This window comes from Xiphophorus couchianus, chromosome 2, assembly GCF_001444195.1.
Source record: "Xiphophorus couchianus chromosome 2, X_couchianus-1.0, whole genome shotgun sequence".
Classification (NCBI taxonomy): domain Eukaryota; kingdom Metazoa; phylum Chordata; class Actinopteri; order Cyprinodontiformes; family Poeciliidae; genus Xiphophorus; species Xiphophorus couchianus.
The window spans coordinates 23,289,711-23,406,558 of record NC_040229.1 but is presented as its reverse complement, the minus strand read 5'-3'; the positions used below and the strand labels follow the sequence as shown (position 1 = coordinate 23,406,558).

At 37.3% G+C, this 116,848-nt stretch overlaps 8 protein-coding genes across 10 annotated transcripts; 2 read left to right on the top strand and 6 right to left on the bottom strand.

The window, feature by feature from the left end:
- Positions 1 to 2,555: 2,555 nt before the first annotated feature.
- Positions 2,556 to 6,294, top strand: arpin (actin related protein 2/3 complex inhibitor). The gene is given in 6 exon segments (XM_028044510.1): positions 2,556 to 2,767; positions 3,131 to 3,206; positions 4,442 to 4,574; positions 4,757 to 4,963; positions 5,173 to 5,336; positions 5,774 to 6,294. Coding segments are annotated over 6 exon segments (681 nt in total). The 5' UTR covers positions 2,556 to 2,675; the 3' UTR covers positions 5,783 to 6,294.
- Positions 6,295 to 7,488: 1,194 nt separating this feature from the next.
- On the bottom strand, positions 7,489 to 25,335 carry anpeplb (alanyl (membrane) aminopeptidase-like b). Its single transcript, XM_028044502.1, has 20 exons — positions 24,148 to 25,335; positions 23,453 to 23,595; positions 23,227 to 23,360; positions 22,345 to 22,465; positions 21,950 to 22,104; positions 21,673 to 21,786; positions 20,847 to 20,990; positions 19,762 to 19,827; positions 18,670 to 18,735; positions 18,423 to 18,568; positions 17,301 to 17,380; positions 16,188 to 16,321; positions 14,926 to 14,981; positions 14,397 to 14,544; positions 14,089 to 14,177; positions 13,492 to 13,602; positions 11,521 to 11,688; positions 11,256 to 11,396; positions 9,493 to 9,556; positions 7,489 to 8,253 (listed from the first exon to the last, which is right to left on the bottom strand). Exons 1-20 carry the CDS (start codon positions 24,753 to 24,755, stop codon positions 8,101 to 8,103), a joined length of 2,841 nt encoding a protein of 946 aa, XP_027900303.1. The 5' UTR covers positions 24,756 to 25,335; the 3' UTR covers positions 7,489 to 8,100.
- A 1,811-nt stretch (positions 25,336 to 27,146) lies between these two features.
- Positions 27,147 to 34,711, bottom strand: LOC114134363 (uncharacterized). The gene is made up of 3 exons (XM_028000940.1): positions 34,047 to 34,711; positions 31,533 to 32,158; positions 27,147 to 30,582 (listed from the first exon to the last, which is right to left on the bottom strand). Exons 2-3 carry the CDS (start codon positions 32,061 to 32,063, stop codon positions 29,995 to 29,997), a joined length of 1,119 nt encoding a protein of 372 aa, XP_027856741.1. The 5' UTR covers positions 32,064 to 32,158; positions 34,047 to 34,711; the 3' UTR covers positions 27,147 to 29,994.
- A 1,745-nt stretch (positions 34,712 to 36,456) lies between these two features.
- chka (choline kinase alpha) lies at positions 36,457 to 62,777 on the top strand. Of its 2 annotated transcripts, XM_028034153.1 has the most exons (12): positions 36,457 to 36,979; positions 39,168 to 39,276; positions 42,010 to 42,063; positions 51,164 to 51,277; positions 54,320 to 54,453; positions 55,261 to 55,365; positions 55,744 to 55,802; positions 55,903 to 55,990; positions 59,093 to 59,201; positions 59,281 to 59,387; positions 59,487 to 59,568; positions 60,162 to 62,777. In XM_028034153.1, exons 1-12 carry the CDS (start codon positions 36,744 to 36,746, stop codon positions 60,219 to 60,221), a joined length of 1,257 nt encoding a protein of 418 aa, XP_027889954.1. In that variant the 5' UTR covers positions 36,457 to 36,743; the 3' UTR covers positions 60,222 to 62,777. The 2 variants fall into 2 exon arrangements, with proteins under 2 accessions (XP_027889954.1, XP_027889963.1); XM_028034162.1 differs by lacking the exon at positions 42,010 to 42,063.
- A 6,485-nt stretch (positions 62,778 to 69,262) lies between these two features.
- Positions 69,263 to 79,549, bottom strand: cetp (cholesteryl ester transfer protein, plasma). The gene is made up of 18 exons (XM_028027674.1): positions 79,401 to 79,549; positions 78,934 to 79,208; positions 77,070 to 77,184; positions 76,853 to 76,984; positions 75,961 to 76,031; positions 75,457 to 75,544; positions 74,462 to 74,531; positions 74,320 to 74,380; positions 73,987 to 74,078; positions 73,757 to 73,856; positions 73,251 to 73,330; positions 72,328 to 72,378; positions 72,093 to 72,245; positions 71,579 to 71,646; positions 70,728 to 70,770; positions 70,114 to 70,186; positions 69,725 to 69,810; positions 69,263 to 69,640 (listed from the first exon to the last, which is right to left on the bottom strand). Exons 2-18 carry the CDS (start codon positions 79,067 to 79,069, stop codon positions 69,563 to 69,565), a joined length of 1,497 nt encoding a protein of 498 aa, XP_027883475.1. The 5' UTR covers positions 79,070 to 79,208; positions 79,401 to 79,549; the 3' UTR covers positions 69,263 to 69,562.
- Positions 79,550 to 81,966: 2,417 nt separating this feature from the next.
- herpud1 (homocysteine-inducible, endoplasmic reticulum stress-inducible, ubiquitin-like domain member 1) lies at positions 81,967 to 90,802 on the bottom strand. The gene is made up of 8 exons (XM_028044287.1): positions 90,374 to 90,802; positions 88,711 to 88,788; positions 87,675 to 87,740; positions 85,734 to 85,891; positions 85,158 to 85,268; positions 84,700 to 85,071; positions 83,765 to 83,882; positions 81,967 to 83,580 (listed from the first exon to the last, which is right to left on the bottom strand). Exons 1-8 carry the CDS (start codon positions 90,524 to 90,526, stop codon positions 83,404 to 83,406), a joined length of 1,233 nt encoding a protein of 410 aa, XP_027900088.1. The 5' UTR covers positions 90,527 to 90,802; the 3' UTR covers positions 81,967 to 83,403.
- Positions 90,803 to 93,680: 2,878 nt separating this feature from the next.
- On the bottom strand, positions 93,681 to 108,990 carry slc12a3 (solute carrier family 12 member 3). Its single transcript, XM_028026141.1, has 26 exons — positions 108,598 to 108,990; positions 108,168 to 108,284; positions 105,272 to 105,347; positions 104,531 to 104,626; positions 104,306 to 104,445; positions 104,101 to 104,211; positions 103,028 to 103,139; positions 101,572 to 101,702; positions 101,328 to 101,412; positions 100,933 to 101,093; positions 100,462 to 100,569; positions 100,236 to 100,359; positions 99,732 to 99,833; positions 98,119 to 98,274; positions 97,928 to 98,027; positions 97,385 to 97,496; positions 97,127 to 97,264; positions 96,677 to 96,783; positions 96,469 to 96,551; positions 96,297 to 96,374; positions 96,102 to 96,200; positions 95,893 to 96,004; positions 95,642 to 95,728; positions 95,122 to 95,260; positions 94,976 to 95,043; positions 93,681 to 94,863 (listed from the first exon to the last, which is right to left on the bottom strand). The coding sequence occupies exons 1-26, from the start codon at positions 108,880 to 108,882 to the stop codon at positions 94,722 to 94,724; spliced, it is 3,069 nt and encodes a 1,022-aa protein (XP_027881942.1). The 5' UTR covers positions 108,883 to 108,990; the 3' UTR covers positions 93,681 to 94,721.
- A 1,967-nt stretch (positions 108,991 to 110,957) lies between these two features.
- On the bottom strand, positions 110,958 to 115,115 carry LOC114151624 (uncharacterized). Of its 2 annotated transcripts, none has more exons than XR_003596972.1 (4): positions 114,887 to 115,114; positions 114,729 to 114,784; positions 111,104 to 113,906; positions 110,958 to 111,031 (listed from the first exon to the last, which is right to left on the bottom strand). XR_003596972.1 is itself a non-coding variant. In XM_028028964.1 (4 exons), exons 1-3 carry the CDS (start codon positions 114,910 to 114,912, stop codon positions 111,520 to 111,522), a joined length of 2,469 nt encoding a protein of 822 aa, XP_027884765.1. In that variant the 5' UTR covers positions 114,913 to 115,115; the 3' UTR covers positions 111,139 to 111,243; positions 111,512 to 111,519. The 2 variants fall into 2 exon arrangements, 1 of the variants encoding a protein (XP_027884765.1); XM_028028964.1 differs by lacking the exon at positions 110,958 to 111,031 and having other exon boundaries at positions 111,139 to 111,243; positions 111,512 to 113,906; positions 114,887 to 115,115.
- Between the last annotated feature and the right edge of the window lie 1,733 nt (positions 115,116 to 116,848).

Below are 116,848 nucleotides of genomic sequence, written 5' to 3'. Positions count from 1 at the left end.
GCCATAAAATTAGCATTCCCATGGAAACGGCGCTGGAATGTGGGGGAAGAGACGTCAGAGTTATCTGTGAAATCTCAACACAGGGACCCCTCCGTCGAGATTGCCCGTACTTGGCACGGCCCAACGATGAAGCCGTCCGCCTTTTTCCTTAGACCAGGCATGTCCAAAGTCCGGCCTGAGGGCCAATCACGGCCCGCGGTCAGATTTCATACGGTCCGCGGCTTCGGTCTTATAATGTATTATTTATGGCCCGCCTGCACCGTGAAACAGAATAAATAAATCATAAAACTTGAAACTGTAATTCCTCCTTTCACCAAATGGTGGCAGCACCACTTTAATACTATCAGTCTGCCTCCATGCAGCGAACCGCTCTCCACTCATTTCTGCCATGGCCACTGCAAAGAAAACGAGTTTACAGTGAGGGCCGCCGCTTTCAAGAGAGATGGGAATTATAACACTTCTTCACTGGAAATCAAGCCAATTGTGCTTGTCTAATTTGTAATGAGACGGTTGCTTTGTTTAAGGATTTCAACGTAAAGAGACACTACCAGACTAAACATGCTAACACATACAACAAGCTAACAGGAAGTGACCGTGCTGAAAAACTAAAGCAGCTCCAAGCTGCACTGGCATCACAACAGCGATTCTTCACGCGGGCCTGTGAGTCAAAAGAAAATACCACCAAAGCAGCTACGAAGTTAATGTTAATAGCTAAACATGGCAAACCTTTTACTGGAGGTACATTTATCAAAGACTGTGTTATGAAAATGGTGGAGAACATTTTGCCCTGAGAAGAAGCAAGAATTTGAGAAAAATGTTTGCCTGGCAGTAACAGTGTGGCACTGAGAGTTGAGGACATGAAACTGAGTGTTTTGAACGGCAACATCTGTCACTATCAGCAGTGAAAAGCCAAAAGAACATTTATGCACCTGGATTTATGGCACTTATTTTTATTAAACTCTTGAGTAACATTTGGTTATGAACCTGTAGATGTAGTAAATGACGAGCAAAATTCACTTGTTTTAAGATTTAATAATAACAGACAACTTTGCATTACTTTAACTCCTGTTTAAAATGTTCTTGAGGCAAAGATATTTTTAAACTCATGTAAATTTAAGGTATTTCATACAGTTTGTTCAATGTTATCTGACTCTCCAGATATGAATGAAAGGCAGAATTTGGGTTTTTAGAGTTGTTCTCATTTGCCTGAGTGGCTTATATTTGTTTTGTTTTTTTGTCATTTGAAAAATAAAGATAATTGTGACAATGAAAATTGTTTTATAACGGTGTGTGAAACTTTTGTAGTTAAAAAATGTCCGAACAAACTATTGGCCCCCGGGCATCTTCACTTTATCAAATCTGGCCCTCTTTGCAAAAAGTTTGGACACCCCTGCCTTAGACAAAAACCAGACACTTTGCCGTGAATGGGGGAAGTTCCGAGTTTCTCTGGAGACCGAAGCAGGTCTCTGATTGGTTGAACAACAGAAACGCCTCTTGAGTATAAAGTTTCGTGTAGCGCCGAAATATACAGAGAGTTTCCATTTTTTCCAGCAGACTTTCTCCAAGGGCGCCTTTGTCATTTTTTGTCTGTCTTTGTGTTCGTTCTGTTGATCTGTCTTCTCTGTCTTTGTCTATATGGGGGAAATCAATGCATATCTCTGTACCTCTGTAGTTTTATTCTTTTCCTTTTAATTCTTTTGTCTCAGGTAAAGAATGTACATCTCTGTAACTTTACAGTTTTCTTGTAATTCATACGGTGTTTTTTCTATTAGATTAAACTCTGTATCTCTGTGACGTCATCACGCCTCGCCGTTTCCTTCCAGCCGTGACGCCATTCGCTCAGGGCCCGGGAGAACAGGAGGAAAGCGAGATTTTTGAAGAAAAAATAATTTTTTTGTTTTTTTGATCGAACTTAAACATTATTTATCAACAATTCAATCCTCCACTAATCAAAAAGCAGAATCAACAATACGGGCTTGTAATCAACTTGGAATTTTGGATTATCTTTTATGTTAATGCACTGACATCTGGCACACGTATCACAATTTGTGCTATTTCCTGTATACATACTTATATTTATTGTCGTTTTCTTATCTTCTTGCTTTATTTTATGCTCCCCCTGGTAAATTATTGTTATCTTCCTGAGATTTGTTCACAGTACAATTGTATTGTTGTTTATTACAATAAATAAAGTCTAAAAAAAAAAAAAAAAAAAAAAGGAGGAAAGCGAGAGCCAAGCTTTTTCCAAAAATTAAGCTAACTTAGTAAATTTCCTCCTTAATAATAGATAGATAGGTAGATAGATAGATCATATTTTTATAACATTAAGTGTACCTGGGATCCATCAAATCTGTGTCCGTTTCTCTAATAACTTTTCATTATAAATAGTGACGAGGTATAAAATGTACCTTGGAAAATATCACATACAAGACTGCATGATGTAATGACGCATTTAAAATCCACTTAAATAAAACCTGTTATCCAGTAATGCTTCGTTGTCCTTTCTTGTTTCGATCTTTGGTTTGCACTTATCTGTTGTGGCTGGCGGCACTACAGGCGTAAAAAACCAGCGCACCTCGCTCTCACACAGCTACCAATAGGAACAGGAAGCTTGGAAACAGGAAAAAAGTCCCTGAGAAGGAAGAAAAACTTGAGATTGCGTTTTTTTTTTAAAAATGAGCAGAATCTATAACAACACGTCTTTACAGAACAAACCGGTGCACAATGAGAGTTTTGACCGTGTGTGGTGTCCTGCTTCGTATGAAAGGTAAGAGCTCCAAACTAATAAGTCCCTCAAAGTGCAGCTTCACCAAATCCCAATAGTAAAATCACAGTTTTTCTATTGCTCCTAACATGAAGAGCAGAACGCTTTTATGTATATCCTAAAAACCCTTAACTCCAAAAAATAAACAATTCGGCTGCAATCTGCAAAGTGCTAAAGAAGATAATGTTGAGATGCCTATACAACAATACAAAACATCAACAAATACTTATATCCGCATCAATGCGCTAGAACCTTTAATACAGTACTTTACAAACTAAACATATTTTAAGATTGAACTGTAACAATGATAACTGTGACAATAATTGTACTCATTCAATTCAGACGTGATATTCTGCTTTCTCTCAGTGGTCCTGGGGTTCTTCTAGAGGGGAAGCTGATGGATGTTTCCAGACATTCAGTCAGTGACATCGACGGACAAAAGGTGCACCAGACTTATTTATTTACTCATTTATTTATATTATCCATCCATCCATCCATTTTCTGTTCACCCTTGTCCCTAATGGGGTCGGGAGGGTTGCTGGTGCCTATCTCCAGCTACGTTCCGGGCGGGAGGCGGGGTTCACCCTGGACAGGTCGCCAGTCTGTCGCAGGGCAACACAGAGACATACAGGACAAACAACCATTCACACACAAACACACACCTAGGGAGAATTTAGAGAAACCAATTGACCTGACAGTCATGTTTTTGGACTGTGGGAGGAAGCCGGAGTACCCGGAGAGAACCCACGCATGCACAGGGAGAACATGCAAACTCCATGCAGAAAGACCCCGGCCGGGAATCGAACCCAGGACCTTCTTGCTGCAAGGCAACAGTGCTACCAACTGCGCCACTGTGCAGCCCTTTATTTATATTAGTTTACCATATTTTCTTTTATTTCAGCTAATTAATTTTGGTTACATGTGGTTCAAATTTATTCATATTTATAACAAAATTAGTAATTACAACAGAATAATTATTTTACAACAGATTATTTTGTTATTTTAATTTAGCGTGGTGTAATGTGTTTTGATTTGATTTTATTCTTTGTTATTTTTATTAGGTTACTTATGCAAATAAATATCAGTTTTATTTTAGGTTGGCCTGTTTTAAATGCAATTTTAGATTGGAATGTATGTCTTTTTTGTTATTTGATGTATTTTTGTTTATTTCTGTTATTTTTTTATTTGATGCTTTTATTATTTTATTTTGTTTTTGTGTTTTTTACTTTTGTATATTAGATTACATTTGACTATTTTACTATTATTTTTTCAGTATGATTTTTGTTTATTTCTTTATTTTGTTTCCTGTTTTGTTAGATTATTTTCGTTTAATTTAATTAACACAGTAGGTGTTCTTGACATGCGTTAAAGAAGATATGCATGTGAATAAAACCAGTAAATATGAAACTATATGGCAATAAAGGTAAACAAAAAAAGAGCAATACCATGAACTATAGCGGTAAATATTTGTAACAACAGCTTTACAAGGGAATTAATCCAAGCTTTGCTAAACTGAGTTAGCTCTGCTGTAAGGGTGTATTTGATTGATATAAAGATATAAAAAATATATACTCAGAAGGTACCAGAGCCAAACAAAACCAAAATTTAAAGCAAAGACTGATGAAAATTAAACTACTCTTTGTTTTCACTCCTGATATCTTTTTAAAAAAATGTCAGGTACGTTTCTACGTTCTGTACATCAAACCCAGACGCATCCATCAGAGGAAATTCGAAGCCAGTGGGAAGGAGGTGGAGCCGAACTTCAGCGACACCAGAAAGGTCAACACAGGCTTCCTTATGTCCTCCTACAGTGAGTGACGACTACAGTTTTTGTATATCTTCAATCCTCCATAAACCTGATTGTTTTAGTGCGAACTGCATATCATATTAGAAATAACAAACTTTCACACTGTGGGGAAAATCATTTTATTTTCCGTCACCTTTTTAAATGGAATTGACTTAAACATGCTTTTTTTCTTTTTGTCGGTGCAGAGGTGGAAGCCAAAGGAGAGTCTGACCGTCTGACTGAGGATCAGCTGTCGCAGATGATCAACAAAACTGAGCTGGTTAAAATCACAGATCAGCTTTGACCTGCTGGGAGCTGGGCCTTTTGGTACCCAGAGTCAGAGATGGACAAAACAGAGTTGGAAACGGGACAGGAAGTCCGACTGAAGACCAGAGGAAACAGTCCTTTTATCTGTCAGTGAGCTTTAATTATTTAGTTGGTTTGCATAATAATAATAAAAAAAACTTATTTAGCTGTGCTGTACTGGTTTTTACCACATCACAAGCCTAAAACCTAAGACGTAACGATCAAGATTTTAAATAATTGGTTCGGTTGCTTTTTTGAACCTCTGCTGAACGTCACGTGCAGCGTGGATCACGTTCTTGACTTTCTTATCTCACAGTCTCTTTAGCCAAAGTGGACAGCGGGACGGTGACCAAATGCAACTTTGCTGGAGATGAAAAGGCCGGCGCCTCGTGGACTGACAAGATAATGGCCAACAAAACAGATGGCAGCAGCTCTCAGAGGCCTGGAGCTGCAGGGGAGGGAGTCGAGGAGGACGAATGGGTCAGAACCACATCTAATTATTATTTGTTGAATTCAATTTTTTGTTGTTGTTTTAGTTTTGTTTATGTTTTTATTAAATATGACTCATTATTTTTGAACTTTTAATCATATTTTGGTGTAATAAATAAGAAACTATTTTAAACAGATAAAAAAATAAATGCTAGTATGACATATTTCTGTGATTAATTGACCGGAAAATGGAATATGAATTTTAACACTTAGCAAGATAAGCACTTCACTCATGACTTAAGCCTCACTTAATGACTTCTGACTTTGGTAAATAAATGTTTAAAGAGGAAGAGGGCAGCTGCCACAGTAGTAATCTACAGTGTATATTTCTACATGCAAATAGACAATCATGTTTGCCTATTTTTCTAATAGGAGTTCTGCATGTGACTGGATTTATTGCTCATAAGCTGACCTGCATTTCTCTTCAGGATGATTGAAGACAAGGTCCTGCTCCATCCTGGGTTCTGATCCAGTCTTCAGGGTTAAACGGTTTTCATCCTGCATCGAAGATTGCAACTGCAGTGCTTTAAAAATAAATAAATAAAAAGTATATTTTTGTTTTATCTTTTGAATTAAATGGCCTCATTTATAAAAAATTTGACTGCCACACACAACCTGAATAGCGTCATTAATCAGGGTAGGGTTAGGGTAACAAAGTTATTTTCTTGATCATTTTTTTTGTTTCTTTCACAGAACAGAGCTCCTTGAGTTCTTGTTGTTTTTGCCCCACTTGTCTGAAAATGAAGCTCAGGCACATAACACAAGATTTCTTTCCCAAATTTATTCCGCATTAGGGAAAAGTTCAAAGTCTCTTTCCAAGCAGCCAGATTTTCTCAAAATCTTGAAGGTCATTCAAAACCCTTCATCACAAACAGCCCCTTTTAAATTTTTATGGTTTCTTTTTAAGTTGATTGTTTCTGAATATGGATTAAACATTTTCTATAACATTTGATTGCTTCTTTCCTAGTTTTTGAATCGTGACTGCATATTATGATTTAAAAAAAAAAAAAAAAACTAGGTTAGTTGATAAGTTGAGAAACAACAAATCTGTTTAAGGCCTAAACTAAGTATCTACAAAAAAGAAAATTAAACTTTTCCAACTGGCACAGGACATCTCTCTGATGTTCAGAGTTACTCTCAGGTTTTGAACAGTTTACTCATTCCACTAGCAGATGCTGGATTGAACAGTTCTGACATGTTGAAAGCTTGGGATTTTGCTGTTTAACCTAACTCTGCTATAAACCTCTCCATAACTTTGTCCCTCCTTTTACTAGTTCACTTTTGTTTTCTAACAAACCTGTGAAGACGCCAACAGGAAGCCATTTTGTTATACTGTTTTTATTTAGAGGCGTTGGAGTAAAACACTCAAAACACATCTTAAGATTTCTGTATGTGAAAAAATACAGCAAGCACCACGTTTCCTTATACTTTATAACATTTGGAGGCCTTAGACCCGCGGACGTCGCGGGTTCGACTCCCGGTCCCGACGACCTTTGCCGCATGTCCTCCTTCAAAAATGGCGCCGGCTCAGCTGGCTGCCTGCAGACGCAGCTCCCGTCGTGTGTGTGTTAATCTGTGTATAAAAAATTCTTGCTGTAACTGCGAAATAATTTCCCTGCTGGGATGAATAAAGTAATTCTTCTTCTTCGTCTTTGTTTTTATCTCTTAAGCATAATACCAATAAAGTATGATCAGCTGGTTGAAATGTAAATCCTGTTTTCAGTCTTTTAAAGTTGGTCAACAACAGGAATATGTCTTTGTGAAGGTGCTTGCTAACAAAATGCCAAAATAGCCAATTTAAAGTTCTATACCAAGTTGTTTTTCACTTGTGGACTCAACACAGGGTCATTTCTGTAGTTTAGGAATCTTTTTATTCCTAAATGATTCAGTAAACAAAAACCTTCTGACATAAATGAATGCTAAAAGCGATGAAGAGTAAATTTTCACCCAGTGCTGTTTGTTCACTTTACTTTTGAGAGCCCAAATAAATCCTACATGGTTACAGGCTTGCTGTGCAATGAAGGAATCCTTTGAAAAACAAACTGGTAATTAAGACAAGTTGTGTCTGATTACATCTAATCTCAGTTCAGACTCGGACAGCGTGGCATTTCCTGTTGCTAAAACTAAAATAACACAGACCAAATGAAAGGGCTTGCTGGTTGGTATTTTATTATTAAAAATAACAAATTCAGCAAAAATGAATGAGATAACAGTAATTGGATTCTTTGATTTCAACATTCATGCTCAAGCAGACTTTCATATGTTATTCTGGATGTTTATGAGTGTTTGGGAACCAGCAGCAGCATGGAAACCGGTTAATTTGAGGATTTTTTATTTTTAACTAAAGTTGTGTATTGGGACAGTAAAATAACAATCAAACTGTCAGTCCGTAAAAGAAAAAAAATATATATTCATTATATTTATATAAATCAGCAGTAACACACACACAAGTAATCTCATATAAGAACATCTTTACCAATGAATTGACGTTCCAGCAGGAAATGAACAATTCATAAAGGGGAATAAAATCTATGTTTTAACTATTTGCATTGAATACACTATAAATAATGTTCATTGTTAATCACACAAACAAGAGCACACCTCTCTTGTTGTCTGTGCTACACATCATGCCACTTCTGTCTGATCAACTGAAGTGTGTAAAATCCTTTAACTTCATCTCTACTTAGATTTACTATTCGCCTGAAAACCGGCTTAACCCCCGGTCCGACGGGTCGCAAAACATCTGAAGCTTTGATTATTCTAGATGGGCAGTCTCTCTTTCAAACCACTCCAGGACCGTGTCGTGGTTCTCCTTGACCCACTGGATGTTGACTTGGGTCTGCTCGATGGCCTGAAGTGTGGCTCTGTAAGCGCCGTTCATCTCTGTGTTGTCCTTGAAGCGAATCAGCTGGAGACACAAATTGATGTGATTAAAAACACAAAAATGTGGAAGCTAAATCCGACATTAGGAGCCCTCACCTTCAATGAAACTACTCCTAATCATTAGGAAATATTGTAATCTTTAGCAAACATATTTTTCCAAAAGATTTCAGAGATTTGTAGAAGCATAAAAGATGTATGCATATGATATGATTTTACTGTAATGACCAAATTCCTTTTCCAGACTCTTGTTAGCTAAACATAATACACAAATCTTAAAGATAAAAGCTACTAATTAGATAAATAGCTGGGTGATGTCAAATAATTTATTTTTAAGTCTTATCAACATAGGACATGAATTAACAAAACCAAGGAAGTGATTTGTGTGTGTGTGTGTATTTTAAATAGAAAAATAAATTCACATTTTTAGAAGATCGAAATATAAAACATAGCTACAAAATCATTAAAAGCTTTGATTTATTATAAAATGAGATTTATTAAAAAGACTTGTGAAAGCATTATTAACATATTTAACAAAAGATGGTTGAGTGTTAACCATTGTGCAGAACAAATAGATTAAATAAAAGTTCTAGATTATACTACACAATGTTTCACATAAAACCATGGCATAATCATCAACTGTCTGGTGAAAATTAGTGAATAACGCAAAAAGCTGTAGGTAAGTAATTGCTACTTAGATGTTAAACACAAAGAAAAATCATTCAAAAGTGCAAACATTCAATAAGCTAAAAAAGTGGAATAATGATAATGAAATATGATTCCAGATGCTAAAAATTATGAACCACTCACAAATAATTCAGAAGAGAAATGAAGAGTTGAGTTATAATATATTTACATGATCTACTTAGTTTAAAAGAAACTGAAAGTTTTTCTTTTACAAGAACAAACCGCAGCAAAGCCAAACTTTGACCAGTAGAGTCACATTATCGCCACAGTTTATATAACATGGTTTTCGATAAGTGACCTTTGACTCATTCAACTGATTAAGTAATATGAGGAAACATCTGGAGAAACACAAATGAACTTGACAACTCATTAAATTCAGGGTCAGAACTCAAGAGTCAACAAAATAAATAAATAACTTTGTCTTAACCCGGACTGGTCATGCTGGGGCAGATTTGTGATTGATTAGGTATCAGGGTGTTTTGGGTTACTCATGCAAGCGCTAAAGCAGATAATCAGAATAAAACTCGGTTCGAGGTGTGGCACTTATTCAATATATACAGATAAAATGTGAGTAAATTACCTCCTGCAGCTCAAACTGTGTGGAGAACCGTCTGGTCACGCCCATAACCAGTGAAGCAGCATCCCTGAAAAACAGCAGCAACAGCATTTAAGAAAACAAGTGAAGAAGCTGAAGAAACCAGTAAATCAAGCAGAGTAGAGGGTGGATTATATTTGCTTTTTAATTTACTTTAGATCACATGTGTCAAACTCAAGGCCAGTGGGCCAAATCTGGCCCACCATAACTTTTTATGTGGCCCTCTAAATTCTAGACTAAACACTAAGTGTGCTTAAATATTGTGTTATCAATCAAATCACTGCAGTTTTTATCTGTTTACTGACAAATTATATCAATCAGTTCCTCCAGTTTCTTGCGAATTATCGCATATCCACGCAAAATCAATAAATCCCCACACTTCTTTGCACTAATATATAATTGGGAGTTTATTGCAGATTTTTCTCAAAAGTTGTAAAAAACTTCTTTGCTTGTACTAAAGAGCTGCCTCCACCTTAATTGATGTCAGATTACAGTCCATGATCTGTACAGCGAGTATTAAAAAGTCGCATTTACTGTCATAAACAAGCGTAAATATCGCAAACATTTCCAAATTGGTACCACAAAAACACTTTGATTAAATCATAAACCTATCTTGAATTCCTGGAGGGACTGAAAAGATGTTCAATATTATTCAATTTTAAGAATTCATTGACATTTTAACAGGTTGTGAGTGGGGTTTTAAGAACATTCATGATCAAAATGAGTTTGACACTCACTGCTTTAGATAAACAACAACCACTGGTTATTAAATAAAATCTTGTATCTTGTGCATATATATACTTAGATACAAAATCTCTTGGCTTCCTGGTTACAGTGTAAACAGTGGAGACTTTATGGTGAGGAGCTGTTGATAACCACTGATTAAATTTCAGGACCTTTGTCCTTGATGACACAGGGCAGGATTACTGTAAGCCACTCTAGGAAACTCTAATTTTTATGACTTCACTTTAACACGAGCAATTAAATTGTCACGAAGCCCCTGTAAACTACTCCTCCCTGGGCGAGTTGAAGGAACCGTCTTCTTGGCTCAGCTCTTGTCTCGAGAACCAAGATAAACATCAACAGAGGAACTCTGGGGGACCAGCCACTCAGCTAGTTGGCGGTCCTGCAAAACTTTATGTTTATTTGTAGCTAAAAAAGCAGCTCTGACCATATATGTTATTTAATGGCGTTTTATTTATCAGTGTGGTCAATACACAGTGTTTACCCCTTACTCTACTTCAGTATTAGATATTTTGAAAACATAATAGTCACAATGCTAAACATCTATTGACAAATTTGTAATTCTTCGTAGTACCAAACATTAATTTTCCCACAGACAACATACAGGATCCATCAATACTCTTAAAAAGTTCCAGTTTTGTCCAAGTATGATTTCTACTCCTGAACTTCAGCTGTTTTTTCCTCCCCATAGTTACAGCTCAAAATCACAAATAAGTTACATCATACTGTTTAAAGTCCACTAAATAAAATATTTTTAAAAAGTGACAGAGTGTTGCCCAAAACAATTAGATGATAATCAGTGTTTGTTACGTAATGGCCAGCTGGAATCTTTGGTGTACGTTTTTGAACGACTGATGTTAGGAATAACATCATTTGATTCAATTCAATAATTAAATGGGTCCTAAGTCCCCTTTAAATGTAGTTTGAATAACAAAGCTCCTTCCTCCCCATCCTCTGAGAAAATACGTATTTCAGAGGCACTTCCGACCCGAACATCAACCTACCCCTGACTGAAGTAATCCCAGTGGGCTCTGATGAAGTTCCAAGCCAACGCTTGTCCCGCGGCGTTTTGCGCTATGAGGTTAATAGTGGAAGTGGCGTCCATCAGTCGTATCTTATCAGGGTCCAGAGTGTACGACAGGTATCTGTAAGATAAGGAAGGTTCTGATTCACTATCTGCCTCCCAACACCTGGCATGACTGTAATTCACTTTATCACAGCCATGCCCGTTATGAGAGCGTTTTATTTTAATTTTTTTATTCTCATCACCTGTTGAGGAGCCAAGTCTGCTTGGTGCAGGACAGAGCTTTTCTGAGCTGGTCTTTCTCCGAGGTGTCAGTGGAGCTCTGAAATTTCTCCCAGGCAAACTCCCACTCTTTCTTCCCACCAGCGGCCACAGCTTGGCAGTAGATTACAGACCGTAAATTGGTATGAATGCTGAATAACAAACAGAAAAATGCCTTAGTCCACTAATTGAAAGCGTATTGTTTATGCAGAACTGTTGACTCAGTCCGTTTCCTCTCGAGATGCTCGTCCACAGACACGCGGGATATTTTTTACAACAATAAAGTTGTGAAGAATACTCTGCCATCTATTCAAACACTTACAGACCAAGCCAGCTAAAAGGCTTAAAATGAAGTAGCTCTGGACTGTGGGATATATATTTTTTATTTAGATTTTATGTTTCTTTAAATTTATTCAATCTGATCTCAATCAGGTTTTTCAATAATTTGACACAACTTCTCTCCTTCTTGTAATTTTAGAAATATCCACACAGCAATAATTGAAAACTTCTAACTGTATGTACAATGACTAACATCTACTACACTACTCAGATATGATTTAAACATATATATGATTTAAACATATATATTTGCACAATCTCTCTGTTCAGATTACATTAAGTTGCTTTTTTCCCGTATTGCCTTGCATATCAGTGTATCAAAAATCATTTTTATATGGTTCCAAATGAAAAGAAGTCATTGGGCTCTTTGAAGCATTTGTGCTGATTTTGATGTGCCTCCATTTTATATAGTGGCTAAGGTCGCCAGAAACAACTGATATTCTTCCTGAGTTACACATTCTGGCCTGAAATGTTGGAACGTCCCTCAATAATCTGCCCTAAAATCCAACATGGCTGCTGCACATATAGAAACTGCCGTAATAAACTGATGGGTTTCTCATCTGAAAGTTGGCGTTTTGCTAAATAAGTCATGCACATTTGTTACTGACCAACGTGTGTGACTGACTGTGGTCACTGAACATGCTAATGGGCTTGTCTTACTGATTTGGGATTTGCCTCGTCACTGAGCTTTCAGCAGATCTCACAGATTTTCTGACTGTCAGAAACTTCGTCAGTACACAGTTGAGACAGACAAATGTATCTAAACATAGAAAACACATCAGAGTTAGCTCTGCGCTGAGATTTCTGGAGGCGACGTGGAAAAAAATAAAGGTTGTCTTGTATGTTACGTTTCCATAAGATGTCAACCAAACTTCCCATCACAACACTTCTTTCTTTTTCATGATAAAAAATGGTTGAAAATACATGCACATATTTTTCTTTATTATTTTATTTCCTTGAAAGTTTATATGTTTATGCTTTATATCTGTCCTCTGTAAGCACTTGAAAAGAGAGGTCAGATTTCTTGGTTGTTCACATAACCATGACCATTGAACTTCTATGGAAGAGGACACTCAATACGTTTTTTTCCCCAATACATCGCACAAACATCACATGCACTAACAAGCAGTTGTGGGCTACTACTGACACACTAACATTACACGCAACTGTGTATCAGCTTCTCCCCACAACTGCTTGAAAAGGCCTATAATTACATGCAATTGTGGACTGATACACAACCACATTTCACGCTGGTATATGCAACGCATGCAGTGATAGTTAAAGCTGCACCTGTAGACATTTCAGAAAACTGACTGGAGAAAATTGCAACAACAAAAATAATAAACATCGGAGTGCCTTGTTAGTTACATTCTGGCAGATACTTTTACATTTTATAATAAAATAATTTTTAAAATCCAGAGGGATGCAGCTTTAGAATAAATCACGATGCTGCGACACCAAAAGACACAAAAAGTGAGCAGACAGCACCTACCTTTTCTAAATCACTGCTGGAGAGAGCAAAGCTACAGAACGCAAGGGATGCTATTACAGTTACTGTCAAATTATGGCTCTTCAGAAAACAGAGGTGCAGAAGTTATATTCATCTCAAACCATACTTGTTGGTGTCGCTTGTGTCCATCCAGTCAGCAAACTTCTCCGTAACCATCTCCACACAATCTGGGAGTAAACTGGAGCAGGCCACCTCTATGGCAGTGATCTGGTTGTGCCTTCAAATAACATCGCAGACAGAAACCCAATGGTTGAAAGTCACAAAAAACCAACATATTTAAGTACTTTTCTTTGTCAGCTTTACGTAAGCTGCAAATTTAAATTTTTTAAATTATTATTATTTCTAAATGACTAATTCAAGTTTACGTTGAACATCAAACCTTTTCTCCTCAGAACTAGTTTGGGTAAAATTGGTAACATTCATACAAAAATTGTGCCAAAAGGAAAAACCGCAAGAATGAACTATACTTGACTTTCCAAAAGCAGGAAATGAAATCCCTGACCAATATATAATTTGCATGCTTCTGCTGTCAGATGGATACCAGCGCCCTGCGTGCCAAAGTACTCAGAATAAAAAGTGTCTGGCTGTGAACTTTATAGACCTCAAACATGCAAATCTGGATATGACTAAACTGCAGACAATTCTTCCACCTTAACCTGTTAGTTTAACGGCTCCAGATGGAGTGAAGTAGATTTTTGCTTACTGTAATGAGTGATCATCGGGGATAGTCGAGCTGTCCGTTTGGTTTTTGAAGAAGTTATAAAGCTCCTCTACTTGATGTCGAAGATAAAGCTGCGGAGAGAGAAAGAGAGAGAGTTTTAGAGCAGACTTTCCAGGTCATGCTTTTCTAACATCTGTATATAAAATTCTAGGTCAATTTTAAGAAGAGTAAACTAGTAAAACTGATTTTATATCCACTGAATATGGCTTTAAGACAACCCCATATAATAAAACAAGACAATGTTCTACTTGTTTTATTGTATTAAGCAACAGCATTTTATTGGCGCTTGCCTGCATGGGGCCGTACACCTCGGAACGGTCAAACATCAGGATGAAGTACTCCAGATTCCTGACGGCTGATTCCCAGGGAAGGTAAGCCGTCTCTTTACGGAGGAAACGGGTCGAGTTCAGAGCCAGAGTCACGTCGACCTGCTTTGCTCTGAGAAAAACAAAGGATAGTAGAGACGGTTTGCAGAGACTGCTGAAAAGTAATCCTCGTTTCATTAAACTGGAGATTTGTTTTAAATGGGTGCACTGTCACTCAACCTACATATTCTCATTCAAGCCAAATATGTGTGTCAATAAATAACTTAAAACACATTTTTACACAAATATATCAACAGATCAAAGCAGGTTGCAAAATCTTTCAGAGGGAAATCATCATTCCCCCATTTCCTCATTCGGTGTTGCTTTAAACTAGAAGCAGTTCCTCTTTAAACAAACCGAATCAAATATTTTTACTGCTGAAATTATATCCTTTAATCCCTGTGTCACTTTTTCCTCTCAATATTTGTGAAAAATAATGTAAAAATATCAGTACCTAGCCAAGTTGAAGGCATCGTCAATGAGCTGCCCTCGGTTCATCAGAGGGATGCGCTGCAAATGAGAGAATTCAGTGTTTTAATGAAGCATCCAAATATTAAGACTTCCAAGGGTTTGCTCTGTACTAAAGACAAATATAAAGGTTAACTTATCAAGCTCCAGTCAGGGAGTCATGGTTGCTGTTTTCATTTGGTACAAATCTACATTAAAGGTGAAAACTGAAGTTTGCTCTGGTTGGATATGTTCACTGGGTCGACTGAAATCATCTGTGAAAAAATTCCAATATGAAGCCCAAGAATAATCCCAGGCACGGTTTGTAATTTAATCTGAATTTTAAGAAAACATTTTAAAAACTTGTTTTCACTGGGTGAGTGTTTTATTCTTACTTTATGTCCCTCAGGCACATTCTAGGAAACCGAGCAATAATTTCCCCCCTGGTTAAGTTCTTCATGTATTTATGGGTCTTGCCTTGCCACCAATGTGCAGTCATGTCGAAACAGGATTTTATTTAAAGATTTTCTTAGTGTTTTCTTTACAGAAATGATGGGTCATTTCTTGTCCATTATTTAAGTTTTACACACCTTACAAACTTCTTAAGAATCTGGTATCTTCTCTGAAAGTGTGGACCGCAATTAAAATGAAAAAAAAGAGGTTTCCATTAGGGAACTTGTGAAAGCGTTATTTATTTTTCTTACTTTGACTTTTCAAATAAGGACTTTATCCTGGAAGCATTAAAAAATGCTCCAATTAACAAAGTGCTTCTAAGACTGTTGATACAAGGGCGAGATTCAGATCGGCGTAAGTTCCTGTGGTCTCGTAACTCTGAAAGCGTTGGCTGACGGTTTGCTTTATGTGTGTATGTTGGCTGTGTTGGACATCATCTGGTCAGGATTAACAACAGTGGTAGAAAAAGTTGTGAATGAGGCCTGGACATCTTTTGGGAGTATGTAGCTCCCCAGACCAAAATCAGTCTTGTGTCCCACCTTTAAAAAACAACGTTTTTTCTTTTCTTTTTTTGTAGGTGTATATAAAGTGCAGAGATTGAAAAATCTTTAGTATTCAGATGCTTTTATAGTTGCTGATAAGCTTAATTCAGATTCTGCCAGGTACGTTCCTGATTTTTATCTGTTCACTTGAAGGATTTGATCATGAATCCAAAACTCATCATTGCATCTTCTTGAAGGACAAGTGTTTTCCTTGTCTGGTAAAACGTTTTACTGAGAATAATCTGAAAAGCATTTAGTTCAGCTGCTAACTTACAGATGGATTTGTTTCCAGCTGCCACAGCAGGCGCTCCCAGTTCTCCAGGTTGTAGTTGACTCTGTAGTATCCAGTGGCGTTGACATTAGCCAGGATCCACTCTCCTTTCTTTGAAATGAATTCCTCCATCTTCACTGTTCCGTGAAAAATGTTTGGAGAACACATTTTTAAACTCAACACAAAACTGAAGATTTTGGAAAAGAACACTAAACAAGGCCAGAACAGTTCTGTTTCCCAGGACAAATTATAACAATTCAGGCCTCTGGGCACAAAGATAATCGCCCAAACAGCCCTGCATGCAAACAAAACACCAAACCCACAGCAGATGTCTTTTTAAAAGATGATTTTTTTATAAAGCTAAGATTTCTATAATATCTAGAGTAAAAAAAGCATTTTTTTTCCTCTCCTTGTTCTCATTATCTTTAGCCTCCATGAGATATAAATGTCATGGAGGTTTGATTATTTAGCTCTTTGTCTGTTTATTCTTTGATCATCTACTTATTGCATATCAACTTGGAGAACTTATGCACTTATGTTTTCTGTTTTTGTGTAATTAATTGAGATATTGCATGGTGTGACTTTTGTGCTATGTTTCTGGGATGTCCAATCCTGATAGAATTGGCAAACCATTTTAAGTTGTTTCCACTTCTGAAGGATCTTTCTCACTTTACAACACCTCTTCTCAGATTGATGGAGAGCAACAATTGCTTCGCTAGGGTCACTGCCATTGTGATAAAACACACTTTAATTCTCTGGAGCAGCAAACGGACAAAATTCAGACATTTTCTGGGGTAATCAAAGAAGATGGTGATCAATTAATAAAGACTCGTTTTATTAGAATCTCTCTCATAAAGCCTTCAAAAGCATGCATTGTGTACTGTTCAAACCCTTAAAGTCAGTTTGTTATATCAATCCCTGATAACTCAAGAATGGAAGTAAAGTGTCCTTTTTAATTACTACAACTGAATGATTGGCGTATGATCAAAAATACAGTAAAGCTTTTTGCATGTCTCTTCAGTCTGGATTAATCTGATTGGTTAAAAACGATTCTGCACAGTTTTGTTATTTCTGTGTGAGTGTTACGGGTTTGAACTGTGTGTTCCTGCACATTACCTGGTCCTTTCTTATCCAGCCAGACATTGTTCAGTCCAGAGATATTTGTAGTAAATGTGATGGGAATGAGCCACGTTAGACTAAACAAAAAAATAAATAAAAACGTATAAGTTAAAATGTGACCAAAGGGCTTATAATGCAGAAAGTGAGTCTAAATAAAAGCATACAGTCTTCTAAGGTTTTTAAGGACAACAGAACAGAGAGAAGCTTGCAGACAGAAAAAAAAGACACCAGGTCTGCCTCACAGTGATGGCACTTTATGCTGCAGCTGCAGGAGAGGTCCAATAAAAAATGAAAACCAGATCACAGTTTGCTAAATCATTCCTCCGTGGTTTCATGACGTACACAGTTAAAAAAATAAATAGATAAACATTGACTCAAAACATTCTGCAGGGCCAAAGGTTAGCTGTAATCAGCAGCAGTGATTTCATGAAGGCCTGGCAGGAAGATAAAAAGCAAATTGGCCTGCAGGGAATTACCTTCTGTGTTTTAAAAACTGAATCTGACAGTAAGAAATTCAGCACATTGTAACTTTGCCAAAACTTTTTTTTTAACAGAAGGCACATCGATCACAGCTAGTGAGACAAACAGCTCAGCTAGCCATGTGCTATTTTATGGAAACACGCTCATATGTAATACATAACTGCTTCTAATGAAACAAGTTTAAAGCTGCTGGAAGTGAGAAGTAAATTTATATAATTCCTACACAGAGATTAGTTTGGACTTTTTTTGAATTGTCACAATCCAGTGAAATTCAAAGGGCCCCCAAACAGCATTAACCTACAGTAGCACAAAAAAAAATAAAAATAAAAACCTCTTACCAATTTCCTAATGTTGCTCCATAGTTTTAAGACCATTGGTAAGATTTCATAGCTTTAATATTAACACTAAAAATTACATTAAATTATTAGTTACAAATTATGACTTTCAAAATTATGACTGAACCAACAACCATGAAATATATGTAAAATATGCAGAGATCTTTAGAGCTTTACTACTTTTTAAGATTAAATCATTTTACAGCTCTGATTATTGCTGTTCATTTAGACTGGGCTTTGGCTTCGCTGTCCCCATGTTTTCCATTAAATGGTAAAGAAACAGTAAACAAAAAAAAGCCCATACCTGGATACAGCAGAGCTGTTGTAGAGGAAGTGCTTCTGGTAGATCGCTCCGCTGGTGGTGTTGATGGTGATGACAGGATAGCCCATTTGAGTGGTCCAATATTCCATGATGTTGGAAACCTTGTACTGGGATTTTCCATTGCGGGCCTGGAAAGATGATCACAAGCCAGTTGTACGTAGCCATACGTTTGTGTTCAGATGTTCATACTTAATGCAATCGCTGTTTGAAACCACAAGACGTTTTTTACATTTTCAATGAAATCCCACAGGTCGTTTGGTTCTACATTTTCTCCTCTGTGCGTTTTGAGGTAAGCCTAAAAAGCAGGGAAAAAGGTGATGAGAAACAAGAAAAGTAAACATTGAAACAAAGCACTAGGCTTCTGTGGTTCTCTCTAAATCAGAGAATTAAGTCTGAGTCGAACCTTACTGTTTCTCTGCACAGCATACAGCATTTACAGTTGAAATTTGTCATTTTGAGAAAGTCAGTCTACACAATGCTGACAATATTGGACACCAAACAGAATCAGAGAACCTTTAAATCCTCTCTTACACTTGGCAAGCCTGCTTGCACAAGCAGAGAATTCAGAAACACTATTTCGATAGTTGGTGATATCATGACACTCGGTCGACTCATCAAATTAGAAATCTGCTCTGCTCTGGTTTCCTATTGGCCTTGGTATGATTCATCTGAGTATGGTGAACTGGAAAAGTCTGAAGACTATTTGTGCTTTGACCAGAGGCTGTCTGGTTTTAACTCCAAATAGACAAAGTTATGATGAAGGGATCAGAGACCACTTTTGAGTCCCAGAGAATATGTGCAAATCTCTGACTCATCTGAGCCAGACGTCTGCAACCTGTGGCTTTTTAAACTTCCACAATGGCTTCTGTTAACTCGGGATAAAAATAATGAAGAACATATGTTTTCAAATATAATTTAAGAAAAGAGGTCTCAAATGTTTTTCTGTGTTTTTGCAGAATAATTTAATTGAATTTCAACAAAATGACACCAAGAGTACCAGTACTAAATTAATTCAATCTATTCTTCTTGACATTAGGTTGAAACTATGTGCTTTCATTTTACATCAACTTCCACAAATATCAACATGCCGTAGAAATAAATGTATTGTTTTTGCTATTTTTTTTATTTCAAAACCCAAAAATAGAAATAAAATGGTGGATGTCTAAAAATGAAGAAATTTCTTTTTAGCAACAATTGTGAGTTATCCTTTTTCTATAGCTTGTTTAACATCAATTAAATGAGTATTATTTAACAGGATGAGGTTAAATGTATTGTAGCATCATTATCGTGCGTTTGGCATGGGTCTATATCAGTGTCTTACTCTGATGCCGTCGTCAAAAGCTTTTTCTCCCACATAGTTCGCCAGCATTCTCAGCACCATGGCCCCCTGCAGAGTACATGAAACCAGGGCTTGTTATAAACACAACAGATGCTTTCGGAAGAAAAAACAAGAGAAATCTGATAGAGACCTAATATTTCCAGAAATATTAGCAAGGTGACATTTGGTCCTCAGCAAAACGGAAAAGGACAAATTAAACTGACATTTTCCAAAAACAAAATCTTTCCACAGTGTTGCAGAGTCACCACACTATTAAACTCATCAAATTTGCACCAGCGATTTGGGTTCAGTGCCAAAATATGTTCTTACAAAGCAAAAGGCGTCACCAATTCTATCCAAATAAAACATTTTTTTTTTGCCATCTTTGCTGCTGAAAATTGTCTTTGTTATGCATGTTTCTAATATTTTTGGATTTGCGGATGCTTTAAAAACCATAAAACTAAAGCTTTTCATCCCTGTGAGATAAATACATCCGGTTAGTCATGGACTGGTTAGAGGCATCAGTGTATATCAAAGCTTTAAAAGGTGTGATTTTAAAACTGCCTAAAATGTTACGTAACACCTTTCTGATGGGTTAAAGTACTTAATAGGAGGGTGACGATGTTACTGGAGTTTTCCCTGTGTTTAGAGTTAGCAGCACTTCTCCTCCCCCACCTGTTGCTAAGCCCTGCAGGTCAGTTAACTGAAGAAAGTCTACCACAACTTCTTCTTTATTAGAAGAAATGTAACTTTGTCTGTTTATAAATATTTCTGGTTACAAAAGACATGGACAAAATTGTTTATTTATATCCTTTATAAATATTTTATATTTTTTGCTTCAAGCTACACTGACTAAATACAGCTTTGGGAAAAAATAAAGAAAAACATTTCAGGTTTTTTCAGTTTGTCTAATTTCATTATTTTTTAAATGTGTTTGAGCAAAATAAACAATTCTCTTTTAGTTCCCAACCTAGAGAGACACCTCAAATGCAAATGTACATTTTAAACACAATAACGTTCAAAGGCATGTTTCTAAAAGCTCAACCAAAAAATATGAAAAACAAGCAAGCATTTGTGTGGTACTTTACCTTACTGTAGCTTATAGCATTGAACATCCCGAGGATCTCACCAGTTGTCTGGACATCGTTCGGCGGAGCGCTGAGAGGATGGGATGTCAACAGAGCATCCTCCTCAAACGCTGCATGAAGGTCATCCATAATTAATTTCTCTGTCTGTAAAAAAACAAACAAAAAAAACAGACAAAAAGGTTGTTTAATGACACCTGAAAAGTGTACAAGTTGGAAGTAGATTATTGAGGTAAGAGTTTGCTGAAGTAATGACAGAATTTGGTCAAAATGTGGTTTTATTTTGACATACAAAATTGATTTGATCCCACCGTTTATCATCAAAGGTAAACATTCTTCATTTTAGCAGTCTTTAAACATTAAAGGAGATATGAGTCAAGAATGCAGATTAAAAAAAATATGTATGTCTATTTAGGTCCTATAGTGTCAAAAAATAGAAATGATGCATATCTTTATCCAACCTGTGGTTCATTATAATTCTAAAGGCTTCAGGGGAGAATTTGAAAGATTTAGCCAACTTTTAAAGCTTTAAAGATGTTTGAAGTGCTAAAGACCCAACTAAAGGTCAAATACTTTGACTTCTTATCAGTCAGTCAGTCAGTCAGAGATGAAGAAGCCTTTTGGATGAAAGAGCTGAAAAATGACAGCTGCGTCAAACCAAAGATCATCAGATTACAAGCCTGGGGTGATGATAAAAGCCTAAGAAGATGGAGGTCTGGTGGTTTTCTTGAGGATTGAAGTAGTTTGATAAAAAAAAAAAAAACTCCTAACACTGGTTGCTTTTGGGAGCAACTAGCAGTGGATGAGGGGACGCCCAACCTCAACTTACTATTTGAAATGACGGCTCAGCATGGTTCACTGCGAGGTAGGACATGTAGGTGGCGAACCCTTCATTCAGCCAAACTTCATTCCACCATTTCATCGTCACTTGATTTCCAAACCACTGTTGACAAAACAAAAATCCAGCAATCAATCTACTGCAAAACTCTATTTTACCTACAGAAGATGCCACTTGTCATGGCAGTAAATACGTCCAGGAAGTATTAAGCATTTTTTAATGTATGTGTGTCATTCCAGGAAATACACAAAATTGTCTTTCCCCTTACCTGGTGTGCCAACTCATGAGCAATAATAGTGGTGATTACTTCCTTGTGCAACAGTGAGGACACTCCTTCCTCATAGAGCAAAGCTCCTTCCTGGTACGTGATAAGACCCCAGTTTTCCATTGCTAACGGTTCCAAGTCCGGCAGAGCAACTTGACCTAAAGGAAACATACAAATATGGGCAAATTATAAGTTACACCACCTGTATGATTCTGCTTTGACAGATTGTTAAATTATATAATGGTTACAAAAGACATGGACAAAATTGTGGTTTTAGAAAAAGTGGATAAAGATCAAAAATATATATATATTATTGTCAATCAAAGAAATTAAACAAAATTGTCACATTTTGCCTTAGTCTGTCATTCAAGTTTTAAAATTGGGTGCTGTAGTTTTACCGAGGTGTTGAAATCCATACTGCAGCTCAAAATGCCCTTCGTAGAACTCGAGGATCTTTGCAGTTATTCCGGCGGCATACTGCGTGTGTCTGGCTGCAATGGCTTCAGGACGGGCATAGGTCTGCATGAACAAAACACAAAAATGTTATCTTGCTTATTCTTCAACGTGTGAGAAACAGCAACAAGATTGTACAAAGTAAACCAGGTATAATATCATGACCACAGATCTAATGCAGGGTTAGACCAAAACAGCCCTGAAAAATCACGACTCTGTTGCCAATTCATAGCTTGATCAATTTTAACAACAATACAGAAAACTGCAAACTGACAAAACCTCAGAAGAGCTGCAGTTTTGGAGATACTCAGACCCATCTAACCATCAAAAACTTACTCAACTATCATCCTTTCCATTTTTCCTGCTTTCAACATTTCAGCTCTGGTGAAAATTATAAGCCTAACATCTGTTGGTTACAAATATGGGTGATATTTCTAATCAATTAATGAAGAGAATTGTTATCACTTTATTTGACGGGTTTAGCTTTAGCTTTAATAACATAAAGCTATATAATTTTTAAAGTTTAATCAGTAATACTTTTATAACAAATTCATGTCAGATCATGATTTCTTGGTTAATGTCAAGTTGTCATAACAAAGACATTTTGAATAATGTCAACTTTGTATTAAAAGTGTCATGATTTACCGAATGACACTTTATGACAACAGTCATAAACATTCATGAAGGCTTATTCATGTTTATGACGATGTCATGACAGTCTTATTCACCACCCGTCAAATAAAGTGTTACTGCTTATTGTTTAACAATTAATTTATAAACCCAAATTCTGAACAAGCTATTTCTTAGACTTACAAGTTCACACTTACTTTAATATTCACACGACTTTTTGGGGAATCCATGGCCAGGAACTCTGAGATTGTGAAGGCAAGTAAATAACTGGACATCTTTGGCGTAGAGAAAAACTTTGTGTATTTCCAATCCTCATCTAGAAGAGAGGAGCCTGCGAGAAGAAAATAATACACAAAGCATGAGTCAGTGCAATAGGTCTAAGAATTAGGATTTCTTCTTTGTTTACTGTATTTATTTGCTTACTTTGTTGTAGTGTATTTGACAAAGCGAATGTACCCACTCTATGGATTACTGTCAGCTGAAAAACAGCCTTCATGTCTGGCTCGTCGAAACATGGAAACAATCTCCTTGCACTCGTTGGCTCTAAATTTGTGGCTACAAGGAATCTATGAAAAAGACATTGTAGTAAAATCAAAAGAATAATATTAAAAACAGACAGAGATGCATTTTATACTTTAAAAACATAATATTTAAAATGTCAAATATGGGTATATTTATTTACTATCTCATAAAGTCTAGAAACCAAATCAGACCAAACAGTGCAAGACTAAGTTATCACTATTTATTATAAGAAAACAAAGACAGTTTGTGCCTTGAACTTGAAAAACTATAATGGAGGTCCAGAATATTTACTTTATTTATTTAATAAAATCTTTCCACTGATCAAATTTCTTTTAGAGTGTCAAACAAGTTTAAGATCTATGAAGTTTTAAATATCTCAGTTTCTTTTCTTAATGGTATAAAAGCCTAATAGCCCACATGTTAATATTTTCCTTAGAATGAAACTGGATAATTCTTTTATATTGAAGTATGTTTTTTTAAATATGTTGTTTCTCCAAATAGAAAAGCATTTCTATGTTCCATACATCATATTTGTACTTTCTCTGTAACAGCTAATCTTAAAAGAGCGTTATAGTTTGTTTTTTTTAATCGCTTACCTTTCCTCTATTGTTTCATTTACAGAATCAAAGTTGGTTTCTGTATATCTGCTCACATACATTGCTTGAAGATATTCAGATATTTCTCCCTCAAAATACAGAGACAAACTGTAATTCCCGTCTGTCTTTAAGTTTTCCTCCAACTCAATCTCCAAGAAGTCACTTTCATCATCGTGGTGTTGGTATGAGGTGACTTTTAATTGACCATTCTCGTCGTGGTCTTTCACCAGCAGAGGCGACACGCTCAGCTCGAAGCTGTGGAGGAAGATGTACTTCGTTGGTTGGTGACAGCGGAAGTACACGGTCGAGCTCCCATTGAAGAACAGTGTCTGGTTTGGGGTCGTGACGTTGACCTCTTCCACAATCCTGCTGTAGAAGTGAGGATGGACCAGGATCTCGTATCTTTCGGGAATCAGGGACCTCGGCAGCCGCATAACCGGTGGTGGGGCCAGAGTTGTCGTCGGTTCGGTTGGACGTTCTGTCATGGTTAGGTTAGAAGTCTGTATCTTGAAAACAATCATCATGGAGACCATCCCACCGATGGCAGAAACCGCCAGAACAGCGAAGGCGACGGCCAAACCTTTGGATAAGGTGGATTTTCGTGGCATTGTGGCAGCTTCCTTTGGCCGCCCCTGAGGCGTCCTTTGCGTTGCAGCTGAAGTTGAATCTCTGAGCGTGTCTACCTGTGAACTAAACCAACTTATCTGTAGGCATCCACCTTATTTCTCCCTCATAAACAGGGCTTGGCCTTAAAAATTATAGGTCTGTGCTTGGATTAAGCATTAACCTGGACACTGCCAAAGGAGCAAAGAGTAAGTGTTGGAGTGTGAAGAGGGCGATGTTCACTGTAGATAGTCAGGCAGTGCTCTCTCTCACACATCTGGAGGAGGTTACTTGGTTCTTACCACTAATGCAAGGGTTAGGTAAACCTCAGGGAAGGCTGCAGTTTCCGAGCCATCACACTTTCCTCGCTTTTCCTATTTATAAGCACAGCACATACACATGTACAAACAAATATCACCAAGTGTCTGTCGTGACAAGAAAGAAAATGACCGTCTTCTGATTGTAGCAGGAGTCCAGGTATTCAGTCTGCCACCATCGTGCCCCAACCAAGGGTTCCCATCCACAGGTAAGCAGGTCCTTGCTGCAGAGGTTTCCAAAGATATGCATCCGTAAGAAAAGCTCTGTGAGATTGACAAACTCACATCAAACAGGACGCAAATGAGGAAAAGATGTCTGAGGGGGCTGGATGAAAGAGGTGGAGTAGAGCAGAAAAACAGAGGACTGGCTGCAAAGGCTTGTCCTGAGGGAGGCTCGACCACCATCACTTCTGTGCTCAAATTTCTCATGAGGGGTTACAAATCAGCAAACAAATATAGAAAGAGGTGGCTGTTTGTGAAAAGACCAGATGTTACCATTTCAGGCAAAAAGTTGTCGAGACATACACAGCATGAGGCTGAGTTCTGGTGAAGCAGCAGTGTTTCAGTTTTGTTGATTTAGGCTGTATATTACAGTGCTATGAAAAAGGTTTGGCCGCCTTACAGGTAGGTGTCTTCTGTTTTACATTTATTGTCACACCTACATACCTAGTGCTACGTGAAAAAACACTTAATTCCTACACCTAATGAGTGATTACCTTACTTTTGGCAAGAACAACTCCCATCTGGCATTTGCAAAAAGTCTTTTACACTCAGGTGAAGGGATTCTGGTCCACTCTTCCTTCAAGTGATCTTAATTCAGCCAGAATGGAAGCTTTGAAAAGATAATTTAAGGTCTTGCTATGGAAGCTCAATTAGATGACTAGGCCTCTCCTTAACCTTAATTTTGTTTATGACCATTTAAAGGTTGACTTGCTGGATCATTGTCCTAGGACAGTGGTACCCAAAATGGGTCATTGAGGGCCGGTATCCTGCACGTTTTAGTTCTCTCCCTGGTGGCACCAACAACCTTCTCAGCATGTCAATGTTCTTCTTAAGCCTTCTAACGAGCCATCGTTTGATCCAGGTGCGTTAAACCAGAGAGAGAACAAGAACATGCAGGATGCCGGCCCTCCAGGACCGACTTTGGGCACCACTGTCCTAGAACCTAAGTGAAGTTGAGCTTGTGGTTGCCGACTGGTCTCTATAATTCTCCACTGGGATTTTCTGGTAGAGCAGAAATGATAGACCATCACATGACCACCATCATAGTTTACTGTCAACATGGTGTTCTTTTTGCCACATTTAATGGGCCGCACACTTTCTTTATCAGTCCACAAAATATTTTCCCAAAAGTCTTAGGATCATCAAGATGTTTGATATGGACCTTTGGTGTGTTTTGGTTTAGCAGACCAATTTTAGCTTAGTTTCTTTCTTACTGTCAAAAGCAGTGACCTTAACCGATGTAATGAGGCCTGAGGTGCTTTAGATGTTCTGGGATGTTTTGTGGCACTGCCAGATTAGCAGTCATTGCACTTTTAGAGTAATGTTGGTAGACCAGTCATCTGGGATGATTCACCACTCTTCTGTTTTCCGCATTTGTGGATTACGGCTCTTGCCGTAGAGATCCCTGGAGTCCCAAAGTATTAGAAATGACTTTGACTGTTTTTATGGAGAGTTTTTAGCCTACTTCATGCTGTCAGACATGTCCTGTTTCACAAGTTTCTGAATTCTATACATTTGGTGGTACTCAGGTCTGGGGTAGGGGGGAAAAAATATGGTCACTCTTGGTTCATGATTTACCAAGGTGGCAATCGACTTTTCTTTATTTTACAAAAGGCCAGTTGGTTTTGATAGCCCTTTTCTGTTAATAAATGAAATAATACATTAAGGATGTATTTTGTATTTACTCTGTCTTAGAGAGAAAAACAGTAAAAAAATAATAAATTCATACAATGTGTGATAAATTGGCCGGTCGAGAGACAGCAGAACATTTCCAGTTTTTGAGAACACTTTGGGGTTTCCTGCATTTATTCCTGGAGTAGTTGCAGTAGCACAAATAAACAACAACAACAACAAAAACCCCTGGAAGGCCAGTCTTTTTATTCTTAAAAACAAGAGGACCAGATTTTACAACATCTGAGCAAATGTCAGCACCTCCTGCTTGTGTGAAGGACAAATTAATTCTCAGAAACGGAAAAGGGCTTGTCAGTCATATCATTCTGCAAATTTGAAGTGACACTGGTGTGCTTGGCTGGGAAAGAAACCTGACCACAACAGAGCAAAGATGAAAAATGTCAAGCTGCTCTCACACACATTAAATACCTAAAAGCCCACCGTGTCACACAATGCAGCAGTAAACACAGAAATCTTCACGACCAAATCTTTGAAAATGGGGACATCTGCTGACCTGGAGGAAAACTGCGGATTAAACCGATCGGATTTCTCTGCAAAGAGTCTTGAAAAGCTGGAATGTAATGCGTCGCCCTCTTCCTGAATAAAACTTTCCATGAAGGCAACAGAAATGTGCAAAATGTCTGCAAAATCAAGAGCTGCGGGAGTTCTTCAGTCAAACACCATCAAAACAAATACTTCAAAACCCTGCTGGCTCCCTTTGCTGTAGGAGGAACGGCACAAACAAAACAAACTGTAAAGGAGCACCAGCAATTTTGAACAATGTGGTCCAGCACTGGAATTAAGTCTCACTTTGCATTCCTGGCCGGCTGTGATTGGAATTACACCAGCTTAACAGCAAACAGTTTACAGTATTCAGCAGCAGAGTCAGGGAGCAAAAACACACAAACAGTTTTCAACTCATTTTCAGACTGGAGCTGCTCTGCGGCTTTAGTTACAAAGCCCATTTCAACATACCTTACAGCAATTTTCAGTCCTAAATATTTACTGCATGTTTAACTTTGACCTCATCTTTTTTGTGCAAACTTCTCTAATGCTTCTCCATCACATATCTGGAGATAAATATAACTGTATTTCTTCTAAACAATCAAACAAACATTAATTTTATAGCACAGGACATGTCACGGTTCAAAGTTTAGATGGCTTAGTCTGGAGAAACTGGCAGAAGAAAGGCAAAATATTTTGGAGAATTGTTAGATACTGTATATTTTTTAAGAAAAAGGAGCAAAATGTTTTTAATTAAAAAAAAAAAAAGAGAGAACTTTTTTGTAACGTTTAAATTAATTTGCTTTTCTCCCTGAAATATTCCAAGGCCATTCTAATTGGGATGAGTTCTGTTCTAAAAATTTCAACACTGGATAAGACCACACTAAATACAATTTGATAAAGCAAATTTGTGATAAATTTTCTTTATTTTACCTTATTGTAAAAATTTAAACATTAAAAGTGGAAATTTTGGGGGGAATCTAAACCTGATCTTGAAGAATCTACAGGCCAAACGAACAGCAGAGCAGCCTTTTTCAGTTCAAAGTAGTGAATCTATTAGGACGTGCTCTGCAAATTAAAAATAATCAAAATCAACTGTGGATCAGCTGTGTTTTTGTTCTGCCCTTTGAATCCTGGTCCTAAATCATTTTCTCAGGGTTAACACAACATAATAGCGTAGGATGTAACGGGCGCATACCTGCCGTTTGTTTCATATTGCCATGACAACCCAGGCTAGTTGCTGTTTCTACTTGTCTAAACATTCACTTTTTTTGAGTATTATCCTATGCTCAGGTATGTAAAATGTTTGTAACATGTTTCCTAGCATTTTTATGAATTTGTTGAGTTTAAATAATTTGCTTAAAACACATAACAGTGCTCCTGAAGCAGGACTGAAAGTTAAGCAAGCCAAACAGAAAACAGCGGGGGGGCTCCCTCATTCTGCAACTGGTTTTTACAAACAAAGACAGCAATGTTAATAGATGTAAAGTTAAGCTTCGTATGCTATGATACTACGAAAAAGAGAAAGGTTTATATAATGGTTACCAAATTCTATGTTTGTAGATGTATTGTATTTTTTATATACTTTTCAAGGTGGTTTGTTTTTCTACAGTGGAATATAAAAAAATGCGAATGAAGCATGGATATTTGAGATCAGTGCAGTTACAAAGGATGCCGTCTAAATATAGATACATATAAAAGTCACCCTTAATTTAGAAACAGATGCTTTTTTATATATTAATGGAATAAGGAAAAAAGTCTGGAAAAAAAATGTCCATGCTCCGTTTTCTTTCTTTTCAAGTTACCTTAAGACTTAAAAATTGGGCCTGAAATGTCAAATTTTTTTGACTGCAAAAACAACTTGTTAAAAAAAACATTTATTCTAAAATTTTTATTTTTTCCCCCTTAATTTCTGACTGTAATCCTATGGAAACACAATCAAAGCTGTGGAGATTACACCTAAATGACTAAGAGAACCATATTATTACTGATGATTTTCATTTTTACCATATTTTTTATAAATATTCAACTGAATTCAAAGTTCATGCATGAAAGCATAAAGTTTCATCTTGGATGAAAAAACAATCCCAAAAATATTTTGCCTTTATTCTTCACTGTTCTTTTCCTTGACAACAAAAGGTTTAGAAAGTTTCCAGCTAAATAATGGCGATATTATTCTTCATTCAGTCCTGATCCACGTACTCGTGGCTCTGCTCGTTTCCTAACCAGTGCAGCAGCAGAGCCCGATAGAAAGAAGCACCGTTGCTTTTTGCAGATTATGGAACAAATGATTACAAAGCCGCTGTGCATCATTGCCTCAATCCTACGTGTGTTTTTACACAAAGAGCAGATTCCAGTTTAGGAACTGGGAGGATCCTGCAGTCACATCCTATTTTTCATCTGCAGCAACAAACAACCTCTGTGTCCTCAGTTTGTTGGACTAAAAGCAACAATGAGGGGAGTAAAAGCAGTGTTTTGCTTTGGCTGGCATTTACAATACACAGACGGATCTTCGGTCTCAGTCAGCTGACTACCACAGCCAGCTGTCTAGATGCTGCACACAGTAGCAGGACTGTTCCAGGATGGCGGTCAGCTCTCCGTAGCTCTTCTCCCTCCACGTAGGAAGGAGCCTCTCGTTGTTCAGGGTCTGAAGCTTTGGTGTCCCCTGCTGGAGGACATGGTACAGACAAGGCCACCTGCTCTGGATCCGAAGCCTTGTCCTACGATCCAGCGTGATACCTCGCACTATCTTCTTAGCTCGGAGTTCTCTCAGAGCCGGCAGCTTCAGGCAGGAGAAGACCAAACCGCGGCTGGGCGAGACGTCCAGGAACTCCAAAGACTCAGATTCCAACGTGTACGAGATTCCCAGGTTCCTCAGCGGCACCAGGATGTGCAAAGTCAGCGACTTTAGGTTGGGCAAGGATTTGGTAAGCGTCTGCAGCGTGGAGGATGTCACTAGTTTGAAGACCCAGAAGTACTTGAGCTCTAGGGTTCGAAGCTGCTGGAACCGGGTGAGCATGGACACAGACAGATCCGACCAGTCGAAATGTAAACGCATCTTGGAAATTCGCGGGCAGCTGTGGGTGAGTTTGCCGAGCAGCTCCTGAAAGCTGGTCACCTGCCAAACCAAAGAAAAGAAGAAAGTTCCTGCTATAAACTTAGACTGCTGGAGAACATAGCAGCCAGTTTACCAGGTGCCATTTTCTCCTGCTACTCTCCTACTATTATCTATTATTTGATGCCATCATCTTTCTAGCCTCTCCTGGTTCTTTCGATAGAAGGTACACCTAGTCTAGTGACTTTATGTTCAGCTGTGTCTGTATCTTTGTCCCAATGATGGCGGTATTGCAACAACTAACTTTGTGGACTGTTCCTTTTATGAAGACAGTACCCCTGGTCCACTGCTACTAAGTTTAATTATGTCTTTTTTCTTTGATGGATCACCAGATGGAGCCACTCCACTCCTAAGCCATGTCGCCCAGCTGAAAAATGTATAATAATATAAGCATTCCTCATCAGTCAATATCAATAATTGGGGATATTGATAATGATTGATTAGTTTTTTGTTTTGAATGTCTGAAATACTGCCAAACTGGTAGAATAACCCTTCACGTTTTATCTAGTTTTCACTTCAAGTTTTGAAAACTGGCACGGTGGTGAAACCTGAAGCTGCTGCTGCACAAGTTACTCAACAAGTTGTTGCTAGGTAACCAAAGAGTGAGTTAGTTGTTGCCACCAATCTTGCTTAACTAGCTGTGAGAGGTTGAGCAGATAAAATATTTTTTATCTACCTACGTCTCCCAGAATGCTGCGCGGTTCTAGATCGGAGTTCAGCGAATATTCTGCATAATGAATATTGACTATTCTATCAGATGTATTATCTATTGATATTGATCACGTGTCTATTGTGATATATAGTTATTGATTTAGTGTGCAGCTCTATCTACATCATAATAACGTTCACTCTCCTTGTTCTACTTCAGCTGTGTTGTCTTTTTAGAGCTGTATCTCCCATACAAAGTACGTCTATCCTGCGCTTAACCACTCAAGAATAATACAATTAATTACCTGGTCCATCTTGGTTATGTTGTCCTGGTGTGAACTGGAGCTGGAGTGCACTCTTAGGTCCAGTGGCTCAAAGAGGGTAAAGGTCCAGTTGAGGTTCAGATGGCTGAGGTCTCTGCAGTGGACGTTATCCAGCAGGTGACTCAGCAGTTCGCTCCACTTGTTGCAGCGGTCTCCCAGGTCGAAGCTGGCCTTTAGCGTGAGCAGGCTGGCCCGCCGGGAGATCAGATGGTGGGTGTAGTGGTGGACCCAGGCCTTCCATCGCTCAAACTCCCGGTTGGAAACAAGCAGCCCCTCCTGACCTAGATGGAAGGCACCGCGCCGAGAGTAGTCTGCAACCCGCCACAGTTTCCACGACCGGACCAGGCAACTCCAGCTCAGGCAAACCAGTGCGCAGCTGCATTTGTCCACCTCGTTCAGGAAGGACAAGACGTGCAGCTGGCACTCCACCGGCAGCGAGTTAAAGGGGAAGAAGTCGTCCACGGCTTTCCGCCTGCTGCTTACTGGGACGAGAAGTTTTTTCTGTGGTGACATTTTTGACGGATAATTAAAGGCTTGTGTTTACTGGTGGAGGTCAGAATCTCCACCAGAAGGTCCTGTGTTCTGGCTTTGCCATAAATATTTCTGCCCTGAAAGATGATAAAGACAGGTGAGTTTATTTTAACCACGTTGTAGGAGCGGCAAATTTTTCTGCTTCTGGTTCATATAATAACATATGGTGAAATTTGTGACCCTGACTATAAACACTACAAATAAGCCTTTTAATCAAGAGCATGAAACAGAAAACAAATGCATAGTTATAAAGCCAATATTTTTTTTTGTTTCTTTGTTTAGAAAGAAACAAAATATACTTATGTCTGAAAAGAGGACCTCGGATCAATAAACAACATTCCCGTCATGTTCTCCTTTTTTACAATCCCACCAAGGCTGTGTTTATCCCTGCACCTTTTCCTTCCACTGAATGTTTCAACAATATGGTTGTTCACAACACACGTGATCAGTCATCTTCTTTAGCTGTAAACGTTTGTGGCCTACAATCCCTGTGGACGGTGTAATTTACTGTGGGTGGGAACACTGCCAAATCCCTAATGATTTTCTAAGGCATACATAAAGTAACAATTCTGTTTAAACTCATTTTTTGTAGTTCTTATGCAGTATTCAGATACATTTTTACCTTTCATGAGCTGTAAGCCATAATTCTTGATACTACAAGAAATACCAGAAATAAATGTGTGAAATACATTACTGTGGAAAATTAATCTATTTTTTTACTTTAAGGACACAATTGCTCAAATACAATTGTTGGAATGGTAATCTACTTTACTCAGATGCACACATATTTTAATTGTACTGTTGTAAGATTTTAAAATAACTGTTATTGTTTTTTTTCTTTTCTATTCTTTTGGCAGTGGAGAGGGGATTTACTGTGGTTCTGATTTACAGCTGGCAGTGAAAGTCCTGAAGAGGAAAAACAGTTACTAGCTTTACACCAGTTTTCGCTAAAGATCGTCTTTCCAGCGTTTCTAGAGAGACATACATTATTTAACTTTTTTTTGCCAACGTCTGCATTCGTTAGACTTGATGTTGCTTTTCCACACACAGTTATACAAGTGTTTTTACAGGCATGCACTGACAGAGTTCTGGCTCATGTGGCGTTCACTTGGTCTCTGATGTCATAAATACCCAACCAAATACCTACAATACTCTGAAGCTCCAAAGAGCAAAACCTTTTCTAAATGGGCAGGTAAGCCAAAAATAAATGCATTTAAAGTTGGGCAACATTAAATGTTGAAACAATTTTTCTCTGTGCAGTTTTCTGAAAAGCTAAGCCTCTTATATCTGTGGCTTATCCCTCTATGTTTCACCGGCCATACAAAGCAAGACTAGTTTCATTTTTAAAGCACCCTTCTTACACAAGGCAAGTAAAGAGATGTACAGATTGCTTGACAAGCTTCTCGTATATTATAGCTGACCACTTCCACTTAAAAGTCGGAATACTTCAAAATGGACATTTATAACCTCTTCCTGCACATTTTAATTTAATTTTATTTTTTTACATTTTCTAATTTCATACAATTGAAAGTTCACTTTTTTTTCTGGGAATTTCTGGACACTTATTGATGTCTACTTTAAAATGTTTGCTGTAAAATACATGTATACTTAAGTTGATATTTACACTCCAAAGGCTACAAATATTAATACGGAAGTGCCGCAATAGCTGCCACTGCCACTACTTGAGCTCGGCCCTGCTGAACTTGTTTACGTTCCCAATATGAATGCGATTTAAAACCGCATTTAACATCCACGCCTTCACATATCAGACAGTTGGATTACAACTTAGCTTGTTGGAACATGAAGGCTAGTCATCTCAGCTCCGTTATTCACATCCTCACCTTCTAGTTTCTGTAAGGATACCCGGTGCACTCTGGTAAAGTTTAAACGTTTGCACAATAAAGGCCGCATGCCGATTGTATGGATGCATATTGCACAAACAGTAGCTTTAAATAAATGCGTTACCTTCAGCTGGAAGAGGAGAGGCTCCGAGTTATGCTCGGCTTTAAAGCTAACATGCTAGCAGACAAAGACTTTCAAATTCAAAACAAATGAAAAACTAAAGTCGAGATTTTATAGCGTTAACTTCATACCCGAATGAGCAAGTAACTGTTAAGACACCAATAAAAACAATACGAATAATAATATATATATATATATAAAAAATCAGAATAACTAGGCCGGCTAGTTAGCTTCACAGCAGCTGAGTTCTGTTGTTGTTGTTGTAGATGAAGGCGTCATCAACACGTTCTGTCAAAGGAACTCTGGTGCGAATGTTTTATACATCGGAGCTGCACAGAGGAGCGGAGCTTAGGAAGAAAACACACAAAAAAATCTAAATGTCGAGCCTTAAAAACTTTGCAAAGAAACCAAACTCTGAAGCTAAAATTCCCTTTAATAGAAAACATTAAATATAAAGAATAGAATACGTACGAAGCTGACTAAGTGAAAAAAAACAATCCTTTGAGAACTAAAAGCACGGGCTCCCCCTGGTGGAGAAAGGAAGTTAGTGATTAACGCTTTTGTGTTAGTTCTGTGTTGGCGGTTTGTAAAGTTTTCTCTTTGATTTTCGAATCAAGACCACTTTTTAAAAAAATTCAAGTGCATGTAGAAAAATAAGTCGTAATGAAAAGGTTAGTTTATGACAATTTATTATAGTCTTTAGTAGACTATAATTAGTTTTCGGTTCAGTTTAATAGCCAATATGCAAAAGAAAATCTACGATCCATCCCGCCATCCATCCATCCATCCATCCATTCATCCATCCATCCATCCATTATCGTACATCCTTATCCCTAGTCAGGACGGGAGAGGTGCTGCTGGTATTTATTCGTTAAAAATGAAGAAAAGATTCTGAATCATTGAAATCCTAAAATTAAAACTCACACTACCTTAATGGGTGTTAACATCTGACTGGAAATGTATGTTTGTGATAAACTTAAAAGGTGCCTTGCCTTTCTTTCTTTTTATATCTTGACAGCTGGTAAACTGAGGGAATATTTTACGTCAAAAAATTGCTGGCAAAACTAAAATGCAGCAATGAACTCTTAAAGTTATAAGCTAAAATTCTTCCATATATTTTAAATTTACAACTGTGCATAGAATGCATACTGTTGAGAAACATTAAGCTTTAGAGAGAGCACTTCCTATTTTGTGACAACTGTGGAAGTAAGTAAATAAATCCTGGAATTGCCTTCGTTCAGTGCTTCTTTGGTTATCATGTTGTGGTTTTCTGCTTCCCTGTGTTGCAGGAATTATGAATGTTACACTACCGCATGGTTTTGGTGATGCTGGAGGATTTGTTGGGGGATTTTTGTGCTACGTGAGAAACGAGACAGAAATGCGACACGTGTTTGTGTTGCATTCAGAGACTCATTGAAAATATCAGAGAATAGAAAGTGCGTCACAGAATCCACATAACAGGTCAAAAGCGTTATTTTTTCTTGTTTTGGTATCTGAATAATTATAAATATTTCATATTCTATGAGAAATTAAGAAATATAAACAAGAAATACAATTGTATTTTGTTAAATATATATATATATATATCTATATATATTTATAAAAGTTTCATTTCAGTTTCAATTGTATTTTGTTAAATATATATATATTTATAAAAGTTTCATTTCAGTTTCAATTGTATTTTGTTAAATATATATATATATTTATAAAAGTTTCATTTCAGTTTCAATTGTATTTTGTTAAATATATATATATTTATAAAAGTTTCATTAATGAAATGAATTAAGGTTGTTGGCTGGTTCTAGCTGTTAATTTTTACTTGAAGATTTACATTTTTAGATACGCTTTGAATGGCCTAGTTTACAAACTTTGCCATTAATGTTTCCTTTCAGTGGACAATTTGGTTGATCACGGAAAGACTATTAGAAATGTCTTCTAAAAGTCTTTAGTGAATAGACTCGGCCTTTGTCATCTACCCCGAAGTTATACTGATAAATTAGATAAACCAGCTCACTGACGATATATATATTTTTCAAAATATGCAAATGATTATTTTTAATATTGATCAAATTATTGATTTTTATTAATTAGCAAGTGTTTGTAAGACCCTATAGAGCATTTTGAGTGCCACTGTGAACCTGGATAGATGCTAAAAGTTTGGTATGAGGCAAAAATACATTAAAACAAAATTGTTTACTTTTTTCATCAAGTGATTTAACATTTTTATGTGACTTTGTCTATATTTTATTGTCCTATCATTATTTTTAAGGCAAGAAATCGAAGAAACCGTTCCACTAATTTTTCTACATGTCCCATACTCTTTGAACGCATCGCCAGATTTGTTGTGGTTCTGATTAAACCAATCAGAGAGCAGGACGGGCGGGTCCTTTTCCTCCCTCCGCGCCCCGCCCCTTTCTCTGATAGTCTGCGCATCCCTCATCCTCGTTTCAGTCTCTGCGGTTTAAGGCTCGGGTTCGTCGTTTATCGCGGATATTTGCGTTCTTTAACATTTTAAAATCGACACTACAGCAAACAGCAATATTGAATACTAAAAATAGAGCGTTGCTTTTCACGAACATTTCGTGAAATAACCGAATTAAATCCACCTGCGACACAATCCAAAACGTGGAGACTGCGGGGGAGGTTTTTTTTCTTGCTTGCTTCTTGATAGAAAAAAAATATATATATAAATAAACAAACATGAAAACCAAATTTATCAACGGGGTTTCGTCTTCCCCTTCTATGTCGCTGGGCCTCCTAGTGACCGCGAACGCTCTGCATGTCCAGCCCGACACCCAGGAGGACTCCAGGGAGCTTGTCCGCCCCGAACAGCCGGACCTGGAGACCCGCCGCAAGGCTTATTTGTGGTGCAGGGAGTTTCTGCACGGAGCCTGGAAAGGACTGGCCGAGGAGGACTTCGAGATCACCATCATAAGGTTACAATGCGTCCACACTCTGCATGTGTAATAGGCGTGATAGAGACCAGCGGTTCTGTTGATCCATTGTGTGAAAAGATGAAGTCAGACTCAAACCAATAATAATGAGTCAGAACAGCCATGTGATGTGGTGATGCTAAGCTTCTTAATTTATTGGAAATGACTGAATGCATCTGGTTAATTTAGTAAGGTGAATCACTGTAATTGATCCTTCCAGATATTCTTTAAATACTGTTATTTTTGTATTTTTGTATATTCTAGTATAGGCTAAGAGCAGCAACGTCCTATATTTGCTGGCTGGATTTTTGTAGGAGTGGAAGGTTTATTTTCGCTGTTCATTCTCACAGTGTTGAGCAGGTTTTGGTGGAGAACAGAAAAGCTGCATGCTTTGCCGAAATGTCGGTCCTACTACCCAACACTGTTTAATATAAAGCTAGATAGGAAAAAAAAATGATGCCACGTTTGAAAGTACCGGATGTGACGTTTAGGTAATTTTTTTGAAAAGTTATGCAGATGTAAATTGTAAATTTCAGGTGTTTAATTCAGTAAAACTAGTCATTCAGTAAGTCTTATTTAACCTCAAATGTGCTTTTAGATGTTGCTATTGAGAGACGAGTTTTTCAGTTCTTTCTAAGAAGAGTTGAATGGTAAAGTTTGGATGGAATCAGGTTTAAATACATTCTGCAAAAATTTAAGCTTAAATGTTGATTTGAATCTAAAAGCAATACCTGATTTGGAGGCTTAAGATGAACATTTCTGACAGTTTTTTGTTAAACTGGTTCAGATGTTGACTTAAGGATGCTTAATTCAATAAAACTGATCATCTTTATTTTTTACCAGAAGATGAGTGCTACATGTTATACCTAAGGTACTTGGTTCTTGATCAGTGGTCTTCTTTACTATTTATTCACAAGAATTTCACAGCAACCTAATACTGTTTCCTTTTCTTTACTCTTGTTTTCTTTATTTTTATCTAATTTTAGTTTAAATCTTTAATTTGAAGAGATATTAGGCTGCATTTGCAGATTTAGAGACAAATATTTACTCCAAAGAACAACATTTAGAGAAAAACAGGAGTAATTTAGGATTTTTTTAAAAAATTAGGGTCCGAATTCAATATTTATGCTCTTTTTGGAAGTTCCAGATGTCAATCTTGAACTATTTCTTGGGGAAATCGATAAAGATGTTCCTCTCTGTTTTGTCTACAGCGTCAAACAGGCCTTGACTTGCTGAGCCAGAGTTGCACATTTATACATAAGTTGAAGTAATGCCAGCGCACACTTCTGTCTTCACTATATCCTGATAAAACAAGTTGCTGCTCTCCTTCTGTCTCACACAGGAAATGTGTGGGTTTCTGTTGATCTGTTGTTCAAAAACAGCTTCTATTTATTTGGATTTTGAATATTAGAGCCAGGCTACGACTATCCAGACCGAGCCAGACCAGGCTCGGTCTGGATATCTACTGCAGCTCAGGAGCTAATACTGTTTGAACTGGTCACATTAAAGTAAGGGCGTAAATCCCATCTCATTATTGGGGGGGACCATAAACAGGAAAATTTCGGCAAAGTTACAGTGAAATGTAAGGTAAAATGTGGTTTAAAAAGATTTTAAACCACATTAAAGCTGCAGAACAAAAATGACCAGTAATGCACATGAAACACGTGTTTTTCTCAGTAAGCAACCTGCTAAGCAGTAAAACTAAAATTCAGATATTGCTTAGATATGAGTCTTGTTCAGTCTCACTGATCTAATCTCTGCTACACCTTTACAAAACTTTAAGGTTCTAAACACAAAAGCTTTAATGAGTAACTGCTCTTAATAAAATTTCTCATAAACATTGATTTATTGAAATGGCTCCCAATACAAGTTATGGCCTATTTAAATTATAACTTGTTAAGTTGCTTTATTTTTAAGCCTTTTTTAGTTTTGCCATGTCCTGGATGGCTGAGAACCAACAAGTAGATAGAAATGAATATCTGGGGAGAATCATAATTTAAACGTAGCGCTTAAAGCACTGGGCCTTATATAAACCTCCCCGAGGCCCCCGGGATTTACGCCTATGCATTAAACATAAGCAGAAGCTGCTCTGAGGCTTTATCAGAACCTGAAGAAAACATGAACGTTGTATACTATGTTCACTACTGTCACACTCATTCCATGTCTTGTTTTTTTTTTTTTTTTTCTCCAGAGGTGGTCTGAGCAACAAGCTCTTTTTGTGCAGCCTCCCCGACTCCCTAGGCTCGGTCGGGGACGAGCCGAGGAGCATCCTGCTGCGCCTCTATGGGGCCATCCTGCAGGTGGGAGTTGTTTCAGTCTGTCAACCATAAGCCAAAAAGTAGGTCAGACTCCTCACCAGGTTGTAAAACTAAGAAAGTAGTTCCCTGTCAGTGTTTTTAGTTGTTTTTTCTTTTCTTTTTTTTACACACAATTAAGAACCGAAATGTAGAATACATACCTAAATCCTCTTTGAAGTAAAATCGTCAAACTGTTTGCCTTTATCTCAGAGATGACTCATGTAACAGGGGTCAGTGTGATGTGTCAGTGCCACCATCAAAGGTTACTGTTGTGTGTGCGCCTGTAGCTCATATGCCTATGTTAGAGTATGCATGCATGTGTAGTAGTTATGCCTTCACGTGTGTGGGTGTGCGTGTGTGTGTGTGCGTGTTAGCCATTGTTGTACATAGTGATGTACCCCCATGGCTGTACATGCATGTGTTCTTTGCCGTAGGCTTCCCAAAGGAGCGTGCCTTGGGCACTCTTGTTCCCAGGTGAACCCACCAAAAAACACGGTACAGTATGAGATCTCTGAAATCTCAGCCTAATATAAAGATGTAACACACACTCATGTAGCACAGCGCCAGGAAGACACAGGGTGGAGGGAAAACAAAAAGCTGCAAGCTGAATCTTTTTCCCTCCCCTTCTCTAAATCCCTGCCTTGTGATTTCTACTTTTGAAGATGTCAGCTTAATTTTTTTAAGTAGGGGACAGAGTGGAGATTTTGGCAATGCCTGCACGTCAGCAGATCCCTCAGCTAAAGAAAGAACGATCTAGCTTCCAAATGCTTTACATCTTGTGCGATTTACAGTCACTGGAAAAATAAAGCTATGAAATATGAACGCAGTCATGTGAAAAATGAAAGGTCAACATAAAATTGAGGGGCGGGGGAATTTTTTACTACAATCAATTGAACAAGTCTTCTTCCTTGGGTAAAGCTTTTGCTCTCCGACAGATTATCTCAGACTTTCCTCTACAATAATTTGAGGAGCTCATTGTTAGGACACCTACTGCAAGCTGCCCTGCTCCTGTGACTCCAAAGCAAGACCAAATAATCATTGCTCCTCCTCCGGGTTTTGGAGTTAGCATAAGTTGTTTTAGGACAGTTAAGTTTCATTTCCTCTTCTGCAAAGATGGTGCTGTGAAATACCTCTAACACGTCTCGTCTGTCTCAAAGATACTGATCCTGGTACCCAAGACAAACTTTGCTAATCTGAATGCTAAAGCTTTTATCCAAACAAGCTATAATTGTTTTATTAACTTTAACATTTAACTTGCTAACTGAGGCCCGGAAAGTCTGCAAAAATCTTTTACAATTTTTCTGAGCTTTGCACAGCGTGGCTTTGGGGTGCGAAGGGTGGCATTTGCTGGTGTAATCACTAACTGGAGGATCAGCCACCATCTTAAATGGTTTTCAATAGGGCTGCTCAATATTAGTAAAAAATAAAATTTCAGTCTCTAGTATTGCAATACTTTTTAAAATCATCATCACCCTCTATAAGCTTTAACATCTCAGTCACTAATCAGGTATGAAAGTGAAAGTTCATCCAACAAGCTACATTAGTTATTAGTAAACAGAGTTTTAATGCATGTTAAATATCATACCATGTGAAATATCATAGCAAAATCAAATATTGCAGTTCATTTAAGCTGTAATAATGCATACATTGAAACTGCAAACAACTGTCAGCTGATGGATTTCAAATTAATAAAACTCCAGTTTTCATGGAGCGGTCACTCTTGTTTGTTACCCAGTCATTCAGTCCAGTTAATCAGCTTTACCTATTTGCTCCTATGAAAGAAACAGGATGTTCTTAGTTAACCCAGTGATTGTATTGACAGTAATGGAAACTTTTTCCCACGACTATATTCTCGCCCGACACGGTTACATGCTGAGTCCACAGACTCATAATGCCAGACTCGTCTTGTAGCACGGATGCTGGTGAGAAAACTCCTGCAGAGATAAACTCCAGTCAGTCGCAATGATTTCAGAGGATAAATGATAAAGGCTGAAGGACTTTGAGACGTCAGGACAACATTGACTAGTGACCTGCTGGCATTTTCTGATTTGTAGAAAAAAAAAAAAAACAAACACTGTTTGCAATAAAACAAAGTAAAAATAAATTAAAAAACCGCCCAAGACAAATATGTCGGCTGCCTTTCAAGGCAATTTATACCCCAGCTCACATTAACCGCTGACTTAATGAGAGCTGCATTAAGTTATTGACTTGAGTCTGTGTAATTACTAATGGGTGCGTAAACAGTGTTTATTGCTCGGGATGTCTGAACGAGCTGAACCACTGCGTCCTTCACCAAGGTAACCGCAGCCTTCTCTGCTTTCTCACAGCAGGAATTAGCGGCATCTAATCAAAAAGCTAATATGATTAAAGAAGACAGACGCCCATGTTTAAGTGCCCAGCTACTAATGATTAAACCAGCTTTGACCGCATTGGAGACAGGGTTTCTCAGCAGTGAAGACATGCAACTCTGGCCTAGAAGAAGGTTAAATTGGTGACAGTAAACATTTGGCACTCGTTTCTCTCTGGGCTGATGTCAGCTTCACGTCAATCCAGATGTGTAAAAGGATAGCAAGAAAAAAAGATGAGCTGTTTAACGTCTTAAAGACTTGGTGTGTGTTCGAACTCATACTGTACTGTTCGTACTGTAGGGGTGGTCAGGGCTTTTAGTTGATGATGCTGCATGTTTGGCTTCGCCTTTATTCATGGATAGTTCTTTCCTTTTTCTCTTGTTGATAGATGTCCTGTAATAAAGGGGACTCCCGACAGTCAAACAAAGAGAATCACTTCCAAGTAAGTAACTGATGTTGGTGCTGCCGTACATTTTGTTTCTCTGCCCTCAAAAGATGGTTTACAACAGAGCAACCCGCACTAGGATGTTCCAGCCTCTCCTGGAACATCCTAGGAGAGGCTGGATGTTCACTGGAACTGGATGTTCCAGGGAACATCCATAAACTGGATGTTCACACATCCATAAACTGTTTTAATCCCTTTGAATTTACTTTTTTTTTTGCTCGCAAGTCAAAGCCAAATATTTAGAGGGATTCACAGGGAAATCAGTGGATATCTTGAACTTACGCTAATACGTTGATGCCCTTTTTTTAAATCACATTTCAACCACAAACTCCAATGCATTTTATTGGGCCTTTATATAATAAACCAGATGTCTGAAACGCCAGTCGAAGGCCAAGGCCTGATCATTAACTACTCATTTGATTCAGTGGTGTTGAAGCAGGGACCATCAGGACGTTGCATGAAACTGGCACTCGAGCACTGGAGTTTCATTCCCCTGTGATAGACTGACATAGTAACTCATAATTGTGAAGTGAAAGGAAAATGGCACATGCTTTTTTAGTAAGTTTTGCACAGAAAAATCTGAAAGTGTTGTGCACATTTGTATTCATCTCCGTTATTCTGCTACCAAGAAATAAAATATCGTGCCACCCACTGCTTTCTGAAGTCTTTTTGTAGAGTCAGCTTGCGTATAATTTAATCCCAGAATAAGGCTTTTTTTTGGAAGGCTTTAGTTTTTTGGGGTTTTTTTGAAAATTAGTGAGCAAGCAGCATGATGAAGACAAAGGAACGCAGCAGACAACTCAGAGACGTTCTGGAAAAGCGTAAAGAAGGATTAGATTATAAAACAACAACTCAAGCTTTTTCCATTTTACAGAGCTTTTTTCAAACTATCAAATGAAAATAGGAACTGTACTGTGAACAAACTCGATTTGGAGCTAGGTCAACATTCATAAGATAAGAAGCATGAAAAGTTGAACAAAGTGCTCTGCTAAGAAAAGACCAAAATGTAACAAAAAAAAAAATGTGAAGATGCAATGTGAATCATGCTTAGTATCATGCTTTGGGGATGTTCTTCCTCTTCAGGAACAAGATGAACTGCTCAGAGTTAATGAGAAGTTAACTAGATACTGAAAATAACTAAGTCAGCAAAACACTTGAGAAAGGAACAAGTGTTTTGTGTCGGGGCTTTTGGTGGTTTTCATTTCTGGGTACCTTGGGTAAAAAGTCTAGGTGTGGCACTATAAATGGGGAAAAAGACAGTTCCATACAGCATTTCCTTCCACTTCACAGTCATGCACTTCATGATGGTATGTTGCATTAAGGGGGAGGGAAGACTTTCACAAGGCACTGTAAGTTGACAATAGATTAACCTCCTGCCTGCTTCTCTTTCATCCTGGCACGGCATGACTCTTAAAAACAAAGTTGAGAAATGTTTTTGATCCATCCCATTGTTTTCCCCCGCTCTGTTTCAACCAGTTAAATCCTAAACAATGGAGTTGTGCTTCATTTCAAAGCACAAAGCCAACTTAGCTGTGACAGTCATGTTGGCTATGTTGTCCAAAAGGTTCACTCTGTCGGACAACATAGTGGCGAAGTTTTCTACCTTCAAACGAAGAGCACACATACAGCAAAGCAGGATACTCTTTTCCTGACTTATAGAACTTATTGTTTTGACTACTAAGTTTTAAATAAAAATAAGGGGATCTAATCACAATTTTTTTTTTACCATAAGCATAGACAATGTGGGAATTATGGTTATTTTGAAGTCTGTTAAATTCTTGTTATTGGCTGACAGAATATTGTGCTGTATGTGCAAAAAAATGAGGGAAGTGGGAAAAAAAGAAGCCTAAAATATAACAAGTTTATAAACATTATTTTAAAGTCTTGCCTTCAAAAATACAAGACAAATTCAGCAACCTGACAGGACCTAAGAGAAAAGAGATATCAACCAAAAAAATCATTTTCTATACAAAGAAATAAGACCTTTTTTTGCATTAGTCATTTTCTTTAAAATAGGCAATTGTGCAGGATTTGCCTGAGCCTTAATATGTTTTGCTTTTCCATGTCTCTGTATATTATTAACTATTGTTGCCTTCAAAGGCTTCAATGCAACCCAGTTCCAACATATGTGATCCAATTCAGCATCTCAGCAGACACACCTTGTGTATTTAAAACTTTGAAGATCTAAATTAGTAAAGGGTTTATGATGCATGGATATTATTCACACAAACTCATATAGAGCTTAATACTATTCTCTAAAACAGTGTTTCCCAACCCTGGTCCTCAAGGCACACTGTCCTACATGTTTTAGAGGTTTCCCTGCTTTAATGTGCCTGATTCAGCTGATTGCAGTTCAACAAACGCCTGTTAATCAGTCATCAATTGAAATCAGCTGGACTGAAGCAAGGAAATACCTAAAACATGCAGGGCAGTGAGTCTTGAGGACAAGGGTTGGGAAACACTGCTCTAAAAATGTAGACTGAATTCACAGTTTATATCAGGGTTAGTATATGATGATTGTTTATACCTTACACAAACTCCACCATCAGGATGATTCCATGAACCACTGAGTCAAGCTCCTAGTAAAGGCAACATTTACAACAGGACCTTTCCTTTATGCAGACACTCAGATCCACTGACCTGGAAAATGCTCGATCTTGCAACACATCATGTGGTTGTGACCTTCGAGTTACATCCCGGAAAGCCAAACAATGACTCTTGGTCATGTGGTCATGTTGAGGTCATCAGTCAGTTAACTGTCATTACCACGCTGCATTCTTTCCTTAAAGATTACTGCTTCACCTCAGCGGCTTCATTCGACTTTAATCCGGGTTAATGCAGAACTGACCCTGTGTCAGTTTCTAGGTCCAGCTTTCCTAACAATGCTGTCTGGTCAAGGTAGATCCGATCTGGATTAGAGCGACATGGAAGACGTCACTGCGGTACATTAGCCTCTAACATGCATTCTTAAAACCCAAGGGATGGAGACACAGAGAGATTGTGCTAATGATAGTAAACAAAGGAGGCTCTTAACCACTTAAATGTTGCTCTTATTAATAGGTAGCAAAAGGTTATTGAGCCCTTTCACATAAGATGTGTTAGGTATTCATTTTAGTTCTTGTTAGTGTTGCGGTTACTTTTGACAGATTAATGGAGAAAATGCGTCACTGTATTCCTGCTCCGTTCAGAAGGATTTGGCTGGTCATTAGTACCACCCCCATGACTGGCTTATTTACACACACAGTAGGGGGAGATAAGCACTGAGGTCAGAGCAGCAGCTATTGGCAGCCCTCGATGCACCTGCGACATCTTTCCAAGACCAGCCGTGAAATACCTCAGAGCAGATAAGCAGCACTGAAGCATGTCCAGAGTAACAATTTGTAATCAAAACACTGAGTAGGAGAAAGTCCTGCATCAGACCCAGTGTGTTTGGGGGGGGGGGGGGGGGGGGAATGACATGAGTGGGACACAAGCAGAGGATACCAGCTATACTACAGGAAGCGTGTGTTTCCGGTCTAGCTTCAGGAAGGCGTGGGTGGAAGGTCTTTGCTAGAAATTGTGAAATACACTTGCCAAGAAGCCTCAGTGGCCTCAAATTTATTCTTAGCTGACGGTTCAACGTATGAAGAGAAAGTGAGATGAATCCAACAACGCTGACGTTGAAAATAGGTCAGGGGAAATGAAACAGGTTGACGGAGGATAGTAGTGGCATCAGACAGACAGTCAATGTGGGAGCAACAGAGTTCAGTCAATCTGGCTTTGCTGCTTCCTAAAGTCCAAAACAAATGGCTTAGTGGATATCCACAAAGTTAAAGGTCTGCTCAAAATGTGATCTATTAAATAGCTGTTAATTTAAACTTACATTTTTAATGTAATTTCCTGAAATTGCTTTTAAATAGACTTTTGTTTTTAAATAATTCAGCTATGAACAGGGAATATTCAAAAACAGCTGCACTGTGAAAAAAAATACATATATTTCACAAAGAAACTTTAGAGGCCACAATAAAATGTAAAATAAGCACATGAACAAATATTGATTTAAATTTAACAAAGTTACTCATAATTTTTGTGAAGTGAATTGTTGTCCTTCACTTCACAATGGTTCATTATTTAACTCTAGCCTATTCCATGAAATACAATGAAGAGTGTGGTTACAATGTGACAAAATGTGCAAAACTAGAGTTAAATATACTTTTGCAAGGCACAGAAATCGATTTTTATAATTTTTATATTATTATATATTTTTTAAATCTAAGAGCAGGACTGGAAAAATGAAGACATGGCGAGGCAAATGTGGTAGTAAGATTAAGTTTCAAAAGAAAAGGAGAGGAGTATTCTCAGCTTCTCCCAGTAAACAAAATTCATTCACACAAAGGGATGTAATTTTTTAATGTGGTTGTTTTCAAGACTTTAGAAAATATCACACACATATTAAATATTAGCTTAGCTTATAAAGACATTAAATAACTTTTTGCCTGACATAGAATTAATGTAAATTAAAGGAGGTGCTCCTCCTACAGAAATCTTTCACTCTTAGCTAGACATTGGTATAAAACATTGGTAAAAATAGCAGAAGATATTAGATTTAGTTTCTGTAGAGAGAGCTTATTCACTGGAGTCTTTACAAGTGCTTTGGATGTAGACTCCCTGTCAGCTGGTTTGTCATCTGGCGGTATTTGTGTCAAGATGATTATGGTAATGTGGATAATTCACGTTGGAGATTTGAAAGCGCATGTGATCAGCATTCTGCAGATAAGGCCTTATGTAAGGCAGGGAATATTGTTTGAGCAAAGGAAACAGGGTGAGCTGCAGAATCATCTGTTCTGCATAAACATTGAGTCATTTTAGATGTATTCACTGTGCCTTACATATATCTAAACTCTTCCTATGATAACCAAAGTGTATGCCATGCTCTCTCTGAACATACAACAGTTTAAAGAAAGTCTCTAAGATAAAGTCTTTCATTGTCATTTAAAATATATATATATATATATATTTGGAACATTTGCCTTTTTTGGCCTGAAGCCTTATCATATAAGAAACCAAAATCCAAGTAACCTCTCGGAGCAGTACATTTAATGCTGAGTTTCTGTGTTGGTGCTTCAGAACAGTGTTGTTATTCAGAGGTCCATCACAGTTTGGACCCAAACATCTCAGGGAGCGCAAAGTGAGTAGTTATGTTTTCCTTGAGCTGGTTTCCTGCTGAACAAACTGTGTGAAACACATTCCCCTTTTTAATGTGCCAAAGATCACAAGTCATAGAGCTAAACGCATGACTATTGGTGTTTCATTGTCTTCCATAATAGTGTTGTATCAATATGTAGCATTTCTTTTTCCTACCTCTCGAAGCTCCAGTAAAAACAGATAAAAATAATGATATCTAACAATTTATTTACTTTGCATCTGTTAAACAGACATGTTAGGAAAACTGCTAATAAAATAATCATAATTTTTTTATTACAAATTAGGACCAAATTAACCACAGACCTTGATGACGTCAATGAAATGTTTGACAGATTCTACATTAAACTGTACACTTCTGAATCCAAGAACATCATTGCATTAATGAAGAACATCCCACAAATTAGTACACAATATAAGAGCCTGTTAGAAACTGAGATGTAGAAAATAAAAAAAGCTGCATATAAACTGCAAAACTCATAAACCCCATGCCTGGATGATATACCACAGAGGCCTTAAGGACCAGACTTCACCTGTTACGCTACAGGTGTTTGATGAAGCATTAACTAAAGGCTCTTTTCCTCCATCATTTTATGAACGAATATATCACTTATCCATAAGATAGGCAGGAACCTTTTAAATCCTGGATTGAATAGATCTATAAAATATACTAAATATTGATTGTAAGATCCCAGCTAAAATTTTGGCAACACTCAAAAGAAACTCTCCAAACTATTGTATCCTAAGATCCAACAGGTTTATAAAAGATAGGTATATATTTGATATGAGGTTATTAAATATTAACTACAGTCAAGATATTGATCGATAAGGTACAGAGTTACTACTCTTATTAGATATGGAGAAGGTCTTTGACAGAGTCGAGTGGGATTGTCTGTTTTTGGCCCTGGCAAGGTTTGGATTTGGCTCTAATTTTATATTACCAGTAAGATTATTATGTATACACACCCAGGCTTCATTATGGGCCAATAATCAAAAAACCTTTCACTTTCAGGAGTCTCATAGAATCAATGGAAACTTTAAGGGATACACCGTTTTTCAAGGTCGATTTATCCAAAGGACCGTTGCTCCTTCTGACCAACTGTGAGATTTTTTTCAAGTTCCTACAAGTCTGCAATTTTGCAAAAAGGATGGTCTTATCCATTTTACAAAATTGATTAGGTGAATTTTGTAATTTTTAAGGACCCATGGTGAAATTAATAAATTGGAAACAAAAGAACTCACCATTTTATTTTAACCTGCTACAGGATATAATTAAACATGTCCAATTAGGAAATATAACATTTTTGAGATGCAGGACAAAGTCGACACCTCCTATGTCACATGGCAACCTTTCATAGATCATGTTAATAAATAATGATGTCGGGTGGTGGGAGAGATATTTCACCTCTCCCACCAGCATTCCCATACACAAACACACACTTCCATCTTTCGTCTTCCCTGCCCCTTTTTTGTTGATTGTTCTTCAGAAAATACTCTTTAATAAAAAAAATGTTTAATTGTTTCTCATCCCCCAATCTATCAGATTGTGTTTTGAAACAAAATGTATCCCCCAGTTGATCAAGAGAAGTGATCAACTGGAGGATTTGATTTTTATTGTTTGTGGACGTCGCTTGTGTGTCAGAGTTAAGACTGAACCAGAACATCAAGACAAGGTTCCGGGCCGGCTATGGACTTTTACATGGGAAAAAAAGTGATTAATTGCTTAATGGATTGAAATTTATGTAAATTAACATGCTGAAGTCCTGTCCATACTGTTAAATAGGATTGTCTTTGTTATTTTCTACAGATTCAGCCAAATAAATAGGATCAAATTGTGTGTTTATGACAGGCTACTAAATATCGGAGGAGGCAAATAAAAAATGGTTGTGTTCTAAAATGTTTGGGGCCTGGAGACACGGCTATGTGGGGTTCGACTCCTGACGCTCAGACATTTGCTGTATGTCTTCCCTCCTCTCTGTTGAGCCATTTCCAGTCTAATTTAATGCAAATAACAGCCACTAGTGTCAGAAAAGAAACTTTTAAAAATGTATGCGACACCCCTCTTGTTCATTCAGTTTATTAGCCTTTTTTTTATATGTTATATTTATAAGTTATTTGTAGTTCTGAATTATAGGGGCAAACATGTTGTGTTCACTCCAATACCCAATGCCTTTCTTAAAACAGAGTCAGGCACTGGGGTGAAAAAAGCATCTATGGTTTAAAGGAAAACTTTGCACAGTACATTACGTGCTAATAGACTATCAATAAATACAGTGTGAAATGTCAAAGGTATTCTCCAACAGGACAAATCTGTTCCAACCTTAGTCATAAACCTGTTCAACTTGTAATTTTGAAAATTTAAATTTTTTTGGTTTAGTAATCTGCCAAAGTCTCTACAGAATAGATCGAGAGTTAAACAAGTAACAGTCTGACAAAAGTAAAAGTTGATGGAATGCTTTGTCAAGGCACTGTACCACAGAGTAACATTACTCATGTGGGAATGTGAGACTTTTTTTTTTTTTATTAAACTTGAGCTCCTGCTGGACTCTTGATTGGAAGTCTCAGCATGATAGTATCTGCATGTATCTGCAAGATAGATTGAGCAAGACTAAGCAATCCTTCCTGCTTGGGCAGCGTCAACAGCGACTACTCTTCCGAGACTGCCAAGTCCTGAGAGAGTTTAATCCACCTCTGCACCCTGGCAAGCAAACCCAAACACATTTGTTTTCTTCAGAGTCACCCATCCATGTTACCCACTCCAAAACTTGCTTTACAACCTTTTTCAGGCCTGCCTATCACCCTGGGAATGCTTTGGCATTTCACACGTCACTCATCAAATCCTGGTCCTTTAAAGCAACTTTTGTAGTATGTAAAAATGTTTAACTATTCACAATTTGTTTCTCTCAATTTTACTTGATGAAGGCAGGGCAAATATATTTGTGCAGCAAATTTCAGAAATAAGGAGGGTCAAAGTGTTTCACATGATGAAAACATAAAACAACAGACAAACACAAAAACATTACATTGCAATGGTAAAATAAAGGAAAATAATGTGAAGTTGGAAAACAAACTAAAATTATTGATGTTTTAGTTATTAGTGAAAGACAACGCTAAAAATAATTTTTTCCTTGATTTGGAGGAACTGTAGGTTTCAGCATTTTTGCAGTTTTATGGCAATCTATTTCAGATTAGAAGATTATCAAATTAATGTTTCTTCTCCATGTGCGGTTCTAGGTTTTGGGATGCAAAGTAAACCAGAACACCTAAATGGTCTGAAAGGTCGATAAAACAGAAACAGATCTTTGTTGCGTTTGGTGCAAAACCATTTGATGATTTATAAACTAAGAAAAGGATTATATTTTTAAGTCTAGAACTGGGCTGATGTGCTTTATTTTCTTAGTTTTAGTGAGAACACGAGCAGCAGCATTCTGGATCAGCTGCAGCTGTTGTCTGACTTCTTAGCAGACCTCTGAAGACACTGTTGCATAAATCAATCAGAATTAGTTTATCATGACATTACTGGGACATTTGTTATTCAATCCTAGAAACGTATTTGATAGAAGGCTGACTTTGTAATTATCTTTATATGTCTCAGAAGGTTCAGGACTGGGTCCATCCAGATGTTGAGCCTGATCACGAGTTTCTAACTTTAATAATCCTGATTATTAAAGACTCTTGATTGTTCCTGTTTAGGTCCAAAAGAATTACTTGTATTTTTATTCAGCTGAAGAAAATTATGGCACATTGTGAAAAATTCACCAGTTTGCCATTGGTTGGTTCTACGTCTATACTTGAATGGGTTTCATAATCACCTGGTGACATTGCAATGAGCTGCTCTTATGTTATAGAATTAAAAAATATAATCGTTGGTGTGAGCCTTTCCCAGACGTGAAGAGTTTTACGTTGTCTGTTGCAGGGAGCAGAGGCCATGGTTCTGGAGAGCGTGATGTTCGCCATCCTGGCTGAGAGGGAACTGGGTCCGAAACTCTACGGCATTTTCCCTCAGGGCCGCCTGGAGCAGTATGTCCCCGTAAGTCAACATGCTTTTGTTTGCATGTACAGTCCCTGTGATTGTCTCAAACACGGATTAAAAAAGAACTTCCAATACATTAGCCAGATTTTGGGGTATTAATCTTCCAGATAGATTCCAGCTGAATACTCTTCTTTTGTCAATTCAAAAACAAATGATGAGAAATTGCTGAGCTGGAAGGCTGGCTTTAAAATTATGATGTACAGTACAGACCAAACGTTTGGACACACAGTTGTGTCCAAACGTTTGGTCTGTACTGTACATGTGTCCATCAGCAGGTCTCCTGTCACCAAGAAGCCATAACCATAATTTCAGGTACTTTCACATTTCACAAGTTGAATTTATAGAAAGAAAAATATGCTACAGGCTGATTTCAATGCAGGACAAACACACAGTGTTTGTTTCATTGCTCTGCTGTGAACAATGATAACACAATGAGCTACTTTAGTTTGATCTAAAATGTTTCCTTTTGAAGTTTAGAGTGCAGTGTACATGCTAACGTCTCTTGTGTGAAGTTTTTAGAGAATGTTGTGACTTTGTAAGCTGGACCGATGCTGGATAGCCTTACTCTATTTTAGCTGCAAAGGTATGAATAAACACACCCTTAGATACAATCTGGGAATTGAAAGAATCTGACACGCTGATAAGAAGACAATTTCTAGCATTAGCTGTAAAGTTGCAAAGGGCAGGTGGAGGAAGAGGATTTAACTTCTCTTTTTGGCTGCATTTAATGCCAACAGAGAAAACATTGTTCAAACATGTCCAGTTTAGAAGTTCAAATTCAACATGTTGCCCAAGTACTGATACCCCTTGAACTATTCGAAATGTTGTCACTTGTCAAAAAATGTATGTATTATGTGAAGATTTCATGGTAAAAGAGACTAACACAAAGTAGGGGATAATTGCAAAGTGGAAAATGAAACATGATTTTAGTTATTTTATATACGTTTACGTGATTGCATTCATCTAATTGCTTTTGGAAGTCACCAAACTAATATATAAACTTCACTAGAACACTAAAACAGCATCATGAAGGCCAAGGAACACAGCAAACAGGTCAGCGATAAAGTTGTTCAGTTCATCATCTAAAATTGGAGCGGGTATGGAGGAACTGTCAACTTATCAAGAAACTAACAAAGTAGGCAGGGAGAGCATCAATTATAGCTTTCTGGCAAAAGAAGATGTTGCCATTGTTCAAAGAAAGATGTCCTATTTCCAGTTTTCAACACACTATGAAGAAGACACAGGCGCAACAAGTTGCTTAGGTCAAATGAGAGGACAGTTTTACTTTTTAGCTTCTATGAAAACTTTAGTATATTATATATAAAAATAATCTTATAAATAACTCACTGGAGAAGCATGGACTGAGATTCTTTTTCATAACTGAGCACAAAAATGAGTTAACAAAACCGCCAGCAGATATTTAACATGGATGTCATTGTTTTTTCTTCACTGAGTTTGAGGTATGGCTTAAAACAAAGCTGATTGTTGCTCACTCAGCGTGGAAAACATTGATCTGTAATGGAAAAAGCCGACATTGCGAGGGAAGCGTGTTTTCTCGTTTAGACATTTACTGGAAATCTATTTACAGTCCTGCGCTAAACCAACAACATCATTCTAAAACTTGTAACGTACAAAAACACACAAGCAGTGTTTCAGGTTCTAGCAGTTCATCTGCAGCAGATGACTTCACATCAGAGTAACTACAAACAGGTACACAAAGACAGAAATATAGTCGATCGACTCAAAGGATTGAAAGTTTATGGATCTCTTTTAATTTATTTTTCCCCATGTTCTGTTACTGGGAAATATTTTGGATGTCTTAAATAGGGTTTCACCCAGAAAACTTGCAAAGCCTGGTGGGATGGGAAGTCCATCAGCAGCTTGACGTGTTTTTGTGTTATAAAATGTTAAAAGTTGACAGGATATTCAAAATATGACATGTTAGTTATGTTATTTGAAGACATTATTGGCAACCCTTAAACACCAAGCATACCAAAGTATTAAAAAAGAGGCAAACAAAAAAAATTTAATGAATATCAGTAATTTCTGCACTTCACTTAAATCCCAATTAAGTAATTAGCGAGTGGATCTTAAAACAGTTTGTAATGCTGGTCACATTCAGAGCCGGCCCAAGGCAACAGCAAACTAAGCAGTTGCTTAGATCTTCAAGGGCCCCATTAAGGCTTGAAATTTTACACAGACCAAGAATTTTAACATGTCTATGGAGAATGGGAGTATTATTAATGAATGGTTTCAGCTTAAATAAGTACAATAGTTTAAATTGTTTAACATTTACATTTCAGATTTAAAGGAGTTGGCAAGTTTTCTCTGTAAAAGTGCAAATAATATCCTTAATAGTTTGATTATTGTATTACCATGTCAACAATCATGATGCTATGAGCTAAATCTTTGTGATTGAGCGTGGTTTGTTCACAAATACCTCCCAGCAAATAATAACCAATTATCAGTGATTGCTTTTAAGCTTAAGCTGTCCCGCTCCTTCAGATTCCACCAAGTCTGTTTTGTGGTGCTGATGTTTTTAACAGGACAATGGGGCTCCTAAATTATGTTCTGCTCAAGACCCTATAGAACCTAGGGCCAGCCCTGGTTGCATTTGAAAGTAAAATAAAATAAAAGGAATATCACCTAAAATGAACAATGATAAGTATTTGTATGCTGAATTACATATTATTAGGGTACAAAATTCAAGTATTTCTTGTATTACCTTTTCTTTGTTTAGTAATATCTGCAGCTTGGTGCTGTATTGTGATTTGCTGGTTGTGATTTGTCTTTAACTTTCAAAGCAAATTCCGTATTTTCAAGGAATACTAGATGAAAAAGATGTGTTAACGATTGACTAGTGGTTTATTTGGATTAACTTCATCAATTTGCAAGTGCAGACACAGAGCCAAGCATGTCAAGGCACGTATTGAGTGACAGTGTGCGAGATGTAAACGCTTATAATAAACTGGGGGAAATCCTGTTATAGTTGTCTTCATGGTGAATTCAGTTGTAATAGAAAAAACTGTGACGTTACAGAGCCGTAAACTGGACACCTGTGAGCTAAGCGACCCCAGCATCTCCACTGAGGTGGCACAGAAGATGGCCAGGTTTCACGGGATGAGGATGCCCTTCAACAAGGAGCCAAAGTGGCTGTTTGGGACCATGGAGAAGTGAGTCACTCAGGCCTCTGTGTCACCATTCAATTAATCGGCCTTTGAAAGGTTTAGTTATTCAGTAACCTAGGGTTTTTTCCATGATAACATGTGGTACTGCTGATAAGTTATTGATATATCAGATATTTGAAGTGCTTTCACAACATCTGCTACGTTACATCAGCTTTATGCCTGCTTGAGGGAATGAGGGCTGTTGTTTCATTCCTCTGAGGAGTGGAACAACCTCAGAGGAATGAGGTTGTTTCACCTCATTCTTGTAGGCACCTATAATTTGCTCTTATCTCTCTTATTCTGTCATCCTGCAGTTTGACCTTTCATGTGAAAACTTCCACATCAACAAAAAAATATGAGTTTTCCATATACATATTGGAAAATGAGAAAACTGCAGTGAGGGAAACTGTTAAACTATCCTAAAAAAAACAGTCCCCATCCAATGAAAATTATGCCTGTTACGCAGAGCAAGCTATTGCAGAAATAAGGATTTTTGCCCACAGGAAGCACTAATGCAAACATTTAAGTATCACAATTCTAATAAATAAAAAGTCAAATAGATTACAATTATGCAAATTTGCATACACTTGCAAATTTGTAGACAAGTGCCAGGCAAAATGTCTTAAAACATTTGTGTTTTTGACATCATGACATCATGAAGATTATACCAAAAACACAAAATCCCAGCAACAATTTCAGTATGAGCCCAGTCTCACTTCAACAATCTAAAATCAGTGTCTAGCCTAAGTATTTCAAGTCAAATAAAGTTTTTGATATGAACTGTCTTGGAGTAACTGCTAATTTTTTCACCAGGTACCTGAGCCAAGTCATGAGGCTGAACTTCACCAGAGAGTCCCATCTGCGCCGCTTCAACAGCATGCTGGCCTACAACCTGCCACAGGAGATGGGAACGCTAAAGTAAGCTACCAAGATCACACATTTATGGAACATGTGGATGCACAGCTTTAAAACTGAGCTAACTGATGATGCGTCCTGATGTAATGTTGCAAAAGGGCAACAAAACATTTAAGAAGCACATGAGAGTATAATTCAAATACTCTTTGTTCAACAAACATGATTCTAAAATCTAAAACCAAAGTGAACAGGCTGTTAATTTTTTTCAGCCATATGATCAGTGAAAAGTGACCTGAAGCTTTCAGTAACAGATGATTAAATAACACCTGGATAAACAAATTGGGAACCTTAAGCATAAGGTGGTACTTGATGTTAATTTCCCTGGATATACATTTCACCATCTTAGCATTGAAGCAGCTCTACTTTTTTATGTGTGAACAGGTTCCTGCTGGAGTCCACACACTCCCCTGTTGTGTTCTGCCACAATGACTGCCAAGAAGGTAAAACACACCTAAACACACAATGTTTATCTTTACTCTGTATCTGTTTGTTTTGGTCCTTTTTAGAGGAACTGAATTTTGCTTCTTGGGTTACTTTTAGGAAACATCCTGCTCCTGAAGGGCCGCCACAGCTCAGACAAACAGAAGCTGATGCTAATTGACTTTGAATACAGCAGCTACAACTACAGGTACTAAATTAGCAACATAACGCAAAACAAATAATAATAATAAAAATAAAAAATAAATACAAGACTGAATAAATGCATGCTGTGATGATCATGTTAAATTCTCAACGGCATTATGAATCTTGGCCATTCTGACTTTCCATGGTTCCACCACTCACTCTCCTTTACTGAAGCCAGTCACACAGCTCACTATAAATAGTGAAAATGTCTTTAAACTCCTCTAAAATACCATATCTGATCTGTCTCCCATTGCTTTTGTGTGGAGTGCTTTAGTGATGACTGTATTGTTTATTTTACTTAGACTTCTCTTATGTTACTGGTACATTAGGACTAGATATGTTACATCCTTAAAGTGTGGGGAATAATGATAAAGTAAAATGTGAAAGAAATACATAAAGTCAATAACTTAGTTTCTGTTTGGAGAAAAAATGAAAAAACAGCATAAATATAGAAAAGTCGCTTACTGTCGAGACTGTCATGGAAGTTAAAATATTACACCATCCATTCGTCCTTTTTGACTTATACAACATACTTGTTACAACTGAAGGTAAAATAGTCACTCGATTGTTCTGTGAAGTGTCACTGTGCCTGTAAAATATATAACGCTGCCCCTTTAACTAAAATTATGCGAAACGAAGGTACAAAATCTTTTTTTTTTCTACAAACTGCAAATCTCCGATTACCCATCCTCCTTCCAGTAACTCTCCTCCCATTTGACCTTCTGTCCAATGGAAATGAGATGAGCTCTGCTTGCAATCTGCTGTAGAGAGGGACAAAACCAAAGTCAGAGACAGCGAAGCTGTAGGAGAGAGAAATCAGGCACTGTAGTTTCATCAATATTTGTTGACTGGCGCTTGTAACTCGGCCTCACTGCAGCTGTTACGTAATCACCGTTCTGCAGATTACTAAGGGTGCCCTGCATGGAGAAAATGGAAAGACCTGAGTGTGACTTTGAGGCATGATGGTGCAGTGGATTTACACTGCTGTTAATCTAAAGGAGCACTTTTTTACAAATTTTTTTAGGGTTTGGCATGTACTGGTACTGGTTAGGTTTTGGGTCACGCTACAGAAGTTAATGAAAAATTAATGGAATTCAATGTGAAATCCTTGTGACGATAGAAAAACCTACTGGGGTGTGTGTGTGTGTGTGTGAATTCCTCAGTGGCTCATTTATGGGAAATGGAGTAGATCACAGGGAACTCCCACCTCCTCCCACCAAACTTCAGCCTATCCCCTGCAAATGTTGCACAGCAAACACATGACCTCATGGTGCTGGCCCACCATTGCGCTCACTCTGACCCTTACTGGGGGGTGTTTGGGTTTTTTTAGGTCTTGGCTGATAGGCATTGGCTCGAAAAGACAGCAGAAGGGGAGACCAGCCCCATTTGGCACTTCCCAGCAGAGCCAAGGGAGACTTTGAGACGAAAACAATACAGTCCTGATAAAATGTGTGGGAAATTATATCTACTGCAACACAAGAGGCCACTGTCTGTTACTTCCCAAATCATTCTGACCATTAGAAAATTACTTTGAAAAATCTGTCATATGCACATGCAAATTGTATTTAGTAGAGTATAATCTACTTTGCAGTTCTGGAAAAATTGATTTTCAGGACTGTTACAATCATATTTAAAATTATATACACCTTTGCTCCCTCTGTTGGATTAACGGAAAGTTGCAGCATTAGCTGGACAGTATGCTTTATCACTTTCATGTAAGCAACAGCTTGGAGTCATTCAGGTGTCTTGACAAAACGTTAAGATGGAAACAGATTAGAAATAATCACACAGAAGCAATTTTTGCTGTTTATCAATCAGGGAATGGTTAGAAAGATATTTGTAAATAACTTGGTGATTAAAAATAGAAAAAAAAAACTCTCTGTTGCAGTACAGCTTATGTTTACAAAGCTGGAGCTAAATGAAGCACAAGAGTTATGAAAGAATGTCTATTTGTTTGGATTAGACCAATCAAATACGCGCAGCAGCAGCAAACCAAACAGGACACATCAGGTGAAATGACTCAGACAAACTCTCAAACATAGAAGAGGAAGTGTCATGGCCACAGGACTCGGGCATCTTGCTGTCACTAAGGTGAAATATTTCAGAATTAAATGTGTGGCCTTCGGCTCAGCTGCTGAAACTTGACTGAGAAGTCATCCAGATAAAGATTTCTGTAGAAATTTAAAATCTTCTAAAAGTGGTTCTAAAGTGGTTCTAAAGGTTTGCATAATGAAGCCCAGATTTGTTTAGGACAGTAGCCTGAAAAAGATGCACTTGATGTTCCACTGTGACACATAGCTTTCTGTTTTACATGACTGTACTTGCCACAAGTAAAGTTCATGAGGCAAGTCAGAAAGAAATGCCTCTCTATTTTTAGAATGTTCTAGACATCAGGAGATATTAAAACTGCTCAGAATGAACATTTTCTGATCATTTAAGACTCTTACAGCAGTAAACACAATCTGCTATCAAAGCTTTAGAGAATGGGAGAAGAGTTGGTTTAATCTACTTGGGGCTGGTTCTTCATCAAACACAACGAAGAAACAAAAGGAAGCACTGGTGTAAACATGTTTTAATTAAACCAAGGCCCTTGTGCTTTCAACACAAGGGCCTTTGTTTACTTGGCCTGTTTTAGAGGCTTCTGCAGACAGAACAGAAAGTAGAGAACATTTATTATTGATACTCTAATGTAAAGTGTTTTTTTAATAAATCAAACACAGGAGGATTTTCTAAAATAAAAAGAACATGTGGTCTCAATTGTAATGCAGACCTTTTTGTAGATGTTATACAGACACAAAATAGTGTAGACATTATTGAAAAGATATTATGTGTGTTGTTCACTGAGATTTTATAAAGTAGGAAGTAAAGTGAGATATTAACAATTTCAACAACAACTGTAAATAATTCAAATAGAACCAAAATATCCTATAAATAAATATATATTTCTTGTGAACTTGGCACTTTATAAATAAACCAAACTGAATTAAATCAAACATTCAGACAGAAACAAACAGAACAAAGAGGAATCCATTCTTTATCATGACCCTGATTAATGAAACTAAAGGCATTAACACATAGATCACTCCACTGTCTGTTTCCGTTGCAGAGGCTTTGACATCGGCAACCATTTCTGTGAGTGGATGTATGACTACACCTGCGAAGAGTTTCCCTTCTTCAAAGTTGATACCCAGAACTACCCTTCAAAAGCCCAGCAGGTCCATATCAGCTCGCTTATGCCTCGTGCATTTTGTTCTTGACGGATGATTAACTGATGCGAATGTCTTTTGTGGGCAGCTTCACTTCATCGAGAGCTACCTGCGAGAGTCCGACCAGGGCTTTGACAACCTGAGCGAAGAGCACCAGATGAAGCTGAAAGAGGAGCTGTATGTGGAGGTCAACAGGTCAGTTTAATGTCTAACCTGACTAGCATGAAGATAATACTTTCAAAGTGTTTTTTCTAAGAAGTGCAAAACTTTCTCTGCGTTTGTTTCTGTGGGTAGGTTCTCACTTGCATCTCACTTCTTTTGGGGCTTGTGGTCCATCATCCAAGCGAGACTGTCAACCATTGAGTTTGGATACCTGGTGAGCCTTTTCTTCTATGTACAGGGATAAAGTTGGCTTCTCTACATTTTGTGTTTTTCATTGTCGTTGGTGTGTTTGTATGTGCAAATGGCAGTAAGCACTGTGTCAACACCTCGAGTTGAGATGAGGACAGAGTCCATCAGAGCAGGTTATCATGATAGCCGGACAGGATGTGATGATCTTGTGGTGAACAGTTATTTAAAACCCTTGAATCCAAACAGATTGATGTAAAAAAAAAAAAAAAGGAGTTATCAACTATGCTACTTTTTTTTAAAACACCTTATCAAAGTAACTAAAATATTGCATCCCACTGCACTTGATGTTGCTAAAATTTTAACATTTTTAACAGCACAATATGCTTCAGAAAAAATGTTGTGGACTCTTTCTGTCATAATCAAAGGATTATTAAAATAGTTTGATCCATTTGGGCACAAAAATGCTGCTAAACACCAGGGATGGACTGGTGTTGTATTCCCACAGGACAAACAAATTAATAAGCAAACTAATTTTAGCTTTTTAACTACAGAAGTTAAAAACTCAGACCACTGTCAAACTCATTGCCATGTGTTCATGAACGCTTGATTGTATTGCAGGAGTACGCCCAGGCCAGGTTTGACGCCTACTTCCAGCAGAAGATGATCTGGGCCGCCTAATGCAGCAGGTGACTGGGTGATTAGACAACACATTGAGCCAAAATGTCAGCAGGAGGACACAAAGGCTGAGAAAAGATTCAAAGATCCACGCTTTACCTACTCTCCCCATCTTTAAAGGGGATTTTGCTGCCTCATGTTGGTGTTTTGTTGACCAAAGCCAAAACTTAATCCAATGGCTAGGCTCTTGAGTTACACCTCCAAATCAATCGCAGCTCAAAGTTTACAATGTAGCTACACAAAGGCCAACTGAAAAAGAAAAGGCACTGACTTCTACTAACCTTCTTTGCCGCTCAGATGTCCTCTCTGCTTCTGCTGGACCATACTGATGGATGATGGATGATGGATTTGAGTAGGTGAATGGCAGATTTGGGTTACTGCTAGAGCGGAAATGTTAACATTGCATCAATGTGTATGTATAGAACATTCTCTGATGGAGATGCTCTATGGGAAGGAACCAAAACGCAGACTACTCTGCCTAGTTTTGCTCACTGAGGCAGCCAGTTGCTAACTATGTGTATTATAATATATTATATAGCGTTCAATGTGCCAGTAGCCTGTTAACTGATGATGGGCTGAAGGGGTTGGTGAAATTGTGACTTGATTTATAGATTTTTCTGTACACTTTTGCTGTGATTTCCTTTTTTTTATTTGGGTGTGTTTGTCATTGTCAGACCAGAACTTTTTAAAGATGTGAATACCTTCCTCCAGATGATACTCGAAGGCATAAAATCGTCAGTGCTTATGCCCGAGTCTTTGTGACATCCTTACTAATCATACTCACAACTGGGCTTTATATTTTTTAAAGCAGAAGTATGGAGTGTTTAAAGTGTTTTATTTTATTTAAGTGACCAATAGATACACATCTCTGTACAATTTACTGAGCCAAATACCTTAGCATGTTTTTATGGACATTGCTGCTAAACGCCACATTGACAATTGTATACTAGAGACGGCTTTAGATAGAGCGTTGCTTCTTTATTTCTAATAATGGTTTCTTGGTGATTGGTCACTCGTGTGTTGACACAAGTGCCTGGTACCACGCTGCCTCTGCATTGTACTCTTCATCCAGAGTAATGACACTGGCAGTCGAGGCATCAAAGCTAATCTGTTTTGCACAAATCACTAAAGTAAACGTCGTAAATAATTACTGTGACAAGGAGGTAGTTGAAAGATTTCTACAATTTAGAGACCTAGGTCATGTTAAAAATTCAAGCTTGTATTATAATCTGTGTTTTCAGTCTTGGTAAAAATCGTACTGCATTTGATAACAGAAATGAAAACAGAAAAGGGCAAACGGTCTCTCAAGTTTACCTCAACTATTATGCTGTTGAGTAATAGACATGGATCCAAATGTTGAAACTGGAGAAATATAATCACTGCACTAAATCAACGGACGCCAAACACCAATTATATATGTATTGCAGTTAAATACAATATTTAGTCTCTTGTGTTTAGTAGTTTTTCATACCTTCTGTTTAATTTGCACACTGGGCCTCCCTTTAACGTGGTTCCTACAATGCTGAAGTTTGTTTCCATTCTTAATTTCCGTATTTTGTTTTTTAATGGATAAAAAATGTGATGTTTTATTAAAAAAAAATACTTAACAGGATTTCTGTATTACTTCATGTCTAAATGAATTTTTTTACATTTTTGATTTGTCATATCATATTGTGAAATTAGTATTATAGCCATAAGTATTTTTCTTTTTAAGTCATCAAAATCTGCAGACGTATTAAAAAATCAAAATTGGACATTTCAGCTATTTTTTTTTGCAGTGCTTGAGTACAGAATTTAAACTGGACTGTTTCCTAAACTCAGTCTACTTCAGATTAATCAGGGAAAGGGCTGAACAGCTACTTTTTAGTTTTTATAAACTGAATAAATACATCCAACAATCCACAAATTGTGCTTTGTAAAATCAGGAAAACCCTCACCCCACTTTCCTATTTAAAGCAGTTTTAACCTATTTGACCAAATTAATAAAAACTTTAATTTTCCTCAAGTTAAAGATAACAGCTTTTTAAATTGGACTATTTAATAAAGGATAAAGGAAAAGCTAATCATAACAAAGATAATTAGCCTGAATGTTGAGACACACTACAGCACTGTTTTTATTCTGTTATACCTCTATACTAACATAGAATATTTCCTATGAAAAATTAGCATACTTTGTGAACAGTTCCTTATTTGGCACATGCTGACAGTTGCTAATACTAGTCTAAAGTCCAATCCCATTAATCCACCATGCACGCTTTTAAAATAAATACATCAAACTTGGTGTATGCAAGATTGAAACATTTACTTCGTCTGTCATTTTCTGCTTGGTTTCCGATTTCTGCCCCATTGTCAGACAAAACTAACTAATCTACGCTGCATACATTTTGCCTTATTCCTCTCCTTCATCTGATCATAAGTGAATACTTTGGTGGGCATCATGAAAAATGCGAGCTATATAAAAGCTGCAGTGATTGTAGTGAAAACCTTTGAGCACTGTGAAGCATAACAGCAACTGATCACTACACCTGGAGCTAAAAACTAGATTCGAACGTCGATTGAGGCACTTTTGAAAAGCTTATAAAAAAAGAGGAAAATAAAAAAACAGGGTTTCTGAACTGTGACTTTGGAGTTATTTAAATGTTAGTTGTACTTTTGCTTGTGTATTTATATTTACTTTTTGATGTGTTTAATATGTAGATTTATTTTCATTTTGATAGATCGTACTTGATGTCCACCTTCAGAATGTGCAAAGGGTTGTACTGGACAGATATTTAATTTTTTTTGTAATGTAACTGGTACATCTTTACTGTCTGTATCACTTGTGGGATTTCCTTTAAGCTAACTCGAATTTTTATTTTGTTTTAGACATTGCCTTTTATTCCTTTGTTTCTCTTGTAATGTCATTGTTTATTTAAAAAGAAAAGCATCTTGATGAGTAAGACACCACATTCCATTCATGTTTTTTTTTTTTGGTTTGTTTTTTTTTTTTTAAAGTGGGATCACATTGAGGGCTGCACAGTGGCGCAGTTGGTAGCACTGTTGCCTTGCAGCAAGAAGGTCCTGGGTTCGATTCCCGGCCGGGGTCTTTCTGCATGGAGTTTGCATGTTCTCCCTGTGCATGCGTGGGTTCTCTCCGGGTACTCCAGCTTCCTCCCACAGTCCAAAAACATGACTGTCAGGTCAATTGGTTTCTCTAAATTCTCCCTAGGTGTGTGTTTGTGTGTGAATGGTTGTTTGTCCTGTATGTCTTTGTGTTGCCCTGCGACAGACTGGCGACCTGTCCAGGGTGTACCCCGCCTCCCGCCTGGACCGTAGCTGGAGATTGGCACCAGCAACCCTCCCGACCCCATTAGGGACAAGGGTGCACAGAAAATGGATGGATGGATGGATCACATTGAACCTTGAGACCTAGAAGTTGGCTTTTAGTGGTTCTCTCAGTCAAACTGTAACTAGATCCTGGTCGCTGAACAAACACACCCACTCTGTATATATTTAATGTAATATTCTCTAACAAACAACAAGTAGAAAAAAATATTCAAAGATAAATAATGAAAAGGTTTTATCCTGTAATCATTGCTGGTGCACAGTGCTGTGAAAAAGTATCATCCCCTTACAGATTTCTTCTATTTTTGCTAGTTTTCGTCATAATAATCATAAAAAAAACAACTTTTTTTCTTATGACGTGGGAAAATATAAAGAGTAGTTGATTTCAGTTATTTGTGAAAACATATCGGAGTCAACCTAGCGAAGAAGGAATTGCCCCTTCCACCAGTGTTTCTCAATTTCGGTCCTCAGGAACCGCTGCCCTGCATATTGTAGGTGTTTCCCTTCTTCCACACACCTGACTTAAATAGGTGGGTGATTAACAGGTTTCTGCATTCCTAGATAGCAGGAGTGAGGGTCATGCAAACATTTAAGTAAGGTGTTCTGGAACAGAGACACATCTAAAATATGTTAAACCTAACAACTGGTTGCTCCCACCTTTTGCAGAAATGTTTTAAATCAGCCATGTTGCAGAGGTTTCCACCTGACTGGCTTGTTAAAAGTCATGCCGCAACATTTCAATGTGATTCAAGACTTTGACTAAACCACTTCAAAACCTTTTGTATTTTTCACTTTTTCCAATTGGCTAATGTTAGTTTAGAGAGCTGTTTTCCCATAAAAACTGACCCAACATTTGAAAACGTCTTTTTTATTTTTATTCAGACTGTCATTGTCTGGTAATAGAGTCAGATCTTTTTCATCTGAAAACAAATCAAATCTGTAAGAGGGCGAATGCCTTTTTCGCTGCGCTGTACATTATGGTATTGTTCTATTCTTTGATGATGACCACAAATATTCTGTGATTTTACTCACCTTTGTTAGCTATGCAGCTGTAACTGAATGCATATGTACTCACATCAACTCGCTCTGTAATCAGAAAGTTTTTTGTTAAACTGCAGCAGCACTGAAATGACTGTAAATCTATGCTTTGCACAAATAAAACTGAAGAGATAGAGAATTTGACTTTGGGGGTTTCATCTGTTTTGAACATTGAAACATGAGAAACGCGGTGATGCTTAATTGTCAGGAAAATCATAAAAATGTTTTCTTCAGCTATTTTTAGGCATAATAAACTTCAAGGAGTGCCGCAACATTTAGCCTGAAGTTACACACGGTGACTTATTTTTATTTGGGGCATAGTTCAAAGCTCACATATTTATCTGTGTTCCAACACATCAAGATCCAAGTCAGATTTTATCATCTCACTGGATGAAGACAACACCTGGTGAGCCATACCAGTGTAACTGTGGTAATTGCCAACATGGAGAATGTGGATGTACTGATATTAAAGTACAGCGAGTGGTAATCATAAAAGGGATAAAACAAAGAAAAAAGCTTCAATAATACATGGATTGTGTGATAAGTTAAAATGTACTGCTTGAATTTAGGATAATGTCCATGGCCACTTTAAAATAGATCTAATTTGAACTAATAATGAAACAAAAATTTGTAGATGTTTATTCGCAACAGCATTCAGCTTTAAAAATAAGTCCATTCAAGCTTTAAAATGAGTCAGGGTTTGGTTACATGCAATGCACATTTTTGTTCTGACTTCACATTTTTAACTTAGAAATACTGTGTAATAAAATCTAAAACAGCGTTAAACTTCTCAGAAAAAACATCGAGTCTAATTCTAACTCAAATTAGTTTAACTTCTTCTTTTATTTACAACACACTTCAGAAAAAAAAAAAAACATTTTAAAGCATTTTTATATTAAAACACTAAGGATTTGCCTTCAGCCAACAGAGACAAAAAAAAAAAAACAATAAAATGAAGGTGGCCTTTCATCTATACTGGTCATAGTGTAGCAGCAAAGCACTATAAAATGGCAGAGTTGAATAAATGAGACAAAGTGAACTGATTGTTTGAAGTACATCTGATGATGATGTAAGATTTTCGGACTTTCCAGAGTTTTCTCTGGTGATCTTGCAGCAGACGGTGTCAGCATTCAGGATCTGCTTTTATAGAACCTCATTGAGTTAATGGACACAGGGATGAGCGAGACGGCTGAATGGATGTGGTGAGTCACACTTGGCCTGCTGAAGCTAAGCTGCAGCCAAATCCATTATTTATAAAAGACTGGCAATATTACCTTTGCCAACATCCTGCTGTTGCCAGTAGCAACAGGTCTGCAGAAGTGGTGCAGTTTGATGAGACAACCGCTAGTCAGCAAATGCTAATGTGTTATATATGAAATAAAACGATTTCGCTTCCACGTCTGATTTGTATATCGGTGTGTCAGTGCAAGTCCAGATTGATCTGCCTTTTATCAGATCTGACCTTTGTACTTTGCCCTGTTAAAAAAAACAGATACATTTAATCTGCCTGCTGGCTCATTGCCTCTTAATTAAGCCTAAAAGCTTTAAAGTTTGAAAGTACAACCTTGTCAGAACTTATTCATGTTGTTGGAAGGTCAGCATCTTCCAGTATGAGTGGAGATTTTTGAGGCTGGCTCAAAAAGCATAATGTTCTTCCAGTTTGACAGGTTATTTTTTAAAGTGCGTTCAAATCAGCAACATCATCTCAGAACACGTAGACAACTGAGTACAGAAACCAAAGACAATTTTACAACCAACTTATTCAGCCAATAAATTTTATGTAAGTGCAGATGTCTTTAATGGCTGAATATTTTAGATAAGCTTGTCTTGACTGTATTTTATAGCACCGACTGCAATCGCGATTCAAGGCTCTGTTAAACTTTTGTCGCAGCAAATTTATACAAAGCTGATTTTCTTGCATCACCTTTATTGAAGCTGACATTTGTGGAAAATATCCAGAGCAATTAGAGTGACTGCCAAGTCAGCAAAGTGTCTCCACCAACCTGTGCCTGGAGTAAAAGTCTCCTCCACTTCCATTATAACTTACTTCTCCCTTTATCTCAGCAATGTACCACACATGCGTCGATGTTTTGGGTGCACATGCAGCTGAAAAGACTCCGTCCTGTTAACCAAAGGCTGGACGCTACTGTACAAACGCTGTTTCCTCTAAGTTTAGTCTTAGAAAACGATTCTACTACAGAGCATTGATCTCAAAGAAGGCTGCATTCTGTAGTACCAACTTCCTCAGCAGTTGAGTTTATATAGCCAACGCAACAAATAAGCATCAGATACTGTCCATACAATATTAAAATGCATCTTTATCTCCATTGAAAATTGAAAAAAATACCCTGCTTGGTGCAAAATGGGAAATGTAGGCCTGCCAATTAGGTGTGACATAATAACCAGTTTTCTTATAATGCTTAAGTACCATATTTGATTCAAAAACAATTCTAATTTGTCCAAACATGGATTCCACTAAAAACCTCAAACCTCCGCTAATGTTTCTGTAACCAAAATGTTTCAATTTGTTCGATTGGACAGAGATTGGAGATTAAGTTCATTTCTAAAGTTTGACCATATGCAGCAAACTGCGATGAACTGTGTATCCTGACACCTTTCTTAAAGCACCAGCTTTAACCTTCTTAGTAATTTGAGCTTCAGCAGCTCAGCTGTTGGATCAGACCACATGGGTCAGCCTCCGCTCCTCACCGAGGAGCCTCTGTCCGCCACGATTTACTTTCACTTGTAACAGTCTTCAGGCTTTTTTTCACGTAATAGTAATCAGTTTCAACAGGATTAGGCACTGAGGCTTTTTAAAGTTGGGTTAAAAAATCCCTGAAACACAGTCACCTCATAAATATAAGTAGGTATGTGAAAATCTCAGAAATACTGAAAAAGAAAAATTGTTAAGGTAACTGTGTATTTATTGACATATTTCATGCCACTTTTTTGCAGCACTTACTTAGAAAAAGAAACACATTTTTCATCACCAGTTTTAATGATCAACTGATGTTGAAATACTTTTCTTTTGCCGCTCCCGGGAGGGATGTGTTGGGGGGGGTCATGGAGACGTAAACATAACATTTAATTAACCTTTTTCTTCTTCAGAAACACTGCAGCTCCATGTTTACCTAATTTTCAAGGTTTTCACGAAGGTCCTGCTATCAGAAGCCCAGAGAGTTGAAGGTGAGAAAGCAAAACAGGAAGAAAAGGTGATAAGATGAGGCCAGAGATGGTGGTGGGACTGCATGTGTGTTTATGGTTGTGCTTGGAAAGGAATGCAACAAGTGCAGACTGGGGGAAGGGCCAGGGGTCAATGACCAATACCAAGTGGGCTCCCTCTCCTAAGCATGTCCAGAACATGCAAGCAGTTGCTTACATTAAAGCAACAATTGGCTTCCAATAATAATAAAAAACAAACAAACATGTTTTTGTGATTCATGTTAGAGGTTTTCTCTCCACTTGTGACAACCTGTAGCATTTCGTTCGGCAGCAGGGAGGATGTGTTTCAGTGTTAAGCAGAGACCTTGGTTCCCACTGCCGACATGGAGGTCGACAGCACGGCAAGAATGCAGTGGAGAGGAATGTTAAACACAAAGAGTATTGTGAGACTAAACGGCTGGCACGGCCAGCTGGGAGATTTAGCCCGGGTGAGTTGCTTGTTTACATCCGATTCTGCAGTGACAGCCAATCAGATGAAACGGTCACACCATCCACATCCAGACAGTCACAGAGAAGCGTAGACTGCTGCATGCTGGCCAAAAAAATAAATTACCCATGGATATGTCAAATGGAAGTGATTCAGGTTGTGCGGAGAACAGTTTTGCAAATATTGCAACTTATTTTTTTCATCTTCTTCAGAAATGTATTTTCAGGATTCTGATTCATAGGAAGATTAATAAATCATCTGATATAAAAAAAAATCAAATAAATCCATCAATGTCAGCATCAACAGAGAAAAAGGCCTCTGTAAAGCCCTTAATCTGTATTTTTTTCAACATAAAGCAGAAATATTTGGTAAAACATTCTGGAGAATGCCACACAAAAAACAGCAGAGACCCTTTCCATGTGTCCACTATTAGCCTTCTTATCAACAAATGATGTTGTAAAAATCCCACATCAGTAATAATACAGACGTTATGTAGTTTTATCATCTATTGGCTCAATTAGCCTGATAAAAAATATTATTTATATTTAACGGGAAAAAGTAATATTTTGAACCAATATTTATGCTCTCCCAAGATGGAAAACAAAAGTGTCATAAAAAGTACAACTCACTGTGGCTAATAAGTTTTAATTTTAAAATAATATTCCGAAACATCCTTTTGAAAATGTAAACGTGCTTTGTGTAGCTGAAAAAGAAAATGGTAGCTATAGTGCTCAGCTACCGCCACCTGGTGGCATTAGAACACTATTACAATTAAATAAAAATAAGCAAGGAAGGAGAAGAGGTAGGAAGTTAACATTGAAAAAGTGTAACTGAAATAAATTATTTTTTATCATGTATTTTGAAAGTATACGAGATAATATTGAGTGAAAGTATGTGCCTTACATTCGATTCACATTCTCTTAGGCATTCCTGAACAGACGCAAGAAATGTTTTCTTCTAGTCACCCAGAATTTAGATTTGTGCAGAACTCAGTAGTATGTTTACAGAAGAAAGAAGCACAAAAACAAAGCAATTGTCTGGGTATTTTTTTTTAATAACATACAAAACAAGCACAAATCAAAGCTAAAGAAATATTCAGTGGATGTGGGACAAGCTTTCCAGATGAGGTCAGTAACGTCAACAACTTCAAATGTGTGTTTTTTTTTATTTCTACAATAACAAAAAACAAAAGGAAATGAATTAGTTTGTTAGGGTGAAGCATTTTTTTTTTTTTACTTATTTACTTTCTAAATTTAAGGTAAACAGTGTTGCTAAAACCAGATTTTTGAGTGATACATAGGAAGACTGGCTCTAGATGCTTCAAGCAGCACAGTCACTGCAGCGTCCTCTTCAGGAAGTCCACAAGAAGATGATGAGGGAAACCGAAATCCATCTGAGTCACAATATATCCCTACAGGATAAGAGCGGTAAGGTCACTGTGCAGATATTGAACATTGATACAGACAAAAAAAGAGGAGTAAAATACATATCGTACTTCCTGATGAAGCACCTCAGGGTCAATGATATCAAACAAGTTTGCCCCCTGTTTGTCCATCAACCTGGTTATCTCCACCTCCAAAACTGGAAAACACAACACATTTCTCAACTCTTGTTACAGGTGCAGCAAGGATTTTATGGACCAACTATGGATAAATAATTACATATATGGGGTGGAAACCTTTTCACCATTAAGGATTAGGTCAAAGTAAAATAGAAAATGTTAAGAATAATTTATTTAAAGTCATAAGTGTGATTTAAAAAAAGAATAATAAAAAAAACAATGCTGAAAAAGGCCATGTTAACCAAAAAGCTGCCTCACTGATTAGGAGTGAGGTTAGCAGTTGGAAGATTGTGTTTATTTTATTTAGTGGGCCTGTTTCATACCAGACAGGACTTTAGGAACGCCTATTTTCTCCACAGCTTCCCTTATAAACTCAACTTGAGCTTCGTCGTTTATCTGCAAACAGAAAGATTAGTCAGTGAAGAACACAAGTAAAACATTTAAGCATTCTCTGCTTTCATGTCTGTGAAAACCAATTCAACTTTAGCAAGGCAAGACTGAATAAAACTGAGAGATGAATGCAGAAAAAACATAGCATGTAAAAGCAACGGAAACCTCATGGTTTGCAAATTGATTTTACGGTTTTGAAACATTTCGACTGATAATGTGTGATATCAGTTGGATCCAGTCTACTGTCCACTTCAAACTCTGTATGTGAAGCCCACATCAGACCCAGGAGGCAACCCTGAGTAGCAACATGTGACTCCTGTTGAAGGGTTTTCTACGTATTTTTCAATGTTCAACAAAAATAGTGTTGCAACATGAGATATTTTCATATGTTTTTGGCACAAGTTTTTACACACTTTCCATTATTATTCTCACGAGTGCTTTTCTGTTGTTGTTTTTTTTCTCACATGTGGGATGAGGCTCATATGCTAAAGTATTCGCCAATAAAAAATAAATGTTTAGTTTAAAACAAATGATAAAAATTACTCACCAGTTTATTCTGCTGAGGCAGCTCAGCTCGGACGACAGATATCCTGTAATTGTCATTTCCATCACAAACAAGCAACAGACTCTGCACATACTGACTAAAATTTGACTAGTATGTGGTTTTTAAACTGGAGATTTACAATTATCTTTTTTTTACTTTTTATTTTCAATAATTGTTTTATACTGTTTTATATCAACATATGTCCACATCTCACATCTTAACAATTATCTTTTTAAACCCCAAATGAAGAGTATCTTGATAAATGACTACGATTACTTATTCCTTAAATAAAACATGGCACAGAGAACAATTTGTCTTGTATAGTAAAAGTATTTTTGAGTATTTTTGAAATACGACTTAAGAATTACTCAGAGTGGTATTAATCTCCATCAGATAGAGAATAGCAACAATGAAACATTTATATCTACGGCTGTAAGACAAAAACTGGAGTGTCTGTTCTGACCCTAGAAGAACATCTTTTTGTCTTGTCATCCTAAAAATTTATAGCTAAGCCTACTTATGCAATAAAAAATAAAATAGAATAAATAAAAAAATAAAATATAATAATAACAATAATAATAATAATATCTTCATAAATCTAAGTGTCTGGCCTTGAACTTCAGTCTGAAGCCTTCCAATTCTATGTACTAAGAACAAATACTTAACATTTTGTTCTTGCAACAAAGACAATTTCTTCTTGCAACAATCGTCTCCATCAATTGTTGCAAGCTGCATTTCCTTTACAATTTAAACGAAATGCTGAAAAAAATTGAGGCTGTACTTTCACTGAGGCAGGCAAAGTTGCAGCAAAGTTAGCTTAGGCTTTTTCTTTGTATTTATAGAAAGTCTCTTACTGTTGTGGTTTACCATGGAGAAAAAGTTTCTTGTCTGCATAGGAAGCTGTGACATCTACAGTAATGTTCTGTAAATGCAGGGACAAACAAATATTAGTTACAAACAATGTAATAATGACTAAAACTAGCTAGAGGCTATTTTCTTAATGAATCCCACAGAGCAAGAGTATACATTGTTTTTCTACGCACAGCTTCTCCACTTTGGCTATATTTTTGTTTTAAGACAATGAAATTTGTTGCCTAGATTTAAACGCTGTTAGAAAAAGACTGAAAACAGAAACTTACAGCTAGAAGAAGGTGTACTCTCTTTGTTGCAGAACTAAATCTGTGTTACTATTTGTCTTTTTTTTTTTCTTCCCTGAAAATTCACAAAATTTGAACTTTACATAAACTGTTTTCTAAACCCTTTCTATCTTTCTGTGTGGATACAGGAACCTCCAGGTGGGACAAGAGCTCAAGTCATTATCTTTTCATATTAACATTTCAAAACTCAGCGAAGAATGCCTCGATGTACCATTTGAAAGGACAGCGTTGGTTTGTTTTGACTCCCACAGTAGAGCTCTCCAGTGGCCTGAGCCCAGACTGACGTTCCCACGGTGGAAGTGTTCAGAGTGGGAACAGAGGAGCTCCACACTCTCAGCTCAGGGGAGGCTGATTCCAACAAGCACTGAGCAGCCAGACACAAAGCAACATCTCATATTTGAAAATAAATAAACAAAACGGAATTAGGGAAATGTTTTCATTATTACCTTTGCAACATATTCAGGCTTGATGCTGGAGAGGTTTGTCTTAAAAAGTGTCTGAAACAAAAAAAAAAAAAAACATTTAAAAAAATTGAGTTTTAGTTGGGACTCTAATTGATGTAATTTTTTATGTCAGGGTGCGATGAGTCCTAAAATTGCAAATAGAAACTTTGGGCCTCATTCTTATTACATGACATTTGCAAGCTTTTCAAGTTTTATGAACATCTACTGAATACATATTTATATTATTTGTTAAAAAATATATAAAAGCTTTAATTTGAATTAAATAAAGCCTGATATTCTTATTCTTTTATAAGAATAAACAATTATATCTGAATTGTTTATAATATCTTTCCTTATGTCTTTTTTTGTGTGTTTTAGTTACTCCTTTATGTTATTTTATTAATCTTGCTGTGAAGTGCTTTGGTGCAACTTGCTTCTGATAAAGTAAATAAAATTGAATGACAAAATTAGACATTTATGATTGGTGGCATTTTGTTTTGGAGATTTTAATTTGAACACAGCATGAACAAACACACACAAAAAAATTGAGCTAGCCTTTCTCTTATCTTTACAAATAAATAAATAAAAATTCTTAAGTTTTTCTCATTGTTGGCTACAATTATAAAAAGCCAGAGGTGGCTTTAGAGCTGAATTTGCAGACAATTTATTCCAAAAACAGAACATCCCAAGTGGCAGATGTTCATACATACAGATGACACTAGGTTTTTACAAACAGTGTGCACATAATCCTTTTATTCTCACAGACTACCACTGGGAACTCTTTTAGAAACAAAGAAGACCAGCTTTGTGCTCACATCGCCGCAGATTAAGACCCAATAGATCTATTTATCTCCTAAATGGAACCTGTTACAGAACAAGTAGCCAAGATATTTACTTTCCACCACTTTTGGCAGAAAATGACTCACCTTAAGGTCTTCTGATGAAATGTTAAGTTGGAAGCGGCCATCTTGATGAGCAGCAGCAATCAGTGGTTTAAAAATGTCATCTGTTGTTAAGAAAGTAAACAAAAAATTACAACAACAAGGTTGCTTCTACTTTATGAAAAGTAATAACAATTTTCCCACTTCAAATTGGATTTACAGGGTCAAATGTGCAATAAAAAATCTGTAGTAATGAATTAATTAATAGAAATATACGGTCTTCTCAGAAATAAAATACAAATTTAAAAATCGCCAAGAGACATCAAAAACTTGGTCTGTACTGTATATATATATATATATATATATATATATATATATATATATATATATATATAAGAAATAAACAAAAAATAACATAAATAAAGACATTTATTCTGTAAAATCCTATAATGGAAATCTACATTTAAACTGTGTTTTTACTGTCAAAGTGGAGACTTTAAAGAGAAAATGACGTCACTCCCATGCTTTAAAGCATTTATATCAAAGCCCACCTGAGAACCAGAAGTAAAGCATCCTGTTTTCAGTCAGGTGATCTGGGTGAAAAACTGAGGTGTTGATCACAGAAGTCAAGTTTAAGTAGGTTGTCAGACCCTGAAGGAGATAAACATCAACATGCCTCAACGAAAAGTTTATGTCACTACATAATTCTGACAAGATAAGGGATGCTATATTTACTATACACAACTAAAATATTCAGATTATTTCAAATGATCTTTTTAACCTTGTGGTAAGACTCTATGTAGTTCACTGTGATGAGAGGAGTCGTAGTTACACCAATATCCACACTGATACCGCCATCACTGAGAAAGTTAGCTGCAGACACAAACAAAGCCAAACATTCGGATGTTACGACAATCTTAGAACATTAAACATGAAGATTTAAGAGCCTACAACTCAAATGAAAAAGATTTTCTCCGTAATACCGCACTGTTCTATCAGACAGGGATGAAAATCTGCTAACTGGTCCACAATTAGAATAAATTAGTTCCTCAGTTTGGTCAAGCAGACACTGAGACGACATTAACCTGGATTTCACAGACAACATAACCCTCACCTGCTGTGTCTTGTATAAATTCAGCCAGGATGTCCGCCAGCTTGTTGATCTCTTTACAGATCTGCATTTGACGACACACTTGTCATTACGTTTGACTGGAAGCTGATATGAAAAAACCAAAGCCTTCGGTCTCCACTCTCACCTGTCCTTTGACGACTAGCTTAACTGTGAAGGTGATGAAGTCAGTGAAGAGCTTCTTCAGCCAGTTGGGTCTGACCAACAAACAATGAGACACACATTAACACCAGTGAACATATCGCCAAAGTTTTCACACCCCTGTTAAAAAGCCAGGTTATTGTAAAGTAAGAAAAATGAGACCAGGAAAAACTTAACCTCATTTTCCACCGTCAAGGTGACATTTATCCTGACGAATCTACTGAAAAACAAATCTGTTGGAGAGCTTTCTTTGTTTTTTTCTTTTTATGCAATGTGATTCTTCTTTCAACCCCTCTCTTTGGTACAGAGATATTATAATAATTAAAATTATTTATTTTCTTAGGGACAAGTGCAAATTGTTATAAATACCATACATGTTAACATTAGAACCTGAGCTAATTTGCATTGTTTGTCCCTAGCTGGGCCTTTGGTTAGTGGTTACATAAAACAATAAAAATACAGCAGACTGCACATAATCCACACCAACCAGAATGGTTCTAGTTCCTTCTGGGTTCCTCTAAGGCTCCTGGGAGCCTCCTTCACCAGTTTCTGATATCTGTTTTTTTCAGTTGTGGAAAAATGTCCAGTTTCAGTAATTTCACTGTTTTCATATTTTCAGTAACTACTGACCATTATCTTTACTGTGAAATGGTACATATAAAATACTGTGTATTATTGTAACCCCTTATCCTGACTGATACCATTGTTCCTGTTTACTTCTCTATAAAACTTTGCAGTATGTCTTCCACTTCTCTTTCCTGTAAAAATACTGTCCAATGAAGACTTCTAGTACACAAGTTTTAAGATCATTTTTAAGGTTTTCCCCCACAAAAGATGTATTTGTTTTCAGTTAGATTGACATGTCTAGTGGAAAATTTAAGTTTTACAGTCAATTTTGATGTGATTTTTTTACATTGCAAAAACATGGATTTTAACATACCTGTGTATACTTTTTTTATCTAGTATAGTTTCATCACTTACTCCTTGTCTCCCTCCAGATAGAGGCGAAACTTGTGAAAATTCAGGTAACAATCAGATGTGTCTGCAGCGACCTTTGAATTACCGCAGTCTGAACAAATAGATTGGGAATAGAAAGAAGAATTTGTTAGAAAAAATGGAGATAGAGAATATAACTATCTATGGTAATAAGTGTTATAATTAGACCCCACAATACATTAGAACGTGTGATTGACAAGCTTGTTGACGTTGAGAATGGGCATACAATTTTTATTTTACATTTTTTTACATTAATCAATAGCAAAGAATAGGCATATTTAAACTTTAATGAAACATTTTTCAATCTGAAAATTACTGGATAATAATAATAATAATAATAATAATAATAATAATAATAATAATAATAATAATAATAATAATAATAATAATAATAATAAAAGATTACTAGAGTGAAACAACTGTGTGAAACTAGTTAAATGAAAAATATCTTTTGAAACTAAGGGGGGAAAAAGTCCATTATTTACTTACAAAGCTTTGGGTTGATTCCAAGATCAATCTGAGTTTCAACCTCAAAGTCAAGTCTGTGTCCAACATTGACTCTAAGAAAAGAAAAACAAAAATTAAATAATTGCAAAAATAAAATAAGAGAAATAAACAAAACAAAAACTTTATACTCCTATGTACATTATTGTAATTTTCTAACCATAAACATATTCTATTGGTATGTCACATGACAGAAGAACACTATAAAATAGTTTGTGAATTATTAATTTTTTTTACAAATAAAAATCCCAATAGTGTATCCCATTTTGCTGATATTAACTAAAATGTTGCTGAATCAAGTTATATATTATTATTCGAACATCTCACTGATGATTGTTACAAAAACCTGGTGCGTGACTCTTTTGACAGAACCATTTTAAATAATTTTAATAATCTTCTTAATAATCTTTTTGAGCCATCTAAGCAATGAAATATGCTTGTAACAGCATCATGCTTGGGGGCAGCTCGTCAAAGTTGATGGACAGATGGACAGAGGTAAATAGAGGGCAACATCTGGAAACATGTTGAAAGTGGTACAATGCTGGGCAGTAGGTTCAGATGCTAACAGAAAAATTACCCTAAATGTATAGAAGTACTTTAGAATGATTTTGATCAAAGCAAATTCCAGGGACTGAATACAAATGCATGTCATATTTGTATTTGTATGAAAATAAAAAGACTTACACCAATATATCACTTTTCTTCCACCTCCCAATATTCCCTACCTTGTGTTGATTTATCATATAAATATTGGATCAAGTACACTGTGAGTTGTGATTGTAATGTGACAGAGCACAACAAAAAAGTTGAAGGTAAATAATTAAATGTGTATAAAACACTCTGACTTTTTTGACCAAACTTGCACATTCAGACTCACAGCCAGCTGCCATATCCGTACTGAATGGTGCCACTGAACACAGCGGAGACGTTGTTTATCTCCAGACCGATGCCTTCCCCTGGACGCAGCTCAAAGTCACTCCGGCCGATCGACAGGTTGTAAATCTCCAAACTGGGTAAGTCACACAGAGAGAAACCTGCAGTAGCTTGTTGTGTTGTCGATACATTTTTGTGGAGGTTTGAGCGTGAGCACTTACTTTTCTAGGCCATATGAGACTTTGCCAAAGAAACCAGCAGATTTCTCTCCTTGCATGCTTGGGTAACGGGCATGTTGGAAAGCTGCCTCAATAACTTTCGTGGTTTTCTCATTCACTAAAGACATAAAGACACATTACAGGACCAGACTGTGAAAAACCCACATAGACTCAACTTGAAGGAGTAGACTTTACAGAGTGGTAAAAACACAAATTGCTCCTTTTATGTTCCGGTTTTACTTTTTTTGTATCAAAAGTTTCAGATCATCAAAAAAAATTTAACATAATACAAAGATAGTCCTGAAAACAGTTTGGAAACTATTATTCCATTTATCCAGTATGAATAAATATAATATAAATGGAGCAGACCTTCCCTGATGTGAAAAAGATTTTTTTAGCCAGTTTGGAGAGTTTTTGAGCACATCCTAACATCTCTATTTGATCTAAATCTGGACTTTGACTGGTCCACTTCAAAACCTTGCTGATGTGCTTTGAAACTTTCTCCAGCTACATAACCCTAACTAGCTTCAAGTCTTAAAATGATGATTGAACTCATTGAGGAAGTCATGGATTTTATCAATAAAAACCAGTCGTTTAGGTCCTGAAGAAGCAAAGCTGACTTTCACCATGTATAATATATAACAGTGGATCTTTGCAGAGCTTATATTTAAACCTTTCAATCTGACATTTTGTACTTTTTGAATACCTTTTAAAATGGCAGATTTAAGGACACGTGTGCAGATTGACACATAAACGCTAATAGTTTTAAAATTCATTGTTAATCACAATTTTTTTCTCATATTGAAAGAATGTCTTGTTTGATGATACAGATATTGACAGTAAATTCTTACTTTTATGTTATTATCCTGCTATTTCTGTCCTAATTCCATGTTCATTAAGGTCTTTAATCATAAGCCAAATTTTATTGAATTACTTGAGTATATAAATCATTATATATTCTTAATATTGGACAGCAACAATAATACAAAAAAAAACTTGAAAGACATAAGTATTTTAAACATTTGAATAATTTTTTTATTTTATGTGTTAGAACGAATTGAAAAGCCTGCTGTTTTGTGTTTATGCTCCAGTTGTATCCTTTGTTTACATTTCTTTGTTTTTGTCAAACTGATGTTTGTCTTGTTCTGTTTTTGCTCTTAATAAAGATTCATTGTAAGTCATATCTTAAGCTTGGAGTTCATTTATTGGCCAATATAACTACACTTGTACTTGCTGGTAATAAAAAACAGTCTTCTACCTGTCAAAACATGCTTCCTTTGGTAATTTTAACCGAGTAGTTTACAGAATTTGAATCAGTGTAAAAATGCTGGGAACAAAAATCCTAAATTATCCAATAAGTTGTCTGTTGTGTGTTTTGAAAACACACGTTAATTCGTTCAGTTTAGAGACCTTCTTTTCTGCTGAATAATGCACAGGTCAGAGTTAATGTAACATAACAGAGAAGCAGTTGAACAATCCTCAGAAAATAGGCAGATACTAAGTGAGAGAGAAGCCAAAGGTCACAGTAAAACAATGAAAACCTTCAGAAGTCCTGGAGAAATATTGATCAGGACCAACAAAGGAAAGAAAACAAAGCAATGATGGGTGAATTAAGCATCTGTGTATCTTTGATCTTGGTTAATGTAAGATGACAGGGATCTGTTTTTACTGGGTTTTTACTGGGCAAAAACACTCAATCAGTCTAAAATAAATGTCATCCTCGACCCTCCATTAGAAAGCCACTGGTGAGGACTTCATCATTTCTCAGTTTCTGTTTACTGTATTGTGAAACCATTCTGATTAAACTGCATTCACTTGTTGCATGTAGCATAATCAGATTGGATTGGGGGATGTCAGTACTACTCACACACAACGGCCGCTGGATAGGTGAGTCTGCATACAATTCCAGTGTATTTGTAGGCCGAAGAAGGATCCTGAAGGCAGCTGTGGGTCGTTCCAAACAGAGAGAGGAGCAGCAGCCAGGGAGAAATTTCGCCTGGCATTCTGCTAGATCCTCCAACTCTCGAATTACTGCAACAATCGCTCTGCAGCCTGTTAAAGCTACAGGTTTAGCTTACCGTCGCTTTCTAGGGACAAACTGCCTTGTTCACCCAATCAGAAACGGAGGAGTTGTGTGGTGTACTGTAGGAGTGAAGAGACAAACACCGACTCAGATTTGGGGGGGGGAAAAAAACAGGTCAAAGTGCAACTTTGTCAGTGAGGTAACAGCTGCAAAACCTACTACACAAATTAAAGTGGGCGAGATGACGCAAGACGAAAAATAGCTGATATTAAAAGAAAAGAAGTCAAGGCAAATATTATTATTGTACATACCCCAAAATAATATTCAAAAATCTCCAAAAACTTGAAAAAACATACATTTCTGTCAAAAACTCCCAGTTTCCCTGCTCTGTCCAGGTGACCAACTTCCCTGTACTGAGCTCTGTTTGAACAAAGAGGGTTTTAACATGCAAAGGTTCTCAGGGTAACTGGATACAGGAGCTGAGTCCAAGTATTCATGTCCTACTGCGTTTTGTCCTCCAAACCTCCTATGTGGATGAGTTGAATTTGATCTTGTAACAGTATTATACATTCCAACTTTTGTACCATCCAGATTACAGAATCAAAATTAGTTTATAATTAAGATCCATGCGAGTAGCTAAAAAATACATTTGTTTATATTTAAGTTTTATATGAGCTGTGAGATGCGATCTGCAAGACGCAACTGATGATCCACACAGAGAGTGAGAAATGTAAATTGGAGATAAACAGAAGAAATACTCAAGGTCAGTAAGGATTGAGCTGACGCCCCTCCAGGACGTCAGCTCACGAGGTCTATTAGTCTAAATACTTATTTTCTGTGTGTTAAGCGTTACATATAAAGTATGAGAATTTGCTCTGATATGGTATTTTTGTTGTCATTTTCTCATGGGTTGTCAACAGGTCCGACGGCATAGGCGGGCATTGGGGGTCAGCCGTGCCCCTCCTGGACTGGAAGCTGTTTGCTATTTTTACCTTAGAATGGCCAACTCTCTGTTATTCCTATATCAATGTGATACAGTAGGGGCTTTCGCACTTCCCATATCTGTGTGCTCCGTCACTGTTTTCAGCAGTTAAAACTGTTTAATCCGTTAACACATCGTAACCTGTTTTTCCGAGCCGCCTTTAAACGCATCATGAGCGCTTGGACGCAGTGATGGGATTTTCGGCTCCTTTTCGAGATGCGGCTCTAATGGCTCTTCTTACTGTGGAGAGCCGGCTCTTTCGGCTCCCAAACGGCTCCCCATATATATTTTATTAATTTTATAATATTTTGTTTCATTATTGACATTGTTAAGCACTTATGAGTAAAAATGCCACATAACAATGCCTGATAAATAAACCTTTTATTATAACCAATTAAATTAAATAGCACCACTTCCACAAAAATAAGTTAAAATAAATTAAACAGTTAAATATAAATACAAACACCCACCACAATACGAAAAAGTATCAAAGCAGCTTCATAACAGAAAAGGTGCCACAATACAAATATCAAATAATATTCAGTGTTATGTGTGATTGGTCAGATGTGTGGAGCACACGCTTGACTTGAGGGCAGTGGACCGACCGAGGGGAAAAAAACTCTCCGCTCTAGCACTGGCAGAAGAGCAAAACGCGCAAGGAGAGGGAGAAGGGGGAGGAGAAGGGGGGGAGAGACAGCGAGGCACCACAGGACAAAAAAAAAAAACGATGTGGGGAAAAACTATCGGCTCTGGCACTTGCAGAGCACAAGCACAACGACAGGGAGGCGGAGAGACAGCGATGTACTGTAGAAAAAAACCTGGCTCCCAAATAGGATCCTAAAACGGCTCCCATTGTGGAGCCGGTTCCAATCGTTCACTTCAAAGAGCCGGCTCTTAGAGCCGGATCGTTAGCGACCGACACATCACTACTAGGACGCTCTTGCTGGGTTTACACCTGTGCAGAGCAGCGCAGGTGTGTGCTAGAATCATGCAGCAAACCAGCAAAACGCAAATAACTTGGCACAGTTAACTCACAGAGTGAGTTGAATAATGCGGTTGGATGCAGGTAATGTTAGCTACAAGATGTCTGGCTAACAACAATACAGCACCTTGAGCTTGTTAATAACTGTTAAACTCGTCTGGAGCCGGGGATGGTTGTCAACACCAGAATAAACCCTGTTTTATCATTTAATATCGTGCGTAAATCCTTGAGGATGCTACCGGCCTGACTGTTTCAGAGTGTAGGGTTCAGACATGGGTCTGCGGGGCCACAACAGGGTTCACACACACACACCCAAAAATAAACTGGAGATACAAAAGCTACCTTGCTTAGCACACTAGTGTTGGAGATTTCTCTGGTGAGCAAGAGGTTCTGACTTTCACTGCAGAACTACCTCAAGTCAAGTTTGAGGGTTCACGTAAAATACTTGATATCAGCTCAGGTGGAACCAAACATTCAGCTTCTCTGATCACAGTGAGTCAACTGGGGATTCATAGAGAAGCTTTTACTTTGTTGAACCGCCTCTGAAGTTCCTACAGAGTCTGAACTGTAAAAGATTTTAAAACATTTTCTTTGAAGTAAAAAATTTCCCAACCTCCTCTTGGAGATCTCAAAAGACAAATGTAAATAATACTGGGTAGACAGTCAAAAGCAGAAGTTGATTTAAAACCTGTTACAGTTTAACTTTAACCAAACATGTGAACTGTGGTGGAATTTAAACGTCAAATAACTTAACAGTGCTGAAAACATTTGACCAATCAATAAGCTACAGGTTCTGGGAAATATCCCATCAGGGCTTTTCCCTATGATTTCCTTATGCAGTGGAAAAGGAAGGGACTTTTTTGTTCTTTAAAAAGGGCAGAAACAGTTTCTTCACAAAAACAAACAAAAAAAATTATTTGACATACAAACATTTATTGCATCTTTTATAAGAAACTTTTCCATTGCAAGGGCCATTTTAAGGTTGGAACAAAAATAAAGATAAAAATGTCCACTATACACAGTGACCTTTGCCACAGTCTTCTTTCCTCCCCACACAGGAGATACAAGCATTAAGTTAAGGTACAGAAAATATACAAGATTATACAACGACCTTTCATTCTGCTTACTTAAATGTTACTTCAAGGCTTTACAGAGACAAGATTATAAAACCTATTTACTATTACAGACCAAAATTCATGCGAAAGAATGAAGTACTAAAGTCATTTGTATCTGATCATTTCCCATTCAACATAATTATATAAAATATCAGAAAGAGGAATAGTGTATTGAATCATATAATCTGGAATACTACCAGAAAAACACATCAACAAAAAGCTGAGAGTCCTCCTAATATAATTTTTTCACAATATAGTTTGCTTCTTTATATTGAATTTGATCTGTAATTTCAACTATTTATGTGTGAAAGGTTCTGAGCCCTAAAAGGTCATGAGTCATAACCTATATGTTGAAGCTTGCATATGATAGATGTTACATGTAAAGTGTGTTGTGGACACACAAAAAAAAATATATATATACAGTTTGTTTTTTTTAACATGCTGTTATAAGCTACTTTCAAATCAATTACATAAAAATATTTGCATTTTCAATAAAAAGAATCCACCTTAAAGCCTTAAGAGTGGAATGAAAGAGGTGGAAAAAAGTAATCTGGGATCAACCCCCCCACCCCGCGCTTAATCCGAAATATGAATTTCTTCTTCAGTTTTCTTGAAATAAATTGTATTCCAATTATAACTTAAAGTTTATAGTGTGGCACTCCTGAAAATCACCTGCAATCACAGACTAACAAGCTGATTTTTTATTACTTTAGTCGGTTTCCAGAAGGTCCATTGAGTGAGTTCCTTTGCCTCCGTAGTGGCAAAAAGCTTAAAAGTGAAAACCACCTCTGTTAAAAATGTGCTAACGCAATGTTCTTTCAGAGAATCTAAAAACAGATTCAGGAGTATATGTATGTGACAAACTTACTGGTCACATACAACTCTTTTTTTTTCTCTCTTTTAGATCTAATGAAACTCGAATGCTTTTGGAAAAAAAAAAATTCCTCATACTAAAAGAGAAATCACAAAAAGCAAAGACTTTCCTTCCTTTACCTTCAGGTTCCACCTTGTGTCTGTTACCTTCTGATGAAGCATTAAACATGGTGCTGGGATAGAAACCTGAAACTAGCAAAGAGAAACTGCCAGCTTTCAGTCTTTTGGTACCGTCCATTTTTTTTTGGCAAGTCTCATTGTGCTGGTATTCGGTTTGCCACTTCCTGCTGCTTCAGCAGCTTCTAGGATCCCAGCATGCTCTCCAGTTGCCATTATAAACCAAACGCTGCCTCCTCAGGAGCTCAGTTCGCCATGCCCTGAGCAACCTCAGGTATAAGGGAGGAGAAGAAAGTTTTAAAGAAGACCCAGGCTGTCCACATGACAGACACCCTGTGAGGAGGAACCAAAACTGCCATCATCGGCTCCTCAGATTCCTCAGCTGCGTGGTCCACAATCTGTCCATCAGCTGGTTCTTCGGCCTGAAGAGTCAAAGGACAGAAAAGCTTCTCAGTGAAAAGTAGTTCACAATAAACCTCCATCCGCGGTGGTCATTTGTTCATCTATGACCAGGTCAAAACAATTCTGGTATAATATTAGCAAAGATCATGTTTAAACAATTTGAAGATACTGGAAACTTAAGCAAATAAAATCTGAAATTCTTACAAGATTGTGCTCAGGATTCCTGTCCTCATTCTGCTGGTTGTGTTGGACCTCAGGGGGCTGGAGGTTGGGTGCTTGAACCGGTGCTGGCCTTCTGAAGGGAAACCAGCCCATAGTGTGTCTGCATATGCAAAGAGATAAGAAATTAGTTTCTGTAAATGCAAAAATGTTCAATTGTGTCAGTATTAGACCATATCTGTGGACAGTAAAAATCAAAGTCAGTACAATTAACAAGGATGTGCACTGCAAAGCCAAAACTCTGACCTAAAACACATGAATCCATAAAGCAGAAAATATATTTCAAAAAATCTATTAAAATTAGCTTCAGAACTGCATTACCTTTGTAAAAAGAAAAAAAAGCAGGATTCTGATTGAAGATTCATTACATTACATTAGCATATTTCACTTTTTCTGTGTGTGTACAAAAAGAAAATACTTTCTCTTGAGGAGTTTGAAAAAAAAAAAAAGGAGATACAAGTTTTTAGAGCAGCTTTAGGTGCCTCAGATCCTGACAGGTGGGCAGTCTTCACACAGTCAGCAACTACTTATGTGCACCAGAAATGAAACAGTGCTCCCCCTGCTGGTCAGTCACCACTAATATCGCAGATATAAAAAAAAACCCAAAACAAACAAACAAAAAAAACTTAAAGCTTCATTCTATTTTTTTCCCCTACTGAACAGAGAAGGTGTTTGGCACATGGACTTCAAATTGAATCTGTTATTTGCTCAAATTGATTTTTGCTTGTCCAACTGAAGCATGTTCTGAATCATACATTTACAGCCACTAATGTATAATCAAAGGAAACCAAACTATGACCGATTATTTGGGAAATAAGTGAAAAGTGTTTTTCACTTTTCTTAATGCTGCTTATCAGCCAAGAAGATGTATTCTCAAATTGATTCAAAATATAAAAACAAAGAGTAGCAGAGAAGCTTACAGATACATGACGAGCAGCGTGCTCATCACCAGCAGAAAGCGGCTCAGGTTGGAGTTGAAGTAAACGATCATGAGCAGGACGCTGAGTCTTGCCGCAGAGTACAACCAGTCCAGCCAGTCGCGCTCCACGTCCTCCTCGTCCTCCATTACGGGCCCGCCCTGTGCGTTCATTCGCATGTTCTGATTGGCCTCCCCCGGGTTGATGAAAGCGGCGTCCTGCACCGGGTTCTGATTCACTGGCAGGTTATCAATGGGGTTCTGATTGGCCAAAGGGGCTGGGACAGGAACTTGGTGGGCAGGTAGAGGTGGGTATTGGCCAATGGTTGCCACCGGCGTCGGGGGAACAGAGCCTGCCGCTGCCATGGCTGCGTGGCTATTGGTGGGAAATTAGATTTAGAGATCAGAAATGACAAAAAGTCAAGGAAAAATGGAGAGAATCAATAATCAACAGATACTCACTACTGCATGTAATATTGTCTCGCGTAAACATGTTGGAGCCACAGGAGCTGCTGGGGGCTGTACAGAGATAAGGCAGGAAAGGCTGGCTGGGTCAGCTGGGATGCTGCAGCGCTGCGGGAGAAATAGAAATCTTATAAGAAACGTGATCTTTTGTCCAGGAAAAACACCAGCAGCGATAAAATATGGAATGCTTGGCTTAAAAATCACATGCATATTTATTTGTTGGCCAGGTGGAAGTTAATACTAATGCTCACAATCTGAAAACTGCACTTATAAAAGAGCTATTCATTCTGAAAGTGTTAGGTGCTCTCATGGAAACTCCCAAGTGATTTCTTCTCAATGTCTTTAAGTTTCACTTCAGTCTGTGACAAGAGGTTACTCTGAAGAGAGTAGCAAACAGAAATGACTGTATGTTTTGGGGTAATTACTGGCTGCATCTTGTGATTTTCCTCTCTTTAATCTGACATTCTTAGATTTTTATAAACAATCTTCAGCAGCTTTATGCCGTTTCCCCTCCCACTTTGCGCCTTGTTTAAAACACTCTTAAATTAAGAAAGCCGTCTCTTTATAGCTTACGGTGTTGACGCCGGCCATGTTGGAGCTCCAGGCGTCTGCATGTGGCTCTGAGTAGAAGTCGTTGAAGAAGTCTGTCTCCTCTGCCTGAGCTCTGGTGTGCTGGGGGTCTCAACAGGTGGGCTCAAACTGGAAGGATGTGGTTGTTCTGCCTCTTTGGTCTGCAGAACAAAACACAAAGTGTGAGAAATGTGAGATTTGGTGTACACCAGGGTTCTGCAACTTTTACAATCCAAAGAGACATTTTGCTTTCAGTCTAGCAATATACACTGCTCAAAAAAATAAAGGGAACACTTAAACAGGTGTTTAACACTTAAAGTGTTCCCTTTATTTTTTTTGAGCAGTATATATTTATAAAATCACTCTACAACAGGAAATTTGACCTAAATTTAAATTAATTTTGACTTTTAGGTTTTGAAAAATTAATAATGAAAAAAAAAGAGAATAGATTTAGTTTCCTTTATAGGATGTTGACATTTGTGGAAAATGCTGTAAAAATATATTTATGAAAAAAGCACATAATTTCCAACCTAATAACTAAAAAGACAGAACTAAAAATATTACTGGTACTTTAGTGTCATTCTATTGTGCAAATTCAATGCAATTATTCTATAGAAAACCTCTAAATGTTAGATCTAAAAAAAAAAAAAAAAACCTGTTCATCATTTTGAGTAAAAGGTATGAAGAGTGCAAGGTCAAAAGACCTGCTAGCTGCAGTACCCTGGTTTAATTAAGTAACAGGATGCACAAACACCTGCAGGTTCTGAGTATTAACCAAAGTGAAGAAGACAGTGAAACCGAAGCAAGCCATCTTTAGGAGTAAGATCTTTAAGGATGACAGCTGAAGTGGAACTGTTCCACCTCACAGCATGTCAGTAGAAAAGGAGGAGTTGAATGAGCACACCTGCTATAAAGACGGTCGTTTTTTATGTTTTTGTCATTTTGAAAACAACTTGTTCATTAAAATATGACTAAACATATCTCAGTCCAATAGACTACATAATTTCTAAAACCAAGTTGTAAAAGCCTAGAATATCACTAAAAGAAGATGCAAAACATTAAGGTACCATTTGTCTGAACAGAATTTTCAGCTCCACATACAGAAGTTAAATATGCTAAATAAAATGCGCCGTGCAAAATAAACTGCTGACAAGACGACAAACTCGAACCACTTAGGAAAACAAAACCAGACACATTCAGAATTAAAATAATCAATCTCTGCTTTAAGAGTGTTTGGTTGCTCTTACGTAACGGTAACCACAACTGTACTCAAAAATATTGGACGAAAATATACTCAAACAAAATTTTGTTTTGGAAAAACAACTCGTTTACCATTTTTTTCTCAAGGTTTCTCAGAGTTTCAGTGAGTGAAGCTTAATATTTTAAGGCCATTACGATATAAATTTCAGAATTGCATGAATAGGAAAAACTCTACTCCCACAAGTTTAACTTGAAGGTGACTCCATGGTTTTTAGCCCAAAGTTAGCCAAAAGGACACTTTAATACAATTTACAGTAAGATTCATAATCATTACTGATGACAGATTTTACCCTGCTATTACATAGCCTTGTTTTAAGCCAAGCTTGGTTAACCCTCCCGCGGTCTTGGCGTAATGCTCAGGAGGAGGGTGGCAGATATCACGGTCAGACAGCAGAGAAACAGGGGGGTGGTTGTCCCATTAGACCGTCAGTTCCCAAAACGACACACATACAATGTGCTCCTTCATGACAAAGGAGCAGGCAATTTCAGTTTGACTTGAGAGACATATAAAACACTGTTTGAAGCTTTAAGACTTTTAGAGCACCCTGAAACTCTATCTTTGTTATTGAGCTTCCACCTCACAAATATCTATCTGCATACATCCCTGGCACAGATTCTAATCTAGAACTGCAGAGACTACAGTTCTAGATCAGTAATTTAAAGACTTTTCAAACTAATGTTTACCTTTGTTGCTGCTTGGGGTGGATTCCTCATGGGGCACACCAGGTGCAAAGTGGGAATGGAGTCCAGCTGCAAAATCAAAGATAAAAAAGTGACTTTTCCTCCATGTAAACCCTCACAGAGTCGTCACTTTGGGAAAAAAATGACAGCAAGCTGGTATAAACACAAAATGCTGCTTGTCCTTCTGTTACGTTGGCTACAACACAGCTGTTGTTTCTTTTCTATTTATGTAAGATCATGGTTATTTCACAGTGGAAAGGTCTGGGTCACCTTAAACCTTCGACAACCAGAACAATTTCGCAGTCACATAAAATCAAAATAACCCCCCCCCCCCCTCAACAATGTTAGACACAAAATCACAATAACCTAGTTTAGCACTCAGTGCATTCTAACACCTGATTTAAACTATGTTCTTCTTTTGCCTCAGCTTTGAAAAAACAAGTCTTTGCTAAAATATAGATACAAGAGATAATATAATTCTTCAGGAAACAAAAATAGAAGCCAAAGACCTTTGGACTTTTGCACTCTCACAATATTTACTAATCAAATGACATTACACGATGGATCCCTAGAATAATCCCCTGTTGTGTTTCCTGTTATTAGCGGTATTTGCTTGCAGCTCCAGGCCCAGCTCTACTGTTCCTACTTAACACAGAGCTGGTGTTTCTTTTCTCAAAGCAAGACATGCACTGTTGAAGTTCATACTGGTTGGTGTAATCATTCTAAATGTAAGGACACTAACAAAAGTCAATCTTGGATGGCTTGGCGTATGCTGGAATAATCTGGTTCGCAACACAGCCCAGTGTTAAACATTCACGACGTGCTTAAAAAAATGTGTTCACAAAATAGTGCCATGGCAACAGAAGAAAACACTTGAAAAATTGTGTTTTTAAGAAAAGTGTCCAGAAATTATGTACCCTGCATTACCCAGAATAATTTTAATAAGCTGATTTAAAGTTTAATTGTAAATTTGAATTATTTCTAAGTTCTAATAAATTTAAACAGATTGTAATGAACAATAAACACAAAGAAAACATACCTGTCTGAAAAGATCTTTGATGTGCAAATGATCAGGCAGAAGCTTGCCAGCAAAGATCAGTCTCTGGTCACTTACTGCCTAAAATACAAAAAAAAAAAACACTTACATTTCAGGCTTTAAATCATTTGGAAGAAAGAAAATCTCACATTAAACCAATTTTCTACTAAGGATAATTTGCTACAGTCATGTAAAGAAAACTTAAAATGCTATGTTTCAAACTGCAAAAGAGCAAATAAACATGTCTATGATGTCATTAAATTATTGGCTTTTGTAGAAGTTTTTGACAGCAATGTTATTTTTAAAATACTACACAGTTGAGGTTATTACTAGTGAATTATGCAAAACATTTTGAAAGAAAAATGTTGAAATCCACAATTTCTTAGTTTCTGCATTTTGCTTGCAAACACCTGCCTCACCTGTTCCCACAACATCTGACTATTGATAATGCAGACCTAATCAGGATTACCTCAGATATTGACAACTAAAACAGATCTGAGCTGATCTAAAAATAAAATTTCTTCCGCTTGCTGGGCGATTTTACTCTTAGATTTACATAAATTTGCTGCTGATGAGCGGCATGTTATTTAATATTAACAGAGTCGGCTAAAACCACATGGCTAACTTCCCAGAGTTGATCAATAATAATTAACTTTACTGCGAAACTACAGCTTCTCTTTAACTTTGATGTTTATTTCAGTTTAGTGTCTGAGGTCTCACCGACTAACTGCACCATCTAATCTCAGAAACAAATGCAACAATTTTTTTCAAGACTTTCCCATATTAAGGTAAAGAATATAGTTTTTACAATTTTATTCAACATAGGTGGAGTAGTGCTGGGGCCTTGATCCAATAAAATGCATGTTTGTTTATCTGAAGACCACCCTTTAAAAAAATAAAATAAAACAAATTCAACCAAGTGGCCTGTCAGAGTACCTATATTTTGACTAAAACATCTACTTTGAATGACAAAAAAGCTATTTTTTCGATTTAAGGTTGAATACTCCTCATCCCTGTTGTAAAACTGTCTTTCTCCATGAATAAATTCAACATAGGCTGATTTTTTGAGTATTTTGGGTCAATAGACATTTGATATGATTACCAAAGGCAGAATATTCATGTAAGATAGTTTAACACTTTGTGGCCATCTTTAAGCATTTTGGGGTTGCAATATTTAACAATGGAGGGACATTAACTCAAGAATTTCAGCTTATAACGAACTTCATTTTCACAAACAAATATTAAATTGTCATTGTCTGAAATGTATTTTGTAGTTCTTTCAGATAAAATAGTTTATTCTGGGGTATTCTTTGCATCAGTCACTACCATACTCCAATTGAACCTTGTTGACTACAGCGCCCTGAGATGACCTCTGTTGAATCTTTGCTTCACAAACTGTACTCTCGGTGCCTTTTTAGCTTGTGGAAAACATTGTAAAAAAAAAAATCCAAAAACAACCCCCCCTGAATTTATGGGTTACCAAGGAAGCATTATGAAGATTTCTATGGCCCCTTTGAAAACCTGTAACAAGCGGACATTTAGAACAAATACACCCAGGCAGGAAGATAATACGGAGGAAATGGCTGACAGCTGTTAGCTCGGAGCGGCTGTGTTATGACATTCCGCAACTTAGCCTCGAGCTAATATCTAGCCTCTTATTACTTACCGGTTTGCTTGGGTAAACCCTCGACAAATGAGCCTTAAGGTCCTTTACAGTCCACTTCATGTCGACGCCATCAATAATCTGGTCCTCCTGAGCCTGGTTAGGCGTTTTAACGAGAAGACTGGTCGTCTTTTGTTGAGAATCTTCTAAATCCATTTTCACTTTTGAGTCAGTTGATGCGGTTACGAGAACTGGGTGGAGGTATTCGCTACAACAACGCTACTCAGGAATAGTGACGCGTTTTTATAAAAATATGCTGGTAAGAAAGGCTGGAACAAAAGCAAACCTTCTCTTGAGCTGACAAACTTTACGGCCGGAGCAGCGTCTAGAACTGTCCGTATGCGGTCCGTCGAACGGGACTTTACAGGAACAGTATTGTTTCCAAACACATTGTGGCCGCTCCTGATTGGCTAAACGCCACTTTCGCTCAGACGTGGAGGCTCGTCAAATGTTTGCACTGAGAGCATGCGCAGAAATCTACAAGTACGCCTCTAGACAATTACTCAAAGATCGTCTATTTTACAATGGTGCCTGAAATAGCTCACTTTTACTCGAAGTTGACAACTCTTTAAACACATTATACATTTTTAACACAAAGAGGAATATCCATCTTATATGTTTAAATTCCTCAACAAAATATTTTCTGGAATTTTACAGCCATGTAAGACCCTATGTTCCACTTCAGTAGCATCTCTTACATTTGTTGTATCTGAAAAGTCAACAAAGTGTGTCCTCACTTTAAACACCTCTGTGATTGAAAAAGTAACTTTTCAGAACATTGCTCATCCGGTAATGTTGCATCAGTTAACTTATTCAGACCGGAAGGGGTATATGTCTTACCAGAGGGGCCGCGTTTCATTGGCTGATGTCCATTCTACGTGGTCACGTGCGTGGCCGTCTCACAAACACACTTAGCTTCCCGTTAGCTAAGTACAGCATAAAGGCAGAACTGATACAACTTCTACACAGTCTGACGTTAGCTAAACAGGTCAATATGCAATGTGTCTGTATCTGACATACACTAAAGATTTTATTTTAGCAGAAAAGGCTTCGGACTAAACTGTTACTCGTGTTAGCCACGTTAGCATCAAGTACAGCTAGTCAATCAACCATCGCTGTGTTCAGGGAAGCGCTGATTAATAATCGAGAAATAAATATCAAGCCTGGAAACTTGATATCGTAACGGACTGAATGTTATGTTTTTAACGTAATCTTTGCTCGTCTCGCTGGGCGCAGGCGGTTGCCACGGTAACAGGTGTGCTTAAACTACAAAGAGAGAGAGAGAGTAAAAAGGTAGGAGTGGTTTTGAGTTGATCACCTGTTCGGGTTATTTTACCTTCGTTTACCTTTGCTGTGGCGCATTACAGTCGCTGTAGTTTCTAAACGTTGGACTAATTACCTCGTTCCTTTGTGAGTTTACCTCATTCATAACAAACATCAAATATATTTCATAAAAATTTAACAAACAAATGGCTTCTACCGTGGTAATTATGTGAAATTAAATTAATTATATCCCAACTTAAGAAGATTTGCCTTTACCTTTACAGAGCTCTTTGGTTCCTCCTGTCAGTCTGTAGCTTCTCATATTGACGTCATCAAACCAAATTTCAGATCTACCATAACTGACTGACACCTGCTGGCCTCAGGTTTGCAACCAGCTTGTGACTGAGAAACCAGTAACCTCCTCCCAGATGATGACATGAACTTGTTAGTTCCTCTGTCCATTGTAGTAGCTGATATATTGTGAAAATCATGATGCACTAATCAGCCATGTTTACATAGAAACAACGCGCCGCGAGGCTTTGCTTGTGAGACTTGCGGTCACGTGGGTCGGTTGTGGGCGGAGCTTGGTAAGGTCCATACCTTGCAAGAACAGTGAAATATTAATTTGTGTCAGTACTTCACTTAGAAAAAGGAAAATCCTGTTACACAGATTATTTAAAAGGGAAGGATGAAAAAGATGTATTTGAAAGGTGCTTGTGTTAGACATTACCAAAGGCTTGACAGGATCATAAAGAAAAGCCAATGGGACAATTTGGGAGGAAATTACTTCCTTAAACAATTAATGATGTACATCATCCGAAGCCCCAACAAGTAAGCTGGAGAAAGGTTTTAAGATGTACGCCTCGTTATACATTCACAGATACAAAGGTGAGTTTTACTTTCTTTAAACTTTGTGGCTAACATTAGCTTTAGCTTATGCTAGTAGGCAATATTCTCTTGCCATTTTTCTTGTAGAAATGTGCTATTTAAGTATCTAAACATTTTTCGTCCATTCTAACGGACAATGTTTTTACCTTATGTTCAAGTATATTACGTGGTTTATTGTCGTTAGTGTCAGAGACCAAGTAACGGGGGATTTTATGGTTCAGGCTTTTTGCTTCTGAAGCCTGAGGAACAACAAGCCCATAGCTTAACAGTAGAGCAGCTCTGGTGTCAGAGTTCTAGTTCAGCTGACTGTTCAGGTTCAAAGTTGTTGCTTTTAGAAAAATATGGCCGTGTTCCTTAAGGTCTCCTTGTTATTTCGCTTTATTAGTTTTGCATGCTTCTTGTGAAGCAGGACGGTGTTTACAACAGTGTGTACAGGCAGATCAGTAGCTCGGCTGTCTGGCTCTGGTCTGCTCTCTCGTTCCCATAAACTCTCTTTCAGGCTGAATACAGAAGTGATTCCATGGAAATAACACAGGAGGCTCCTTTACCGTCTTCTTTAAGCTGAAGAAGTTGATCCGGAGTGAAGTGAAGGCTGTAAACTTTGCTGTGCGGCGTTAGCTTTAACTGGTAGCGACGAATATTTACAAGCCATCGTCTTCTTAGTTCAGGACCGCTTGGAAATCCATGAAAACTTAAAAGCCCATTATATTAGGAAAACAAAATGATTGACAAAGTGCATAATATTGTTTTATTTGCGTCTGAAATACGACTTTGTCTTTTCTAGCTGTCATGGTAACTCAAAGCGGAAAAAAGAGAGCTGCATTTGCGCATGCGGTTGTGACGTCAGCATTGGAACTTGAACATGTACTGTGTGCTCCATCCATCCATCCATCTATCCACCCACCCAGACACACACACACACACACACACACACCGGCATGATAAACATTTACCACGCTTTGATTTGAAAAATCAAAGCGTTAATTTGAAAAATTAATGCATAAAAACACAAAAAAACCTCAACGGACTAGTGTAATTACTGGCTTTGGGATCCCTCAGAATAAACTGCAGCACTGATGAGATGCTGGCTTTACCCTTGACCCCTTTAAACCAACCTTGGCTTGGTGGAAGATGGAAAAATTAAAACATTATCACTCTATAGGTTAAAAAAATGCAATTTCACATTTCTTTATTTCCAATGTTTCATATGTGAACATAAAACATGGGCTTTTCATGATTAAAAATTAAATGAATAAAACTCCAGAAATAAATTAAGACATTCCTCAATCCAAGCTGATTAATCACATGCATCTACTGTTTGAATGAAAACAAGAAAAGATAAAACTGTCATATTATTAATGTACTGTACAACATGTCATAATTATAAAGGAAATTTCAGGAGATTTTGATTTATTAAAGGCTATTTAATGAAAACTAATAGTTGATTTCTCCAATCCCTCCCTCAGAATTAACTACAGGAGCAGTGTGCCAATAAACATGCCGAAACATAAATCAACAGCTTAATTGGGTTATCAATTTCTAATAACCAAATCTTCATAATGTGAAGTTGAATGGCGGAAGATCAAAAAATGTTGTTTGTGATTTGCCAGACTTTGACACTATTTTCATATTTTCATTTAGAAAAATTGTGAAAACCCAAAATCATTTCCTTCCACTTCACAATTATGCACTACTTTGTGTTGGTTATAGAAAATATGTAATATGTAAGAATTTGACTGACAGTGTGAAACAGTTACAAATATAAAGCTTATTACATTAGGCATTGATATAGAAATGGACCTTGATTTAGATTGTCATTTTAATGTATTATTATGCAATTGTGTTTTAATAAATTACATAATTAAGTCTTGGAAGCAAATCACTCACATTTTTCACTATCAACCCAAATTTAGAGAAAATCAGAAAAGGTGTTAAAATGTAAAGCAGACATGCCACACTTTTTACCCCAAATGCCATTAAATTGAAAATATTTTGTTTGTATTAAAAATTATTGGAGGAAAAATTTACATAAATCCTTAAAAAACAAAATAAAAAGTGTGTTACTTTTCAAACATCTATATTGTTGTGACGTTGGATTTAATTGCACATATTACATTAAATTATCTTAGGTTTTTCAGTTTTCAAGGTCCTACAGTGTTACAGCATTTCCTTTTAAAACCAACATAATTGCTGGAAAAATTTACTGGCAGTAGAAAGTAAGAACGCTCTCCTGGTTTCCTCTGACCATCAGGACTGGAGCTCTGAGATCCCGGGACAAGACATCGAGCCATGCCAGGTACAGAGAACTGGGACACCCATCTCTCCTCCCCACCGGCATGGTGCTGTTTTTAGACACAATGAAGGACACATAACAGGATTTATTTTCAGTTTGCAACAATTGTATCTTCTAGTTCGCAGGACAGAAGCAACGAAAGTTACAAATGTTGCACTCACATCACAATCAGAGCTGCATCTCTGGAGTAATCTAGCAGCACCTCATTCAGACGAATCTGACGGAGGGACTGAAGGTCACACAGTGTTAATTCTAGTGAAGAAGAACTGGGGGATAGAAAAATGTGAGTGGTAAGAATTTCTCAGACCTTAGCCATGTTCCTCTCTAAATCCTGCTTAGTGATCATCCAAGGTGCTTCCTGCTGTCTTGTAGGGTCAGAATCGGAGTCCTGTTTAGGATTTGTGTCCACCCTAAAGCGACCAATCATGTTCTCGAAATGATGAACACTGGAGAAAAGAAGTTACTGATTAGATAATGTTTCAAAAGACTGGACCAGCGTGTTTTTTTCCTCCTGCTGGATGGAAAAAGCTAAGTACACGTCATGCAGTTTTTCTTGTGGTATCACCTTTATCAGCAACAAGTTGCTTTCTAAATTACTTTGCCATTCTGTCACATAGTTGTGGAGTGATTTTGGTTTAAAACAAGCCCAAAAGATCATCACGTTCACCAACACGCTTGAAATTGGTTTAAGATCTATAACATGCTAACTGAGATCTGGGATGGAGTTTCTAGCTCTTTCAAAATCTCTTGCATAGATTATGTGATAAATCTGATCTTGAGGCAGATTTACTGAAATACCCAATCCTTGAACAAACATGCAGTCTTACTTGACAGGCTGAGGATTTTGGTAGATGTCAGAAATCACTTCAACATCTTGGAAACCGAGACGGAACCTCTTGATGAGAGACAAAACCCTAGAAACAAACCATACACCTTAGATATTTTCATATAATCTCATGAAAATAAAAACAATCCTCTTGTAAAACAAGAAAGAGATTCTTCTATGATGAATATATTGTTTCATTTCTCCAAAAGAAACTAAAATAGCAGATCTCTTATATAAAACAAGTAATCTTACTCCTCTTTCTGCTCGTCCTTTTTGTCTGCTTCCCCTCCAACAAAAACTCGGACCTTACACCTGGCCCAGCGCTTCCTGCGAGTCAGCAGGTATGGCAGCAGCAGCGTCAGACCTAACAACAGAAAGATCATCATTAGGAATCATGCTAAAAAGTCAGAGAAGCGAGAGATGAAGGTGGTGACTGGTGACTGCAGACGTAGCGGTCCCACCTCCGTCATCACACAGCCAGTAAACATCAATGGTCTTCTTCCCTTGTTTTTTCTGGAACACGGTGGTGAGTTGTGGCTCAAGATCAACAGTGACAGAAGCTGCAAACAATAATCAAAGTATAATCTGAATGTACTTAAAGCTCTGTCATGAAAATACATATTTCCTTGTGATGTGATGATGTGCACAGTACATACATGCTGTGCTTGTTCGAATAAGGGAGGCGGGAGAGATGGTGTTAATGTTGTTCTGTCCCTCATCAAAACCTTGATTAACTGTAATAAGAACAGTTATCAATGTCAATGTGAGACAGGGAAGAATGTATTGATCACTTAAAAACTTTAAATTGTTCTTTAATAATGCTCTCACCATGTGACTGAGGTGGATTGGAGACATCTAAGCCCTCTTTCATCCTCAGCACACACACTCCATATTGCAGGTCGAAGGCATCACTGAAGAGCACATACAATTGAATTCAACAAAGCTTTGTTTTCTTCATGTTTGGTCAAAAAATAATTTAAAAAAGATATATCCATAAGATTATTTATGCTAAGTAGATAAGATAAATATTACTCACTGCAGGATTTCTATGTAGTTGTGTGTAGCAAGAGATGGGTCGGAGCGCCAGTCTTTCTTGAAACCCATCAGCAAAACGTTTGGCTTTATTCGACCCAATCCTGCCCCCTGGTGGGGAGTTAGCAACATGAGCAGAGTGGAAAGAAGATGGCCAGGTTATTAAATATATTCAAAGTATAAGCCTCTGTGAAAATGAATGCCTCAATCAAACTTTACAAATTCTATGCCAAACCATCGGACACATATTATGTTGCATAGACTGAACTCTAATAATTATTGAAACACATTGAAATGAACAGATGTTCTAGATAGATAACCGACTCCATAATAGAAAACAGTCAAAATAAAATTTTAAGTACAACACTTTGTTGAATAGAAAGATATTTTATGTGAGAGACTACAACATTGATTCTTGTTTAAACCATATTTTGATTGTTAAGCTGTTTCTGACCTGAAGCAGCATGTTAACCCCACAACGTAGATCCGAAGCCACAACTCCCCTATAAAATGACTTTATCTTCCTTTGGTTCAACCAGGAGATGTGGCTGTTACTGCTGGCCTTTTCTAGAGTTGATGGGGAAGAATCAGCCTGAAAATCAGGAAGGATAATTAGTAGTTTTTTAAATTACAGAGCTAAACACAAATAACCTTATGTACTACTTTATTGCATGAGAATAAGTTGTATGTGGGCATTTTAATCTATACGCACAGTGACCACATTTCCACACATCATCATACTGAGGTTCTTTGTGAAACAGTTGACGAGATCCAAGAGAGCTGGACGACTGCTGGGAGGACCTGTGAGCACCAAACACTGGGGTCTTGGGGGAACAAAGACATAAAGAGGTTTAATGCAGAGCCAGTATCAAAACAGGAAACGTAGTATAGAGCCATAACAAAGTACCTTTTAATATACTTATACTGACTTCTGTACATGATCTGAATTCACTAAAACAACTTAAAATAACAAAATGGGAAGAGAGATGCAGCTGGAGCCATTTTACAAATTTGTGCTCGGTTTTTAACCAGGCCCACATGGAGTGTTTGTTTCCCAAAACCTGAGTCTTAGTCCTACTTGACTAAAGTACACAATTCCAGCTAAAGTCTATAGAAAACTCTGTCAAAAACTTATTTAAGGGTACATATACAACTAGTAACCCCATGGTAGAGAACTCTTGGCTGCAGTTCTCTAACAGTGAGCCTCCCATCAATTTTACCTTCTTTGTTATCTCCTGAGGAGCATATCACTAACCTGTAGTTCTTGACGTGGTCCTCCACAAGGTTCAGACCCACACAATGATTCAACGCCAGATTGTAGGAGCTTGCTTGGAGTGATGAGCCCCAGTTTACATCTAAGCCAAGCAAGGAATATGAATGAAAGCTTTGATATGACAATAAGCTATACTTTAATGTAAATGTAGTTTTTACAGTGAGTCAGATTACCTGGCTTTTTGTACAGTGTGTATCCCAAGAGGAATACGACAACACCAATTGCAATAAGAGCCGCCCACCAGGTCAGCAGGAACATGATCACCACACATATTATAGCACATAGCAGCGACAGCCATTTACTGTAGAATCTGAAGGATGGACGCCAACCTGCAAATGTACAAATAAACACAATACACACTTCACAGTCAGAGAAACTGGCCTTTGTTTTACCTACATTATCAATTGCTCAAGGGCACAGCTTCATGCAATTTAATGTAGACATTAACTTGTACATAAAATGATACACAGCTACATCATGTTATGCATTTACATGCATAACATGATTCATACGTTACACTCCAGGGAAAAAGTCATTTTCACCTTTAAGATCTTGTCTGTTTTTGGTCATTTGTCGTTCATGTCTGATCATTTTATACCAAAATAAAGGAGTAAATGTAAATTGACGTTTTTGGGATGGCGATTTCATTATTAAGGGTGAAAAGGCAATCTGACCCCATGTAAGTTCTGGTTGTGAATATTTAGTGACAACACATGGCATCAAACATTTGCAATAACTGGCAATAACTCCTTTGTATTGCTGTGGAGGAATTTTGCCTGCACTTTCTATGTTTGATTGTTGTAACTTTGCTTACATTGGAGGGTTTTTGAACATGAAAAATCCAGTTAAGATCACTCTTTGATTAGGCTAATTCAAAAGCATTTTTTTTTCTGTTTTTTATTACTGAACATTATCCTAAACTGATGGCCAATCATTCAGGATTTCGGCTGGAGACCAGAATTTGTTCTTTCATCAGTTATAGCAGGTTTTCAACTTCCGACTCAGTAAAGCTGCCCCTGAGAATGATCCTGCCTCAATTGTGTCTGACTGTCTAATTATACTATGTTTTGTTTAAGAAATACTGCCAGTGTTACTCCATATTTAAAGGACCCACATTGCAAAACTTCTACTTTTGTCTTGTTAGTCCACAGACAATTTTTTTTAAAGTCTTGGGAACCATCAAAAATATTTATGGGGTAAATGAGACCGGCCTTTTTATGAGGTCAGTAGTGATTGACTCAACTGAGGCCCACCCAGCTTTAGATGTTGTTATTGCTCCTTTATGACCTCTTATTTAAAGGACCAAAATACTATTTTGAAAGTTTCTCTGTTCCATGGTTTTTGTAATCATTTATAGCCAACGGCCCTCACTATAGTTCAGTGAAGACTTAGAATCCTAGGAATGTTTTTGCATTTTTTCCAGAGCTTTATATTTTTTTGTTTTTAATGTGTTCTTGAATTTAATTATAGTAGGTCGTGTATTGCCTTTTAAGATCTTTTAACCTACTTTGTGTTGCCAGGGATTCTATTTAAATGAATTATTGTTATTAATTGAATCAGGCTTAAGCATGGCTAGTAAAAATGAACATCCATTCAAGAAGGGGTTAGTATATTTCAGCTCATATTTTCACACAGGTCCTGGTTGGTTTTGAAACTGGCTTTTCTATTTACTCAGGTTGCCCTTGTCTAATACATCACATATTTCTTATTAATATAGAAAAAAATAAGAGTGACAGAAAAGCAACTACAGAAGAAATCTGCAAGAGAGCAAATATTTTTGACCTACCTGGTGAATTGGTGATTGAAGCATGGAAGCAGCTGAAATTGATCAAAGAGTAGGAGCACAGGTAGAAATTGGAGATGATCGGAGCGATGGCATTCAACTCAGCTGGTAAAAGAAAACAGATTTTATTTTTTGTCATATGCTACTCTTTACTGTGTGAAAAACATAAACTTCTTGTTTAACATTAACTTTTCAACTGACCAATAGGTTTAAGATGGTGCTACAGGAATAATTAAATTTGCATTGTATACATAATGAAACGATAACTATCAATTATATCAAATATACTGATTATATTGATATAAAAGGAAAAAATCCTATTCAGTTACTAAGAATTTAAACTGAATCTTGAAATTAAAATAATTTTTGTTTTCATTGCTCTTTCACTTAGTTCTTGCTATAAACTTTAAGACTTCATTTTGTGGTCATAAAGAATATCTATTCCAAAAAGTAAGATCACCTTCAACCCAATATGCTGTAGGATTTGATTAGAAAATAATGACCTACCAATGATAACAAAACAGGCAGCTATGATGTACGTCAATAGGTAGGCTCTGAGTGGTTCATCGTTTTTGCCATATCCTTTGCCGAAGAAACCAATGAGAGGGTAAAGATGGTCCTTACAGAGACACTATAAAGCAGAATATAATAAATAGGACAAAAACACCAAACAAAAGATGAAGTGCCATTTTTTCACATCTGTATAGTGGTGTTTGAGAAAATGTGTTTGTACCTGAAACACCTTGGGAGCAGACACCAGGCATGCCAAAGCTGAGGACAGAGTTGCTCCGAATATACCAGCAGTGATGAGAGGGGCGAAGGCTGACACCATGCTTAGTGACTAATCACAGAAAAGGTCTTGTTTATTAAACACCTACTTCTTGTCAAAAATGCTAACCAGTTTTATATGGTTCACGGAAAATATATAAAAATCTTTATTTTGATTGGACATCTATCCATGTGGCACTAAATAACTTAATCTTAGAATTTGATTAAAAACAGACACAAGAACAGCTACAGTTACAATTGATGTAAATTTTATGCCATCATATTGCCGCCTTGCTCTGCCTCTCCTTATAGTTTAGAGGCATTAATAACTATTCACATTTCTATTGTGATTAAATAATGTCAACAAAAACAGTACTTCACAATTTTGGATATAAGAACAGTGTATAGCGGCATGATCGTTTGGGTTACAACTGACCTGATAGTAGTTACTAATGCCATAGGTGCAGGTCTTATTGTTAATGCACTCGGTGAAATCCCATCCATACTGACATGCTAAACCTACGCAGGAGTCCATGGATGTTGAAGGGAGCAAAGTATCATTTAGAGAGCCAGAGGCATCCCGAACCACACAAGATCCTGCATAAAAGTTAACATACAAAGGAAGAAATCCAGTATTTACAACCACCAACAAACCCTTAATACAAAAAATAGACATAGAAAAGGAAACAATTATTAGCTAGGGATTGTTAGTTCAGTGCTGGGAAGGTTTTTTCAAATTTACTCTAGAGAAAACAGCAGCAAAACATGTTAAAATACTACATTTCAAGCATATTCTCTATGCATATTTTTCCCAAACAGAAGTAGGCTTACCAACGGTTGCAGAGATGACAAGGTAGGAAAAAGTAGTCCAGAAAATCGCCAACAGTGTCCCTCGAGGAATAGCTATTGTTGGATTCTAAGATGGAAAACATGTGGGATATACAAAGTAAACTACTTCTATCCAACCACGTTAATATTTATTCATGTGTATTTTCTTATTTTATCGGTGGGGGATACATGTGTCCCCCATATATTGCTGGAATATAAGAAAGAGAAAAAAAATATACTTGCATACCTTCAGATCTCCAGAGATGTTGGCTCCTGCCAGGATGCCCGTAGCAGATGGGAAGAAAATAGAGAACATGCCAAAGAAACTGCCCTCTGGACCCCGCCAGTTGGGTACAAAATTGGCAGCAAAAATACCAGCTGTTGAAGTTGAAAAGGTAAAAGTTATGGAAGAATTGGGGAAAAGAGATAAGTCTTATCTGTCTTGGCTTAGAACTTGCAACCTAGATTGGACATTTCATCCTAAGGATTCATATCTTTATTATAGACATGTTTCATGTTTCAAAAGTATAAAGTTACCAGAAAAACCACTCATTAAAATATAAATTACAATAGAACTATCAAATAAAACAAAAAAGAATTTAACTACTAAAATGGTCAAGGAAATGCAATGGGCACATTAAAAACTTAAATATTAGCGGCATGGGAAGAGGACTTGGGTTTTCTGTTTCCAGATGACTTGTGGGATAGAATTCTTTACCGTGTTCATGGTTCGTCACTGTGTGCCAGACACGGACTAATTCAGTGTAAGGTCCTGCATCGCACTCACTGGACTAAGGCCAGGCTTTCTAAAATATACCCAAACGTTAGTCCGGAATGCGATCGTTGCCATCAAACACCTGCCTCACTGATCCATATGTTTTGGTCATGCCCATCACTAAAGCAATATTGGACAAACATTTTTGCAGCCTTGTCTGAAGTAGCTCATATGTCCATCCAGCCTGATCCACTAACTGCATTGTTTGGTGTACTTTCTGAGACGGTTTCTTTGTCAAGACTTGAGGCTGATCTGGTTTCATTTCTCACTTTGTTGGCGAGGCGTAGAATATTGCTGTGCTGGAAATCAGCTTTACCTCCCTCATTTGAAATCTGGATTAAAGATGCTTTACACTTTAGTAAACTTGATAAGATTAAATTTACCCTACGAGGTTCCACAACTAAATTTTTAAAGATTTGGCAGCCGTTTTTTGATTTTGTTCAGACATTGCCGTCCCGTATGGTGCCCAACTAAATTTTGCTTTTGCCTGACCTTTTTATTTACATTATCATATTATTTATCAAATTATTTATTTTGTCATTAATACCCATTGATGTACCTTTTTCTTAAATCCTTCCCCCCCCCCCTTTTTTTTTTTTTTTTTTTTCTTTCTTTCACTATTAAGACCTATATTTATATCATTGTACTTTGCACACAAGACTAATGTCTTTTTTATTTCTTCTTCTAACATATCTACTTTTTGTTTTTTCTTGTTTTCTTTTCTTATTCCTCTGGATTTTATTTGGGAAGGCTTATCCATGTGTTCTGTACGACTTATGTTCGGTTCTGTTATAGAAAAAAAGTTTACATATCTTGTTCATATATTTTTGTACATTTTGTATTTTGATGTTAAAACCTAATAAAAAAAAAAAATAAAAAAAAACTTAAATATTATGTTCAACTAGAGCTGAGTGCCAATAATAGTTACCGTTGTAGCTAAAGAATCCTTTGGCTTGTTTCTCCAAAGAAGCAGGCATAATGGTTCCAACGATGTAACTGGCAAATGACACCATTATGACAAGAAAAAACAAAACCTGGGCCTGTGGAAAGCACATTGCAAAGTACAGTAAGTTTGCATTGTAGACAAACATTTAAGATGGTTTATTAAATAAAACTGGGTTTTAGCAAAATCTCCAAAAGTTGCACATTATTTTATGCATAAACATGAATAATATCATCTAAGACTCAATTGAAAAGGTTTTTGCTCATATTTCTGTCCCACTCTGTGGAAGTCTCATTATATGCAGCTGTTTGAGTAAATTTATAGTTGATTTAAATTGGTTTAACCTTTTACGCCACAAGACGGAAAGCCTTGGCAATGCCTGACTTTCTGTTCAAACACAGCTGAATTTATTCCTATCAACCTTTTATGTGCCACAGATCATACAATAACCAATTCTGTAACGTATATAGAAACGGTCAGGTAACCTAGATATCTGAAGTCTGGAATGTGGTATCACAGTTTTATGCTCACAGCAAAATAACTACTAGCAAAATTTTAGGAGAACATCTTAAAAATGTGAATGGAAATTTTAAAGTTACACCCAGTTTTTTTAAAGACACAATAAACTTTAACTATATGCTATATATTGGTCTCATCCAGAGGTCAGAAACCTTTATAACCCTGAGAACCACTACTTTTGTTGGTTGAGCTAAAATTAGCTTAGAGCAACAACAGATGAAACGACTGAGATATTTTTTTGTTTCTTGTGAATGTGTTTTGATTTTTGAATTAAAGACACTTGCAATTTAGTTTTTAAAGTAAAGAAATTATCATACTGATGGGAGTGAAAAAAACCTGTGACAAAATGTTAAACTTTATAGAAAATTATGTAAGAAAAAAAAGCACGTAGTGTGGAACCAAAAGACAACATTACCATATTAAAAAGAACATCCCTAACACTATTTAACACTATTAATCTTACTTATTTTTCAAAAATGCTATGTATATCTTTGAAGCAAACTCCTAGGATTGTTAAATTCTTTGACCACTGATCTAACCTTTGACTCCCACGCCATGCCTGCCATTGAAATCCCCAGCAGCAATGTTACGGTGATGATCCCAATGATGCGGATGTCATTCGTTTTGTCCACCATGACAGCTCCATGTTCCTAAGAAAGAGGTACATATACTGTAAGTCTCTGTTTGCTTTATTGTGTCACTATAGAACCTAATTTGCACATGCATGTGGAGAATGCTTCTCACCCTCATGAGGTCTGTGACGGTCTCAGCAAAGCCCACAGTGTGCATTGCCACAGCCACAGCATTGGCAAAAGCAAAGATCAAGCCAATAGAGCCGCCCAGCTCTGGACCGAGGCTGCGACTTATCAGGAAGTAGGTACCGCCTTGGGGTATGTGGTGAAAAATATGATCTGGTTAGAAGTTTGTGACTTTTTCACACTGAAAATAGATTATCTTTTAATAACAAACCTCCTTTGACTTTTCCGTTGGTGGCTATGGCTGAGGTGGAGAGACCAGTGATCCCAGTTATAGTAGATGACAGCAAAATGATGACCCAGGTCATACCTGTCAGAGGTGGGAAACAGTCTGAGTAAAGTTTCAATTCATCCACTGAAAATGTAATGTAATTTAGCACACATGTAGACCAATGACGGTTATGTCAGTCAATTAATTTGCAAGGAGCTGACAGTTCTGGAGCGGAAGACAATTGCTGTCTAACACTCTGTCAGTGAGGTATTTGAAGGTCTTCATATACAGAATATGCCTTGTAAGATACATTAACATAATCAGCACTTGATGCAGTTTGGTTGGAATTGTTTTGTGACATTGTGGTTGATTGTGTTGTACAGTTTGTCAACATGTCAGCTATTCTCTATACAACTAGCAATTCTTAATACAGCCATCCAATTGCATATAAACTTGAAGTGCATCATTTATCAAACCCTGACAAGTGCTGTCAATGCTATCTGGCATGTCTATGAGATATTCTTAATGTTTGGAGAACTTCACTTACATTGATTAATTGTTGGGAGTTCTTTTCTACCTCTTCTGTCACAATTTACAAACTCTTCACCAGATCCTTGCAGACTGAATCCTTTTCATAGCCAATTTTTTTCTACATGTTAACTAAATAATGCTTAAAATCACATAAAATCTTAAAATCGAGAACAAACACTTGAAAGTGAGTCACACCAGGAATGTTTAACATACCGATACCAGCCTGAGCTGTGATCCAAGGCAGTCTCAGGTACAAGATCACCCCCCAGATGTTTAACATGCAGCGAATCTGTGTACAAACAAGCAGGATTTTTACAATTACGAGGCAGAGGTTAATGAAAAAAATTGAATTTTACTACTGGCAAGAGAGACAAAATTTATGACTGAGGGTGCCAGATGTTTATATAAACTTGTGTTGCATTTTAGTATCAGGTCATTGCAATACACCAATTAACTTATAAAAAAAAAAAGAAATACGAGGAACAAAAAAAGCTGTGACACATTTAAGTGAATAAGTCACTATGTTTTAAGGGACATGCTATGTGCTTGCATCATAAGAAATGAAGGGATCTGAACTCTTGAAGGAGTACAGTTCACAGAAGTGTGGAAAAGGTGGTAAAAAGTTAATTTTAGCATGTTTTTTCAAAAATCAATGTATTCAAGTTTAGGATCAAAGCCGATCGGTGTGCTTCATTGAGACATTGTCTTTAACAGGCCAATAATATCTTTAAGCTTATACACATTTGTACATTTCTTTTTATTAATGTTGCAACTATTTCCCCAAACTGCACTATGTTTGAATAATCATTAGCTGACAAACATCTTGTAAATAAAAATAAAAAACAGGACTGACAGCTTGCATTTGTATTATCAGACAATATTCATTGGTTTATTTTATCCTACTTACATGATTAAAGTTTTGATTATGTTTTCAGATGAGTGCATATGCATGTTGATTGTTTCATATTAAGCAATATATTTGAATGGCAGTTCAGTATCAGTGATTTAGATGTGACCCTGCTCCAAAAACACCTGATTTAGCTTCTCTGCTCTACAAGAGCCTCCTACTGACCTGATTATGTAAATCAGTTGCGTTCAAATAGGAAAACATTTGACAAATGTAGGACACAAGACCTCAATAACAAGATCTGCCCTTCTTGGACTCACTCAGTGCATAATAATTTATTTCACTGACAAACGTAGTTAAAGTTTAATTCTTCATTTCTGCATAAAACTTCCTTAAGAAGAGCAAAGAAACAGACAAGGAGTAACAAATCCTTAAAGTAGCCTTTTGTAGTTGCTTCAGGGTTTAAGCAGCTAATCTGCTTTAAGATGTACAGACTGGACAAACCTGCATAATAAAGTTACTGAGTGCTTAATTTCTACAAGTAGGTACATTGTAAATCTCATCTGGAAAATATTTTATAGGGTTTGTTTGAAAAACACTTGTTGATACTCAGTCAAGACTCCTTCTGATTCAACAGCATTTTCCCTTTAGACGTTTTCTTCCAGAAAACCGTAAAACCTTTTCACAGTTCAGGCTGTTTGAGAGATTATAAACACAATAGGGCTACAAACACCATAATTTTCTGTCTATAAGTTGCAACATTTTTGTTACATTTTTCTTTTACACACAACTAATACAATGTGGTGAAGAGGAAAACAAAAGCTCAAGGGCGAATTTACCTGAATGCAAAAGTGACATTGAGAGCAAAAACAAAAGAGAAACTGAAGACATGTGCGAGGCTGTTCAATTCGAACACTGAAGAAGATGATTTCAGTGGTTTTCAGTGGTGACAATTGTCATTATCAGTGACAATGACAATGACTTTTCTGGTTCCCTAAGAACTTCGGGATCCAATTTAAACTACTTCTCATCACTTTCAAGGCCGTCCTGTCCCAGCGCCTTTGCATTCACTCATCCTTAGGTTGCTCTGCCTTCATTCACCTCTCTGTCCACTCCATCTGTCTCAGTATCATGAGGCCAGAGCCTTCTCTTATGCTACTCTGGAATCAGCCGCCACCTGATCCGTAAAACTGACTCCCTTCCTCAGTCTGAAAACCTCCTCAAAACATATTTTCAAATCTATATAATCTCTGTTATGTTTGATTTATGTAAGTTGCTGATAGTTTGTTGGTTTATTGCTATGTTGTTTTATTTTTTGTACACTGTCCTTGAGCGTTTTGAAAAATGCTTTAATGCATTATTATTATCCGGCTCAATACTTTTACGCAGCCGTGTTACAGTCATGCTGGAAAACAAGCATGCACAGTACATAATTCTGTATGTTACTGGTACATTATTTCATTAAAAGTAAAAAAAAAAAAAAAAATATATATATATATATATATTGTGCGGTACAATATTGATACAATGATATATTGTATCATGTGATACAATATATTCACATTGTATAACATGATACAATGTGAATAGCTGCAGTGAGGCATTTACAAGTACAATTTAGTTTATTTTCAAAGTTAGTGTGTACACCGTATATTCAGATGTGAACATCCATACCCAACACACTCATCCTTGAAGGGCTGCCGGGGGGGCTGGTGCCCATGTCCAGCTGTCATCATGTCAGAGACAGGGTAGATTCTAATTATATCACCAGGGCAACACAGCCAGGACAAACAACCATGCACACAAGGAGGTTTTTTTTTTTTCCAGGGAGACCAATTAACCTAACAGTCATGTTTTTGGACTGTGGGATGAAGCCAGAATACCTGGAGGGGACCTACAGGGAGAACATGCAAACTCCATGCAAGAAGACCTTCTTTCTGCAAAGCAACAGTGATAAAAACTAAGCTACTGTGCAGCCATAGGTGCAGTCAGTAGTTCGGAAATTACAGTACTTTTAAAATACGTTTTTTAAATTACTTTTAAGTTAAATGAAAGACTTTTCATTATGGATTACAAATCACAGAGATAAATGACACAAGACAAGTGAGAGATATAAAAAAAAAAAAATTGTTTCCCTCCTACTGGTTTGAAGCCCAGTTTACCTTTTTCAAGCTGATGATGCCGATTAGAACATTGATGAAAATCTCTTTAAGAATTTAATCCATCACAACTCCTAACCTTACATTAGGTCAGTCTACCTACCATGACTCCCTGCACCCAACCAAAGCGGGTGGGTTCAGGTGGGGGCTCCTTTTGCTCATCCTCTTCTTCAGACGTGTCTCCTTCCGTCTCCTCATACACGGGAGGTCTGGAGTCATCCTAATCAAATTAAGTGTTGTTAGGTTTGATGACTTAGAGATGTAAGAAAGTATAGTTTAAAAAGAAAATTTAGTGGGATTTAGTGGTGTAGTATGCACGTAGAATAAAAGCGGTATAATTTAAGAAAAAGTAGTAACTTCATTAAGCATAACTAGAGCTAAAATAATATTGAATATCACCGTACTGAGTCGACAACCTTGCAGAAATAATATCCAAGTCATACATAGATGAAGATTTAAGATATACATTTTACTTTATTTGCACATTGAATAGGTATTGAATATATGAACTGATAAAGAGTAGACATCCTTACCTCAGGATTACCATGCAGTTGATGCAGAGATGGCCTGAAGCGTCTCTTCCGACCCCACGCCTGACTGTTGGCGTAGAAATCATAGTGTGGTGGAGCATCTAGAGTCTCGTACCCAGTTACAGCAATAGACGGACGGGATGTCATGCTACTGCCATCACCGTAACACTGATAATAATCCGACTCATCAAACCCCCCAGACGATGTTTTACCATTAAGTACCGACAGTGGAAGGTTAGTTTTGTATGCAGACAAGTTAACATTGTCATTAGCAGTTGGATGCTCCATTAAAAATGTCACAGAAATCTCAAAACGATAGTGGTGAATAAGAAGTATTCCCTTCACATACAGCTGGCCGCTAGTCAATGAAGTTGATTATGGAGTTGCAGTTAAAAGAGGAAGGCTTTATTATGAGGGCTGGGTTTAAAAATGACCTCAAAGTAGCAGGAAGAGCCTCAGGCCATATAAGATGTTCACTTGTTCAGTGAAAAGTCAAACAAGACTCATTACAGGAATTATTAAACCTGACATGAACAGTTTCACATTGAAGAGGTCAGCCAAGAAATTCTTTAGGACTTAAAGCCAGATATTTGATTTAAAAACAATTCACAAAAAAAACGTTTCTACAGATTTTTCTTCCCTTCTACCCCCAAAATTAAACATTTAAAATAAAATAAAAAATTGCTTTTAAATGTCATTTGAAGTTCTCTTTCCTGGTTTTATCATCACAGCTATTAATGATTAAGCTCTTGTGTGATTGTTTTGGTGAGATTAGTTGTAAATAGCATAATTACACTTGTATCAACGACCTGTACGATGCCCTTGACTGAAACCAAACAAAGTTGTTAATGGAGCATATAAAGGTCAAGCAAATATTCATCTTTTATGCTTATTTTGGAAAATAAGGACACTTCTTATGCAAGAAAAAGTGGTTTGTCATCTGGGAAGTTGTCAGTTCGATTTCAACCTCCCAGACCACATGTCCAAATGTCCTCGAGCAACACATTGGGTCCAGATATGCCACAGGTCATTGAATCGTGAAAAGTACATAGATAATGTGACTGGCAGTAAAAACATTTAAGTTGAAAAAAAGTCACATTAGAAAATTGGTTTTATAATGAAGCAATTTTATTAAAAGTAAAACCTGACTTACTGTACGTTTTTAATATATTCCGCTGTTTTATTGGAGCTTAGCTTCTGCACAAATGACATTGCATCATGGTTGGTTGACAAAACAAGAAAACAAGCCCATATTGTGAAACGCCTATCACTGGATATTTGTGGCAAATTGATGTTTTTAGTCTTGGGGAATTTCTTCCCTGTACAGAACACATTCACCTTGAAAGACTTCAAAACAAGCTTGACTTGTTTTTTTTTTTTCCATTTTACTGTTATGAATGCAACATAAGATGAAACAGTGTTACCTAATGTAATAAAATCAGATTACTATTTTCTTTGCAATTGAAACGACTCAATTTTATCCCCTTATAAGCCATCAGCTGGGTGGGCATGTGAATGGTGCAGTACCACTACTGCTCTTATTAGCATGAAAGACAAATTCCAGTGAAAGGTGCAGATTGGGTACCCCGAACTGCTGCTCTGCGTTGTCAAATATTGCTCAATCATTAAACCTGGCTGCAAGGAATGTTTGAATTTAAAAACTTGAAACTTCTTTCCTTGAACCATTAAACATAAGGAGTTGCCTTTATGGTGGCTTTTAAACAAGTCCAAACCAATAATTGCTGTATTGTCTCATTTACAGCCCCGGACATCTCAATCACACTGCAGTTCTATCATTGCACAAGGCGGGCACTCACTCAGTCTTTTGAACAACATATCTCTACACAAGTCTTGTATAACGTGCAATGAGAAACCAAGGTCACTTCCTCTTCTGCTAATATGTTACCCAATTAGGAGTGCAAGCCTGTAATATTGTTTTGGTAAAAGTTCTTATAAAAGAGTGGAAAGTACAGCTTCAGAGTAAAACGCATGTACAGAGCTAAAATCAGAAAACTCCACGTTTCTCCCCCCCAAAGCAATAAGATGCCAAAATATAAAATAGATTATAGTTACTACTGAACAACTAAAAGTCTTTCCAGCCCATATAACTAGAAAAAGGCCCACTTTAATTTAGTGGAAACCCTATAAAGATTAAATGGTTAATAAGTAGAAGTACTGGCACAACTCATTGGCCACATGTTAGCAGTTTAAACAAGAGATAAGAGTCAAGCTGTGGCACGTGGTTCAACGATTTTTCCAAGTTATATTTTCATTTAGGTGGTTATCTGAGAGTCCTGGGTTTTGCAGTGATATAATAGATGCCCATATTGCAAAGTCAAAAACAAAAAACCCCACACAGAGAGTAGGTTTTGCCATTTTATTTGAGAAAGGGGAACTTTAGATCCTGTTCCTTGCACTTCAGGTTAACCTGCATTGCCTGGAAGAGAGAGTCATTATTAGACATGAGATTCAAATTACATTGAGGTTCAAGGGTGTAAGCAGCACTTACCTGCATCACTCTTTGGAGAGTCTGGTTTATTTTTAAAGCCAGCAAAAGTTGTGGGTTTCACACATGCATCTAGATGCATTTTACTAAACCAGAGTCCTGAAGTTCAACTGCTTTAGGTTGACAGGGCTATGCAATACTCACTGTTGAACCAGGGTCACAGCAGAATGTGATGAGAAATTAGTGAAAACATGCAGGATTAAAATTAAGTGTACCTTCAAACAATGACTATGTTGCTGGTGGGAACTAATTAGTGATAATACCTGGAACAGTTCACATTTTGAAGCAGACATTTTATTAATTATTTAAATGAGCAGAAGAAAAAGGAATGAGCAGACTGCACAATTTAAGCCAAAGTTCAACATGTTCATGACCTGACGGCACCAATGGCAGTATATTGTCATAAGTCACATGAACCTTCAAGGCTGTCCTTGTCCAACAGGGTATTGCTGGAGCTTAAAGCCATTTTGAGCAGGCTGGTAGCTTGATTGAGTAAAAATGCGTTCAAAAGTACTGAAAGGAATAGAAACAGAAATTGCCTCTGCCTTTGGCAAGTAACTAACCCTTTGTGGAAAATTTGTGTTCTGTTTATTAGGTTCATTAACACATTTACCTACACCGTTGATGCAAGGTACTTGACTGCAAGGCTGAGATTCTGCATTTAGGTAAGGGTAGCGAAGGTCTGAAAAAGACCCATATTGGCCAAGCCTAGAGAATGAAGCTCTACATGGGGGTTGTACATTAAAGGATGTCCTCGCAGTGTTTCCAGTCTGGTACATCTGCCAAGAGACAGAACCTCCTTCATTAGTGTCAAAGGGTTTCACATAGTAATCTTTTCCCTCTTTAATATGTCCACGGTCGTCTTGCTCAGGAAGTTTCTTTTGAACTTTATATCCACTTGGCAGACTGTGCAGAGCGGCTACATCTTCAAAAGTATCATAAGAAGGTTCTTTTCCACGGTTGGACTCGTGAAGATAAAGGGAAGAAATTGGTTTCTGCCATGTTTGTGGCCTTTTTGAAGGAACAACTTCCAACATGGGAGAATTAAAGGATGAACTGCCATAAGCGAACAGGCGGTGATGTGGACTTGAATCAATCTCAGCATTCTTTTGGAGATCACTGTATGGTTTAAAGGGATTGTCATGTGTAGAAGCATAAAGGCTGGATGAAGGTCTAGGCTGACTTTCCACATAGCGGTTTGTGATGGGCTTCAGAGAACTGTAGAAACTTTGAAGCCTTTCAGATTGCAGTGATTTTGGCTGGATGGTTTGATATTTGCCATTTAAGGGTCGTGTAACATCAATGAGGTATTTTGAAATTCCCCGGACTGGAAACTGAGGCTTTCCAATCTCTGAATCTCTTGGAAACCAGGATGAAAAGCTTGGCTTTCTGCCTGTAGGTTCGTCAGTAACAGGCTCATAAGGAGGTGGTTTCTTCTGTTTTGGTTCAATATTTAGGATTGGCCGTTTCCTTTCAGGAAGCCCAGTTGTTCTGTGGTCCCCAGCATCAAAGCCTAAAGCTGACTTTTTTAATTCACTCTCCGGTAATTGTAGTTTTTTTGCCGCCATGTATTGAGTCAATAGAGACTCAACATTTTGAGGTTTGATAGTCAAGTACCCACCACCTTTAGTGAGGTTTGACAATTTTTTAACTGGGAAGGAAAATTCTAGTTGTAGGGTGGGAACTGCAGAATCTTGTTCCTTTTCACCTTTTTGATCGCTTGTGAAATCTTTGACATTAGCAGCAACACTTTGAGAACCAACACCAACATATTTGTTATCTTGAGATCCTCTGTTATATTGAGGAGGAGACAAATGTAGCTTTGGTTTTGAATAAGGCTGAACTAAGTCTTCTCTCGTTGGGCTTGTTTGGGCTTTGTTGAGACCCAAACGTTCAAGATACTTAACAAAAGACAAAGACAGTGGTTTGGTTGAATCTGGTTTTTGTGGTGCCAAACTCTGCCTGGTTGTGGGAGTATCATAGTTTCTTTGTGGGGAAATTTTGTGCTGGTTTAATTGCCATGTTGAAGAGGTCAGTTTGCCCTCAGTAGGTTGGGTGTAAGTCGACTCATCTGGCTGCTGTAGAGTTTGCTTGGGTCCAGTAGCAGGATAGTTAGACCATGTTGAAACCAGTTGCTTTCTGGTTTGTTCACGTGCTTTCTGGTTGATGGTGGGGGATTTCAATTCAGTATATATAGAACTCAACCTTTTCCCTAGATCTCCATAACTGGTCTGAAAGATATTTCCTGGGTTTTGGTTTTCAACAAGCATGCCAATGGGTTTTATTGGCTTTAAAGATGCAGCGGGAGGGGGAACGGTAAGGTTGACCTGGAAGGTTGAAGTGGGAACACCATGGATATTCTTTCCAGCTTTTGGATCCTTTTTGGAATCTCTCTCAGGGCTTTGAAACTCAGAAATGCTGAGGCCACTTTGAACATTTGGTTTAGTCTGGAGTTTGGGGTCAGTTTGCAGAAAGACTTTGGTGGGAGAGTTGGTTTCTTTCATTTGATCGAGTTTATAAAAAGGGAGATCCAAGCTGATCCTGAAACCTCGGGGTTGAACCAAAGGGTAGTTTCTTTGTGGTGCAGGTTGGACTGGAAGGTTCTGTGGCCAAAGATGATGTGGAGTTTGCCTAAAAGTCTGACCAGGGGTCAAATCCTTCACACCACTCCTTTGAGGGTTTTGTCTTGTGTTGATCAGATTATTCTTCAGCTGTCTCAGAGAGCGAACATAATGCAGAGGGCGGCGGTAACCCAGTACTTCCCGTTTCTGTCCTCCATCTTGCCATGGTGTGTACCCAGTACTGGCTGCAAGAACAGATCATGTCAATATTTTGTATACATTTACTTTGTTCTTATTTAGCAGGGCAATATCAAATTGTGGCACACAGTAGTCAAGATTCGAGCAAAATATATATTTTTTATATATTCAACAGAGACTGATTGGAGTATCTATTACAATCTTGGCAGGAGAAAAACATCAAGAAAAGATTTTATATTGCAGACAAACGTTATGGTGCAAGGTAAATATTCAGTTATTGTCACTTTGTTGGCACATTTTCTGAGTGTACATCAAATCACAGAGAGCACTGGTCAAACTAAAAGTAATCACAGTGGTTTCAAAAAAGTTTCAGAGGAGTTGCCATGTTTCTAGTAACAACAACACCACATGGACTGGAGTTTGCGAATCAATGTTTAACCCAAATCTGAGTGTGTATGCTTCCAAGGCCAAACCTTAGAGGGACCTTGCAGGTCTAGCTTGCAAATAAAATTCATGCAAAGTAGTTTAATCACACAGAAGGGATAAGAACATCAATTTTAAGCATAAAGCCAACATTTTTAGTCAGATTTTACCTGCATTAATTTAGAACAATATTGAAATTTCACTTTTGCATGACATGGCTTGCCTGTTTAATAAAGGCTCAAAAGGTGACTTACAAGTCAGTTGATAGCCTACATATGTATGAGACCATTTCAATGGGGACAAATTGCCTTTTTCATGTGCCTCAGGCATTGACTAACATCAGTTTTAATGGGATTTAGCAGTTCAGACTGTGGGTTAACAGGCCTGAAACAAGTCATTACTCTTTTTACCAGTTTCACATGTTGCAAAAGGCAAGTCAGACTTACCTCCTGGGAAAGCAGAGGCATAAGTCACTCCCTTTATTAGGCAAAGCATGAATATTCTGTAAGATAATTGAAAGGAAATTTTTCCAAATATTACATTTCAGCCTAAATTATTGAGCAATTACTGGACTCAGTAAAACCAGATTAGGCAGATTTATTACCTTGAAATCATGAAGCCAGCAGTCATGACTGCTGCAGCGGCACTCAGCAAGCGTCCTCTGAAACTTTCCAGCTACAAGTGCACAGCTGCCCTGTCAGTTTTGCTCCAGTTGAAAGATAAACTCAGGTTTAACCATCATTTATGCCAACAAGGACCTGTGGAAGCTTTGAAGGGTACCAGTCTCCCATTCTAATGAGATGAGATTCAGAAAGGGAAACAAAAAAGGCTCACGCAGGTGTAACCACTTAGTGTGATTGCTCTGGGTTGTGGTGGATTTACTGCTTTTGGAGAAGTAACAGGCAAGGACAGATTTGTCCTTTTAAAGTCCTATATTTTTGAGTCTCAAGTAAATTTTTCTCCCACAAAAGGTCATTTGTTCATGCTGAGCCTTTAAAAACTCAAATGTGTGGAACAAAAATGGAGATTTGCTGAGCACTGTGTGAAATTAATTTGTTTATGTAGTCTCACAAGTATATTTTTCCAACCAGAACAAGAGTCCATCATAGTCTGTAAACACTCATTTTAAATAAATTATTTCTTTATCTACTACTGACTGCATTATCGGAATTTGCGGATAGAAAATACATTTGGTCGTAAACCAATACTTAAAAACTAATTTAATTGGATATTTTATGACTTGTCTCCTCCCTCTTTACCGAGAAGAGTTAGGAGTGGTGTTTTATTCCTTTTATGAGCAAGCCTCATTTTCATCCATTAAAAACATTCAGACCAAACCAAAAATATAGATTGCCTAACTATATATTTTATCTTCAACACTAAGGCATTATTTTCATAAACAAAAAAAAAAAAGACTTAATGAATTTTATAAGTCATAAAGACAGTTTTGACCAGTCTAAGAAGTTTAGATGTTGTAGAAGCTGACATTTTGCAAAAATGACTTGGCATCCCAAGGACCTTCCTCCCAAATAGAGCGTCAGCACCTTCCTGAATTCACACAGGCTTCCAAAAGAGTGTTATCAAGGTAGAACTCACCAAACCAAGATAAAAACAGATGAGCAGGATTGACCAAGAGTCATCAACACATTTCAGAATAATTTGTTTTATCCTTGGAAAACCAACCTGGAGAGCAGCAGATAAGGTTATTCATTCATGAGTCTTCCTACACAAGATAAGACCATTTAAAGTTTCTTACACCTATATGTAACAAAGAAGACATGATCAAAAAGGAAAACGTTTTTATTTAATATGTACAGCAGGAGTGAAACTGATTTTCACTTTGAACCACTTCAAGGTCACGAGTATCCTTAAAGTATTGGCCTTGGCAGAATGTATTGCTTAAAATATATCATTCCATTTGACAAGTACTTTTTGAAGTAAAATATTTTTTTAAAATTATAATGTAAGTTGCTGCTTTGATAAATTAATATTTAAGCACATATTCTATTTATATGTCTGTCTGACCTCAGGTTTAGAGAGCTACATCAAAAACATATGGTGAGCCATGTTAGGCCCACGGGCCTCGAGTTTGGCTCGCTATGTACAGTTTAAAAACTTGTCCCATCTTCTGATAATAAACACTGTACATGCAGTGTTGAATCTTTATTAAGGGTCATATGTTTTTAAGTCATATTCCCAATTGTGTCAATAATGCTGTTAAAAAAAACCCAAAATTATATTTACTGTTGCATCACAGTAAATATGCATCACTACTTTGAGCCGTGTACATATTTTTCACAGGAAGGTACAGAAAAATAGACTTTGTGGTCACTTTAAGTCACTACTAAATCACTGAATGACTTTTTTACCAACTGACATTTATTAATGCAAGTTTAAAAAACATTTTAGCATTCCTCTTTTCTCATATTACCTTTCTGAGAGTTAAATAAAACCACACACACTTTTCAAGAATGATGTTTTATTCAAGGTCTGTATGGCACAAAGATTCTTGGGCATACTGGCCACTGTATATTTTGATGAGGTTTCTTCTGAATAGTCCTTTCCT

Coding starts and splice junctions, on each gene's coding strand:
- anpeplb (XM_028044502.1), bottom strand. CDS start 24,755: ATGCCACGAAAATCCACCTTATCCAAAGGTTTGGCCGTCGCCTTCGCT. Junction 21,787..21,949: donor CTCATGAGTTGGCACACCAG/GTAAGGGGAAAG, acceptor TTTTGTCAACAG/TGGTTTGGAAATCAAGTGAC. Junction 14,178..14,396: donor AGGTGTACGGCCCCATGCAG/GCAAGCGCCAAT, acceptor CTCTCTCCGCAG/CTTTATCTTCGACATCAAGT.
- LOC114134363 (XM_028000940.1), bottom strand. CDS start 32,063: ATGTCACCACAGAAAAAACTTCTCGTCCCAGTAAGCAGCAGGCGGAAA. Junction 30,583..31,532: donor ACATAACCAAGATGGACCAG/GTAATTAATTGT, acceptor TTGGTTTGGCAG/GTGACCAGCTTTCAGGAGCT.
- chka (XM_028034153.1), top strand. CDS start 36,744: ATGAAAACCAAATTTATCAACGGGGTTTCGTCTTCCCCTTCTATGTCG. Junction 36,980..39,167: donor TTCGAGATCACCATCATAAG/GTTACAATGCGT, acceptor TTTTTTCTCCAG/AGGTGGTCTGAGCAACAAGC. Junction 59,569..60,161: donor CCATTGAGTTTGGATACCTG/GTGAGCCTTTTC, acceptor ATTGTATTGCAG/GAGTACGCCCAGGCCAGGTT.
- cetp (XM_028027674.1), bottom strand. CDS start 79,069: ATGCCAGGCGAAATTTCTCCCTGGCTGCTGCTCCTCTCTCTGTTTGGA. Junction 73,857..73,986: donor ACATAGAGTCTTACCACAAG/GTTAAAAAGATC, acceptor TATCTCCTTCAG/GGTCTGACAACCTACTTAAA. Junction 69,641..69,724: donor CTGAGGTGCTTCATCAGGAA/GTACGATATGTA, acceptor CTTATCCTGTAG/GGATATATTGTGACTCAGAT.
- herpud1 (XM_028044287.1), bottom strand. CDS start 90,526: ATGGATTTAGAAGATTCTCAACAAAAGACGACCAGTCTTCTCGTTAAA. Junction 87,741..88,710: donor TCAAAGATCTTTTCAGACAG/GTATGTTTTCTT, acceptor TTGATTTTGCAG/CTGGACTCCATTCCCACTTT. Junction 85,269..85,733: donor ACATGGCCGGCGTCAACACC/GTAAGCTATAAA, acceptor TTTCTCCCGCAG/CGCTGCAGCATCCCAGCTGA.
- slc12a3 (XM_028026141.1), bottom strand. CDS start 108,882: ATGGAGCATCCAACTGCTAATGACAATGTTAACTTGTCTGCATACAAA. Junction 105,348..108,167: donor GTTGGGTGCAGGGAGTCATG/GTAGGTAGACTG, acceptor GTTTGTACACAG/ATTCGCTGCATGTTAAACAT. Junction 100,360..100,461: donor CTGCTCCCAAGGTGTTTCAG/GTACAAACACAT, acceptor TCTGCTTTATAG/TGTCTCTGTAAGGACCATCT.
- LOC114151624 (XM_028028964.1), bottom strand. CDS start 114,912: ATGACTGCTGGCTTCATGATTTCAAG. Junction 114,785..114,886: donor GCTGGCTTCATGATTTCAAG/GTAATAAATCTG, acceptor ATTATCTTACAG/AATATTCATGCTTTGCCTAA. Junction 113,907..114,728: donor TGCCTCTGCTTTCCCAGGAG/GTAAGTCTGACT, acceptor CTGTTCTTGCAG/CCAGTACTGGGTACACACCA.